At 35.2% G+C, this 112,500-nt stretch overlaps 3 protein-coding genes and 1 long non-coding RNA gene across 8 annotated transcripts; 3 read left to right on the forward strand and 1 right to left on the reverse strand.

Annotated features, from left to right (window-relative positions):
* Window positions 1-7,412: 7,412 nt before the first annotated feature.
* Window positions 7,413-27,954, reverse strand: egln1a (egl-9 family hypoxia-inducible factor 1a). 3 transcript variants are annotated; one of them, XM_052572784.1, is made up of 5 exons: window positions 27,124-27,953; window positions 15,269-15,388; window positions 9,211-9,347; window positions 9,014-9,084; window positions 7,413-8,094 (listed from the first exon to the last, which is right to left on the reverse strand). In XM_052572784.1, exons 1-5 carry the CDS (start codon window positions 27,736-27,738, stop codon window positions 8,039-8,041), a joined length of 999 nt encoding a protein of 332 aa, XP_052428744.1. In that variant the 5' UTR covers window positions 27,739-27,953; the 3' UTR covers window positions 7,413-8,038. The 3 variants fall into 3 exon arrangements, with proteins under 3 accessions (XP_052428744.1, XP_052428746.1, XP_052428745.1); XM_052572785.1 differs by lacking the exon at window positions 7,413-8,094 and adding an exon at window positions 8,151-8,433 and having other exon boundaries at window positions 27,124-27,954; XM_052572786.1 differs by lacking the exon at window positions 15,269-15,388 and having other exon boundaries at window positions 27,124-27,954.
* A 2,018-nt stretch (window positions 27,955-29,972) lies between these two features.
* tsnax (translin-associated factor X) lies at window positions 29,973-39,978 on the forward strand. The gene is made up of 6 exons (XM_052572787.1): window positions 29,973-30,290; window positions 30,433-30,513; window positions 30,590-30,704; window positions 31,375-31,505; window positions 37,775-37,884; window positions 39,330-39,978. The coding sequence occupies exons 1-6, from the start codon at window positions 30,275-30,277 to the stop codon at window positions 39,696-39,698; spliced, it is 822 nt and encodes a 273-aa protein (XP_052428747.1). The 5' UTR covers window positions 29,973-30,274; the 3' UTR covers window positions 39,699-39,978.
* Window positions 39,979-45,481: 5,503 nt separating this feature from the next.
* Window positions 45,482-91,479, forward strand: disc1 (DISC1 scaffold protein). 3 transcript variants are annotated; one of them, XM_052572780.1, is made up of 13 exons: window positions 45,483-46,062; window positions 51,485-53,244; window positions 53,529-53,598; window positions 55,350-55,485; window positions 56,956-57,052; window positions 57,193-57,374; window positions 59,557-59,611; window positions 64,734-64,797; window positions 65,960-66,139; window positions 81,704-81,764; window positions 85,809-86,049; window positions 89,074-89,118; window positions 91,120-91,477. In XM_052572780.1, exons 1-13 carry the CDS (start codon window positions 45,972-45,974, stop codon window positions 91,294-91,296), a joined length of 3,159 nt encoding a protein of 1,052 aa, XP_052428740.1. In that variant the 5' UTR covers window positions 45,483-45,971; the 3' UTR covers window positions 91,297-91,477. The 3 variants fall into 3 exon arrangements, with proteins under 3 accessions (XP_052428742.1, XP_052428740.1, XP_052428741.1); XM_052572781.1 differs by having other exon boundaries at window positions 55,353-55,485; window positions 91,120-91,476; XM_052572782.1 differs by lacking the exon at window positions 89,074-89,118 and having other exon boundaries at window positions 45,482-46,062; window positions 91,120-91,479.
* A 7,976-nt stretch (window positions 91,480-99,455) lies between these two features.
* Window positions 99,456-106,704, forward strand: LOC127970300 (uncharacterized). The gene is made up of 4 exons (XR_008156583.1): window positions 99,456-99,591; window positions 99,700-99,775; window positions 104,378-104,525; window positions 105,374-106,704. It is a non-coding gene; the product is annotated as an uncharacterized LOC127970300 (long non-coding RNA).
* Window positions 106,705-112,500: the final 5,796 nt, after the last annotated feature.

Here is a 112,500-nt window from a genome sequence, read left to right on the forward strand (position 1 = left end):
TATATATACTCTCTCTCTCTCTCTCTCTCTCTCACACACACACACACACACACACATTCTCACACATACTCTCTCTCACACACACATACTCTCTCTCTCTCTCACACACTCACACACACACACATATACTCTCTCTCTCACACACACACATATACTCTCTCTCTCTCTCTCACACACACACACATACTCACACATACTCTCTCTCACACACACATACTCTCTCTCTCTCTCACACACTCACACACACACACATATACTCTCTCTCTCACACACACACATATACTCTCTCTCTCTCTCACACACACACACACATACTCACACATACTCTCTCTCACACACACATACTCTCTCTCTCTCTCACACACTCACACACACACACACACACACACACACATATACTCTCTCTCTCTCTCTCTCTCTCACACACACATATACTTTCTGTCTCTCTCTCTCTCTCTCACACACACACACACACACACACACACACACACATATATATATATTAGTTAAACTTAATTTTAAATGCGAAATGTTGCCTTGGAAACTATTGCTAAAATAAAAATATAAAGTTAGTGTTTATTTGCAGTAGTACCACATTTTTTTTTATGGTTTTCATTATAGTTTTTGTTTTTGTTAACCCCTGGTTCACAACAAGAATGTAAGAATGATGATAGCTATATTAGATATAATTATAGTTTTCATTTAATTTTTATATTTTATTAAAAAAGAACTACTAAGTAATTGTTTACTTTTTTTTATTATTATAATAAAATGTTTGATAAACACCAGCTAAATAGAATCAAGAATTCAACAATGTCCTGAAGCCATAAAGGAGATTAAAGCATAACTTAATGTTGCTAAAGATTATTGTGCTGCATAAAGAGTAAGAGACATTCAGTGACGTTTGAAGGAGAAACTTTGACCTACTTCTTAAGGTGTCATTGTGTTTTGATTTAGAGGACGTCTGTAGCCATCTGTACTAACCTTAAAACCCACCTTAAAGTCAGACTTTTTTTTTTGAGATGGAAAGAAATCAAAATTAGATCCTCCTAATCTGATACTGAAAGAGCATTGCTGGATGTCCTCTCTATGTCCCAGGTCTGGTGGTGATTTTAAACGCTAGATCAACATTGCCCCCTAGTGTCCATTTATCCTCATTATTAATGCTTCTCTAAATAAAAAGCTGACTGTGCAACCCTGCATTCAATTTATTACATTTCATTGTCAGTTTTGGCTATTGCAGCATAATAAATTGAATCTTAAAAACCAACTCCAGTCTTATCCTAAAATGAAATATATTTTGCATAAAGAAAATAAAGCCTACATTTCATTGTATTAGCCTATATTCTTATATATATATATATATATATATATATATATATATATATATATATATATATATATATATATATATATATATATATATATATATATATTTTTTTTTTTTTTTTTTTAAATTTTTGGACATACCGAATGTATATTAATGCATGAGCATTTATTTGAAAAAAAAAAAAAAAAAGGAGATGAAAATTTACTGAATTGTCATGAAAATAACATCATAATGCAAAAAAAAAAAAGAAAAGAAAAAAAAGGTATTTCCTCTTTTTAAGCTGCTAAACCTAAATCAGGTTTTGAGTGATTTCTGACCTTTATTTCTAAAATAGAACTAAAACTATAGTGAATTGCAGTTGACATATATCTTCCCTCTCTGTGGGTCAGTAATGCTGGAGAAGTCTCCTCACTCCCCTGTGAATCTGAAAGCATCCCTCAAGCACATAACTCACTTTGACATTGATTTTCTTGGGCTTTCAGACATCACGGCAGTTCTCTGACTGAACAATGAAGATCAATAAGTCCGTCTGAGCATCGCCTGATCTTCTCACACAGGCTTTTGAAGCTTCAGTGACAGGTTTGTTACGCTTCACGGCAGGTAATGTAAGAATACTGTCAAATAATTTCTATTACTGTGATTTTAAGCACTTTTTTTGAAGCCTTGAAGTCTCATTTAATTGGAAACTCAAGCTCCAGATGATCACTTTATCATTTGTGGTTTGGTTTTATAAAATGCTGTTATGTAACAGTATAAAAGTAGGCCTTTCTGAAGAGAATAAACCAATCAAGTGACTCGGAGATGACTGTACACACTATTCACCCTCCAGTGACAGGTATTTTATTAACACGCAGGAGCTTGTAAACCAAAGAGGAGGCATAAATCTTCCATACTGTTATTCAAAGGTTTTCTATGGCTGTTATGCAATCAAAATGGAGATAATATAAGTACATTAATGTTGATGTGATCAATGACTTACACTCAAATCACAGCCAGTGTTGGATAAAATCTCACAAAATGAATTTGTAAGAAATAACTTTTGTTAGGTTTTTTTTTTTTTTTTTTTTTTTTTTTTTTTTCGGTTTCTGTGCATCTCATGTTTAATCCAAAATGCTGTCCAAGTCCTCAAGGTTTCCCAATGGAGACCTCTGCTGGGGGCATGAGACATTATGTTTGCAAACTAGCTGTTAAAATGTACAGTATGGACCTAAAATAGAAATGATTGTTAAACAAACAATATAATTTTTTCATCAACTATAAATACTTTTACCAAAAACCTCTAGTGCATGATTGATTAAATCATTAAGAAATATATTTTTCAATATAATTTACTTTGTGAGTGATGATACATTGACCATCCCAAGATTGAGGACGTGTCTACCTATAAATATCTCTAGCTCGTAATGAATCACACTTTAAAGCAGATAATAAGTCACACCCTGCAGTCAGTGAGATATTAACCTTCCAGTGTAGAAACAGAAACTCAACTGTTCACATAATCCATACTGTTGCTCTATATGCATGAGATATCTACAAATGACTCAAAATTACAAAAGAATGGTGAGTCAGATATAGATTTTATGTAGCCTTAACCTTTTTGTAAAGCGCCGTGATTTTAATTAAAAACTTAATTGAATAAATGCACAAGCTCATTTGTTTTTAATCTCTATTAATTCAATCTTCCGCTTCTTTCTCTTACTTCGTCATGGATGAAGTGCATTTACTGACTTTTTTCCACACAGCTGGTAAAGTCTGGATTAATGATAATTTGATTAGCTTGGTTCAGATGTCTTGTTTAGCTCCACCTTTCACCTACATCTTTCCAAAAAGACATGATTTACAGATCATTGTAGATACAAACATCCACTACACAACACACTATACGTTAATCATCTGATGCAGGAGTGATTAAAGATCAGAGGAGAACCTACAGCTGTCCACAGAAAGACCTTCATGTCGAGACCCTGTTTAGGCAAGTATGTGATGATCGCTGAAATGGTGGAGAAAGTGAAAAAGACTGAGCCTTGAGGTGCTGTTCCTGCTGGACCCGGAGATGTGAAGTGTGACGTCTGAACTGGACGGAAAAACAAAGCTATCAAGTTCTGTTTGGTGTGTCTGAACACTTACTGTCAATCTTATTTTGAGGATTTTCATTCTGATAAACGAGACAAAGTGATGGAAGCCACCGGACGACTGAAGCCGATGATCTGCCAAAAACACAACAAGATTCTAGAGGTTTTCTGTTGCACAGATAAGAAATCTATTTGTGTTCTGTGTACATTTGGATGAACACAGACACCATGAGACTGTATTAGCTGTAGAAGAACTGACTAAGATGTCCTCTATAATAAATAAGGGGTAATGTACAGTTGACTTATTACATTTTAACGCCAATTTACAGGATTATTCGACAAATAAATGTGACTGGAGCACAAAAACAGCCTTAAAGCTGCGGTATGGAACTTTTGACGCTCTAGCGGTTAATAAACAGAACTGCTTGTGTCTTGCGGAAGAACATCGTAGCCGGAACTACTTCTCTCTGTTTATGTCTATGAAGAATCACAAAGGTACTGGGTTACTCCGCCGCGGTACCCCCGAAGCAATCTAAAATAGTCAGAATATAAACACTTATTATAGGTGTACCCTAGTGATTCAGGACAAGCTAAAAACACGGTTTGGAAAATGGATTCATGGTGTACTCGCTTATTATGTTCATTTTTCTACATTTTGAACACAAACAAAGTTATGGACCGCAGCTCTGATTGGTTGTTTTTTTACCGGGAGCGATGGAGTTTCTTCAAATGGCAATAGGACCACTGGGAGGAGCTTGATTTTTTTTCACAGATTATCTGTCTCATATTCTACTGTCAGGACATAATGACAGGTTTAATAAATATGTAAAAAATATTTTTTTATAAAAGTTACCTACTACAGCACCAGTCTCTGGGATATATTTGTAGCGATAACAAAAAATACATTGTATGAGTCAAAATTATTGATTTTTATTTTATGCCAAAGTTCATTAGGATATTAAGTAAAGATTAAGTTCCATGAAGATATATTGCAAATCTCCTACCGTAAATATATCAAAACTTTAAACAACTTTAAAGGTGATTTTCTCAATATTTTGATTTTTTTTTTGCACCCTCAGATTCCAGATTTTCAAATAGTTGTATCTCGGCCAAATATTGTCTTATCCTAACAAATCATACATCAATGGAAAGATTTCAATTGTTGTATATATCTTAATTTTGAAAAATTGACTCTTAAGATAGTTTTGTGGTCCAGGGTCACAAATACATAGACATGACATTCTGTCATTATTTACTCATCCTTCACTTTTCAAACCTGTATGAGTTTCTTTATTCTGTTGAAAACTAAAGATATCTTGAAGAATGTTGGTAACCAAAAGTAGATTGTAGTCATTGACTTCCAATGTATTTTTTCTCGTACATTAGAATCAATAGCTACCATAAACTGTCTGGTTACTGATATTCTTCAAAATATCATCTTTTATATTCAACAGAAGCAAGACAATCAAACACGTCTGAAAGTGTAGGTTGAGTAAGCAAACCCTGTAATGTAAGTTTAAATTATTTTACAATGTTGCCATTATGTGAGCATTTCCATTGACAATGCAGAATTGGGAAATCCCCCAAATTCCCGAGAGCCTTTATTGAACTGCATGTAAACAAAACAGTGGCCTGTAACACATATTGTGAATAGTGAAAGGAAACTATAGGTAATAAATTGTTTTGAAATGTTTCTAAAACATTGAGATGTCCAGTTTTCTTCCTGCTATCGTAACATTATTTAAAATGTATAAAAACGTTTCTAAACATTCTACTAGCTTTCATTTTACACAAAATATAACATTATTTGAATGTCTTTGAATGTCCAGTTCTCTTTTTAAAACATATTAAAGGTTATATTTCATAAAAAAATTGCAGTCATTAAAAAATAAAAAATAAAAAAACAGTATATAAACATATTCTAAGAATGTTATAATGTCCAGTTTTCTTGTTCACTTCGGTTTTCTTCAGTCCTGGATATTGCTGTGTTCTTCCCCCCCAATTACATATTCCTGCACAATTACATAGACTAAACTCATCGAAGCATCAAGCTCCTCTAGAATAGGAGTATATGTGGATCCTTCTACAGCGTCTCTGACACAATGACCCTCATTCATAACATCCACACCACATTAACCCAACCTCTCTATCCTGGGTTCTCACTGGACAGCAATTCAGACAGTGAAACTATGTAATCTCAAAACATACAGATATCCAATCAACAACACTGACATATGTCAATGTACAATTGGAAATCAGTAGGCCTAAAAGTGAGATGGGTTACTTAAAGGGTTAAGTAAAATGGGTTCTTTAAAGCCAAAGGTAAATATTACAGCTGAACTATTGTAACTTCCCCCAAAAAATTTTTTTTTGAATCCAAACCAATAATTAATTCAGAAAAAGTGTTATTTTACCTTAATCTTATTGTTTCATATTAAAATTAAATCGTCCGTTTATATTTTATGTAGCCTAAATCTTGTTAATTGATCCGCTTCTGTAGGCTAAGGGTTGATTTTATGTTTAAAATTTCATCATTTATTCACTGATGTGTAATGTGTTTGGGTAAAGTAGGTTTAATTCATTTGTATTTGAACGCATTCCTCTACCTTTGAACAGTTCCAGTAATATTTAAAAGTTTAAATAAGCGCGCGCTTCACGAAGGAGCAAAAACCGTTATAATCTGGCGGGACTGGGAGCAGCAGCAGTCTCACAGGATTTCTGAGGTAAGGTAGCCTACTTTTACTTTTCTACAAATATTAACTAAAGTTAATTGTGAGAACAATGTATTTAATATTAAGGTAAGATGTGGGTTAAAATGATGGAATTAAAACATACAGCTCTGGTGAAGTCGATTGCTGAATGGTTAGGAAACATTAGCCTACTTTTAAAAAGACAAACATGCTAATCATATGGCAGTTTCTTTTATACAAGGATATACACAAACGAATGAATCCAGAGCACAGTAAAGTAGTTAAAAAGCACTGTGAGAATTATAAATTAACTGCGAGTCGTTTCAAATGAATAGTAAAAAAAAAAAAAAAAAGAAGTCACGATGTTTCTGTGGTATTGTATCATTTGATATGATATCTTTTTATTTTTATTTTGTATGCACAATAAACTGTATGGCATTTAATAACGTAAAATCTTGGGGCTTCTCTTGGCGACCATAGGCTACAGGAAGAAAAGGCTCAAAATATTAATTAAATTGATTTTTTACTAGCGCCACGACGATCTTTTTTATTGTGTTATTAAACAACATTCATATCGTATCAGCAAAATCCAATATCGATCGAACAGTACTTCGTGTATGATAATTATAGCCTACATAACCAATTACACAAACCAATCATTACGTGTTTTAAACTTGCTGTTTGTTGTTACCCTTTTTAACAGTGTGTACAAACAGTTTAAAGTGTGTCACAGCCTCTTTAATTGAGTACATGAATCTGAAATTATAGTGTTTTGTTCTGTATAGACATAATTGCAGGTTTTTAAAAGTCTTGAATTTGACTTGAATTCTGCACATACTCTGTTAAAGTTTTGACATTACCATCGTGGCCACAAAGTGGCGCAGTTGCTAAATTTTTGTAGCTATACCTCATTTAACTTAATTGCTAAAAACAGGTTTCCTCTGCACACGTGTAACAAATATCACAATTAGTGCAGCAGTAATTGAAGATAACAAATCTAATTATAATGATTGCCAAAACCTATGTGGCTTGAACGCAGGAAAAAATGAAATCTCTGTTTATGTAAATCTTTGTTAAAGCCCAATGATTCTAATTCCAAAAAATAATCCATTTGATATTCTGCTGTTCAGTATTTAAAATATTTAGTTGACATTTGATGTGAAATGACTAAGTATCCTAGAATAAATGTATTTTTTAATTATTATTATTAAATAGCAGATGGTTTTGCTTATAATAAAATAGTAGGGATGACAATCAGTATAGTGCTACATTCAATTCAAGCACATGAGTTTACTTTGACAGCACACACACACACAAACGTAAATTCTAATTGTTATAATTGTTTCAGAATTTTTTTTAAAAGAGAAACAATATCTATAAAGCAAACATTCTTTAATTTTGTCGAAATTAGACAATACCGGTCATGACAGACAATAACGTTCAATACTGGACTTGCACCATTCCCATGATGCATCTGCCATCTCACAGTCCTGAGCAAACATGCCGAAAGTTCATTACCTCGCTGGCATTGGGTGTATTTCAATATGAACAGACAATCTGATCAGAATTGAGGCAGTGATGAGAAATAACATGCATAGAGAACATATGCAGCTTGATTCACTAAGATCAGGTCAAAATGCAAAATACTCGTCCCAGAAACAAAGCAAAAGGCTTTTTAAACATTCCTCAGAGGCACAGTGGCTCCAGTCACATGAGAGGCATTAATGTAAATGTAATACAGAGAACAGTACCTTTTTAAAACTGAAATTAAACCAACAGAGTCATTTAAAATTAGCTGGTTCTATGGAACTGTGGTTGATTTCTGCAGAGTTTTTAATCTCCATCAATTCCACTCTTTTTTCTTGCTTCGTCACGGACATCCGTCACCATTTCTGACTCTTCTTTTAACCACGCAGAATAAAAAGTCCAGATTAATGATAATTTGATTAGCTTGGTTCCGACGGCTTGTTTAGCTCCACCTTCACTCCTTTCTCACCAGCACCTTTCCAAAAAGACAACCATAAGAAGAAAAGATAGCTAACATTAGGGTACAGGATTATGACAACATTTTAAATTTTTACTTGCACAAAACATGTGCTTGTTTGGTTTTGAGAAATGAATATTTGCTGAAAATGTGTTCACCCTCGGGCCATCCACGATTAGGATAGGTTTGTTTCTTCATCAGGTTTGGAGAAATGTAGCATTGCATCAGTGTCTCATCAATGGATGCTCTGCAGTGAATGGGTGCCGTCAGAATGAGAATCCAAACAGTTGATAAAAACATCACAATAATAATCCACAGCACTCCAGTCCATCAGTTAACATCTGGAGAAGACAAAAGCTGCATGATGATCAGAAAGAAATCCATTATTGAGATGTTTTAACCTAAAACTTTAGCTTCAGCCCAAAATAGAGTCTGTAATCAAAAATAATGCTTCCTCCAGTGGAAAAAGTCCACCTCCTGTTATCTAATTCCACCAACATATTTGTTTTGGCCTATAAACTTTGCTTGATCTGTGCATATTTCTCTCCTGATTCAGACAAGTTGACTTTTTTTCAGTAGAGAAAGCAATGGTCTGAAGTTAAAACACCTTATCAATGAACTTGTTTTTTTACAAACATGCATCTTTTCACTTCTCCGGATGTTAACTGATGGACTGGAGTGCTGTGGATTACTTGTGGATTATTATGATGTTTTGATCACCTGTTTGGACTCTCATTCTGACGGCACCCATTCACTGCAGAGCATCCATTGATGAGACACTGATGCAGTGCTACATTTCTACAAATCTGAAACTCATCTACATCTTAGATGACCTTCTGTGGTCAAACTGTCAAAATGAAGACTGCATAAATCTTTCTTTTGTGTTCCACAGAAAATAACAACAACTTTTTTATTTTTAAATGAACTGTGAACTTACCTGTTATTAGGTACTTTTCTTTAGCCTTCGCTCGCTCATCAGCATCAAAATACCACACCGTAATGGCATATCTACACGATGCGAAAGACAAAGTTTATAAGATAAAAAAACAGGTTAGACCAAAAAAAGAAAATTCAATGCACGTGTAGAGTGTGTTTGTCATGTGCTTCATCAATGATGATGATGATGATGATAACCTTGTTGCATATGCAGGCTGGACCTCATGAGGGTTTCGTCTATCAGACCAGAATAAAACCAAGCGGTCAAATTTAGGTTCAATGTCTGCAAACTGTGCTTTACCCTCTGGAAATATCCGCAGTACTCCCCCGTTTGCCTGAAGACACGAGAAAACACGGAAATCAATTATGAGATCTGGTTCATCATCAGACAAAACATCAAAAACCTAAATTACTTAAAAATTCCATTGTGAAAATTCCCACAACATAGAATTACTGTGATTACATCCACAGTGTTTACATTTAAAATACAGACTATAATGTCAACTAGCCTTTCGCCAAGCCCCGCCCCCCTTAGTTACTGTTGCTACTTCTGACAAACAAAGATTGCCATGAAGGGAAGAGGTATACCCTCTTTTTTATATATATATATATATATATGTATTTGGCACTGATTAATCATAGGCCTCATTGATCAGAGCTCACACACCTTTTTAATTGAACATTGCTTTTATCACTCCAAAACTGAGGTGCATGAGCTCAGATCATTAAAACAACATTACAACAGAGGCGGACAGAGTACACAGCTTATTACTTGAGTAAAAGTACAGATACCCCTTGCTAAATTTTACTCAAGTACAAGTAAAAGTATTACAGTAAGATGTCTACTTAAGTAAAAGTACTTGAGTATCAAGAGTACATTTTCGAAATATTGCATTACTACTGCCACAGTGCTTACATTTATGTACAGAAACGTCCTACATGGAGTTATGAAAAATGTTAAAACCTTGGATAATGTAAAAGGAATTCAAAGTGAAATCAAGTCATTTTCATCTTTTTACCATGTAGCTTTTTTTAACCTTTCTCACTTGCCCACAAGGCAATAGCACAACGGCACGCTCTGACAAACCTCCCACATTTGAACCTGACTGTGTTAAACACACCGCATTCTCAAGAACATCAAAGCAAATGCTCAGCTTACATTAATGTGTAATATCAGAAAAGACAATTCAGCTAACAATTGTGTGTACATGTTTTTTCATCAATCAAATCAATAAACCTAAACCAGCAAAGAATGCAATATAGGAATGCTCTGACACACCTCTGAACCTGACCGAGTTATACACGCAGCATAGAAGAGAAAATAATAATGATTAAGGAAAATCAGATGGAAGGTCAGCGTACAAAGAAGGAAAAATAACATTCAGCTCATTTGAGTGACAGTATTAAGCCCCTTCCATTTTCCCGTCCAGCGCCAGTGTGTGTACTGCAGAGGTGTCAAGTAACGAAGTACAAATACTTCGTTACTGTACTTAAGTAGAAATTTGAGGTATCTATACTTTACTTGAGTGATTATTTTTCAGCCGACTTTTTACTTCTACTCCTTACATTTTCAGGCAAGTATCTGTACTTTCTACTCCTTACATTTTAAAAATAGCTTCGTTACTGCTATTTCATTTCGGCTTGTTTTCATTCCGGCTTGTCATCATTCAAAAAAAAAAAAAAAAAAAAAAAAAAACCTATCCAGATAAATCGCGCCATCCGGATGGAGTGAATTTGATTGTGGTTGGATGAGAAGTATAAACATACACCATTCCGACACCCTATTGGTCTGTACGCGATCCATCGCACCTGCACGTGACACAAATCACATCACAGTCCAGCCAGGACATAGACAGTTTTGGGTTCGTTTATCAAAAAATATATTTCTTAAAAGTAGGGTTGGGTATGGAACCGGTATCCCGATTGCCTCAGAGTCAGTCCGCTTAAATTTCACATGAAACCAGCGTCAGACCGGTCTCCTCCCATCTTTCAGCGCGCTCTTCAATCCGCAGACCGCGAACGGAGCAGCGCATGCGCACTTAAACAGAGGAGACAAGGTATTTGTTTATCGATAGATTGTTAGAATATCCATATCTGTGCAGTTCTTTGTCATAAATACAGTTTACAAAAGGTCACGAGGTAGTTTTCGCTCATTACACCACAGCCGTTTCCTCCAGCGAAAATCTAGCCCTTAACACATATGAACGAACACATACTTTAATTACACTTACTTAAATATACTTAATTTAATCATACGTACTTTATACATACACTACTGTGCAAAAGTCTTAGACACGTTAGTATTTTCAATTAAAAGAATGGTGTTCGGACAGTTTTTTATATATTTTGATGCAGTGTGTCAATATAAAATATCAGTTTACATTTCCAAACATTAATTTTGCCGTTGTCAGACTGCTTGTGCATTCAAAATCACACTAGATTATTATTAAAATTAATGGCAAACTGATATTTCCTACTGACACACTACAGCAAAAGATATAAATAACTGGCTTAAAACCCTTTTTGGGGAGAAAATACTAATTTTTCCATAAGACTTTTGCACAGTACTGTATTTTAAAAACGACATTGTTGCTACTTTATAAAGAATGACCATACAGTAATTCACAGAACTGATTTAAGACAGTGACATACAGCACTCATCTTAACTAAATATCAGAGTGACAGAGATACAGTAGAAACATTATGTGTGGTTTTGTATTAAATAATGACCCAGATTGTGAAATACATTTATTAGCCTTAGATTAAGGGAAGCACAACTTGCTCAACAAGCTATGGATTTATTTTAAATATTTGTAATGTTCTTTAAAGTTATCCATAGTTTTTTTGTGGTTCTTTTTTTTAAAGTATCGGTTCAGGCACCGTTTAGGAGCCGGTACCATTTTAAAAGTATTGAAAAGGCACTGGACCCTACTTAAAAGTTATTATTTCTCACTGGCTCATTTACCAAATGAGTGTTTTTTCTTCGTCCTCCACAAATTAAGCTACTGTAGGTAGTTTGGTAGCGAGACGTTTGAATAAATTAGCGTTTTCGATTGACGATGCGATTGACAATGTTGTGATAAGTAGGCTATACCAACTTTGTAACTCGTTACCCCCCAACACTGGACATAGCAGACGTATGTACCGAATACAAGAAGCTATCAATCAAGAAAGTATCAGGATTATGATTTCTTTTTCAGTTTTAGTTTTTGAATAATCACTTGGATTAATCATTCATTTTGACAGCACTATAATGTTTACTGTAAATAGACAACCAGTGTAATTGTAAGTGTAATTGTTACTAAGCCTGCACCACTGTTCTTGTCCATTGCCCTCGCAGATTCCTGCAGCTAATCTTGGATGTACATTTACATTCCATTAAAAGTTATTGATGACAAGCCTCTGAAGTTTGACTTTTTGCACCATAACAATACTTATTGGCAACTAGTCATCATATCTCTAGTCCTTTAATTTATTTGCATTGTACTAAAGTGCGTTCATTTTAAATGGGCATATATGCGGCTGATGAAGACCTGAAGGTCGAAACGTTGCTTGATTAAATTCCTCTGGAGCAGTAGTTTTCAGTGTTCTGACTTCACTTCTTTATTTGTCTATATCATTTGTCTTGCACCTGTGTCCTAATTGGATGTCTGGGATGTGCACACCATTTTTGTATTTTCATATATGCGGCTGAAACAGGAAGCCTAGTGCATCCCAAATTTTTCAACATGAACATTTTAATATAACATTATAGTCATTATGGCCTATGGCCTTTAGAAAAATGTTTTTTGAGGCGGTGGGGTAGTGCACAATAGGCCCCTGTGGTGCGACCTAAGCTTTTGTTCTTAATGGCATTTTTTTTCCCCTTACATTACTTTTACTTTTATACTTTAAGTAGTTTTTTAAACCAGTACTTTTAAACTTTTACTTGAGTAAAAAGCTTGAGTTGATACTTCAACTTCTACAAAAGTCTTTTTAAACCCTAGTATCTATACTTCTACTTGAGTAATGAATGCCAGTACTTTTGACACCACTGGTGTACTGTACTTCAATTCAATCAAATGTCATGAAGTCTTTGGCGGAAAGCTGAAGGTGATTGCTGATAGGCTGTCCCAAACAGTGGCACCTGCACAATCCAATCACGTTTGAGAGGGAAACAAAAAATTTAGGGTTTCCGAGATTTTTTTTTTTTAAGTAACGGGTACGTACGGTTATGGATAGAAATGTAGTTGTGTAAAGAGTACAATATTTGCCTCTCAAATGTACTATGAGTAAAGTCATGAGTCCTCCCCCGAAATGATACTCGAGTAAAGATCCCTCAAAATTGTGCTTAAGTACTGTACTCAAGTAAATGTACTGAATTACAAAAACACTGATTCTAAGATTTGGCGATACTATACAGCATAAAGAAAGATTTACCAGCAAATTACTGATATCATCTGTGTAAAACAATGTCAAATTGTAAATAAAACTTGAATTCTGACGGTGCAAGAAACTACAAGCTGCACATTCTTGCATTTAAACTCCCTTAAATGTTTTGGGCCATAGACTTTCATTTGTAAATGCATTACTTTAAAAGCAATTGTAGTTTTTTATCTTTTTATCAGTCATATTAAACTAACGTGACTACTGACAATACAGTCGACTCAGCAGTGCGTGACTAGAGCTTTTTTAGTGATAATGATAAATTCCATTAGCAGAAATAACAGAGCGACACAAACAATGAGAGGCCAGGTCTGGAGGAGGTTAGGATAGGAAACGGCGGCGGAGAGCGGCCTTCCTGAAGAGGAACGAGAGGAAAAGGCCACATGCTGGATAAAGAGCCGTACGCGAGCGCAGGGAGCAGACTGCTGAGGGTGCGAGAATTAACCTTTAACACGTACGATCTGCACGCACAGCACGTTTCTCTCCGGGGAGCTGAACACACACTTTATGCAGATACATAGTGAATGCTCACGTATGCACAACAGTGCAAAACCATCAAGGAAGCACAACTGAAAATGCTGTGGAGTGAAGCTATTGTATTATTTTTTTTCCTGCTGTGCTCTAAAAAAGTATTCATGCTATGGTAAAACTGGATATGTTAGTAGGAGAACCTTCGAAATCTACTAAGTGCTAGAGATTCAACACAATATTGCTTAAAGATTACATGTCTCTTTCGCATCTATTGTTAATTCAGAGTTGATGCATCCCTGTTATGGGAGACTTGTAAAGCCTTCATCAGAGGAATACTGTAGCCATATTTTATAACACTACAAAAAAACAACAAAAGAGAGACAGGAGCACTTAAAACTAGAACTTAAAACACTACTGAAGATCACATAAATTAACCTTCTCCAATTAAACTGGAGAAACTGATTGAAATACGGCCTCCCTGGACTCATCGTTATCGCAGCAGGCCAACACTAAAATATTGTTTTCAAAGCAACGATTGCATTGACACGGAAATAAACCTAATTTATCTTGTTTAATTGAAGAATAAAGTTAGTTCAAAACCCATTAGCTCTATTAGGGATTCTAACGGGGAACAATCATTCGATTCTGAGGTCATTCATATGAGATTTAAATAGTTTTAAGGCTCGTTCACATCAAGAATGATAACAATATTAGTGTCCACACTGCTTTTCTTTAATATTGAGAATGATTTTTAGAGCTGTATCTTTATAGTTTACATCCTTGGTGTAAACGGGTCTTAATTCTGATTTATATTATTCTCAATATTCTCCTTCAATATACTGCTATGAAAACTTTTTTTGCTAGCTTATCGCTCCAAAGTATATCTGATGAACCAAAAATGGTCTTGAATGCCCCCATTTCAAAGGAGGCAGCAGTCTTCATTAAGGGTGGAAGTTCTAGTAACAACTTTATGTGTACGTTAAAAGTGGTTGAAATGTTGATAAAAAGACACAAAACAACAAAAAAAGTAAACTGCATTAATTGCATGGTTCGTTTTCTCTTTTAACGAGTCTCGTGGCTCATTTCCGTGACTCGGTGAGCTATTTTGGGATTTCTCCTCCTGGTTTTCTCTGGAGATTGCAATCGGCGAGGTTAATGGGATTAGGCTGAAATGATGCAGGCGTACCAGCACGTATGCAGACGCTGGACAATCAGCATGCTTTAAAAAGGCCATCAAATATTTCAGAATAGGGTGCAATATAGACCAAACATCATTGTTCAAATTAAAAGTCAGATTGCAAGATTTGTTTTAAAAGCGACATTAAGCCAAAACTTTTGATTTTGGAGATAACTTGCGTACCTTGGCATCCCAATTCTTATTAAGGTAATATATGCATGTGACACATCTCCCATCGCCGTTTGGGTTGTCCACATGGCGCACATAACCAGTGCCTTTCCCCGGATAACACGCCACCATCGCCTGTGAATAAAACACCCAAAATGGTCAGTTACACTCATTTTTTAATGCATTTTTTTTTCCTTTTAGTTTTGATATGTAAGCTTTATATCCCACACTTGTAATCCAAAAAATGTTTATCCCTAAATAACAGTTTTATCCATTCTTTTTATTAATAAATACAAATTTAATACATTTATGACTCTGCAAATACTACCGCAATGTATAAATATTTTACAAGTTAAATGTAAAAAAAAAAACTCCATTTATTTAACTTTAATAATTAATAAGTTTAAACGGCCATGCACGACATTTTTTTTTTCTTGTTTTCCCGTGATCTCGATATAACAAATATTGTTTTCTCATTATGACGACCTTATTTTTCTTGTAATTTTGACATAGCAAAAGTGGTCCTCTTTTTTTTTTGTTAACAATGATTGTATTTTGTAATTGTTTTTTTTGTTTTTTTTTATACAATGCATCATGAGTCTACTGTTGCTATAGTAACGAACGCAGCCTAAAATGCTTAATCTGTTTTTAAAATACCAAACTCAGGATGTGCATTATTAGTAATTCATAAAATGTACAGACAAGGAGATGAGCCCATAATAAGAACGCAATGCCCATAGAAAAATGTGTTGCTCACATCCTGTCTGTGCATATTGAAATGCAATAATAATTATGTGTTTACTGAGTTTAAAAACACACTCTTAATGCAGATTAAGCATTTTAGATAGTCCTGTTTTTGCCGCAAATGATCGACAGATGAGTGATCGCTCTTATACTGTATCTTGTGGTTATTTCAGCAAAGGTTGCTTCACTTAACATCTACAATAAATAAAATAAAGTCAAAACACTGCTGATTTTTTTAATGTTAGCATGTTTAAATGGTCTAAAAACAAAGCACATTCACAACGCAACGCCTTCAGATGAATGCACAGAAAAAAATCTTAAGCTGCTTGGTTTCAACTCACTTTATTTTCCTTGTTCGTTTGAAATAAAATGATATATAATAATATAATAATTTGTTTGTAATTTTTATTAGTCATATAGGATAGGCTGTGATATCATGTGTTGCAAGCTTGGGATGATGAACTTCCGTAGTTTAATGATTGTAAAATGGTATTCATTAATTAATTAATTTAATTTAATTTAATTTAACATTTATTTGGAAAAAAAAAGTAACTTTTACTCAGTACAACAAATACAACAGTGTAAGAAAACCTTACAAAAAATCTTCCATAAATGTAATAATTTGTGTAATGATTATGAAATTATTTAAAAAAAACTGTATAAAAAGAGCTAATTATTTGAGAAAAAAATCCTTCATTATTTATATATATATATATATATATATATATATATATATATATATATATATATATATATATGTGAAAATATAACTGAAAAAAAATATATAACTGCTGGAAGCGTGTCTCAGTTTCCTCAGCATTTGCTGTTATTTCCCTCGTGTACAGTGTGGAAGGATTTACGGTTAAACGAACATTAATAAAACCATGAATACTTTTCTTGAGAAGCCATCAGATTTGCTTGAGTAGACAGGACTCAGCAGTGCTTCTTGATCAGCTTTTATTTTTTAGCTCGGGCTTACAAGTTATACTGACTAAAAAAACCTTCACGATCTGAGTTAAATTCTTTGTGCTACAATTAAATATATATATATATATATATATATATATATATATATATATATATATATATATATATATATATATATATATTGTTATACAATGTTTTTTTAATTCAGTAAATTTAAATATGTACATATACTACCACAATAAATAAATACATAAAAAAAAAAAAGTCCATATATTTATTTATTAATGGGTTTAATGGTTTTAATGATGAAAAATAATATAAATTTGAGTGAATATGAAAAATAATATTTTTGCTTTAAAATAAAAACAATACTACCACATTGTAAAAAATGTGTTTAATGATTTCTAATCAATATTAAATTTGATAAAAATTAAAATTGATTAGTCAGTGTAAATACTACCACAATGTTTAAATCCTTCACAAATTAAATAAAAAATACAGATAGTAATTAGATTAAAAAATTTATAATTTCAATTTAAATGTATAATGATTTTTTAATTGTTAAACTTATTTTAAAAAGGATGTTTATTTTTTGAGAATTACTTATTTTGCACACATATATATATATATATATATATATATATATATATATATATATATATATATATATATATATATATATATATATATATGTATTCCTGACTACCAGGAAGAATTTGTGAATTTAGTATTTTGTCATGTCATTACATTGTTTAGAGCATAAGAGAAAATTTGAAAAACAATTGTTTTAAAGAATTATATTTTATTCAAATGTTATGCCATATGCTCTGTAGAGGACTTTTAAAAAGTAAAATAAAAAAAAATGTAAAAAGAATTATATTAAATGAATTTTTGTTTGAATCATAATGTTTTCTATACCAAACTTTATATAAAGATGATTCTCAATTATGTTATATATATAAAAAAAATTGGCCAGAAACGAGTTTATCCATGATATACAAAACTGTATTTAATTTGCATATCAATCGGTTTTTGGGGCAATAATGGAAGTAATTATTAGCAAGAGTTTAAGAATAATATATATAATTACTTATCATTTTTTCTATATTAATTTGTTGTGTAATAAACATGCGTTCAGTGCTGGCGTCCTGTAACAGAACGTCACGTTTTGATTTGAAACACCATGACATTTTCCTGAGATGTTTATTTTTTTGACAAACAGTTAGTCAGATTTAAATGATCATTACAAAAATGATCATATTTCTATTAGGGTGTTGCCATGGATGATGAAACGTCCAATCATTTGTTATCTCTGAAAAGCCCTGAATGTGCTCTGTACAGGAAATCTTGATTTAAAACTCTGACATGTGACGTTTTAGAGAAATCGCTAGAATATCATGTCCACTACCGGGGACAAATCTCCAGGAGGATGGCTGCTGGCTATTGTTTCCTGAGAGTCAAACGTTTGGTGCTTTAACCCTCTCTAACAAACCTCCACCTCCATGTGTGAGCCCCACAGACAGAGATGAACTGATCTGAACCCGGACGCTTGGCCTGCTGCCAGAGGAAGCAGTATTTTAATGATCCTGCTACGTGCGGCGCGTGAGGAGATGAGCTGAACACATCTGTCACTGCTGAGAAAGTGTGAGGTCTGCCGCACAAAAGGACAGGATACTAGATTAAACAGAAACAATCGTGATAAATCGTGGATTTACTGGTCGGCGTTGCTGTTCTTGTGGGCTTGGGTCAGTTATGAGACGAGCGTTTTTGGAGGGGTTTGACTTCAAAACCAAATGACTAAACAAAAAAACACATGAACCTTCCTCCGCTCTTCAGGCCCTTCACTCACACTTCCCCTAAAATCTCCAGAAAACAAAACCAACGAGAGCAGCTGAGCAGATATAGTGTGTGCTTCCTCAAGACAAGAAATCCACTTTGTTCGGTGGCTTTTAAATTATGCAGATTACTTATTTTTATTTTTTATAAACAAACAAAAACCTATTATTATTTTGGGTAATTATGAACACCAAATTTCACAAATTCTCAACTGCAGAAATTTCACTTTAATGATTTTAAATCAATATAAGCTTTATCAACAAATTCACAATTCTGTAAATTTGTGTAATCAAGAGTATGAAGCATGTGGTGGTAACTTAATGAGTTTAATGATTAAAATTATATATAAAAAAACAAGATATTCATTATTTGGGGTGAATATAAAAAACTAAAATTTCCAATGCAAAAAAAAATTAACTTAAACTTAATGTTTTTTTTACATAATTAAATTACACTTTAAAATAAGATGCTAATTAGTTTAGATGAATATAAAAAAATACACACATTTTAATGGATTTATTATACATTATTATTATAATATTCTAAAATCAAGATATTAATAATTAGCATTAATATGAAACAAAATCAACATTTCTCAACTCCTCAAATTTCACCTAATGAGTTTAATGATTTTAGATGAATAAAATTATACAATTTTATTCAAATGTCACGACTTTTAAGTCATTATTAGTTAATATGAAAAGCTAAATCAACAAATTATTGGCTGAATAATTGTCACTTAATGATTTTAATGATTTTATAATTAATAATACATATTGTTACAAACGAGTTATTAAAGATTTAAAAAAATATATAATAAAAAAAGAAACAATTTCATGATAACTCTTCCTCCAGTTAAAAAAATAAAGTGGTCTGGTCTGAATCAGGAGAGAAATCTGCACAAATCAAGCACCGTTTACAAGCCAAAACAGCTCTTAATAAATATGTGGCTCATATTTTAGCTAAACATGTCTTGATGGACTTGTTTCTCACAAACACAGCTTTCGTCTTCTCCAGATGTTAACTGATGGACTGGAGTGCTGTGGATTATTACTGTGATGTTTTTATCAGCTGTTTGGACTCTCATTCTGACGGCACCCATTCACTGCAGAGCATCCATATCCACAACCTTATTATTGAAACAATAATATTTGTTTGATTGCTTGATAAGAGACGTTTAGCAAGGCTAGCCTCACGCTTCTGTTTATTTTGTGTCCGATACGCTCTCGGCTAACCTTCGCTGACTCAAATTAAACTCCACAAATAAATCAAGTAAACATAATAGAAATAAATAAAAAAGCTGATAAAAAAAGCTTTGAGAAACTCATTCGGGATGGTGCATACATTTTCAGATTATTTGGTAGAATTAACTTTCCTAGTATAAAACTGTAATCTTATTCATTTTATGTTTTTAAATGATGCATGTAAACTGATGCGTATTATTTGCATCACTATTTATCTATTTTAAGTTTAGGACAAATATTAGGAGAATTCAGAATTTTTTTTAAAAAAAGAACCTAAATAAATAAAGGTGTAGTTCATGCAAAAGTTATTATATTCGGTCATCTGTGACTTTCTTTCTTCCGCTGAAAAAAAAAAAAAAAAAAAAGATATTCTTAAAAAATATTTAATGAAGTTTCTGCAGTAATGCCTCTGGATATGTTTGTATTTTAGAGAGATAGCATCAGATTTACACAGTCCCTCAGGACACAACCATTTCCAAAGTAGGAGGAAAAGGAGGATGTGTTGAAGAAAGCCACAGCAAACACCAGAAAAGCGTGATTAACCCATGCAGAACATGATGCTGGAACAATATTAGTGTAATCTGCCACTGGAATCAGAGGAAAGATTGTTATTCAAGCCTCTGAACCCAGTCTAAAGACTAAACTATAACTGCTTAATAACATTAACATTAAAGTTGCAAACATAGATTTCTGCCGACATAACAATGCTGATATTTACATCAAATTAATATTGTAATTTAAACTTAAAATTCTACTTTAACTGCAGGATTATTTTTTATTTTATTTTGAAAATGAAGCATTAGGTTTTTTGTTCCCAGCATGCTTTGCATAGATTTGGATGCATGTAAACAATGAAAGTAGATGTTATTTGTGTTTTTTAGTAAATGGAAAGACATGGAGTTACGCTGGACATATAAACAAGTTTTTATATTAACATGCCTCTTTTTTGACAGGTGTGCAACAAAGTGATTCAAATAATCATTATCTACATGCTTTTCTGAAAAATGCAGAGCTGAGATGCCATTTTTCCTCAAATCAAGTCAAGTGTTTATTCAAAGCCAATGAATTCTTGTCAATTTAATTAACACACTAACACTAGACAAAAAAGGGTTTTTTTGAGGCATGCGTTTATGCATGAGCAAGAACAAAAGATCATGACACCGACACACGCATCGACAGAAAATGTAAGCTTGCCATTTGGCTCTGAAAGCCTTGGTTGTGTTAAGCGTACGTGTACGTGATCTCTGAAGGCTGGCTGATACGATCTACATGAGCAGCAGTCTAGACATTAAGTCAGAGGGGCTTTGGCTCTACATTAACAGGAGAAAGTTATTAACGATTATGCTTTAACATGCTTGGCATTCCCATGACACACCAGCACCTCCGGCATCCTCTTTTCCTATTCATTTGACAGCTGCAAAATAACAAAACAAGTCTCTTTTCTCAAGCCAGATCTTGGATTTCTGCCTCGCAAGCCGCTTAAAGGAACAGTTCAGCCAAAAATGACAATTTGCTGAAAATGTGCTCACCCTCAGGTCATCCAAGATTAGGATAGGTTTGTTTCTTCATCAGGTTTGGAGAAATTTAGCATTGCATCAGTGTCTCATCAGTGGATGCTCTGCTGTGAATGGGTGCCGTCAGAATGAGAGTCTAAACAGATGATAAAAACATCACAATTCCATTGATTCATAGTTATCCTCGATTCTATAACACACACACATCTTTTGGCTACTGAAGATGTTAATTAATTAGACTCTCATTCTGACGGCACCCATTCACTGAAGAGGATCCATAGGTGAGCATGTGATGCAATGCTACATTTCTCCAAATCTGATGAAGAAAAAAACTCCTCTACATCTTGAATGATGATTTGAGGGTGAAATTTGTTTGTTTTTTTTTTGGGGGGGAAGCTATTTTTTTTCCCATGCAAAAGACATTTAACATAATGCATTAGATAAATAACCAAAGCAGGACTTCATCGACTTTATATGACCATGCAGTTGTGAATTATTCTATATATAAAACTCTAAAAGTTTCAATGCAGCCGCATGCAGAAAAAAGACTTCCCCTTTGCACAAACCAGAAAATTAGGTCAAAAGTTGGTAAAAGCAGGACTCTCTCAGTATGCATTGTTTGCATAGATCCACTCACACAATCTATGAAGTGCACAGAGAGGCTATTGTAATGCTGCATACCATAAAGACACGTCACATGTTACCGTCGAATCTAAGACTGTATCCGTGCCATTTCAAACCTCTGACGTTCTGTCCTCTGTTGAACTCAAAAAGGAGAAGTGTTTATAAATGTTCAAGCTGCTCTTTTTACACTGATAACGTCAGTAACATCACTGGTTGTCATGCATCTCGTTAAGCAAGTCTGAATTAGATTTGAGAGCTAAGAATGACCTGTTTCTCACACTAAGATATGGTAAGAAATAAAACAGATTACTGAAGTTAATTTGACAAGAAACCTTCTTTTTTGTGTTTCATTTTAACTTAGAAAGGATTTTCCTTTTCACAAAAAATGCAGCTTAATGCAAAGAAAGAAGTCAAAGAAAGGTTTAGGTCAACATGAGAGTGAGTAAATAATAAAAGGAACGTCTTTTCAAAAATATGCATCCATCAGAAGCATGAGATAAAGTTATGCATGGTTGATACAGTGTTTCTCTTTGACCTTTGTCAGTGGAATGAAATGCACAATATGTGATAAAACATTCATGGTCAAAGAGTAGAAAGAGACAGACAAAAATAGTTCGTCATTGTGTCACCCTTGGAAATCAAGGCTAAACGTAAAACCAACATTAGCATGTTTTACCGAGAGAAAAATATCATTTTCATTGGTCTTTTGAAATAAAAGTTTGATGAAAACAGATTTCACACACAAGCTGTGGGTTTACTGTTGTTGCAAATGTATTTTTAACTCTTCAAGTCTTCAAAAACAGCTGTGTTTATGTCCATCTGTCTACAGTCAGAAAGTGGCAGATCTGACTCTTTTAGTAGTTCGTAATAAGAGTTAAGCAGGTTTATTAGTTAAATAAACGTAAAACCTTAACTTTTTTTTTTACTTGAAAACAAATATTTAAAAAAACTAAACTTATTTTATTTCAACCAGTTGTCAAAGCAAGATCTATTTTTTTTTTTTTTTTTTTTTTTTTTTTTTTGGTTTAACTTGATACTGAAATCATTCAAACTGACACAGAACCCCCCCCCCCCCCCCACCCCCCAAAAAAGTAAACAATTCTAAAGAACATTTAAAAAATACAAAATTTAAAATATTTATCATTTATATAAAGTTAATTGTAAGCAAAAATATAAAATATAATAATAAAAAGCAAAAAATTAAAATTAATAGTTTTTTTTTTTACATTTCATTTTTTTACATTTTATATTCAGTTAACTTTCAGTTTTTTTATCAATTTGAAAGTTACTTTTTCATTTTAGTTTATTTCATTTTAGTTAATTTAGCACATCAGTTTAAGATAAATGTTACTTTGGCAAATAATTAAAATCAAACAAGTTTAGTTTTAATTTAATTTAAAATGAATTTTATTTCATTTTTTTCTAGAACTGTCAAATTATTAATCGCAACCAAAATAAAACTCTGTTTACATAATATGTAAAAATGACAATCTAAAAAAAAACATTTAAAATAAAAAAATGGAAAATATTTATTAATTATATACAGTTAATTTTATGTACTAAACTCACTACAATTAAAAAAAATTGAACTAAAACGAACTATACTTTAAATAAAAATGAAATATTTTTCATCTAGTTTAATTTTGATGTACTAAACTTACTAAAACTGAAATAAAAATCAATAAAAAAAATACAATTTAAAATATTGGTAAACACTGTATAAATAACACAAATGATAAAACTAAAATGTTAATAAAACTTGAAAAAACTAATTACAAATATTAATATAAAAACACCTCTGGTTAAGTGCTAATATCTGATAGGAATTAAGCAGAGTGATTGTGATTAGAAATCCACATTTGGCAAAGCTACAGAGCTCGACAGATTTATTTTAATCTCTTTAACTCAGAAATATTTGCCAAGCTAAAGATTTAGACAAGAGGCATGGAGACTTAACTCGCTCAATTAAATAAAAGTTAAATGCCAGAGAAAAAAGCAAGACCTAGAGACCTTGGTTACAACATTGTGAATGTGATGGTTGAATATGAAAGAGTTAGCGGCGCAGGAATGGGTCAGTCGCTCTCATATACTCAGGGACAGTGAGAGGGGGGTCACACGCAAGGAGAAACTTATGATGAGTCCAGAGAGAGAAACAGGGATTTACAAATGCAGATGTGGAGTTAACTCCTTATTCTGGCTGTTTTACACAACTTAGAATAATAGTGAAGTTGTCAAACACTGGATTTACACTCTCAGAAATAAAGGTATAAAAGTTTTCACTGGGACAGAGCCTTTCCTAAAGGTGCTAATATGTACAAAAAACCTTTTTGGAAAGGGACCACCCCAATCCCAACTTTATTTTTGCAAGTGCTAATCATGTCAATCAATGATAATCAATTTGCAAGTATAATAATCATGTCGTTAAAATGTCACAAACAGTGTTTGTTTGTTTTAGCATCACTGATATACTATTATACTTTTTTGGAAATGTTTTAATTTTATTTAGATTTTATGTATTTTGATTTTAGTTAATGTTTTAACCAAACACATTAGCTTTTTATTAATGAAAAATGTCTTCAATGTGAATATAGGCCTAGTATATATATATATATATATATATATATATATATATATATATATATATATGTGTGTGTGTGTGTGTGTGTGTGTGTGTGTGTGCGTGTGTATATTTATTTATAACAAAAATGTACAATTTGCCTTGACAACCAAGTAAAAAATATATATTTTATTTTTAGTTGAAATTTATCTTATTTCAAGTAATATTTTTTATAGTTTTTGATTTATTTAATTTGTTATTTTATCATTTTGACTTCAAAAATGTAAAACTTTGGTTCGGCTAATACTGTAACTAAAATAAAATAGGTTTAACTTAAAAAAAATATATATATATATTCAGTTAACTTTAATTTTATTTTAAGTTTGTTTAATTAAAATTTTGCTTTTACGTTTTAGTTTATTTAATTTGAGTTAATTTAGCACTTCAGTTTAAAATAAAAAAACTAAATAATTATAATAAAACAACTTTAGTTTTAATTTAATTTTAAATTAATTGTATTTCTTTTTTTTTCTAGTGCTGTCAAATTATTAATCGCATCCAAAAAAAGTCTTTGTTGCATGTATATTTTTAATAAAAATATGTTGAGTATATACATTTAACATATTTATATATAATATCAATTATATGAATAGAAATAAATACATGGAAATATTTTCAAAATAGGCTACATAATGTATGTGTGTATTTGTATATACATAATAAATATAAACAGTATACACACATATGTTATGTAAACAAAAACGCAATGTTTTAGTTTGCAGATCTGTGTTTATATCATCAAACAAGAGAATAAAAACCCAATTATAATTGGCATTAACACAGACTTGCATTGCATTCAAGATACACGCTTTATCAGTTCATTCCCTGGAATCGAACCCATGACCTTGACGTTGCAGTGTTTGAGCTGTCTTAGATTACTGTGTGCTGTTGTAGGCCATTTTTGCAAAGAACAAAATGAAACTGTTGCTCAAAACAGGATCTAAAAATAGATACTCACTGTAATTTTCTTTGCAGAAACTATTACTTTCCTATCCCAAAAATAAAGGAATAAATCACAGTTTGCCAGAAAAAAAAGGAAAGAATGCAGCCACTCTGGAAATGACTTCGTCTTCTCAGCATCTTGCTTTCACAATAACTATAAAGTTTTTTGTTATTTTTTAAGCATAACAACCAATATGCATTCATTGCATGGGAAACATGCAACGTTTTTGTGTTATATGGAAGAAAGTAAGTCACATGGGTTTGAAACAACACTAAAGTCAGAAAATCTAATAGAATAATGTATTAAATGATTAAAAAATTATGCACTGTGTTTTCACAAATGCATCCATCACTTTGGTTATTATATTAATGTAATCACACTGTAATTCTGACTTTATTTTTAAGGAAGCAATACATTGTGCATACTAAAGAAAGCCTGCATGTCAAACCCCTCCAGTTCCCAGGATGCACCTCGTGAAGTTGGTTGTGAGAACGCTAACAGCATGCAGAGCTGGAAATCGAAAAGTTTTGCATTTTTTGTCTCTACATAATCAGCATTTTTCCATTTGTGTTGTTTTGTAGTTTGGAGATTTTACTGTTACTCTAAATGGTAAAACTCGATAATAAAGAACCAATTCATTAATTTCTGTAAAATGGGAGTAAAGTGTACAGTTAACATTATAGTTTAGTTTGTATTCTCTGAAAGACGAAAGAAAGAAGATATTTTTAAGAATGTTTAATCTCATTGACTTTCACTGTATGGACAAAAATACAAATAAATACAATGGCAGTCAATGGAAACAGAATTCTTATTTAATGTTTAGTAGAGAAAGAAATGCATTCAACTTTGGAGCGACATACGGCTGTGTAAATGTGAGCCTGGAGCATAAAACCAGTCTTGAGTCTCTGGGGTATATTTGTAGAAATAGCCAACAATGCATTGTAAGGGTCAAATGATCAATTTTTTTTTATGCCAAAAATCATTAGGATATTAAGTAAAGATCATGTTCCATGAAGACATTTTATAAATTCCCTACTGTAAATATATCAAAGCTTCATTTTTGATTGATAATATGCATAGCTAAGAGTTTATTTGAACAACTTTAAAGATGATTTTCTCAATATTTAGATTTTTTTGCACCCTCAGATTCCAGATTTTCAAATAGTTGTATCTCAGACAAATATTGTCTCATCCTAATAAACCATACACCAATGGAAAGTTTATTTATTCTGCATAATGTTAAAAATGACCCATGACTGGTTTTGTTGTCCAGGGTCACATATGATGACAGAATGTGCTTCTTCTTTTGTCGTACTATCCCTTTAAATCAGCAGATTGTAGACAGTAACTCATACATCTCTTGATGAAACCCTGAAGAGCCGGTGTTTAGAAATCCTCCACAATACTGCCCGGATACTTACTTTAGTCCTTCCATTTATTGAGTAGTTTCCCAGTTTTCCATTGCAATTCCTGACCAGGTCATCCATGCGACTCATCAAGAAGCAGATCTTCTCGCACCCAGGCTCCGTCCCCTCGATCCAAGTGATTTTATCCCCCCTGATGTCCTTAGTAGAGTCACTTTTCTGACTCACCAGCTGTCCGTCAGTGAATTTCCCGGTCTGCTGGAGAGCTTTCACGTCCTCCAGAATGGACAGCCCCATGTCTTCACCCAGAAAGCTGTCCACTACACAAATGCCGTGTTTGTTCATGCATGGGACTATATAGTCAGTGGCCAGTTTATGGCTTTGGGGTTTGGGTTTGGTGGTGCTGCTGCTGACCGTTTCTGAGCTTTCGGTTCTGTTGATCAGATCTGGATCAGTTTTGTCCTGCTGATGAGGAGTTTGTGGCACTGTCTTGCTCTTGTCAGCCTCTCTGCAGGTGAGTTTGTGCTTTTTCCAATGCTGCTTCTGATGCTCCTTGCTGCAGTAGAAGGAAATCCGGCACCGACCGCACTTTAAGAGGTTTTCCATCTTTCCACACAACTCGCAATACTGTTTATCCCGATCCGGGGCCAGAACCGTGGCGCATCGGTCCATGTTCGCGTTTGCGTGCTGCTGGCCCTTTAAATCCAGTCCTTTCCCACGCGATAATGTTCAACGTTGATCAGCCTCGACAACTGAACACAAACACTGGCGTCCGTTTCATCGTACAATAATATTCACGCTTTCTCCGTTAATCAAACGGCTCCATCCTGACGCGCTTGCGTCCTTTTGTGAGTCGGCTCGCGTTCCGCGCGTCTCTAGTACAAACCAAGCATCTGACGTCATTCGAGTGGGCGTGGTTTATTGTGTCGGAACTCTTGAATAGGCCCCGCCTCGTTTCATTCATTCTTTCACACACACACTTCGCATTCAGATGGAGATTTAAATGTAAATGCTTTTCTCAGGACTAGTGGCCTGATTAGTGAGACTTATCAATAGCTAGGCTGCAGGTTTTAGTTCGGATCTTCCGTTCGAACCGATTTATTCAAATGAATCGAATTCGGGTCTATGTGTGACAAGATCACTTTAGATCCAGTTACTTACATTGTTTTTGCATTAAATTGAGTTGAAAGCGACCTGCTAAATAATAAGTCTATCTAACCAAACAGAAACATGGAACATGGTCTTCGTTAAGTTCATTTTTTCAGTAATTGAAGAAAAAATAGCTTTTATAGTCAATATTAACAAAGACAGATCCATTTTCAGTGCATTGAAAATAGTGGAATGACTGATTAACTCAATCCCTTTCTTATTCTGTTTTATCTGTTTGTTTGTTTTTATTATAAAAAGCAAAAAAGGCAACACTTGCACACTGTATTCAGTTTTTATTCTTAAGACTTTTTATTTTAAAAAGATCCTGTGACGCAAGTGTTCTCTGTTATTTATTTCTATTATATCTGCTGAATTTATTTTTAATTATTGTATTAAAGCATCATGAATCCTAACTGATTGTCACAGCACTTAAATATTATTGCTCTTTTGTTGATTTTGATTACTTGTTCGTATCCTCAAGTCGTTTTTGGATAAAATGCAAAAAACAAAAAATAAAAATACATTGTTTCCTAAAGTCATTGATGTAAATAGTCAAAATTATTAAAAAAAAAAAAAAAAAAATGTATGCCAAAAATCATTAAGGTATTAAGTAAATATCATGTTCCATGAAGATATGTTTTACATTTCCTACCGTAAATACATCAAAACTTCATTTCTAATTAGTTGTATGCATTGCTAAGAACTTAATTTGGACAACTTTAAAGATGATTTTCAGCAGCTCACACAAGGCAAGAACATGGAGTAATACATGTGTGAGGATGGGGGTCCGTAGCATCCAAAAGATTGAAAACTCCTGGTCTAAATGGCCAAGTAACACTATTTTTGCAAGTTGTCAAGCAAGCAAAAATAGTATGGGATTGCAATAAACTGAGCAGAAATGTCATTTGGTGATTATGAATGTGTATTTTGTTGTCCAATGCCCCCTGTAGGAGCATGCTGGCACTCATTCAGACAGTGAGGAGGCACTGGGCTGCACGTACACAGTTGGCATGAATCCTTGAGGAACAGTAATCTGATACACTGTATGTGCAATCACAGGAAAGCACCTCTCAACTAGCTTTCATTCATAACACACACACACACACACAAACACATACAAATGGTATTACCATTTTGCACCATCGTATTTTTGTAAAAAAAAATATGAATTGGTTAAATGTGATTTAAACATTTTTTATTAAAATGTACAATGAGTATAAAAAAATATACAAACATTAATGCAGTTCCAACATATTTAAGTCACAGTAAAAACGTAAATACTAATAAAAAAAAAAAAATACCTCTAAAAGCTTACACAACTTAACTTTTTTGTTATCCAGGTTTAAAGATTTGAAGAAGGAAACAACTTAAAATCATCAAAACTTGTGTCCAAACCTAGAATATTATTAAGCCAAATTCAGATTGGGGGAAAAACATATATATATATATATATATATATATATATATATATATATATATATATATATGTATTTTTTTTTTTTTTTTTTGCATAAACAAAATAATTTTCCAATAGGTTTCAGCTTCAGTAAAGTAGCCTATTATGTGTCTGAGTTACTCATTACACGGTTGAACGTCATTAATAATTAAAACTAAACATCTTTAGTCTTCAGGAAAAGAGGAAAACAGAAATCTTGATCTGACTCCCCACTTTCTCTTTAGCCCAAAACAGACTAAAGTCAATGGACCGATCTAAACTACGTTACCCAAAATGCCTTGCGGTGTCACGCAATTAAGCCGCGCGGGTCCCGTGTAAACAATGGAAGCCCGTTCGCCCGCCAGTGTTCAAAATAAACCGAATTACACGCAAAATTGCTTTTTTTACAAAGAAAACACGGAATTGAGAACACATTTCTAAAATACGTCCTTTTTAGGTTTTATATTTGAGGAAGCACGTCATCATACAGACACGTGTGAAAAGCCTCGATGAAGGCGTTCAGCTGGATTTAAACACTAAAACGACAAGCAGCTGGTAAAATAAAAGCAGTTCTCGCTCCATCCACGCACACACGTGTCCAGTGGACCAGACTTTATTTTAGAAATGAGTAAACGAGAAGGTAAAGTCTGACAGTCTAACGCAGTTTAACATCATTTGAGGTTTATGCTGAAATCCGCGCCTTTAGCTCGTGGATCACGATGATGGGGAGTTATGCTAGCTTCTGTTTATGTAAATATTTATGTTTTTAATGTTCTTTGCAGACGATAGATGTGGCAGAAAACTAAAGACAGAAGCAGAGGTCTGTATGAATCCGGATTCATCTGTCATCGCTGCTTTCAAAGGTGAACCACAGTCATTTGTTCAGCTCCAGATGAATCGGTTTTATATATTTACTGTTTTGTGTTCACACTCCGACAGTTTTCCAGCAAGAACTGGACACCAAACATGATAAACACGAGCGTCTGGTGAAAATCAGTCGAGATGTCACCATTGAGAGCAAACGGACCATATTCCTCCTGCACAGAGTCACCAGGTGAGACGCAGGAATTGTTTTTAATAGTACATTTGCTTGTTTTTAATTATTTGAGTGAGTAACAAAATATTTTGCCCTTAATAAAAAAAAAAAAAAAAAAAAAATATATATATATATATATATATATATATATATATATATATATATATATATATATGAAACGAATTAAAATTTAAACTAATGTTTGATGAGTTTCATGAAATACACATATTATTTTTTATTATATCTTTATAATAAAAACATTATTGTCATTATTATTATTATTATTCAATTTATTCTTTATATTATTGTATTATATTCTAATGTTTAAATATTTTGGTGACTACAAAAAAAAAAATGTTTTGACCACACACACACAGAGATAAATGAGTAAGTGTAGTATGATAGTTTACAAGAAAAAACTCTTTCTATATTTCCGCTTATTTTCATATTTAAATCTATATTTTGTGCTATTTACTAGCAGATTCTTTTGTGTAAAAATGGTTTAAAAGTAAATCCTAAACCTATTTTTTTTTCCTTCATTTTATTTTTTTCCCAAAGGCGATATTGATAAATAGATCGAGTTGTTCTGGCTTTAATGAACTGCGTGGAAAAGACCAGGGATAAAGGCATCTGCTAAAGTAATGTAAATAAATTAATAAATAAATTTTTTCTTTCCTTTTTTCTTCAGTGTTCCAGATGTTGAGGAGATCCTGACTGAGGCTGATGTGAAACTGGATGCTGTGAGGCAGAAGATCGGACAGATAGCAGAAGAACTGAAAGGAGAAGATTTACACCAGTTTCACCGAGCGTTTACTCCAGGTACAGTATGACCACAAACACTTACACGTCATGTGACTAATTCATATTTATATTGCAATACATTTGCAGTTTTGTAAACACTGTGAAGATAATGTTATGTATACATATTATAGTCTAGTCTCCTAATATCTTGAATACAGGGATTACACAGGTTCTGGAAATCTTGAAAGTGCTTCAATTTCAGTGTAGTATTTTCAAGGATTTAAAAGTGCTTGGATTGTGGATACAGTGCTGGAAACTTCTTGAGATTCTAACTGCTTGCATAATAATTCACTGAGTGTGACATGATTATTTAATGTACATTTACGGTAACTATGTAGCCTTCAATTGCATGCAGTCGATTATATCAAGTCAAAATTATGTCTGTTTAATAAGCTCTTGAAACAGATCCATCAAAAACTCTTTGTATAATATACAGTGTGTGTGTGTGTGTATATATATATATAATTTTTTTTTTTTTTTATATAAAATTTTATTTTTTTATTTTTTACATTTTTTTTTTTACTTTAACATTTACAAAGTTTTTATTACTGTTTTTAATGTAAAATACAGAAGAATGGAGGGGGAGTGGATGCCATACATTTTTTTCCCTTATATATATATATATATTTTTTTTTTTTTTTTTTTTTTTTAAGAATATGGGATTTTCCCAATAATTAACTTTATTCTCTCAGACATTAATCTAATTTTGCTAAAACTTTAATCATTTTGACTATTCCCAAAATAATACAAATTTAATCTTGTATTGCTATGAGTTAATTCTCATAATTTTGACTTTATTCACAAAATATTATTACTTTAATCTTATATTGCCACAGCTTTATTCAACATTTTGAATTGCTTTTTTTCGATATAGTTTTAAACTCATGATGCTACGACTTTGTTCCCATAAGTTTTTACTTAATTCTAAAAATATTAATCTCATATTGAGATGAATTCATTCACAGAATTTGACTTTATTCTAAAAATATGATCTGGTATTGCCATGACTTTTTTCTCACTATGTTTTGACTTGAATCTAATTTTTCTACGACATTACTCTCATAATTGACTTTGTTCTCAAAAACCTATGACTTCAGTCTCATAATTGTATTGTTGCATGCACAGTCTTGTATTTAAAGACTTTTGGTCCATTGTGCTCAAGCTTGTGCAGTTGATCTCCACTAAATATCTCAAGTTGCCTAATGTCCTAAGATCACTGTGCTTTTCTAGCCATTATTATTTCTGTCTTTCTAAGAGAAGAGAGGGTAGACACGACGTCTGCAGACTTCAGAGGAAAGCGTGGATAAGGCAGGGAGGGGACCTACCAAATTCTGCGGTTATCTAGCGGGGAGGGGAAGTCATTTTTAGATTATGCTCACAGAGAAATCATCGGGGTCTTTCTTGAGACGTGACCGAGGTCAGATCATGCCAAACAGCTTTCTATTTTCTTTGTATTAGAAGAGCTTCATTGGGCTGTGATAAAGCGTTTCAAGAGCTTGTGTTCGTGCAGAAGTCATTAAAAGTGCTGATTTTTGGCACTAATTGCCGCTCATACTGTGATCTGATTTTAACATCAACTTTGTGCTGGTCAAGAAGTAGCAGAAGATTCTACACGCACAAAGCATTAGTGCATAAACAGGTGGAATAATCATAAGGCGACCTTAATTAATCAGAAGTGTTTATTAATCGAGTAGTTGCTTAATTTAAGCTGTCAGAATGATCTCATTTATGAGATGAGTGCACTTAAATGCTGCCATAAAGGACAGACTTTATGCATTGATTTGTGATTAAAAGTATACAAAAAATAGTAGCATTGCTCAGATTTAAATGTTATTTGTGAAAGTCGATTGTCCAGTTTAGTAAGCATTTTCTTCATTTTCCCATAAATAAAACATCAGTTATTCACTTTTTTGTTGTAGCAACTTTAAACATAATTTTTGTTAGGATTTAAAGTGGGCATATGCAAATATATACGTCTTCTTTTGTTCATGCATGCTTTCTTTTACTTTGTGTTATTTTCCTCTAATTATTTCCCCCCCCAAAAAAATCAAGACATTGATCCCTTCAAATGCATTTGTTTTATTTTAGCCAACATAATTCATGATTAAGAATTTGGAACTTGACTATATCAGTAGCATCATTAAACCATTCGCTTATATTTTCTACAATGGAAAAGGTTTTTTTTTTTAAGCCACAAAAGGTGATGACAACATGTTTCCCGGTTCATCGCAGACAAACACACAGTTTGTTTATCATCTGAAGCGCAGTGGCATTGCTGTGCAGTAACCATGAGGAGTGATTTCTACACGCTGTTCCTGATAGAAATGAAGATAATGCTTCACCCGTATTAGAATCTGCACTTTTCTTTCATGCCTGGCACATAACATCTCTACTGCACAGTTTCGCCTGTCACTCCTATTCACACAAACACAGTGAGTTTGCAGCATTTGGCTGACTGAAAGCCCAATTATCCTTTTCCTTTTGGCTCAGAGTGCTTTTTCACACTGGCACAATTCATCAGCATCTGATCCATTTAACGCTTGACTATTAGAGATGAAGATAAAGGCTTGTCTCATCTGAGCAGTTACAATACAATACACATTTTATTTCTATAGCACATTTAAAACAGCTGCAGCTGTAACATTACATACAGTCACACAAAACAAGATTCAACATAATTGGTCACTCTATTCAATTCTAAAAGCTCTACCAAAAAGGATTTCAATCTAGACGTAAAAGCATGCACAGATAGGGAAGATTTAATGTGCATTGGGAGAGGTCTTCATAATCGAGGAGCAGCCACTATGAAAGACTTATCTATCACCCTTTGATTTTAATCTTGTTTTGGGAACATGAAGAATCATCTGATTCGAAGATCTCAAGTTTCTTTAACTTTGATAAGGAATCGATAGGTCAACAACGATATATTTTGGAGCAATGCTTTTAAAAACCATCAGCAAAACCTTGAATTCAATTCTCAATTCTACAAGTAATCAGTCTAAAGAAAACAACTGGAGTTAATTCTCGTGCTCTCTTCTTTGTGCGAGTCAATAGTCTGGCAGTAGCATTTTATACTAATTGAAGACGAGATAATTGTCCCTGTGAAATACCTGTATAAACATAATTGCAGTAATCGATGCGTGATGTCACAAAGGCATGAATAATAGTCTCCAGATCCTTAAAAGAGAGAAATGTTTTCGGTTTATAAATAATTCTGGGATGATAAAAGGCAGCCCTCACAACACTAGTAACCTGCTTATCTAAAACCAAGGCTGAATCCATCATAACACCCAAATACTTAACATGATCTAAAATATATCTAAAAATCTTCAAAGCGGCCAACCTACTTAAAATTTCCCTTGAAACAGAAGGTGGTCCAAAAACAACACACTCAGTCTTATTAGTGTTCAGATGAAGAACGTTACTTGCAGCCAGGCTCTTATCTCACCTAAACACTGAGAAAGTCCATCAAAGTATTGTGATACATTTGGATCTGGAGGGATATATAACTGTCACAGAGTGTTATCTGCATATAAATGACAATATTATATTTTAATATAATATTTAGCCCAAAGGGCCCATATATAATGAAAATAAAACAGGCCCAAGTATAGACCCCTGTGGCACACCATTATGTAATTTAGCTGATGTAGAACACAGATCTCCAAGACAAATCGGGAAATATCTTTTAAATGTGATTTAAACCATTCTAGGGCAGTACCCTTAACACCAACATTTTCCAAACATTGAAACTGAAATATTACTTTATAGTATATATCATTACTCTTTTATTAATTTTGATTGCTTATATTGTCCTCATTTGTAAGTCGCTTTAGATAAAAGTATCTGCTAAATAACAAAATTTAAATATAAAGGTAAATAACAAACCTAAATTGAACTTTTAAAACAAGCCCCAAACCAAGTAAATAACACAAATAAAATAATTATCTATAAAAATACCATCTAAAATTTTCTAAAGACAGTAAGTTCCCTTCAGACATACATTCATATAAACTCCTACCCCTAATTTGATCGTGATTTGTTTAGCATCTCAACTGATTTTAATCGTCACATTTTAATCAGTTTCTCGCGGTTAATTGTTAAATCCCTATTTGTGAATATTTCTTTTTTAACAAGATTTTGAATATAAAGTTCTTATGAAGCTGTTATTTTTACATTATTCTTTGTTTGTGTGTTTTGTTCTTAGTTTGTCAATTTTTGCCTATTAACTTTCCAATAATGCATTAACTGCATTACCTTACTATTTTATTGTCTGAATCTGCTTGGAGGATTAACAGAATAGCATGTTGTTGTTGTTGTTGTTGTTGTTGTTTTAAAGCATTTATTCCACTGTTTGTGGAGCTTTTTATTCTAAGATAGCATTATGTGAAAATGCATTTTATTTGCCATAAAATAAAAAATAAACTCAAATATGATCACTTAAAACAGTGATATTTTGGTGTATTTGAGATATTGTTGTAGTTTTATGAATATTACATATTATTTATCTTAAGGTTTTAATCATTTTTTTATCAAAATATTTTGGACAATAAAGTATTTTAAAAACCCTGATTTATACATATTTATTGTGAATATAATGTTATATATTAAATTATTAAATTTTTTATTGTATCATCTTAATATATATATATGTGTGTGTGTGTGTGTGTGTATATAATTTTTGTTATTTTTTGAAGAAGAAGAATTAAAGTCAAAGAAAAAGAGACATACAGGTGTTGCAGTCGTAATTTAAGCTGGAGTTAGTGGTTTTGACCTGCAACCTTAGTGTGTTTACATGCTGTAAGGTGACTGTTCTGACAAATTAACCTCCAAAGAAATGTCTTGCAGAGGGAGTCTCCAATCTCATGCTCGATAACGTTATCTCTCTTCCTGCTGAGCCTGAGAGAAGACAACAAAACCTCCTGTACGTGGAGTGTTTGTGGGAACCGCGATGCCCTGCTCTCTTTCACATGCTCCACATCATAAACAGTCGCTGGGTTCTGGGCTGAGATTTTGTTTTCATCTTTATGTTGTTCATTGTCACACTGCATGTAGAACTGTGAGCGAGGAGCGACAGATAAGAAGGTCTTTGATGTTAATTGCCACTCCAAAAGTAAAACTTAATCACAAAGTCTTCCGTCCTGTCATTATTGGCCAGATGTTTATACAAGAGCTGGACAAAAATACAGTTTAGTCAGTCTATCATCATCTGACTAAGACTGTTTGATTGGCAAAAAAAAAAAAAAAAACCTATAAATGCATTTGATGCTTCTCATAAAAGGAAGTTTTTTTGTGTTTTTTTTTTTTGAAAGAGTAAAAAATACTAATATTGTCCAAGGGTGTAGAATTGAATAGGAATGCTAGGGACGTGTCCCTACCAAAATCTAGTGACTACAACATTTGAATCATTTGGTTCAGATTGGAACTTCGGAGCGCAGATCGCGAATCATTTGATTCTGATCGGAACTTCGGAGCGCAGATCGCGAATCATTCAGATCGCAGCTTCGGAGCATCAACTCGCGAATCATTTGATTCAGATCGCGAATCGTTTGATTCACATCGCAACTCCGGAGCGCAGATCGCGAATCACTTGATTCAGATCGCAACTTCGGAGCGCAGATCGCGAATCATTTGATTCAGATCGCAACTTCGGATCATCAAATCGCGAATCATTTGATTCAGATCGCAACTTCGGAGCATCAGATCGCGAACCATTTGATTCAGATCGCAACTTCGGATCATCAAATCGCGAATCATTTGATTCAGATCGCAACTTCGGAGCATCAGATCGCGAATCATTTGATTCAGATCGCAACTTCGGATCATCAAATCGCGAATCATTTGATTCAGATCGCAACTTCGGATCATCAAATCGCGAATCATTTGATTCAGATCAGAACTTCGGACCGCAGATCGCGAATCATTTGATTCAGATCGCAAATTAAGAAGGTGGAGTGCCAGCCAGAAATGTTAGCAAATCAGCATATTAGAATGATTTCTGATGATCATGTGACACTGACGACTGGAGGAATGATGCTGAAAATACAGCTGTAATACAGAATAAATGACAATTTACAATATATTTACATAGTAGAAGAGTTATTTTAAATTATAATAATACTTCACAAAATTTCAGTTCTTTCTATGTTGTTGATCAAAAATTAGTGTGGGATTTTTGCAGTTCATTGAACCAAAATATGTGTAGTTAAATAATCAAATTAAAGTTTTGGGAACTATCACACGGCTGAACCTTGATAATAGAGAGAGTGTCCTTGTCTTATTTCCAGGTATTCAGGAGTATGTTGAGGCCGTGTCCTTCCATCACTTCATCAGACATCGCACTCTGATCAGCCTGGAGGAAATCAACGCTCGTCTGGTCTTCATGAGAGAAAATAAGGTACGGTAATGAATCCTAAAGTCAGCATTATGCATTTGTCTTAATATAAACACAGCTTCCTTGATGTTGTCTTGCCAAAACAGACCGGCTCTGTTCCCGAGAGCACTTTCACCAGGTTTATCAGATTGCTGACAATCACTCCATCTTTTGCTGCTATTTTTAGAAAGCAGTGGTGGCTGCCTGCTTTGCACGTCTCTCTGTAATTGAGATATTTTTAGACGCACTGGACCGGTGTGAGTGACAACGTGTGGCCATTGATTTCTCAGTTTTCTAGGTGTTTTGTTTGTGAATAAACTCTTAAACAAGGTGGGGTTGATGCATTTTTGTAGGCCAAATACAATCATATCGCTGATGTGTAGCTTTTTACTTCTGCCAGTTGTATATATGTTTCATAATCCACAATATATGTGAACATTATTGTGATGTACAAAACAGATGTAAGAATCATGAATTTATTCAGTATCAGAGCCTGTTTTCTGCAATAATCCTAAAGCCAATGGTAAAATCCTATTGGGTTTTTATTGAGGAGGGAATCAGAGTAATGTTAATGGTGCTTTAAAGTCCTACTAGGAAGATTGTATTTATGAGATTGGAAAGTCATAATTGGCATCAAGTGCGTTACGATTTTTAAACTCTGCTTGTAAAAAATGATGAAGAAAGAATGGGCATCAGTGTTTATTTGACATTTTTTATTTAGTTAATGAAGGTGCTCTGATTGAATCATTACATATTCTAGTGTAATTTTACACTACTGTCGTATTTTGTACGTTACTTATATTATAAAACTTAAAACTTGCCAACAATACAGTTACAATTAAAATGTAATGGAAATCTGTTTTAAAGTAGTGTCTTCAAACTATTAAGTAAAACATATTGTGTTCCATTCAATTTATTCCTCACTTGTTCTTAAAAAGGTCAGAAAAGTCTTAACCTGTTATTGATGCCCTCAACTCAGAAACTCTGGGCTTAAAGAAAAATGTCCCACTTTGTTCATGTGTTGAACTCGGAAATGTAACATCGCTGCAGCTCTTTACTGGTCATACTGAAGATTTGGGTCTCTATTAGGGCTCCTCGATTAATAGATGATTATGAATATTTTTCAGTGAAGGATGGTTCTGTGATCAGTAGTAAATCTTTATCTGAAGACCAGAGGGGGCTCTCGCCTGCATAAAAACGCCACATATGACCTCACTTCACTAAAAGATCCGCCAAATCGCAATTGAGATTTAATTTAAATGAATCATGCCATCCTAGTCAGTACCAGATTGATCAGCCATTCATTTATTAGTTAGAATACTAATGATCTAAAAGCCATAATTCAGTTCACGTTTATTTGTATAGTGCTTTTCACGATGCAAATCGTTGCAAATCAGCTTTACAGAAAATCGAAGTTTCGTTGTTATATTTACTAATAGCTTATCTGTTTGCTTGTCTGTTGTGTGAAGGGTGAAGGTGAGGTTGCATGCGTATTGACCTTCCAGATAACTCCGACCGACTACCTGCTGGGTGTCGCGGACCTGACGGGCGAGCTGATGCGCATGTGCATAAGCAGCGTAGGTAACGGAGACATAGACACGCCATTCCAGCTCAGCGGCTTCCTGCGGCAAATCCACGACGGTTTCTCCTACATCGGCAACACGGGACCCTACGAGGTGTCTAAGAAACTGCACACGCTGCGACAGAGCCTGGGGAAGGTGGAGGACGCGTGCTACACCCTGCGCGTGCGCGGATCCGAGATTCCCAAACACATGCTGGTCGACGTGTTCACCAGCAGGGCGGCGACACATTTGGACCCCGAAGAGCCGATGGTGTGAGATACCGAGATGCCTCGCGTGTCCTTTCCTGTGCATGTCAGCCTTTGCAAACTGGGCATATTATTGTTAGAGTATTTTTAGTTTAAGGACTCTGTTTAAATGGTTGCATGTTGTTACCACGTCTAGTTCTTCAGATTTGAGCTGTTGTATTTCATATAAATTGCGAAATGTTTAACTGATCTTGTTCCTTCTAATCTTCCTGAAAGTTATAAACATGTTTACCATTATTTTGAAATCAAACAGCCTCAGAACTGTCAATAAAACTTGTTTTTGGTACAAACTTCGCCCCTGGCTATATATCAACACATCATATTATTATAAAAGATTTGTTATTTATTTCTTAAAAACCACAATTTGTTTACCTATTTGCACTCAGTTTTAGGTAGTAACTTTTCCCCCAACTAAAAATGTTATTTGAAGGAGTGATATTTAGGACAAAGAAAGGTCTATAAATTGATAAAATTAAAAGCAAACAAACACCTGTTTATTAAATTGCTAGTTTAATTAAATATTAGATTTTTTTTATTAACCTGCTCAAAATGTTACAATGAATCAGGTGATATTAAGTAAAAAAAAACATTAATTGTGCATTTATGCATGTACACTCACCGTTCACTTTATTAAGTACACCTATTCATTTTCTTGGTAACACAAATTGCTAATCAGCCAATCACATGGCAGGGATCTAGATGTGATGAAGACGTCTTGCTTCAGAGGTTACAATTCACACTGGCTCATCAAAATTGGACAATAGAAGATTCGAAAAATGTTGCCTGGACTGATGTGCCTCGATTTCTGCTGCGACATTCAGATGGTAGGGTCAGTATTTGGTGTAAAGAACATGAAAGCATGGATCCATTTTGGCTGGGCTCAATGGTTCAGGCTGTTGCTGGTGTAATGGTGTGTGGGGGATATTTTCTTGGCACACTTTGGGTCACTCGGCACCAAATGAGCATCGTTTAAATGCCACGGCCTACCTGAGTATTGTTGCTGACCATGTCCATCTCTTTATGAATACAGTGTACCCATCTTCTGATGTCTACTTCCATCAGGATAATGCACCATGTCACAAAGCTCAGATCATCTCAGACCAGTTTACTTTATTCACATGTCCTCCACAGTCACCAGATCTCAATCCAGTAGAGCAGTTTTGGGATGAGCTGGAACGGGAGATTCACATCATGGATGTGCAGCCAACAAATCTGCAGCTACTATGTGATGCTATCATGACAATATAGACCAGAATCTGTGATGAATGCTTCCAACACCTTGCTGAATCTATGCCACGAAGAATTAAGTCAGTTCTGAAGACAAAAGGGGGTCCAACCCGGTGCTAGCAAGGTGGACCTAATAAAGTGGCCAGTAAGTGTGTATATACACATATAGCCTATGCCCCTGAAATGACTCAAAATGTATTTAAAAAAATCGTACAGCTGTTTACATAGCTGATCACTGTAATATTCTACTGAGATTCAGTCTTTATTGTGTTCTGTCTAAACACCGTTTCAACACAACTCCCCTATGAGAGTTGTACAATACTGACACATAGTGACTAATTCAAGTCATTGCAGGGCATGACTACAAGCATTCAATCTTTAGGGAATAGTTGACCCCAGAATGAAAATGTTGTCATTGTTTACTCATCCTCATGTCATTCCAAACCTGTATGAGTCAGGAGGGTGAGTAAATGATGACAAAGTTTCCATTTTGGGGCGAACTATTCCCTTAAGCAATCAAGCAGGTGTTCCGATATTGATTAACAAATGTGTTCAGGTCTCAAGTCAGGATAATGTTTGGAAGTATATAAACTCTTGAACTGGAATATAGACTATATATGTATAAAACCGTTGTCATGACTCATGAACCATGTCGTTTGTGTTATTTCATAAGTTTTGATTACTTAACTGTTGCAATAAAATGTGAGGAAAAAAGTCATAATAATGTAAAACAGACTTTTGACTGCTAGTGTTCTTTGACTTTCATGTTTCAGCAGAAGTTAAAGTATCAAATACCTCATAATCGTATTCACACTGTAACCTGGAACATATTCACGTATATTGACGACAAAAGACCAGTCATCTCAAAGTCTTTGATGTTAATTTCCACTCCAAAAGTAAAACTTAATCACAAAGTCTTCCGTCCTGTCATTATTGGCCAGATGTTTATACAAGAGCTGGACAAAAATACAGTTTAGTCAGTCTATCATCATTTGACTAAGACTGTTTGATTGGGGGGGAAACTTCCTATAAATGCATTTGATGCTTTTTTTTTTTTTTTTGAAAGAGAGTAAAAATACTAATATTGTCCAAGGTCGTATGAATAGGGATGCTATGGACGTGTTCTTACCAAAATCCAGTGACTACTAAAATTTGAATAATTTGATTCAGATCGGAACTTCGGAGCGCATATCGCGAATCATTTGATTCAGATCGGAACTTCAGAGCGCAGTTCGCGAATCATTTGATTCAGATCGGAACTTCGGAGCGCAGTTCGCGAATCATTTGATTCAGATCGCAACTTGGGAGCATCAATTCGCGAATCATTTAATTCAGATCGCAACTTCGGAGCGCAGATCGCGAATCATTTGATTCTGATCGGAACTTCGGAGCGCAGTTCGCAAATCATTTGATTCAGATCGGAACATCGGAGCGCAGATCGCGAATCATTTGATTCAGATCGCAACTTCGGAGCGCAGATCACGAATCATTAATCAGATCGCAATTTCGGAGCGCAAATCGCAAATCATTTGATTCAGATCGGAACTAGTTCGGAGCGCAAATAGCGAGTCATTTGATTCAGATCGGAACTTCGGAGCGCAAATAGCGAGTCATTTGATTCTGATCGGAACATCGGAGCGCAGATCGCGAATCATTTGATTCAGATCGCAATTTCGGAGCGCAAATCGCAAATCATTTGATTCAGATCGGAACTTCAGAGCGCAAATAGCGAGTCATTTGATTCAGATCGGAACATCGGAGCGCAGATCGCGAATCATTTGATTCAGATCGCAACTTCGGAGCGCAGATCACGAATCATTAATCAGATCGCAATTTCGGAGCGCAAATCGCAAATCATTTGATTCAGATCGGAACTAGTTCGGAGCGCAAATAGCGAGTCATTTGATTCTGATCGGAACATCGGAGCGCAGATCGCGAATCATTTGATTCAGATCGCAATTTCGGAGCGCAAATCGCAAATCATTTGATTCAGATCGGAACTTCAGAGCGCAAATAGCGAGTCATTTGATTCAGATCGGAACTTCAGAGCGCAAATAGCGAGTCATTTGATTCAGATCGGAACTTCGGAGCGCAAATAGCGAGTCATTTGATTCTGATCGGAACATCGGAGCGCAGATCACGAATCATTTAATTCAGATCGCAATTTCGGAGCGCAAATCGCAAATCATTTGATTCAGATCGGAACTTCGGAACGCAAATAGCGAGTCATTTGATTCAGATCGGAACTTCGGAGCGCAAATAGCGAGTCATTTGATTCTGATCGGAACATCGGAGCGCAGATCACGAATCATTTAATTCAGATCGCAATTTCGGAGCGCAAATCGCAAATCATTTGATTCAGATCGGAACTTCGGAGCGCAAATAGCGAGTCATTTGATTCAGATCGGAACTTCGGAGCAAAGATGAATCCTAATGTCAGCATCATGCATTTGTCTTAATATAAACACAGCTTCCTCGATGTTGTCTTGCCAAAACAGACCGGCTCTGTTCCCGAGAGCACTTTCACCAGGTTTATCAGATTGCTGACAATCACTCCATCTTTTGCTGCTATTTTTAGAAAGCAGTGGTGGCTGCCTGCTTTGCACGTCTCTCTGTAATTGAGATATTTTTAGACGCACTGGACCGGTGTGAGTGAAAACGTGTGGCCATTGGTGTTTTGTTTGTGAATAAACTCTTAAATATAGTGGGGTTGATGTATTTTTGTAGGCCAGAAACAAGTTTGCATTTTAGTACTTAAACTCAATGTTTTGTTTTTGAAGGGGATTGTCTTTGGTCTATTTTGGTTTAATTATGATCTATTTTGACATATATATAAATATAAATTACATTGGTTATACCTCACTCGTGAATTTTAAAGCTTTTACAGGTGTCTAAATATCATACAGTATACCTCATAATCATATTCACACTGTAACCTGGAACATATTCACGTATATTGACGACAAAAGACCAGTCATCTGCTGGTTCAGTTGTTCTCACTGGGTCTTCAAGTCACAAGAACAGATGTTAATTAGATTTAGCTACTTCAATAAGAGACTTTGATTCCGACGCTCTGTGAGGTTTACCTCAATTAAACCATTATGAGACACACACAGGCCTCGAATGAGGCTTTTCACTGGCTATAAAGCAGAACACAAAGAGCCGCTTTGTTGGTCCGCTCACTGCTGCTTCCTGGGCCTGAACGAGACGGAAAGACACACAACAGGAACACACTCATGCAGTGATTGCATTTGGCAAATGGATAAGATGTCTGATTATTGAAGACAGTTTATATTTAATGATAACACAATGGAAATCTCTCAGTTTAACGTTTATGATACAATACACTATACATTTATTAAAGAGCCTGGGCAAAACCAACCAGTTACAGAACAGCTTCAACCCAGACACCTGTTAAACACAACCAGAACTAAAACAATCTGCTTTGAAACCAACATAATAACAGGAAATGTTCTCGGAACTTTGGCAAGCGTTCTGTCAACATTCTTCCAGTAACATTAATAGAACATTTGTTTAAAGTCATCTGGTCTTTAGTGACGTATACATTACTAATTTATACATTACTTACATTTTACAATTATGCATTTAGCAGACACTTTTATCCAAAGTGACTTACAGTGCATTCAGGCTGTACATTTGTATTTTACCATTATGTGTGTTTCCTGGGAATCGAACCCACAACCTTATTTATGCAACATTGAAACATTGTAGCTTACAGTAGTTGGACTTACATTCAGATGTAACATTCCCAGAATGTTCGCAAAATAATACAATGGAACATAACCCAAACTCTAGGTCCTGATTACACATCTTTAACATTCCCACATCCAGAGAAACGCTTTTTAAATTGTTTTTTTTTTTTGAACATTTTTGAATAATGTTTGGAATAACTCAGAATATATTTTGTTCGCTGGGAATAGGCTATACCGGGATTTTAGGGAATGTGTTTTGATCTATATTTCTACTATTGTCGCTGAAAAAAGGTGTATTACTTATTATCATTGTGTTTTTGAATATATAGATCTGACATTTATTGTCTTGTCATCCAAAATACTTTTACAATGTGTGTTGGTTGTCTAAAATGGGTTTATAATAATAATAATTATTATTTTAAATCAAATACTGTATGTGTGTCTCAATTGCTCCCGGATGTGTCTTCTTACTTTTCTTAATTATTTGAGCTCATTATCTTTGATCAGCTGGCATTTTGGTGATTTTTGGTGGATACCCAACCCAACTTTGGGTCAAATATGGACTCAACCAACCTTTGGGTTAAATAGCTAAAAAAGAGTGTAGCTAAATTAAGTCAGTTTTCCTCAAGTTCACACATAGGTGTCCTAGAAAAGCAACCACAGGTGCATTTCAGATTTCATTTTCAAAACAATATTTTAACCATTTCAAACATATATTCATTATATTCATTTTTTAATGTTTTGTTTTGATTTTTCAGTTTAACAAAGAACCAGTCTTGATTTGGTATTTTTTCAGACGTTTTAAGATAAATGACATAAGAGTCCAGACATGGGAAGTTCAAGTAGTTGAAGTTGATGGGAGTTTTGCTTTGGTGTGAATCAGAGTCAAATTGCAGCACACGTCACAGAAACTCCTTCACAACACGACACATGACGGGACAAAGAGCGGATGAAACCCGGCTCTCGTCTGGTTTAGCTTCATCTTTCCAGAGGATAACGGAAATAAAACAGAGATCTTAGAAATGTTTTCTCTGGATTGAAGAGAGAAGCACAATCGCACGCGAGCAGAGCATTCTTCGGGTTTCCCTTTCAACCGGAAACTCGCCATTTAACATCGAAGAGTTTTTTTATGCATCTGTTTTATTCAAACGTCGATTGAGATTACATATCGGACAACCCAGCTATATGCGGACTGTAAAGTGTAAACAAAATACATATATTTCTGAAGGAAAGTGAACGGCGCTCGGTGCACGCGCCGCCCATCGGAGAATGACACGCGCGGCGTTTGGCGTTTAACTGAATATCAACTATATTTTTAGTTGATTTAGGGGTTTTAAACAGTCATGATGTTCGCAGGAATGATCAGGGTGGAAAACAACTCAAACCACAAAACTGCCACCGACTCCAGGTGTCACCGGTGCGCTGTGAGGACAGGTAAGACAACACCATTCCTTGATATGTCACTTGGTTACTCATATCTTAGTGCTGTCATAAATTGAAACGCAATGAATTATCAATATACTTTGGTATCACTGTGTTTTATTGGACATGATACGCTGGAAGTGCTTTTTATTGACGGTGTTGTGTCATAGTAATCTTTGAAAAAAAAAAGTTGCTTAGCTTGTAGAAATTGTATTTTTTTATGTGGTTTGGCAAATTTGGCATTGCATGAAAATAGTTTAGTATACTGTATAAATGAGTTTTTATAGAAAATACTATTTCAGTCTTTCTACCTCAAAATAATTGCAAGTATGTGTGAACGTTTCTAGCAATTTCTGCGTGATAATGGCTTGAAAGAATTATTTTATTAGCATATATGCCAAAAGTAATCTAATTTCATGTTTTTGTACCATAGTACCCTAATAAATTGGGACATGACAAAAAACTAAGCCTGTTAAAGGTACCATGATGTTACTATTATATTGGACATGATATGATGCAAGCACTATGTTTATGGACCGTTCTTAACAATAGCATTAAGTAGGATATGAATACAATGGTAAATGGTAGTCATTAAGCACCATTGTGTATATCAATGTTCTATGATAATGTTTAACATTGTTTATGTCTATATTATTGTTGTTTGATTTAAGTAGCATGTTATCAAAATACCATCACTCTTCCACCACAGTATTTTGTACTGTGACTAATGAGATGTTTTCTGAATGTTGAGCCTCATGTTTTGATTTCTAGTGTGCAATATGATCTTTGGGAACGCAGAACTTTCCTTTATTCCTTTCGCTGCAATCTCTTCCCACATCAAAGCTCAGCAAACAGTGTCAGAATAGACGAGGATGGCGCATCTGGTGGTTTAGCGGCTGATTTATTTTTAGACATCCATCAGAAGGTTAGAGAAGTTCAGATCTGGCTTTCAGACTGATATTGTTGGTGCACTATGTGGGCACCAAAATGCATGCATTCCATGAAAGAGGTTTAAGGAAAGGCTAATCCAGAATTGAAATTGTTGTCATTATTTATTTACTCACCCTCCCCTTGTTCCAAACTTGTCTTTTTTATTTTTTGTGAAACAGAATTAGATATTTATCAGAAGTTCATGCTGTTCTTTTCCGTATTTTGAAAGCAAATAGGGTCTAATTCTTGGTGATTTTTGATCATTTATGGCAAACATATGAGTTTGGAACAGTGTGAGGGTGAGTGATGACAGAATGGTCCTTTTTGGAAGAACTATTTCTGTAACCGTTGTTATTTTGATTGAATTTTCTGTTACAGTTTCATGGTTCTTGTTCTCTTTCATCGTCAGATTTGTTGTTGTTTATGTGCAAACAGTTTCCCCAGTTCAAATGGTTTAGTGTGTGTGTGTGTGTGTGTGTGTGTGTGTGAGGTGATTTCCAGCTGTTTGTGTCTCCTCTGTGAGCGAACAGGAAGTGCGTCGAGACTTTAGCCAGAAGTGCAGCTGCTAAATTTAAATGCAGTATAAGAGTTTCGGAGGGTTTGAATTCCTGTGTGCTCAAGTCCTTAACCATTTAGACCCGAAAATGCTCCTGTTCTTTGAGAAGTTGACGATTCATTAGTAGACCTGTCACTTTAAGTTTTTAATTTGGTATAATTTGTTGTTGTTAACACATTTTATATATATATCGCTCTATCTATCGTTCTATCTTTCTATGTTCTGCTGCTATTTTTAATATTTTCAGTTTTCATTTTAATTTAAATTATTGTTGTTTTTTTTTACTGTTGCATTTTATCCAAAGCGACTTAATGTGGACCTAAAAAAATATATTTTTGTTTCAGTTTTTGTTTTATTTCAGTTAGCAATTTTACAACTTCAACTTTCAGAAATATTAAGTTAGTTGCAAGATTTCAGTCAACATTTCACTTTTTCGTTTAGTTGCAGTTTTTAATTGAATTTTATTTCTGTTAACAGATGTTTTGGTTTTAGTTAACAGTAAAACGCTGCTGTGGACGTGGGTTTTTGGATGTAGTGGGCTCACAGAGAGCTGAGCTTGGTCTTTACTGTCGACTTTAATATCTGTGAGTTAAAAAGAAAGGAGGACAGGATTTTCAGAAAATGACCACCGAACTCTCACTTCCTCAAACGCTGCCGTCACTGGACGTGTGTAAGTTTGTTGAATCAGCTCAAATGGCGAAACCTTTCTGAAATGGAAAACATTCCCTTTTTCCTCTTCATGATCTCCTCGGCACACCGTCATGTGTGTGAAACACTGGTGAGCATCCAGTGGGAGGCCGAGGAAAGCAGAAGTGTGTTTGGAGAGGGTCTCTCTAATCCACTAAAGTAAACACGCATGCTTCTCTCACTGCAAGTCAATATTGATTGAAGCTTGTGTGGTGTTTCTGTTAGTGGTTCAACTGTTTATCAGTAATTATTGGTGTTTGCCGAGTCAAACATCTGTTGCTCTTGCACATACTTGGTGTTTTCATATACTGCTCCAGACAATCATTTCTCAAATCATGCGTGTTGTTGAGAAAAGCATAATTTTCACCTGTTGCTCATAAAACTGGTGGACAATCCCCCAGGAGAAATTGAATTCAGCTTCAAAATTGGACAAAATTTAAGCCGAATATTGACATTGTTGCCTTCTGTAGAGCTGCTTTACAGCTTAATTGGTTTCATAACTGATTAATTTGACAATATTAGCACTCTAACGTTCCTGTTTTTTAATGTGAAGCTGCTTTGAAACTATCTGTTCTGCATAAAGCGCTAGAAATAAATGCAGCTTGACTGAAAATGTGGGTTTCATCTGTTCTTTAAGGGAATCATGACAAACTCTACACTGTATGTTTTCAGCCATGCTGCTGTTTTCAGTGTATTCTTCAAAATATCTTCTTTATAATGTTTCACAGAAGGACAAAAATAACCAAAAGTTGTTTTGTGTAGGTCATAGTGCACAAAGGTCATTTTAGATGAAGTGCAGGGTTTTCCAAACTAATGAAAAATGTAATCATATAAATAAAAGTGACTTGAAATGTGAACTTACATAAAAATGTAAACAATCTGTATTGTATAAAGTGTTATAGAATTAGTAATTAATCTAACAATATGAATAAAAGTGACATGAAAAGTTAATAACTAATTAAATAAAAATTTATTGTATAAAGTGCCATAAATAAGTGACTTGAAATATATACTTAAAATTAGTGAATTAAAAGCTAAAATGATTTAAAATTTAAAATATAAACAAACAGTATTGTGTAAAGTGTTATATAAATAAGTGACTTGACAAATGACTTAAAGAAAAGAAATCATAAAAATATAAGCAATCTGTAATTTATAAAGCAAGATACTGCATAAATAAACAAACTAAGGTTATGAAATCATAAGAAATATATATTTAAAAACAATAAAAACACTAATTAAGAAACTGTTTTAGAAGACGATTTATTATTCAGTTATAATTACTGATTTAACTGCACCAAAGCTATAGGATGAAAACAAACATTTTTACTGAATTTAGCTGATAATGACACTAAAATAAAAAAGCTGAAATTATTATTTTATTTGCTTTATAATTAAAATGTTTTGCAACATTAACACTGATGTTTTCCTATTCTGTAATGTGAAGCTGTTTTGAAGCAATCTGTTGAATTAAGTGCTTTATAAACAAAAGTAACTTGAAATGTGACTTAAAGAAGGTGGATGAAATGCTAATGATTAACTCATAACAATATAAAATTAAATACAAAATAAGACGCTTACTAAAACATCAAAACCATATATACTTAATGGTTTAAAAGAGAATTCATATTTAGTCACATCTGTTCAACTGGATTGACATGATCAGAAAAAATTGAGAAAATCTCCTTTAAAGTTGTCCAAATTAATTCTTAGCATTGTTTATTACTAAACAAAAATGTAGTTTTGATATATTTACAGTAGGAAATTTACTAAATATCTTCATGGAACATGATCTTTACTTCATATCCCAATGATTTTTGGCATAAAATCAATAATTTTGACCCATACAATGTATTTTTGGCTATTGCTACAAATATATCCCAGAGGCTTAAGACTGGTCTTGTGCTCCAGGGTCACACATTATCATCAGAGATCTGTAAGCATGCAAGTGTGTTGTTAAATTAAATTGCTGAAATGTTAACTTCAGTTTGCAATTTTATGTAAAAGCGATCAGATGGCAAAGCTTTGGGAATTGACTGTCCTCAGAGGATGTGTCTCTCTCTCTAGAAAACATTCTTCAGCAGTGACTTCATCTGCTCTTCATTAGCGCAGAGTGTAAATTATGGTGAAAGATTGCAATGCCAGAAGATAAAAGGAGATTCTTTGGCATCATGTTTCTTGTCTTGCAATATTTAAGGCCTGTTTTGAGGGAAATCTGTTTGTCACTATCATATCAGGTTTTGGCTGGGTCTGTTCTCTCGGGTTGTGTGAATGGACTTTCAGTTATTTCTCTCATGTGAGTGAGTTTGTGTGTTTATCTTAGAAAGATCTGCAAGAGACATTTAATGTTCATTTGATGTCATTAACTAGTTTTGGCTCCTCTTACAGTCATTTTTACAATGTTGCTTTCATAGTTTGGAAAAGTTGATCTTAATAAAGTTTCAAATTATTCACAATCTTGTTTAATTTACTATGAAACAACTCTTTAGGCTTCCTGCAAACAATATTTTTATTTATTTAATTAATGTTTTTATTTTAATACATTTAAATGTTTGCATTTAAAATGAATTTTAAAAGTGAAGCTTTGTCATTTTTAAATTTATTAACATGAATAAATAAAATCTATGTAGATATATGTAAAACAAAAACAAATACAAATGACAAACAGAACAAAATTACTAAAACTGAAATTAAAATGGAATATATAAAAATAAATAAAAATATAAAAACTAATTCGTGCGCGCACGTGTGTGTGTGTGTGTGTGTGTGTGTGTTGACAAATCTGAGCATCATTTGCTAAAATTTCACTGAGCCCATAAAAAATGCATTGAAGTAAATTATTTTTTTAAATATTAAAAAAAATAAAAAAAGACTTAAGTTTAAAAATGTACAAAATATATATTTAAATGTAAAAATAGTTTGAAGTGTAAATTACCATGTAATACAGTACAATATTTAATGATGCCCATGTTATTAAATTTTGTATATTTACATTTTAATATTTAATTAAATGTTTTATTTTAGAATTTTTTCATATTGGAATCGTATCTTTACACTGTTGTTAAACTCTTATAGTTGTTTTTACTGTGCATTTCCTAAAGTGCCCATCAGTATTATTTCTCAACGGCTGTGTTGTATTTGACACACTGATCACAGACACACCACTGTGAGAGTTTACATGATGGGTGTCCTGTTATAAAGCCCCTGTCATGGTTTATCATCACGACTTCAGACAGTTAATCAGTAATCTGTTCTCAACAGGTGCTGTGAGTCCGCCGGCGGCAGCGGGATGCCATCGCAGGAGGAGCTTCAGACGCCCGGGATACATGCGTTTAGAGCCGCTTAACCAGTCACGTGACTCCGACCACGTTTCTGACTCGCCTACTACTGAGAACACTCAAAAGAGAGCTTTGAAATTACCCAGCAGCCCCAGTGAGCGATGGCTTGGGGAGGTCTTCAAGAGAGACAACGGCCAAGAATCTTCCCAAACTCACCATTTGGGTGACACTAAGGAAAATTCCCCAGTGCCATCGCACAACGATTTCAAATCCAGCTTCAGTTTCATTCAGCAGTCGCTAGAAACTAGAGATCTGTTAGATGTGAGGACAAACAAATCTGTGAGCAAACTGTCTGAATGGGACAGAAGGAAGTCTGAAACGTCACACTCGGCTGCTTCAGAACCTCACACTGCTTTAGTAGTAAATCACTTGAGCCAATCGGAGATCAGCACTGTTCCGATTCGCCAATCGGAGATCAGCACCGTTCCGATTCGCCAATCAGAGATCAGCACCGTTCCGATTCGCCAATCGGAGATCAGCACCGTTCCGACTAGCCAATCAGAGATCAGCACCGTTCCGACTAGCCAATCGGAGATCAGCACCGTTCCGACTAGCCAATCGGAGATCAGCACCGTTCCGACTAGCCAATCAGAGATCAGCACCGTTCCGACTAGCCAATCGGAGATCAGCACAGTTCCGACTAGCCAATCGGAGATCAGCACAGTTCCGACTAGCCAATCGGAGATCAGCACTGTTCCGACTAGCCAATCGGAGATCAGCACTGTTCCGACTAGCAAATCGGAGATCAGTACTGTTCCGATTAGCCAATCAGAGATCAGCACTGTTCCGACTAGCAAATCGGAGATCAGCACTGTTCTGACTAGCCAATCGGAGATCAGCACCGTTCCGACTAGCAAATCGGAGATCAGCACTGTTCCGACTAGCCAATCGGAGATCAGCACCGTTCCGACTAGCAATTCGGAGATCAGCACCGTTCCGATTCGCCAATCGGAAATCAGCACCGTTCCAACTAGCCAATCAGAGATCAGCACAGTTCCCACTAGCCAATCAGAGATCAGTACCATTCCGACTAGCCAATCAGAGATCAGCACCGTTCCGACTAGCCAATCAGAGATCAGTACCGTTCCGATTATCCAATCAGAGATCAGCACTGTTCAGACTAGCCAATCAGAGATCAGCACTGTTCAGACTAGCCAATCAGAGAACAGCACTGTTCCGACTAGCCAATCAGAGATCAGTACCGTTCCGATTATCCAATCAGAGATCAGCACCGTTCCGATTATCCAATCAGAGATCAGCACTGTTCAGACTAGCCAATCAGAGAACAGCACTGTTCCGACTAGCCAATCAGAGATCAGCACCGTTCCGACTAGCCAAACAGAACACAAGGTTTTCTCTCTAAGCAATTCACTTGGGTCCATTGGTCAGCAAAAAAGTATTTTATTGGCCCGAGAGCTGTGGCTAGCAGACCTGGATGTACAGATTTCGTCCTTCATGACGTCTTATGCTAAAGAAAGCGTCCAGGACTCTGACTCTGGCTCTCTGGACACTGAAGTCACGTCTTCGTTCTCCATCGACTCGTCAGACTCGACCTCGGCCTCCTCGGTCACATCCGGCTACGACAGCACCACCTCGTCCTCGGATCACAGTCGAGACGCTCCGATAAACAAGTGCGAGGATGTTCTGCAAGACTGTCTGCAGAACAATCGCACAAACAGCAAGGTCAGTGCCACACAATGATGTCGAATGTAGCTAGGAAATACATTTTACTGGAGGTTTTTCGATTTTCATATTCAATTCAGAATTTTCTAATCTTGCTTTATACAACATAATGTTAGTATTATGACTTATAGGCTGCTTGCACAAAATGCCACGAATGCTCTGAATGAACTGAATGAAGCTTTCTTCATGCAAAAAATGTGCAGAATCACAGGAACTAAGCGTTTTATTATAACAGTTTTCTCATTGTAATGTTACTCACAATCTTTATTTTTATGTATATATAGATCGAGTCCGTGATGGTGAAGCTCCAGAGACTGCAGCACAAAGCGGTTCTGGATGATGATTATGACACAGGTCAGACATTTACATGCTCAGTGTTGGTTTGATCATTCATTTGCTGAAGCATAAGGGTTTCTCTAGCCAGTAGTTTGTGTGTGTTAAGTTTAAATATGCAAACGAATTGATTTCATCTTCCACATCTAAAAGTAGGATCACACTATCTGTAAATATCAGCAGTTTTTGACCAAATGAGTCCACAGCTGATGACTGAACATAAAGACTGTTTCAACACATTCATGTGGTTCAGACACACCCAAACACTCCCAGATAGTGACCTTCAACCAAACTAAAAACATTCGCTGTGATTGCTGACTTGATAGCAAGAATATTCCCTTTTTACATCCACTTCTTTGTTTATAGTATGCATACTATACACTGAATTTATTTAAAAGATTTCAGATCCCATTTCCAATGTGTATCTTTGCAACAGGTAAATTTTTGTTAGCTAAAGCCATGAAAAAAAAGTTCCTTAAAAAAAAAATAATAATATAAAAATGTATATAATTTATAATACTAAAAAATAAAATTCTTCAGATTTTATTTCAGTTTCTAAGGAAACATTTCTCAAAATACTACATAACTTATTTGAAATATTAAAAATAAATAAAAGGAAAAATATATTTTTAAACTATTTAGATTTTTTTAAAACAAAAATACAAATAATACAAATGACAAAAAAATGACTAATAACTAAAAACTGTAAAACTTGAATGTTAAAAGAAAATATCAAAATAAAAAAAGAGAAGATATCAAAATATTAACAAATATTATTTTATTATTACATAAAACTACCAAACAAAAAGCATGATCTGTGCATGCTGACTTGATAGCAAGAATATTCCCTTTTTACATCCCACTTCTTAATGTGTATCAGGGTTATTTTTTTGTTAGCTAAAACCATGAAAAAAACTTAAAATAAAATAAAAATTTTCTTAATATAATTTATAATATTTATTTAAAAAAAATCATATTTTACTTCAGTTTCTAAGGCAACGTGTCTCTAAATACTACATATTTGAAATATGAAAAAAAAAAAAAAAAAAAAAAAAAAAAAAAAAATATATATATATATATATATATATATATATATATATATATATATATATATATAAATATATATATAACTATTTCGATTTTTTTTTTTACAAAACAAAATTACTTAACTAAAAACTTAAAAATTTGAAAGAAAATATCAAAATAATAAACAGAAGATATATAAATATTAACAATTATTATTTTATTACATAAAACTCCAAACTTCTGTAGGTTGCGGTTTTCAATTGATCTGTTATTCAGTGTTGAACAGCGCCATCTGCTGGTCATGAACAGTCATCATTCAGACACAGTGTGTGCTGTTCATGGAGAGAAGCAGCAGTGTGTCATGGGTCCTTCCCTTCAATACTCACACTTTTTAGTTGATTTTCTTGAAAGTAATCTTCACTGTGTGTCTGGAAAATCTTCAACTACTTCTTCGTCAGATCAGATGATTGACCTACATTTGTCAGCTGGAAGTCTTCTTTTTGCCCCTCTTGACTTAAAGCACTAGTCTTTTCCCAGATCCTGATGTGTGTGTGTAAAGTGGGTCAGTTGTGTTTGTTTTGTACTTTCTGTCTTGCACTCTGATAGGCTCTGGGGTGTAGTATTTTTGAAATTTTTGGTTTGTTTTTGACCTAAATTGAGCATAACAGGTTTATGTTTTAGTTTGGCTTACCCCATCAGAGAAACACTGCTGAAAGTTGAAGTCTAAAATGTGTTTGTGTGTTTAGCAGAGCACTTTGGTAAGAAGCTAGAGGAACTGAGGAGAGAGCGAGCGACGCTGAAGCCTGGTTTACCATCCAGACATCCCGAAGTCTCTGGATTTCTGGAGCGTCTCAGAGCGGCCGTTCACAGGACAGACTGCAGGTCTGAACACATTCAACAACTCAACACAGCTGCGTCGTTTGGATTAAAAATACAGTAAAATCAGTAATAATGTGAAATATTATTACAATTTTAAATATCTTTTAACCTGGGTTAATATATTGTAAAAAATAATTTATTTCTGCGATGCAGCGCTGAATTTCCAGCATCATTCCTCCAGTCTTCAGTGTCACATGATCCTTCAGAAATCATTCTGATATGCTGATTCGGTGCTAAAGGAACATTTCTGATTATTATCAATGTTGAAAACATTCTTTAATGAATAGAAGGTTCAAAAGAACAGCATTTAATTGAAATGGAAATCTTTTGTTATGTTATAAATGTCTTTAGTGTCACTTTGGATCAATTTAATACATCCTAGCTGAATAAAAGAATGAATCTCCTTTTAAAAAGAATTTTTAACACAAATATTCCCTGTATATTTATATTGATGTGAATTGAATATATTCTTCACATCTGAATTCTGTAAATGCCTCATTTCTAAATCTGGCTTGATTTGCTCCAGCTCTACAGAACATGTCACTGTGTTGTGTTTAAGGTCTGGTTAGTTGATATTGGTTTGAGAAATAACCCGTTTAAACAGGAAAGCACGCAGGTGGAGGGCAGATCTGCTGGAATGTGTCTAAACAGCACTTCCTGTTGCTTATCGTTTCCATATATTTATTATCGTACAGTATGGACTGAGCTCTCAGCACAGGAAAGACACCAGATTATTAATGATCATAAGAAAAAAGCTAAAGAACTGCACATCATTTTGTTTGTTTGTTAATATTTAATTTATTTGCAAATCATGTTTTCATTTTGATTTTAAAGATTAATTTAATTTAATTATCATTTTTATGATTTAAATTTTTTTTATTTTTTTTTATTAGTTTTATTTATTTTTTTGCTTCAAATTAAACTAAATGAAAATAAAAAATGTTACCTTTATTTGAGTTTTAGCTCCAGTGATTTTAGTACTTCCACCTAAGCTTATTTTATTTCAGGTAGTTGCCAAGTTTTAAGTTTAATTTTTATTTCACCTATATTTTAATTACTAGTTTACAACAGTTTTATTTTAGTATCACAGAGAAATTATAATTTTTTGTTAATATTTTGAATAAGATTTAATATGCATATGTTTTGCTGTTATGTTCATTTTATTTAAAGTTGTAGTATTTTTGTTGTGTTTCCGAAATACATATTATTTTTCGTTGTTTTTAAATATATATATATATATATATATTTTTTTTTTTTTTTCAGGTTTAGTTTTAATTAAGCCTTTAATTTAAACTTAATAAAAATTAAAAAAGGTTACCTTGCAAACTTTGTTTTATTTTAGTATTATTTTATAGTTAACATCTATTTTATTTCTAGTAATTGGAGTTATGCAATAACCCTGGTTTTCCAAAATAGCACTTTTCGTGTCATGTTTTGGCTGATTATACATATATTTGTATTTTTGTCAAACAGGCGAAATGGTGAACCGAGTCCCGATCAGGGATCAAGCAGCTCTCAGAGCCGGTTTCTAACACGAGAGAAACTGTTAGAGGAGAAACACAGGATTCAGGTGAACAGAAATATAGGATCATGTGACTAAAAAGATGCATAACTGTCAGCATGAAATCTAATTCCCATTATGACTGATCTGTGGTCAGATCTGAAGCTGATGTTAGGTGAAGAGGTTAAGCATGTGTTGGTCTTCTTCAGAAGGAGATGTGTGATCTCCAGCGCAGGCTTCAGGAGCTTCAGGAGCGGAGCAGAGCTGTGGAGGAGCAGCTGGAGCCCGTCCTCGGCGGCTGGGATCCGGCTCAGCTGCGGCTGATGGCTCGAGCGCTGGAGGACATGATCAGCTCTGAACACCGCGTGTCTCCACCCGCAGAGATCATCAGGTGACTGCCAAATATCTCTCATTTACACACATTCAAACCTGCTCAACACTAATGGTTAAGATATTAAGATGGTCAGCACTTTACTTCACAACATTCCAAAGAATAGTATTCTATTTTTACCGCACTACATTTCATATGCATTTAATTAAATGCATTAACTAGCATTTAATTCTCAATTGCATAGGGATTTTACAATTAACGGCGAGAATGATTAAAATATGTGACGATTCAAATCGGTTGAGATGCACATATCGCAATTCAATTAGAGGTAGGAGTTTATATGAATGTATGTCTGAGGGGAATTTACTGGCTTTAGAAAAGTTTAGATGGGATTTTGTTTTTTTCATGTAGCCTCTGTATAATGCATATTAAAGTTAATAAGCGCAGCACTGCTTTGTTTACAAAGGATGCACGTTAAGCGGTAGATTTAGTATTCAACAAAATGAATTAAAACAGCAAAATGCAAACTCAGAATGTGACGCAAACTTGCAATAATTAATGAATGTATCTAATCCTATTTTATTAACTAATGGCTTTGCTGCTGACCTTTGATGATCCAGTTCAACCAAACTAACATGATTTTAGATAAACTTGTGTAAAATTGTGCTTCATTGTTTTTTTTTATTGCTGAAGAGTGTTGAATCTTCCTCTCCTGTGTTCTTCTGCACACACGTGAATTCACTTTTCCTTCAGGCTGAGGTTTATTCATTACACTATTTTTGGTGTGAAATCAACTTTAAAGTCGATTTTGTCAAGATTTAGATTTTTTTGCACCCTCAGATTCCAGATTTTCAAATATCGTCTGATCCTAACAAACCATACGTTGATGGAAATCTTATTTAATCCGTTTTCACATGATGTACAAATCTCAATTTCGAGAAATTGACCCTTATGACTGGTTTTGTGGTTCAGGGTCACATATTAAAATCTCTCTTGTTTCGAGCTCCAGGGACACATATATAGACTTACTATAGAAACCAACAGGTGATAATTTAAAGATGTCAGATGACCTGCCAGTCAGCTTTCACTAGCGTTGACATTTGAGACTGACGTTAAATCAGTTAAATCTTCTTCAGTTGATTTAGTTCTCGGAGGAGCTCCAAGGTCATCTCTAGCGGTGATGAAACGTGTGTGTCTGAGCAGAGAAATATTGAACTCTAGATTGCATGACTCTGTTTGGTCTCTCACTGATTGATTTTGATGCATATGTAGATTTATTGGAGGTAGGGTGCAGATTGAGGTCATAACATTGAGCCGAGCTAAACAAACCCTGCTGAGAGATTGATTTATTTTCTCCTGCACTGAGGGCTGCTTTAAAGTGAGTTTTGAAGAGAAGCAGCCGATTCTGCATGCAATCCTCTCTCTTTTATCGTATTTTTACCTGGCCCTTCTGGAAATGAGACACTTTTCAGCACGGTTATGAATTTTTATTGCTTTCAGGCTGCACAGAGTTAAAGCTTTCAGATGCTGGTGTTGGGTTTCTGTCCCAAACCTGTGTGTAATGCATAAGAAGAATCGCTCTTGATGAGGAATAGCTCATATTTTAGAGTCTAATACACTTAATAAAACTGTATATTACTAGCAGGAGACACTTTATGCATTTATTTTTAAATAATTTGTATAACGTTATGGTTTCTGTTAACATTTTGAATTAGATTTTATTTTTATATTTTGTGGTTTCACTTAAATTTGAATGTTTTAGTAATTTTGTTGTATGCTTTTTGTAATATATATATATATATATATATATATATATATATATATATATATATATATATATATATATATATATATATATATATATATATATATAATATTTTTTTTTAAATAGGTCTGAAATATTTAATTTTTATTGATTCATTTTAGTACCTCAACTTAACCTAACTGAAAATGAGAGACTAGCTGAAATAAAATAGGAAGTTTTTAAATATTTAAATTTTTGCATTACTTCAAGTTACTTTAAAATTGAAAAAGTTTTTATTGTTTTAGTTTTAGTTTTAGTTAAAAATAATTAGCCTTGAATCACAGTGAATAATGCATCAATATTGTTTGCTTACCTGTGTTTATTAATGTTGTCTGCCAAGTCAAGCATCATAATTAATATTTCTTGTATTTGCCATAATTTAGTGTTCAAATCTCATTTTCAGCCTCACTTATATTTATAATTTCGTTTTTTTTCCAGACTTCAAGAGCAAGAGCGAGCACTGAGATCCTCCATCAAAGAGGCAACGGCTAAAGTAAGTCTATATATGTGACCCTGTCCCACAAAAGCAGTCTGAAGTCTCTGGGGTATATTAGTAGCAATAGCCAAAAATACATTGCATGAGTCAAAAATTACAGATTTTCTTTTATGCCAAAAATCATTAGGATATTGAGTAAAGATCATGTTCCATGTAGATATTTTGTAAACTTCCTACCGTAAATATATCAAAACTTAACTTTTGATTAGTAATATTCATTGCTAAGAATTCATTTGAACAACTTTAAAGATGATTTTCTCAATATTATGATTTTTTTGCATCCTCAGATTCCAGATTTTCAAATAGTTGTATCTCAGACAAATATTGTCTGAAACTAACGAACCATACATCAATGGAAAGTTTATTATTTTATAAGCTAATAAATCTAATTTTAAGTATTTTTTGTTTTGTTTTGTTTTTTGTTTACTGTAAAACAAGAAAACGATGCTGAGCTGGAAGTGTATAACTGAATAACATACTCTCATGCTACTTAATGCACTCAACTTTCCAGTCTTTATTTTCTTTTTACAATTTGATGAATGAACCGTAAATTATCTTATTTCCTAAATTACATTATTTTTTACTACTAATTTGCTTATACTGGCCATTTTTTTAATTGTTATTTAATAAAATTCAAATAAAATGTGAAATATCCATTCTGATAACTGGACATGAAACACAAAGTCACATGACAAAAACTTTGGATAGTTTCTATGTGCTGTGAATAAAGAAAAGGTTCAGAGCCAGATTTTTGTCCATGTGAAGTTGAGCTAGCAGGAAACAAATTTAGTCATATTTTCCTATGTTTTAATTCGAGTAGTCAAACAATCCAAGAAAACATCTTTAAAACAGAAAGAAAAGTCACTCGGATGAACATTTGAATAAAAATCTGACCAAAACAAGTGAATAAATCTTCTTCAGAGAATGACAAAAACAGCAGATCACTGCAATGTCTGACTTATTATTTTATTTGACCTCTTCATATTTAAGGAGAAAACTTTATAAAAAAAAGTTTGACATCGCTTGTTATGATTTTCAAAGGTGTAGAATGTAGTAAGGACGCCATGACTATATCCAGTGACTACAAAAACTGCCACATACATTGATTTGCATGCTTGACATTACTATAATATAATGGCTAAGGGCTTCCAGAATGTTCAGTGCCACAAATTGATATATCATTTATATATATATATATATATATATATATATATATATATATATATATATATATATATATATATATATATATATATATATATATATATATATATATATTTAATATATAATATTATTTATATATATATACTTTTTTATTTTATTTGTATTATTTTTTACGATTTTCTTTAAAAAGTTTGTTTCACAAATGAAGGACACACATTTAAGATTTTTATTAAATCATATATATATGGCTCAAATATATGTTGTACTTTAAAATTATATTTTATTTTATGTACGAGATTATCTTAACAAAAACATTGTGGCACAAATGTATATTGTATTTAAGAATTTTATTATATATATATATATTAAATATATGTTATATATATATATATAAAATATATATTATATATATATATATATATATATATATATATATATAAAATATATATTATATATATATATAAAATATATATATATATATATATATATATATATATATATATATATATATATATATATATAAATAATATATATTAGGGCTGTCAAATGATTAAAATTTTTAATCAAATTAATCAGAATTTTCAGTGGATTAATCAGGATTGATCACTATTTGTAATTACACCTGAATCCTAACCATTTTTTTCTGAAATGCATACCAAAAGATAAATAACAGGACATGGATACATCATTTTCATGTATTGATTCATCAATATGTGGTTCTTTTTTTCTGAATTTCAAAAGTTTAACATTTACTTAGATCAAATTTACCTGAGCACTATATCAAACCATGCCATTTAACTACAGATAGTGTAAGAGTTTTAGGTGAACCAGTGGTTAAATATAGCCACAAATCTATGAAATTATGGATAGAGAAACTCGAAAGCATGAACTCAGAAACACAAACATGCGCCACCATCACATAAGCAGCACTCTTGTTTTTGAGAGGTGTTCATTTGTTCTGCCACAATACTTTAGGATCGATATTTTCACGTTCTGAAGGCTTCAAGTGCCAGTAAAACCAAGTAAAAATGCAAATGCTTTTCCAAACAGCTGTAATTTTCGCTGCATTGCATGTAGGCGTTCTGCGCATGCGCCGTGTGAAACACAGGACGCTATAACAGGAAGAAGCTCCAGCGTATCAGCTACCCGTCTCTGTTTATCGAGCTTGGCATAAATGTATTTGAGAGTAACTGGGGTAAATCCTTAAGCTTCTTCGGTGTTTTCGTCACACTGCGCATGCGTGAAATGCGTTAAAAAATTTGACGTAATTAACGACAAACAACTAATTAACATCGTTAACGCGCTATTTTTGACAGTCCTAATAAATATATATATATATATATATATATATATATATATATATATATATATATATATATATATATACATATATTTGTTACCAGAGATGTATAGTAACGAAGTAGAACTACTTCACTACTGTACTTAAGTACTAAAAGGCGGTATCTGTACTTTACTAGAGTATTATTTTTTTCTCCTACTTCCACTTTTACTTCGGTACATATTTTCGCTGAGTTTAATACTTTTACTCCGATATTTTTTTTATGTGCTGCATCGTTACTCGTTACAATTATAATAATGTTACGAATCATTCCATTACAAACCACTGCCAGAACTGTAGATGAGAGGTTTGATGACGCTGGCACATCATTGAGCGAATCAAGCGAGACTGCGCGTGCTGACTGAACTGCTGTGAAGAGAGAGATGAACACCGAGCCGAGCCAGATAATGACTCGTTCACGAGTCAAGAACCGGTTGCATAGGTTTTCGGATGACCAGTAACGTTAGTTCTTTCTGACAGTTCGATTCAATAAACCAGTTGAAGAAAACAGTTCACCGATTCTTTTGCGCTCGATGCAATGGCGTCATTGGCGTTGACTGCACATTGGCTCATAACATTAACACAGAATTAGTTCAGAATCAATCACCAAAAGAATCAGTTCGGTTCAGACGCTCTGTGCTTCGGTTTGCTTCACGCTAAATCACACATGCGCAGTATCATCAGCTCCTCGGTTCACGAATCGGACGCGTCTGACAGAAACGGTTCTTGACTCGTGAACGAGTCATTATCTGGGTCGGCTCGGTGTTCATCTTCAGTTCTCTCTTCACATCAGTTCAGTCAGTGTACTGTTTGAGTCAATGAATTACTCCGGGATATCGGTTTGTTTGAACTCAGAGGGAGTGTCAGAAACATTAAACAAGTTAACAGCTTAATTCATCTGTGGATTAATGCGCATTGGAGACGCGAACTGTTTAAAACGATTCAGTTCGATTTGGTGGACTGTTTCAAAAAGATCCTGTTACATCAAACGATTCGTACGCGAACCAGATATCACAAAACTGCTTTGTTTTTAACTGTCTTACAACAGACACGGAAGAGAAGACAATGCTGAATAAAGTCGTAGTTTTTGCTCTTTTTGGACCAAAATGTATTTTCGATGCTTCAAAAAATTCTAAATGACCCACTGATGTCTTACGTGTTTGAAACAACATGAGGGTAAGTTATTAATGACATCATTTTGCAAATTGGGCTAACTAACCCTAGTAACCATTTTTTGTTTACAAGAAGTTACAGTCAAAGGAATTGTGATTGTCCTTTAGGTTAATCATTTGAAATAGTAAAAACAATATGTTCAAACTTTTGACTACTTTCTTTAAAGGGGGGGTGAAATGCTAGTTCATGCATACTGAGTTTTTTTACACTGCTAAAGAGTTGGATTCCCATGCTAAACATGGACAAAGTTTCAAAAATTAAGTTGTACGTTTGAAAGAGTATTTTTGTTCCAAAAAAACCTCTTCCGGTTTGTCACAAGTTTCGGAAAGTTTTTTTCGAGTATGGCTCTGTGTTACGTTAGATGGAGCGGAATTTCCTTATATGGGTCCTAAGTGCACGCTCTTCTACCGAGTAACCAAGTTACTTCTATCAAGTAAACAACATGCGATGTTGTCATCAAACTGCAGTTTCCACATGTACAGCTTAAAACACAAAGTGGAACTTAGTCATTTTCCAAAACCGCTAAGCAAATATATACAGTTTCAGTACATACCACATAGCATACCGCCTTTGCTGATGCTGCTCTTGTTAAATTTCAGCCTCTGGATCTGTGTCACAGCTTCCAAACGCTCTCAACTCAAAAGCCTACTGGCGCTCGTGTTTTTCCGGGAAAAATCAGTACAGACTATCTTTCTCTTATAAATATAATAAAAATAAAGACTTTTTGGAGTTATGAAGGATGCAGTACTACTCTATAGGTACTCAAGATTAACAGGATATTGAGTGAAAACGAGCATTTCACCCCCCTTTTAATAGCTACATAACACAATACTTCTACTTTTACTTTCAGTACTTGAGTAGTAAATTTTAAAATAGACTACTTGCAATACTTAAGTACAAAAAATGTTGAATACTTTAGTACTTCTACTTAAGTGTGGTGCTTAAAGAGCACTTCTACTTCTACTCAAGTCACTTTTTTGATAGAGCACTTGTACTTTTACTCAAGTATGGTTCTCTAGTACTTTATACATCTCTGTTTGTTACACAGTGTTAGTGTTTTTTTTCATTTTGTCAAGTAATTTCTGTAAGATGTGTTTTAAGATTTTCTTTTTGTGATTACAAATATATTAATTTTTTTCTATATTATTTTTGTTATTTTAGACCCTGAAACTTCCACATAAACTCTGCCCTTCGTGCTTTTAACATCTGAGCAGCCTAAATTTTTTAAAATTTTTTAAAATTCTCTGCTCATGTATATTAACATCTGAATATTAAGATCTGTTGTGAATTAGAGTTTATTATTTGTGACTTAATCTGAAGATGAGGGATGATGAGAGGAACCTAATGATGGAGGAAATGAAAAATGCTTTGCAACTCAATTTTGTTTCTCAAAAGTGGCTGCTCTTTTCCTCAGGTGTCTAATCTGTGTTTCTCATGGTTCAGGTGGTGATGAGTCAGAGACTGGGATCTAGTGTACTTCATGAGGCCAAGCTCGCAGCCCTCTCAGGTACCACTCGCTCGCTCTTTCTGTTTTCGTCTGAACCCGTCGCTTCCTGCTTCACATGTCACTGTCACCTCGTGCTCGACAGCACTACACAATACACTGGGAGACTTAAGTACTGCCTACAAACACTGCTGTTCAAAGTTTAGGGGCAGAGAGGTTTCTAAATGATTCTGAATCACAGAGGCTGCATTTAATTGATCAAAAATGAAAATTATACTAGAACTCAAAATAAGAGTTTTTTTCTATTAATATATTGGAAACTGCAATTTTAAAAAATCTGTATTTTCAGCATCATTCCTCCAGTCTTCAACGTCACATGATCTTCAGAAATAATTTTAATATTCTGCACAAGAAACATTTCTGATTATTATCAATGTTGAAAACTATGTAAGCTTAATAAGTCAAATCAAGTTTTTATTTCACTGTTTAGACTTATAATATATAAACTCTGAGTTTAATTTTTTAATTTAATGTAATTTTAAGGTTTTCTTAAAGTTTATGTGGCACAAATTAAAAAAAATCAGATTTGTGAGATTTTATTTTAAAAGGTTCTTTTAAAAATGTATGTGGCACATATAACAATTTAAGATTTTTTTTTTTTATTGTAATCTATTTTAAAGGTTCTCTTAGGAAAAAGTTGTGTGTATGTGAAGCAAAATAAAAAGTTGTGCGTTTTTTTATTATTATTACTTGATTTAAAGTTCTCTTAAAGTTGTAGTTATCTGTTTCATTTTATTATGTGACAAGTTTATGTTACAGTTTTTGTGTCAATTCTTAGACAAAGAGTTACAATTGTGACACATTTCAATGATCAATTTAATAAATACTTGCTGAATGAAAAAAAAAAAAAAAAATTCCCGTATAAATCCTACTGACCCCAAAGTTTATTATCTAGTTAATTCTTAACTAGTCATGTCTATGAATTCAAGCTGCGCTATTATTATAACGCATACTAGAACAATCCCCAAACACTAAGCATTTTCTTGAGAAAACAAAAACAAAAGCGGTTACAGTGTTTCTTTTGCATGCTATCTGTAGTTTGCCAAATTGGAATTATGTCACAAATCATTGTATGCTGATAGTATTCTTGTTTCTGGTGGTGTTTCGACCAGTAGTTTTGATGTTTTTCATCTGATATTCTGCTTCTGTTGGGTTCTCGCGGCAGGAAATGACTTCAGCAGCGCGAAGGAACTGAAGGCAGAAATCAGGAGCGCATACGACGAGAGAGATCGTCTGGAGAGGAAGCTGAAGACTCTGAGCACAGGAAGTGGACGGGATCTGAGCCACATGAAGGAGCAACACAACCAGATCAAACTGGAAATACAGGAGAGAGAAGCCCAGTACGGTGAGTAACACGGCCTTCATAAAGACTCAAGACCTGCTGATTTCTGCTGACACAGGGGGGAGCCATTTCTTCATGAGATCCAGATGCATTTCAGATCAAAATGTAGATGATTTCTTTAGTTTTCTAGGTGTTTCAGTGGTTTTTTATATAGACGGGATATCTCTGTTCCTCATATTTGCTATCAGTGTCTCTTCCTGTCAAATTACAGTATAAATTGTCCCTTATTGTACAAGTATGATATGACAACAGCTCTATTATTATTATTGAATGTTCAATTTATCAGCTCTGTGAATCTCACCAAGTAATTGTCATATTTCACTGCAAAATTAAAAGAAAAAATTATATTTGTAATATATGCACAATATTTAAATATTGGCAATTTATGTATTTTTTAATTTGGACATTTTTATGACAATTAAACATGGTTTACAACATCATTACTGTAATATGCTAATTAAAATCCTACTTTCCACACACACACACTTAATTTAGAATTAATTAAATTCAGTGTACAAATATTATTATAATGTATGAGTACTTCAAAATTGAATTATTCATGTAGCTTTTTTTATTCAATAATGTCAATTATCCTGCAGGAGGCTTCATTTTATTTGTATTTTATTATATTTGTTGTCATTTTTCACATTAATGAAAATCATCCTATCCAGATACATGTTTTTTATTTTATTTATTTTTTATCAGCAAATTAAATTCAGTGCATAAATACTGTCGTTATGTCTGAATACTGCAGAATTTAATTATTATCATTATTATTATTATTTTTTTTTTTTCTGGGAGTTCTGAGTTTATATCTCACAATTTGAGATATTAATATCGAGTTTACAAATTGAAATTTAGTTTATTTTTTCAAAAATTTCAGACTGCATATTTAAAATTCTGAGAAAACATTTGTGATAAGAGAAACCTGAAAAAGTTCAGAATTGTTTGAAAAAAAGTATATTCTGTGTACTTTTAAATAAAAATTGGTAGATATTTATTAAAAGTATACATTTATGTTTTTCCATGGCAGAAATACTATTCCATCTTTTAGTAACATTGATTTAGCATACACTGATCATCTCTAGACATGATACAGTGATAGTAAAACCATGGTTCTTCAATTAATACTGCGGTATTTTACAAAAATAACATAGCTATGTGTGCAAATGTTCAAAACATCATCAGTCACCAAAAAACTATTGTACAAAGTTAAAAAACAAATATTTACCACAAGTTAGTGTTTCTTACGAATCATGTTTTGGTCCCAGAAGTTTGAGCTTTTTCCGCTCCATTTAGTAATTGTTTTCCGAGGGTGAGATCATGACAACAGCTCTGTTTCTGCACAAGCCGGGGCAAAGACTCATGTTTAAAAATAACATTTAATATACGGAAATATCTTCCTAATTACGCAAGTGCCAACTCAACTGCAAACTGTAACCCTGGCATGACAAGTGACGCACGCAAACCCTTTTCCTTATGTCAAAAACAGTGATTTGATGGCAGTTATGTGGCAAATACGTGTGTTATTACGCGAGTGGGAAGACAGGCTAATAAGAGCCTAGCAGGAGCAACCCGTTCATGTCAAAGATCTTTTGGTGTTCTGTATCATATTCGCCCGCTTTGCATATTTAGCATCAACGCTCAGGCTATCATTAGCTCACAGTCTCTCTCATCCCAGCACAAAGACGCGGACCAGCAAAGCTCTTTGTTGAGCAAAATGTGTGTGTGTCAAATTAAGCAGACGAGTGTAATCCCTCGAATGGCTGGCCAGATTCCCGTTGGCTGTCAGCCGCCGTCTTCTCCTGTTGTTGAATAAATGACAGGCCACCTCCCGCAATCTCCCTCCTGCGGATCCTCACGGGACGCAAGAGCTAAGTCGAGAAGAATTTAATGTGCATCTAGTTATCGCCAACTAGTGAGATGATACCAGACCAGTGCATTTATAACATTAACATCCTTTTATTGTATAAGCATTAAATGAGTTTTAGTGAATTTCACAAACCATGCATGTCTAGATTATATCGCACCTCAGAGACAAAAAGTAAAAATAAGAAGAAATTATAATTTGCATGAAGAAAATGTAGCATTCTTTAAGATAATTAATATGAATTAATATAAGCCATATATAAACAAATTATTTTTTTGTTTTGAAGTATTCATCCATTATGACAGTACTTGCAGACAGAATTTAATTTATATAGATTTTAAATAAAAATAAAGAAAATTGTGTACAAGAAAAAGGCAGAGTTGCGAGAGAAATTCTTTTTTTCACGAGAATAAAGGCAGAATTGCGAGAGACATTCAGATTTACGAGAAAAAAGGCAGAATTGTGAGAGACATTCAGATTTACGAGAAAAAATGTAGAATTGTGAGAGACATTTAGATTTACGAGAAAAAAGGCAGAGTTGCGAGAGACATTCAGATTTATGAGAAAAAATGTAGAATTGTGAGAGACATTTAGATTTACGAGAAAAAAGGCAGAATTGCGAGAGACATTCAGATTTACGAGAAAAAAGGCAGAATTGCGAGGGACATTCAGATTTACGAGAAAAAAGGCAGAATTGCGAGAGACATTCAGATTTACGAGAAAAAATGTAGAATTGTGAGAGACATTTAGATTTACGAGAAAAAAGGCAGAGTTGCGAGAGACATTCAGATTTATGAGAAAGAAGACAGAATTGCGAGAGACATTCAGATTTACGAGAAAAAAAGGCAGAATTGCGAGAGACATTAAGATTTACGAGAAAAAAGGCAGAATTGTGAGAGACATTCAGATTTACAATAAAAAAGGCAGAGTTGCGAGAGACATTCAGATTTACGAGAAAGAAGACAGAATTGCGATAGACGCTCAGACTTACGAGAAAAAAGACAGAATTGCGAAAGACAATCAGATTTACGAGAAAAAGACAGAATTGCGAGAGACACTCAGACTTACGAGAAAAAAGGACAGAATTGCGAGAGACACTCAGATTTACGAGAAAAAAGACAGAATTGCGAGAGACACTCAGATTTACGAGAAAAAAGGCAGAATTGCGAGAGACATTCAGATTTACAATAAAAAAGGCAGAATTGCGAGAGAAACTCAGATTTACGAGAAAAAGACAGAATTGCGATAGACGCTCAGACTTACGAGAAAAAAGACAGAATTTCGAGAGACACTCAGACTTACGAGAAAAAAGACAGAATTGCGAGAGACACTCAGATTTACGAGAAAAAAGACAGAATTGCGAGAGAAACTCAGACTTACGAGAAAAAATGTAGAATTGTGAGAGACATTTAGATTTACAAGAAAAAAGGCAGAGTTGCGAGAGACATTCAGATTTACGAGAAAAAAGGCAGAATTGCGAGAGACATTCAGATTTACGAGAAAAAAGGCAGAATTGCGAGGGACATTCAGATTTACGAGAAAAAAGGCAGAATTGCGAGAGACATTCAGATTTACGAGAAAAAATGTAGAATTGTGAGAGACATTTAGATTTACGAGAAAAAAGGCAGAGTTGCGAGACACATTCAGATTTATGAGAAAGAAGACAGAATTGCGATAGACATTCAGATTTACGAGAAAAAAGGCAGAATTGCGAGAGACATTGAGATTTATGAGAAAGAAGACAGAATTGCGATAGACGCTCAGACATACGAGAAAAAAGACAGAATTGCGAGAGACAATCAGATTTACGAGAAAAAGACAGAATTGCGAGAGACACTCAGACTTACGAGAAAAAAGGACAGAATTGCGAGAGACACTAAGATTTACGAGAAAAAAGAGAGAATTGCGAGAGAAACTCAGACTTACGAGAAAAAAGACAGAATTGCGAGAAACACTCAGATTTACGAGAAAAAAGACAGAATTGCGAGAGACACTCAGATTTACAATAAAAAAGGCAGAATTGCGAGAGAAACTCAGACTTACGAGAAAAAAGACAGAATTGCGAGAGACACTCAGATTTACGAGAAAAAAGACAGAATTGCGAGAGAAACTCAGACTTACGAGAAAAAAGGACAGAATTGCGAGGGACACTCAGATTTACGAGAAAAAAGAGAGAATTGCGAGAGAAACTCAGACTTACGAGAAAAAAGACAGAATTGCGAGAAACACTCAGATTTACGAGAAAAAAGACAGAATTGCGAGAGACACTCAGATTTACGAGAAAAAAGGCAGAATTGTGAGAGACATTCAGATTTACAATAAAAAAGGCAGAATTGCGAGAGAAACTCAGATTTACGAGAAAAAGACAGAATTGCGATAGACGCTCAGACTCACGAGAAAAAAGACAGAATTTCGAGAGACACTCAGACTTACGAGAAAAAAGACAGAATTGCGAGAAACACTCAGATTTACGAGAAAAAAGACAGAATTGCGAGAGACACTCAGATTTACGAGAAAAAAAGACAGAATTGCGAGAGACTCTCAGATTTACGAGAAAAAAGGCAGAATCGCGAGAGACTCTCCGATTTACGAGAAAAAGACAGTTGCGAGAGAAACTCAGATTTACGAGAAAAAAGGCAGAATTGCGAGAGACTCTCAGATTTACGAGAAAAAAGGCAGAATTGCGAGAGACACTCAGATTTACGAGGAAAAAAGGCAGAATTGCGAGAGAAACTCAGATTTATGAGAAAAAAGACAGAATTGCGAGATACACTCAGAATTGCGAGAGACGCTCAGATTTATGAGAAAAAAGGCAGAATTGCGAGAGACTCTCAGATTTACGAGAAAAAAGGCAGAATCGTGAGAGACACTCCGATTTACGAGAAAAAGACAGTTGCGAGAGACGCTCAGATTTACAAGAAAAAAGGCAGAATTGCGAGAGAATCAGATTTGCGAGAAAAAAGGCAGAATTGCGAGAGACACTCAGATTTACGAGAAAAAGGGCAGAGTTTGTGTATTTCATTTCATTCTATAATCTACTTTTTCAACAAATATTTGTACTAGTAATTAATGCTAATGTTTTTGACAGCGTTGATAATATTTCTGACGGATAATGTCGTCATTTTTTTTGTGTTTCCCTGATGGAATGTGCTATCCTGTCAGCAAAAACCTGTCCATGGGTTTTTTTGATTACTGTCAGGGGATCAGTATTGCCAATTTTTTTTTTCTTCATATTTTGAAATTAAGATAAAGATATCGCTAACCCTAAACTGCAACATTCTACTTTATTAACTTTCTAAAGTGTCAAATTAAGTTGTGAAGACAGCTCTCTCAAGCCTCATTCACTCCGCCAGTGTCTTGCAGCCAATATTTTCATATCATGGATGCTAAACATTCTGTCTAAATGGCATTTTACTCATAATCGACCAATTGTGCTATGCAAGAAGGCGGGATCTACAGAGAATGGACAAAGCAATGCAAATAAGCATTCATATAATGTGTGAGGACTAGCTTGAAAAAAGCTAAAACCCGGACATTTTAACCAATTTAGAAATTTTTCCGGCCAGTACCATTCAATGTGTCAGTGATTACCATTGTACAGTACCATAGTAGCATCTTTAAAGACTGCTGACAGGCCTCGCTGTTTCAGACGAGACTCATTTGATGCTGTTTACATCCATTAATGCTGTAGAGCTCCAGATTTAATCAGAGACCTCTATCCCAGGGAACAAATGAAAGTGCCTCGTTGCTGGGTGAAGTGTCTTGTCCATTGGAGGAGATATAATTAGAGGAGCAGAGAATGTTAGCAGGTGACGGGGGCTTTCAGAAATTAGGCTTTGTCTGTTTGCTGTGCTATATCTCAGGGTCTCTGCAAAGATTCACTTAACAAAATAAACTCTAATGCATCTCTCTTTTTTTGTTCGCTGATTTGAATGAGATGGACCTTTTATTTCTTATTGTCGAGACTCAGATTGTGTTGGATGACCATGTGCTGTGTCCTGCTGCCCTCCTTTAGTTTGGGATGCAAAGCAGTGTTATTGTAGCATCGATATCATTTTATATTTTTTATAAATCATGTGTAATATCAGTTTTTATTTATATGTTTTGCATTTTCATTTTATCAAAAGCGACTTACAAATGAGGACAATGGAAGCAATCAAAATCAACAAAAGAGCAATGATATACAAGAACTATAAAAAGTCTCAGTTAGTTTAATGCAAAAAAAAAAAAAAAAATAAGTATAAGGCTTTTGGTCAATTTATTTGTTTTTGACATTTTTATTAGTTTTTTATGTTTATGTATTTTTATACTTTCATTAAATTTAAGTTCAAGTTTTAGTAATTTTTGTGTTTTTGTAATTCAGTTTGTATTTTAAATTCTATAGTTTTTATTAATAATTTTAATTAGTATTCAGTTTTTTTTTAGTTTTTGCCCATTTCTATAAGTTTTAAAAGATATGTAGTTTTTAAATATCTGTAATTTTTTTTTGTGTGTGTTAAATTTCAGTTTGAGTAACTTTTGTAGATTAAGTTAAAATGAGAAACTGCATTTAAAATGTAAGCTTTACAAAATTTAATAAAAAAAGAATTAAATAATATTTCAGCTACTGCGTTTTATTATACATTTTATTTCAGTTGACATTTTTTCCCCCGTTTTTTTTCCAGTAACAATTTAAGGTTTTACCTTTTGTTAATAATAACCCTGAATGCAACTCATCACTACTGTATTGTCCTTGAAAATCCCTCAAAAGGTCATGCAGTGACCACCAGCTTAGCATATTGCTTCAAAATCAAAACTCATTATTGTCAAACAGCACACCTGTTTATGCTCATGGTTAGTGCTCTGGAGACCAAGTTTGGATGCTCCTTGAAACCATGGCAAGAGTCTGTGCATCTTTAAGTGCTGACTAAGATGCTTTTGTGCATCTCTCTCTGTGCTGTTGTGCTGAAACTCAGAAACTCAGACAGAGGCCCATTAATCACAGCCGTCTCTTCTGACTCAATTAAAATGACAGGCTATTCCTCTTATTGCACCAGCATTTCATGCCCACGCATCTGCATCTGCACCGAAACACATGGCTGCAGGTGTAGTGTCTGCTTTTGAGGCTTGTTTAATGCTTTAAAAGAGGCTTTGTGTTCTTTTATGCATGACAAATAATTACCAGCTTTCTCTGAATAAATGCATGCACTTTTGGCCATCATTAGCTCATGAGCGTCCTTCAGATGCATTAGCAGGATGTTTGTTTGTTAACACCACACCGCATGATAGTTGATTCTCAAGTTGTCAGAAAAGTGCTAATTAATGAAGTCATTTCATATTTCGTCCCATCTGAGCTTACCTTATTAACGAGGCAAGACGATCGGCTCCTGAAAACAAGAAAAAGACATGCTTTTATGACAAGCTTTGTTGTTTTAATACCTCCAGGAGATATTATGCATGCTTTAGTCACTTTTTATTGACAATTATAATGATCAGAATAGCATATCACCATACTACTTGTACTATTTCTGCTGTATGCATACTTTATACAGTATGCAAATGTTGTTTGCATGGGATATTTTTAATCAAGAATGTATAATATACAACAACAAAGAACACTTTACTACTGTGTATTGTATTTCATGATGCAATGCGTTCAATTTGACATTAAATTTTAGGTTAAAATTAATATATCATTTTACCCATTTGATCAAAGTCCTTTAAAGTCCTTAATTCATAAATGGTCATAATTATCTTACAGCTAAAGGGGTAAAGACAGCCTGATTTGATGTTTTTCTTTTATTGTAATGTGTTATAGATGGTTGAAAGAGAGTGTATTCTTCCCTTGTCTTTTTAAACGAGCAGCTAGTAGTAGTAAAGCATAAGCATTTCAAAATAAGAGTCCTAGAGTGTTTCAGGCTGGTTTAGAATTAAGTTTTTATTTTATTTTTTCTGGATATTAATGGTTTTTTGGTAACACAATAAACCGTCTGTATCCAGCATTAAATAATCTGTTACATGAATGAAGTAACAGGTTAACATATTGTTTGGCACAGTAACATATTGTTCCCTATCATAGGTCACTTCGATGCTGCGGTGACGTCACCACGTATGGGAACACCTCCGGTGTGACGAATGTCTGAAGCCCTATACCATCCCGCCAATCCTATTGGCCAAATGGCGCATAGCACCACCCTACGCATGCGCACGCATGATATACCTGGGTGCAGCGCGCCATTTCGCTCAGATTTCATTCCTTCAGGAATAGCGAATCTTCTGTGCCCTATCATCTCGCGTTCTCCAGCGATTTTCTTCGAGCAGTGTTTAACTCCTCTTTCGCGGACGCGATGAGTCAACGAAAGGTAAGAGCCGTATATGGGTTTATCACAGGGAGGCACTCATGAGAGATTCGTTTGCAGCCTCTCTCATGTTCTCTCTGTGATAGCCTACGGCTATGGTAAAATAAGAAAAGTATCCGCGCTCTGGAGTCTATTTCTTCAGTCGCCTCGCGTCTAACCCCCACCGTTCGCTTCTGCGGTCGCCGAGGCCCCGCACGAGGTGTTGGTTAGGGGCGATATGTGCGGCTTGACTATGAATACAGTGATGCACTGGAGTTTCCACTTGCTCGCTCTCCCCTACTCGAGCGCGTTGATCAGAGCAGTTTTGCTTTATACTATGTTGTCTAACCGCAGCTTCTACTCAGAGTAGGCTCTGACCTGCATAAGCGGTTCTCTCCCTCCGAGCGGACAGGAGAAACGCGCTTCCCCTTCCTCAGTGTGCTACATGGCGGACTGCTATTATATAGCGATGCCGTTTGACTACCTCTCTAGCCGAACGGATCGCGCCAAACTCCGCCGCGACCTAGTCTCGTCTAGACGTATCGAGTCGTGTCTATTTCGGCAAATTTTATTCTCTTATTAAGACGGTTCTTTACGAGAAGCCTCTCGTTCTTTCCCCACACTCTAACATTGACCGTCTCGCAGCACAAGCACTTCGAGCGTCACTGAACTGAGCTGTTATTTGAGCGCCCCTCAGACACTGCACAATTCAGTCTTCAGAGTTTGAGGGACGGCACAAGAGACTGGCGAATTTGGCCAGTTTATGACGGCTCACACAGCTGCCGCGTTCTCGCTAGCGGCGTGGCCCTATGTTTATCTTGTTGGATTAAATCCTGCCGTGGACACGCTTCAGGATTATACACAACGAAACACAGCGAGTTTGACGCATGCATTTCCTTCTATGTTTGCCGGGGTCTGTGCCCTCCACTGAAGAGTGCTGTTGGACTGCTAATGCACATCCAACCCTCTCACTGCAGTCCCCACGCTCTAACATTGACTGTCTCGCAGCACATGCACTTCGAGCGTCACTGAACTGAGCTGTTATTTGAGCGCCCCCTCAGACACTCTGCACTATTCAGCCTTCAGAGTCTGAGGGACGCCACAAGAGGCTGGCAAATATGGCCAGTTTATGACGGCTCACACAGCTGCCGCGTTCTCGCTTGCGGCGTGGCCTAATGTTTTCTTGTTGGATTAAATCCTGCCGTGAACACGCTTCAGGATTATATACAACGAAACGCAGCGAGTTTGACGCATGCGCTTTGCTTCATGTTTGCCAGGGTCTGTGCCCTCCACTAGAGAGTGCTGTTGGACTGCTAATGCACATCCAACCCTTTCACTGCAGTCCCCACGCTCTAACATTGACTGTCTCGCAGCTAAGGCACCTCGAGCATCATTGGATTGAGCTATCATTTGAGCGCCCCCTCAGACACTCTGCACAATCCAGCCTTCAGAGTCTGAGGGACGCCACGAGAGACTGGCGAATATGGCCAGTTATGACGGCTCACACAGCTGCCGCGTTCTCGTCAGCGGCGTGGCCTAATGTTATCTTGTTGGATTAAATCCTGCCGTGAACACGCTTCAGGATTATACACAACGAAACGCGGCGAGTTTGACGCTTGCGCTTTCCTTCTATGTTTGCCAGGGTCTGTGCCCTCCACTAGAGAGTGCTGTTGGACTGCTAATGCACATCCAACCCTCTCACTGCAGTCCCCACGCTCTAACATTGACTGTCTCGCAGCAAAGCCACCTCGAGCATCATTGGATTGAGCTATCATTTGAGCGCCCCCTCAGACACTCTGCACAATCCAGCCTTCAGAGTTTGAGGGACGGCACAAAAGGCTGGCAGAGATGGCCAGTTTATGACTGCTCATACAGCCGCCACGTTCTCGCAATGGCGACGTGGCCCGATTTTTATCTTGGTGAATTTAATCCTGCCGTGGATACGCTTCAGGATTATACACAACGAAACGCAGCAAGTTTACGCATGCGCTTTACTTCATGTTCGCCAGGGACTGTGCCCTCCACTAGAGAGTGCTGTTGGACCGCTAATGCGCATCCAACACTCTCACTGCAGTCCCTACGCTCTAACATTGACTGTCTCGCAGCAAACAGCGCTTCGAGCAGCATTGGATCGGGCTGTGACGCCAGGCGTAATAATAAATAATAATCCCTCAGACACTGCGCAATCCAGCTTTCAGATCTTGAGGGGCGATTCAAGGGTCTTACACAGACGACCCGTTTATGACGGCTCGCACAGCCGCCGTTTTAGTTAGCGGCAGAGCCTGATGTTCAATTTGTTGGTCTAATTCCTGCCGTGGACACGTTCAGGAATATACACAACGGGACGCAATAGCTCTTATGCATACACTTCCCCTGTGCACGAATGCCGCAGGCTTTTCCGTGCACGGACATTATGTGTATGACAGCGTTGCAGAAAGCGGAAATTTGAGACTGCTAGTATCGTTTTGGGTCGCGTGGAACGCTTGCCCGGCATTTCTCAATGGGTGTTACGCACAATTGTCACGGATACACCAATTCGTTTTTTAGAGGCCCGCCTCTTTCCGCTGAATTCTTTCCACGGTGGTAGACTGATGGTAATAGCAGTGTTGTGACAGGAGATGTCAACTCTGCTGAGCAAAGGGGCTATAGAAGTCGTAGACCCCGTACTTCTCAATGCATGGATGTAGCTCTGGCCCCGTTGCGGCTCCAGGGCGTCCGTCTGTTAACCACTTGGATTCCACAGCGGCATTCCCCGTAATTTGTCTGGGGTTACTTCACATGCGCCCTTTTCAGTGGAAAAGTGGGCGGTAAGACGAAATATTTCACCCCGTTGTCTTCCGCATCCGACGATTTCGGTGACACGGAGTTGTGTGATGTCATTAAAGCTATGGATGCCAACCGAGTTTCTCCTACCGGGGTTCGGCTGGGGATTTGAGCTTTCCCAGAGACCGTCACGACGGATGCGTCTTTGACCGGTTGGGGAGCTGTTTGTCAAGGGCTACCAGCCCATGGAGTGTGGACAGCTGCACAACGCAGTTGGTATATAACCGGTTGGAATTACTGGCAGTTTTCTGGCTCTCCAGTAATTCGCGAATCTGCTGATCGGCCGTCTTGTGCTGCTCAGATCAGACAGCACAGCGTTTGTCTCATACCTGAATCATTAGGAAGGATTACGCTCTCGCCCCCTGTGCAGGCTGGCGAGACATGTTCTTCTCTGGTCTCAGAAAAAATTTCTGTCGATCCGAGATGTTCATGTCCCCGGACGTTTGAACTTCGGAGCAGATATGCTATCCAGACGGGCTCTGGAACAGGGAGAATGGAGATTACACCTCCAGACGGTGAATCTTTTATGGCGGATATTCGGCAAGCGAAAGTGGATTTATTCGCGTCAAACATGACTACGCATTGCCCGCTATGGTTCTCCCTATGCCCCCATCGCCCCTGGGCGTGGATGCATTAGCTCACAGCTGGCCCACGACCAGTCTGTATGCTTTTCCTCCGATTCGTTTGATCCCAGCGGTATTATGCAGAATACGGTGGGATAGAGTGGATCAGCTGCTGCTGGTGGCTCCGCGATGGCACACGCAGCCGTGGTTTGCGGATCTGATCAGTCTGCTAGCGGGCTCTCCTTGGAGATTCCCCTCAGACAGGATTTATTATCACAAGCACAGGGGCTGATTTGGCACCCGAGGCCGGATCTGTGGAAACTGTGGGCGTGGCCATTGAGCGGAGTGCATTAGTATGTCCCAGTCTTTCTGTTGAAACCACTGAGACTATATTGAATTCTAGAGCAGCTTCTACGAGACGCTTATATGCTTTCAAGTGGAGACTGATTACAGCCTGGTGTGGCAATCGTAATGTGGATCCAGTTTACTGCCCAGTGGCTTCAGTGCTGGAGTTCCTCCAGGATTGTTTTTCGGATGACATAACACCAGCCACTTTTAGGTTTACGTGGCAGCCATTTCAGCTTACCACGAATACATAGGCGGTGCCTCTATGAGGTGTCATCCACTAGTTTCTCGTTTCGTACAGCGTGCGCGACGGCTGAGGCCTTTCCGCCCTGTGCGAGTTCCTTCATGGGGTTTATCCATTGTGTTGCTAGGTTTATCAGGGCATCCGTTTGAGCCCTTGGAGACCGTATCGGATAAATTCTTGACACTGAAGACACTTCTTCTCATGGCTTTATCCTCCCTCAAGAGAGTTGGGGATTTACAGGCTCTTTCTGTTTCATCCTCATGCATGGAATTTGCACCGGGCTCTGTGAAGGTGCTGCTGCGGCCCAGGCCTAACTATGTTCCTAAGGTCGCATCTAACCTCTTTCGCTTTCAGCAAGTGTTCCTGGGAGCTTTTTCACCTGCTGAGGCTGGATCAGAAGATCTAAGTCTTTGCCCTGTGAGAGCTTTAAAGACTTATGTGGATCGTACAGCCCCTTGGCGTGAATCTGACCAGCTGTTTGTCTGTCTTGGACATAAAAGTAAGGGCCATGCGGTTCCAAAACAGCGCATGTCCCATTGGCTGGTGGAGGCAATTTCTTTGGCCTATGAGGCGCGCGGACTCGCTTCGCCCTTAGAAATTAAGGCTCATTCCACTTGAGCTGTGGCTTCTTCTCAAGCTTTTCTCAGTGGATCTTCTATGAATGATATCTGTGCTGCGGCAGGATGGTCCTCACCGAGCACTTTTATCAAGTCCTACAGTCTGGATGTGAGGATGGCTCCTGGCTCCCGGGTTCTCTCCGCTTGAGCAGATGCTTCCTCGGATCTCAGTTATCAGGTACGTCAGGCGTTTTGGTATATCGTTCCCATACGTGGTGACGTCACCGCAGCATCGAAGTGACCTATGATAGGGAACATCTCGGTTACGTATGTAACCTTGGTTCCCTGAATAGGGAACGAGATGCTGCGGTTCTGGCCGTTCCGTACCTTGATAACTTCTTCATCTTCAGTCATGAAATCTGAGCGAAATGGCGCGCTGCACCCAGGTATATCATGCGTGCGCATGCGTAGGGTGGTGCTATGCGCCATTTGGCCAATAGGATTGGCGGGATGGTATAGGGCTTCAGACATTCGTCACACCGGAGGTGTTCCCATACGTGGTGACGTCACCGCAGCATCTCGTTCCCTATTCAGGGAACCAAGGTTACATACGTAACCGAGATGTTATTTAACACGTTTAGTGTAGCACCTATAGACTTTACTAGTATACATAATAGTATAGTATATTACTAGTATAGTCACAGTAATCTTTTAAACGCTTTCCTTTAAATACTCTATTGTCATATGAGCAATATGTTTAGATTTTTTTAGTGCATAAACCAACTTTAATAGACATGTATATATTAAATAAAACATGTTTTGAGTATTTTTCACTTATAGTTATGTATGCCTTTTTAATTGCATAAAATAATGATGCATAATTTATTTTGAGATTTCTTGGGTTTGTTCCCTATGGACATATGGTAGAGGGTTGTTATCATTAACACACACACACACACAGATTTATTTATTTATTTTTTTCTATAGTTTTTTTTTATTTTTATAAGATTAAAGTAGCATTTTAATGGTCTTTTTTTTTTTAATATGTTTTTCACTTAAAATTGGATTACCAGCGTTGATTTGAGCTTGCACCTCCCATATGAACACCACGGCTGGTGCATGTGCAGGGACTGCTAGGTTGTAACTCCAACAGCGTTATATTTGCATTCTCACACTATTTTCCACTCTCTGATGGTTAAGAGATTGCTGCACAATCTACTGTCCAAAAAAACCCAAGCATGCAGCACTTCTTCACTCAGTGCCACTATCCCCATCTGCTGCTGAAGAGACTTTCATCTCTGCAGTATGTTGTGAGAAACATCTCACTCCATAAAGACGTTGACTCGCTCGTCTGTGGTTTGCTGGATGAAGCTTATGGACCAGTGGGCGGCATTACAGCACGTTTCAGTGATTTGATCGGAGTTCAGGTCGGTCATGAGATCAGGTTCAGACTGAATCAGGGCTGAAATGTGCAGATTTTTTCTTCTCTCGGATTTTAGGTGTGTGTGGGGGGTGTTGGGGATGGAATTGGATTAGGACGAGATCACAGTTTGAGAACGACACCGTCAGGCTCAGTGTGCAAAAATGTGGAGATTGTGCTCAACGCTGTTAGATCAGGACACATGCATTATAGTGACCGAATTAGAGAAGAATTATAGAATAATAATAATAATAATAATAATAATAATAATAATAATAATTCTATTGGAATGTAACATTTTATCAACATTCTAACATGTTGAATTATATTATGATCCTACATTTTTGCAACTTTCTAACGCATAATTTATTAGAATCCGGCAATTTAGCAACATTCTAATGTCAAACGCTATCGGAATCCAATATTTAAGCAACATTCTAACGCATCAAATTCTATTGAAATCCTACATTTTAGCAATATTCTAAAGCATGGAATTCTGTTGGAATATAACATTTAAGAAACACTTTAACACGTAAAACTTTTATTAGAATCCAGCGTTTTCGCTAAATTCTAACATGTCGAATTCTATTGGAATCCTAAATGTCAGCACCGTTCTAACATGTCAAATTGAATTGGAATCCTGTATTTTAGCAACATTCTCAAACATGGAATGCTGTTGGAATCCAACATTATATCAACATTCTAACATGATGAATTCTATTGAATTCAAACATCTGAGCAACCTTCCAATCTTCTGAATGGAATCCAACATTTTTGAATGTTCTAACATGTCTAATTCTATTAAAATCCAATGTTTTAGCAACAATCTAGCATGTTTGACTATATGTGCAGATTTATAATTGTAACAGTGATTATTGATGATTGTTTATAAGAGTGAATGTTACCTGTAAGGAATTCATCCAGGTGATCCAAATCCAACCCAAAAATAAAAAAGTAAATGAATAAATAAATTTGAATAATAAGTATGGTAGTAATATAATGTATACAGTGCTGTGAAAGTTTTTTTTTTTTCATATTTGTCACACTTAAAAGATTTAGATAATTAAACTAATTTTAATATTATACAAATATACAGGTACATATTAAATGGTAATAATAAAAATGATAATAAGAAATATAAATATTATCTAAATAGAAATTTTGGCAATTTTATGTGTGTGTGTGTGTCTTGCTTTTTATATTTAAATGTTGCAATACTGAGAATCATTAAGAACACTGTGTTTTACAAAGGCTATAAAATGTCCACACAATATTTTAATATTTAAAGTTTTAATTGTTCTTGAAACTTGATCTGGAGATGTTTTCATGAGTTGTATCCAGAATAAAAGGACAGTCTTGCCTGGACATGAATATGTGTGATATTCCATCATCTCTCTCTGATGTACATCATGATTTTCTCCTCAACAGAGCGCAGTTTAAAGGAAAACACTCTGAAGTATATTGAGCTTCTGGAGGACAGACTTCACAGGTAATGGATATTTCTCATCTCTCTTTCACACAAACAGCCTCTCGTCTCGTACCTTGGGTTATTTTTCTTATTTAAGCAGTTCACGCTGTCTCTGGATGTTTCAGTGTATTAAATCACTCAGGTCTGCACTGACTGCATCAGTCTCTTTCTGATGAGCTCGGCTTCTGTCCAAACTGACATCTCGAAATTAACCAAATGAGATGAATAAATGAGACTGCCACTTTAATAAATCGTCTCACTAGAAAAGTATATTTGTTTTGAGCATTCTTGGCTCATTTTTCTTGCATTTATTGATTTTTAGAACCACTTGCAGCTTATTCTAGACAAAAATCAACCACTTAGATATTGCGAAGTGAAGTGACCAATCATTTTTATTAATAATATATACAGCCAAAATGATTCGAACACTTGTGAAAAGTGAAAGTCCTGACATTTGCAAAGTATGATAACCCATACTCAGTGTTGCTCTGCATTTAACCAATCCAAGTACACACACACACACACACACACACAAAGTCTGGGTTCTGAAGCAGAACCGTATGAGAAGCACTGGTTTAATTAATGCAAAAGTGGGAACACAATCCCGCCCTGTTATTTCTGACCTGGTGATCTCAAGTCCACATGATGGAAGGACCAGGAGCTGTAAATTTCATGCATAGTAATGGAGACGAAAAGGTTAAGCAAGTGCCAGACTTTCCTTCGCTGATGCAAGTCTCCACGAGCGCTATTGTTTTATTCAGCATCTCTCTCGACATAAATACAACACATAATTGGTATTATCGAATGAGTTATTAGTTGCAGTACTCAACCGTAGAAATGTAGCATTCATTACATTTCAATAAAACACTATGGGCGGCCATCTGGAGGGAAGCGTGGCATATGGTTTACCGTTCGCTCCTTTGCAAAAGCACATGCTCGGATGCCAGAAGCACTGTCTGTTGCCAAGGTGATTACTGTACGGCTTGCAGAGGAGGGGCGAAACTCCGGAAACCCTCGCTTCTCACTTTCCTTCAATTTTATTTTAGCCGGAGTGATTGTTCTTCTTGTTACTCACCATGGAAACCTGCCTGCAATGACTCTGAAAGCATTAGCCGGCGGTCGCACTCAACCCCGCCAGGGGTTCTTTTGTTAGCCGCGCTCAAATAAATGGACTCTCCCTTTTTGATTTTTCCACAAATGGGAATATTAAAGGAATAGTTGGGCCAGAAAAATGAAAAATACCATTCACTCACGTTCTTCTGGTCAAAAATAGCCAGTCTGCTTGTTTTCAAACAGTGAGAGGAAATGAGGAAGTACCTTTTTGTTATTTTGAAGCAACTTGTCACTATATGCATGAAAAAAATAAGTGCTTTCAAATGATTGATCGCAATTAATTGCATTCAAAATCAAAGTTTTTGTTTACATTATACATGTTTGTGTATTGTGTATATTTATTATGTATGTATAAATACAAACATGCAGTATATATTTTGTAATCAGTAATCAGTGTCACATGATCAGTCAGAAATCACTCTGTAGAGATGTTTATGATGTAAAAATATATATATATTTCAAATAAATGCTGTATTTTTTACTCCCTATTAAAAAAAAAAAGATCCTGAAAAACAAAATCTCAGTTTCCATAAAAATATTAAGCTGCACAACTGTTTTCAACATTGATAATAATTATAAGTATTTCTTGAGCAGCAAGATCATGATATTATTCTGATTTCTGAAGATCATGTGACACTGAAGACTGGAGGAATGATGCTGAACATTCAGCTTTGATCATAGAAATAAATAACATTTTACAATATACAGTATTAAAGTAAAAAACTGTAATTTTAAATGTAAATAATATTTCATAGTATTACTGTTTTTTTTTTATCACATAAATGCTGTTTTGAACACCAGCACCACAGTCACACACACGTATGTCACACTCATGGCCAATAAAAAGCAACAGCTGTGGGATTTGAGGGGTAAAATCAGGTTATCTGTCTGGTTTTAGCACTGACTGTCCCTGTCAGCCCTCCATCAGGGGATTCCTTTGTTTGTGTACATGTAGACGTTGAGCTAATTGACTGGTTTTCCCTACATGCAGGCGGCAAAATCAGAGAACCACTAGCCCTTTTCCTGCGGGAGGAACCTGTCAATCAGATTACTGTGTCTGTTTGATTTCAGAAAACACAGAGATGATTGTTGCTCTTTTCTTTTTTTTCTTTTGTGCTGCCATCAATCATTTTCATTAAAACATCAATTATAGCCAAAATTCATCTAGTGATAATCACCAAGGACTAACTATACTGAGCATTTGACAAAATAACACTAAAAATAGCTCACAATTTTTTTTTTTTTTTTACTATATTCACTATCATACCCTGCAGTGATCTGTACTGTTCATTGCAAAACCATTTTAACACGTTACATTCTATTGGAATGTAACATTTTAGCAACATTCTAACATGTTGAATTATATTGTGATCCAACGTTTTTGCAACATTCTAAGGCATAATTTATTAGAATCCGGCATTTTAGCAACATTCTAATGTCAAATACTATCGGAATCCAATATTTAAGCAACATTCTAATGCATCAAATTCTATTTAAATCCTACATTTTAGCAATATTCTAAAACATGGAATTCTGTTGGAATACAACATTTTAGCAACATTTTAACACGTAAAACTTTTATTAGAATCGTTGGACCCACTTTATATTAAGTGGCCTTAACTACTATGCACTTACATTTTAATTCATAATTCAGTACATTGTACTTATTGTGCACATACATGTTTTTACATTGTACTTATATTTAAAAAAAACTACATATAATTACATCTGTATTTAATGTCTGTAATTACATTTATAATTACACTGTTGACCCATACTTTACACCTTAACCCACCCTTAAACTTACCCATACCTCCAACCCTCTCCCGAACCTTACCCCATCCCACCTCAATAGCAGCAAAAGTGTTTTACAATACAATATGAACACAGTAAGTACATTGTACTTATTTTTTTATGTAAGTACATAGTAGTTAAGGCCACCTAATATAAAGTGGGACCGAATGGTTTTTAGTAGCGTTTTTGCTAAATTCTAACATGTCGAATTCTATTGGAATCAAAAATGTCAGCAATGTTCTAACATGTCAAACTGAATTGAAATAGTGTTTTAGCAACATTCTCAAACATGGAATGCTGTTGGAATCCAACATTATATCAACATTCTAACATGTTGAATTCTATTGAATTCCAACATCTGAGCAACCTTCCAATCTTCTGAATGGAATCCAACATTTTTGAATGTTGTAACATGTCTAAATCTATTAAAATCCAATGTTTTAGCAACAATCTAACATATCAGATTCTATTGGAAACCTACGTTTTAGCAGCAGTCTAACATCCCAATATCTGTTGGAATGCAACCTTTCAGCAACATTCTAATGCATAGAATTCTATTGGAATCCATTATGAGTTATGCAGAGATCTTTAATGCACCTCTATTTCACCATCTCAGCTCTTCACGATGCATGAAACCAAACACAAACATGTAAATGAATCTCTGTGGGTTTGTGAGGCAGCCGAATGAAGCCACCAGGAGGAGCAAAGCGGGGTTTCTGTGGAGAGTACAGCATTGTCTGTTATCGAAGCTGTCTCTAGAGACACAGGTGTGAAGATCGTAATTATCATCCTCTCCGTGCGCTCTCTCGCAGTTTCATGGACTGTAGGAAACAGCAGGGAGCTTTAGTGTCTCTATATAGTAACATTATGGTTGTTTAAACGTATTTTATGCTCTTTTTGGATAGAAATCCTCAGGCAAAGTAGAAATGTCTAGTTTCATGAATATATGTCCTTTTCATTGATGCATTTTTCATTAAATGCATGAACTAATGGAAAGACTCCATTAGTGTGATATATCAGGTTTGGCAGTAGTTCAGATCACTCAAGGTATCAGTTCCTCAATAATTATTAATGCACTAAGGTTTAAGTGTCTGGATGTCATTGCATGTAATTACAAATCATCAAAACAAGTGTAATTAATAGTATTTCTCTCTGTAGCTGTGGAAGTCCAGCACTGGAGCACATTTGGGAGGCTGATTTGGAGGCTTGTCATCTCCTCCTAAAAGGCCTCGATCAGCGCACCTCCAGCATCTCCGAATTGGAGGATCTTCCCTTCATCCCTGGATCGGGTTCAGATGTCCTGCCATTCACTAAAGAGGAAGCGGACTGCGCCATGTTGACCGCTCTAGGGGGGCGCTGGTGCCCCGAGGCTGACCTCCAACACTCAGAGTTCACTAAGGTCAAACCAGAACACATTAAATATCAGCAAAATGGACCAAAATAATTACTTATTACATGTTCATGGTCTAAAAGTGTTCGTCTTTCTAGTTTTTAACTTGGCCTCTTGGCAAGCATAGAGTAGAATTAACCCTGTAAAGCCTTAAAATGAAACAATAGTTGGAAGTTTAGACAAAAATCTAAAAATATCAGTTTTTTTTATTGAGTATCATAATGCATCAGGGTTTTATGGCTCATATGATATAGTGAGAATATGTGAAGGAAGGAAAAACAACTCTGTTTTCAAATGCCCTAATGGGGAAAAAATACTGTATGCAATTTGGTGCATATTCAATATTTTTTATTGGCAAAAAGTGATTAAATTCTGATTGGATCCGGACTGAAGCTTGTGTCAATCCTAGTTACATCCCGTGGCAGAAACAGAGAAACTAATTGAGACATAATTAGCACAGCTGCTGTTCCAACCAAGCAAAAATTATTAATTCAAACCAAGCTAAAGAATAATAATGTGCATGTGATCAGATATAAACGCAGTCCAAGATTATTAGATGCATTATTTTAATACCTGAATGTTATCAGGTCAAATGTGAAAAAGCTCTCTCCTTTAGTGGACATTTGCTATCCTGGGAACTACCAAAAGTCCAGCGTTTTGCAACTTTAGAGAGTGTGAGGATTGTAGTGTGCTAGAAGACTATTTAGAGATGCAGGAGCTCACCAATCAAGGCTCTTAAGTGTAAGTAGTAGATGATACAGAAACTTAAAAGGTAGACAGTGCGGAGACTGTAAAATTGGGATAATATGACCTTATTTTCTTGACCTGATAAGGACATTTTGGACGACCTGTAGCTTGTTTATTGAAGATGCGGGACAACCACCTAGAAGTGCATTACAATAGTCCAGTCATGAACTAGCTTTTCTGCATCGTGTTTCATAGCTTTTCAATGTTTAAGACACAGCTTGTCCTTTACGAAAGACTCACGAAATGAGAAACTAAAAATAGAAACCCCTTTCCATTTCCATAAAAACCATCCATTCGCTGACTGACTCTAATTTCCGCTCTGTTCTCCTCCTCCTTTCGCTGCCCTTCTCGTTCTGAACTTTTTCTAAGTGGTTCTGATATCTTCCAGCTCGGCAGGGCTCTATTGTCTCTAAGTGCATGGCTGTTTTTGTCTTTAGTCTGTTGAAGATCAGCCACTCCAGGACTCTGAAGGTGAGGTGAAGCTGCTCTTCATCTCTCTGTCCTTCATCTCTTTATTTAATATAATTCATATAATAATTCTTTATGCTAGTGCAAGTGCTGATTTTACATGCAACTTAAGTATTGCTAAAATCACAACACAGCTATTGTCTGTATTTGATTTCATCAGACGACCGCTTGATTATAAATCAGGATTCTTGTGCAGATTAACATCTTGTAAGGGAGATATTTCTTAATGCGTCGCGTTTGAGTCACTATATTATATTCATTCTGTTGTCTAACAACAGAAACAGTCAAATATAACAATGAAAACAGTTTTAAATTACTGTATGTTGCACAGAGAGACAAACAGATGTAATAGTAAATGTCTGTTGCATGTTCAGAAGAAGTGTGCTGCTAATAATGTTAATAATGTAAACAGGCTTGTGTTAATTGCTCAGTGCAAAGAAAGAGAAGTAATGGGAACCTGGTATTTCTGTTCTGTTTCCACATGTCTAATAGATATGTACAGGTTCTCTGAAACATATCTAAGACCTATGAAACATGTCTAGTCTTCATGCTCTGTTCAATATGGATTCACTAATAATAAAAATGCGTACATCTGCATGAAGCATCCATAATTGTCTATGCCCATGTGGATTAGAGTATTAAAAACTTATTATTAAAGTATTAATTTAAGGTACATTTAGAACAGATAAAAATGTGCGATTAAATCGCGATTAATCATGAGTTAACTCATGATGACCACACGATTAATCGTGATTAGAATTTTTAATCGATTGACAGCCCTATATATATATATATATATAATATATAGTATAATATATTATATAATATATAATAGTAAATTAGAGTTAGTAATAATAATGATAATTATAATCAATATGTATAATAATAATAATAATAATAATAATAATAATGATTGAAATATAATTGTAATTATTCTATTTGGACATGTTTGCATATGTATTTGTTATGGTAAATTATATGAAATACTAATATAATTAAATGCTGACAATTGCAATAATGATAACAATTATGATAATAAAAATAGATATGTATTACATTATACTGATAATGTATAGTTATGATGATAATGACAACAGTAATAGAAATATGCATTATTATTATTAGAAATAATAAAAATAATAAGAATAATTTACTAATATAATTATAATTGCTGTAATTTACTAATTGATTTTATTAATGTTATTTTCTATTTATATATATTATGGTATTTTGTGTGTGCGTGTGCGTGTGCGTGTGTGTGTGTGTGCGTGTGTGTGTGCGTGTGTGTGTATACTTATTTTTGATACATTGTTGCCTGCAGCAGCCGTCTCTTTCTTATGAATAAATTACTTTAGCAATAAACCATTGACTTTTTGACAAGCTAAATATGATTTGAAACCAGGTCAGGATCTAATAAACGGGGCAGTGGTCTACGCCCAACCAGGGGCACTTTAATATTGCTCCTGCCGACAGGAGATGATAATTAATATTGTGTCATTTAAATCCCAATCTCTGAGACACGAGGCTGTAATCTATTTTTTCCGAGGCCGGCTCCCATCAGCTCGAGTTGAACTAATAGATCTGCCACTGAGTGCTAATTATTGTCTGCTTTAGCACACAACTCCTGAATGCAATCATTACCCACACAGATGGGCCGAACCCGCTCAATTATTTTGCTTCTTGTCAGCCGTAATGACGAGTTATTGCACACTTCCCATAATGTCAGTGCGCTGAGTGCTTTTTTAATAATAGATGAGGTCTTTTGTTTTGTTTTAATCTTCTGCTAAAGTGACTTATCCGTCCTCCTGTGTCTTGCAGAAATTAGAGGAGTTTCTCTTCTGTTTGGAGGACGCGTCTCCTGAGGTGAGTGAAGGCCTTCGCTCAGCTGTGTTTACACGAATCTGGGAACTTAGTATGCTTTAGGTCACAGCTTTGTCTTCTCTATTTCTTAAGCTCATATAGTCAATGCTAGAGGACCATCAACCAAACCTTACATTTAAATACCCTGCAAATCTCTTCTTAACGTCATTAGATATGATCAGAATTAAACTGATCTTTCCTTTGTGAAGGATTTCTGTATTATTATGCCTCTCATGATTATCACCAAGCTACAATTTTTGCAGTCTGTGACTTCTAGACGCAATAAAGCAATCGCAGTGACCTTTAAAAACATTCGCCCAGCGTGATTTCCATTACACCTCAGTAACTATCGCTCAGTCCGTTCGGTGCGGCTGTTGTTCTCGAATGCGTCCCCGGAGACTCCAGCCTCATTCAGAAGTGTTTTAATTCGCCCGCAGTGTGAAGTTAGCATCTATAAAAGGTGTTTCATTAGCTGGTCTGGGGGGTCTAAGAATAGACCGCAGACCTCATTAAAGCTACACGAGGCCGTTCCTGAGAGAGCCGGGCGGATGTGAGTCAGTCGACCACCTCGAGACGCTCTCTGACTCTGAGCACCGGAGTAAAACAGTGAATCATGCTTTGATGGAATTGGGACGGAGCCGACCGTGCGGACCTGTCCCACTTACCTGGCTGCTGCTAAAGTGTTGGGTGAAGTCATTACGGGACTCTGATGAGGAGAAGAGGAGCTGACAGCCGCGCTCACGTCTGACCTCACAGTCGCTAATGGTTTAACGTCACCGTTTATTCTTCACCGCTTTAAGATTATGGATAAGTTTCACTGTTTTCAGTGGCTGACCCAGTTAGCACACGCTTGTCTCAGACATGCTTCTTAAAGATCATCTTATGCCTCATTTTTGTGAACCATACAAATCAGTGTTATTTTAGTTTCATTTATATTAATATTTTTATTAGTTTTTTTATACTTTCAGTTTTTATTTTTATTTTAGCTAGTCTTACAAATGTTTTTCTTTTGTCTTTTAGTATTATTTAATATTTAGTGCTTTTAAATTACAGTTTCAGTTGTTTTAGTACTTAAAATTATTTTGACGGTAAGTTGCAAAGACAACATTTATATTGTTTATATCTAATATTAATCTAATGTTATTAATCTAATCATTGTCTTTTTTAGATTTAAAATTAACAAAATTTAAATAGTTTTAGTTGTTTGATGCTTGTAAAAGCATTATTTTGTCACTTATTTTGTACAAATCAGTCTTATTTTAGTATTATTGTTCACTGTTTATTTTAGTAAGTGTGTGCTTTTATCATTTCTATTTATTTTAATATTTATTTTTAACTTTATATTTTATTATTATTATTACTATTTTTATTAGTTTTATTCATTTAAGCACTTTATTTTATTGCATTCAGTTGCAAAAGCATAATTTCACTTTTATTTATTTAGAATAATAATTAATATATAAAGTTTTAATATTATAATATTTATTTCAGTTTTATTTAAATTAATGAAAATTATTTTTAATAGGTGCTTTAGTTTGCTTGGTGCTTGTAATATATAATTTGGAAAGCTTCACAATCTATTTATCCCCTTTTTTTTGTACAAACCATAGAAATCAGTGTTATTTTAGTATTATTTATATACTGTTTAATATGTGTTCCAGCTTGATTTTCTCTCTACGCCTTTAAAACACTTTTTATATTTGGGAACACGTAAACTCAATTTTAAACTCAATTTTCTAGCAAATAAACAAACCAGAAAGAACAGATTTACACACATTTAAAATCACATGCTGTGAAACATCTGCTTAGTGTTGTTCTAACTTCTGTCTGTTTTCCATCCATGTATATTAATGACATAAAAATGTCTCTTCCAGTTTAAAATGCACACATGTTGGTGCTGTATGTGCACTGACAAGCATTATCAGACTATTAGCACCACACTTGAGCGGCTAGAGATGTGTTTGAGCTGCAGGGTTTAATGGGTGTGATGTGTTTGTGTCTCAGGATCTGTGTGGAGAGACGACAGAGCTGGCGGAGCGCTGTGAGCTCATCAGTGAGCGACTGCATTACCTGGAAGAGCAGCTTCAGACCGCCATAGAGCAGCACGACGAGGACCTCACTCATATCCTTACAGAGCTCTGTGTGTCCGCATGTACTGTTAGATCATTCACTCATGTTTAGTGGTAGTCATTTGTTCAAATCACAAACTATTTTCACTTAGTCATAGCAACCACTCAGAACACCCAAGGCAGCACCCTAAAGCAACCTAGGAATGCCCTAGAAACTACCCAAAACATCTTAGCAACACTCTAGCAACCATCCCAATAACCCTAGCAATGCAACATGCTAGAGACCACCCAGAGCGCCTTAGCAACCATCCAGAACCATCCAGAATATCCTAGCAACACCCTAGCAATGCCCTAGTAACCACCGCAGTATAGCAATGCATTAGCAACCATCCAGATCACCCTAGCAATGCAACACCCTAGAAACCACCCACAACAACCTAGCAATGCATTAGCAACCATCCAGATCACCCTAGCGATGCAACACCCTAGAAACCACCCAGAGTCTCATATCAACCACCCAGAACAACCTAGCAACGCCATAGCAACCATCCAGGTCACCCTTGTGATGCAACACCATAAAACCCACCCAGAGTCTCATAGCAACCACCCAGAACAAACTAGCAACTCCCTAGCAACTATCCAGATCACCCTTGCAATGCAATATCCTAGAAACCACCCAGAACAACCTAGCAACGCCATAGCAACCATCCAGATCACCCTTGTGATGCAACACCATAGAAACCACCCAGAGTGTCTTAGCAACCACCCAGAACAACTTAGCAACGCCTTAGCAACCATCCAGATCACCCTTGCGATGCAACACCCTAGAAACCACCCACAACAACCTAGCAATGCCCTAGCAACCATCCAGATTACCCTTTCGATGCAACACCCTAGAAACCACCCAGAGTGTCTTAGCAACCACCCAGAACAAACTAGCAACGCCCTAGCAACCATCCAGGTCACCCTTGCGATGCAAAACCCTAGAAACCACCCACAACAACCTAGCAATGCCCTAGCAACCATCCAGATTACCCTTTCGATGCAACACCCTAGAAACCACCCAGAGTGTCTTAGCAACCACCCAGAACAAACTAGCAACGCCCTAGCAACCATCCAGGTCACCCTTGCGATGCAACACCAGAGAACCCACCCAGAGTCTCATAGCAACCAGCCAGAACAACCTAGCAACGCCTTAGCAACCATCCAGATCACCCTTGTGATGCAACACCATAGAAACCACCCACAACAAACTAGCAATGCCCTAGCAACCATCCAGGTCACCCTTGCGATGCAACACCCTAGAAACCACCCATAACAACCTAGCAACAACCTAGCAACCATCCAGATCACCCTTGTGATGCAACACCCTATAAGCCACCCAGAATGTCCTAGCAGCGCCCTAGCATCAAACCAGATTACCCTAGCAATGCAACACCCTAGCAACCATCCAGATCACCCTAGCTATGCAAGACCCTAGAAACCACCTTAATAATGCCCTAGCAGCCACCCAAAGCACCTTAGCAACCACCCAGAACATCCTAGCTTCACAGAGGTGGATTTTGCCTGTCCAAACCCCACACCTGTCTTCAGAATACACACTTTTAGTCAGTTATTCTGAGCTCATTATGAGTGTGTCTCAGGGCTTCTTCAGGTCGCTCTGATTGGCTGTTAGGCTGGAATGAAATGATCCGTGCGCTCCGTTCTCATGTTCTCTGTTGGGCCTAATAAAAATGACTCATCAGCACTTCATCATTCTGCTGTCACTTACAGCCACAGGAACACGTCTCTCGCGCTCATTAAAGCCGCTAATGTCTCGTTTGACAGCACACGACACTCTTCCAGACTGGAATTAAGGATAAACCATTCTTCCTTACTTTTTCGAGAGATATTGAATCTGAGGGATGAGATTTGAGTTACTAGAGAAACCCAGCGCTCAGCGAAGGTTGAAAGGAGGTGACAGACAGAGAAAAGGGAAATGGAGACAGACTAGTCGCCCGTCACTCTGAAGTGAGATGAAAGCGGTGAGATGAAGGGAAAGGTTGTGAAACAGTGCGCTGTCATCGCTCTGACATCTTCATATTTCTGGCCACCTGTGAGCCGAGCTTTTGCGTTGACTGAGAGGAAAGCGTGTAGACGAGATTGATCTGAACATCCCATCTTGTTCTGCTTCATTCCATCCATCTTTGTATGACTTCATTGCTTTATAGCAGCAGTTTTCATGTGATTTCACTTCAGGATCAAGGTTTACATTAGACATCGAGGGACACTAATTTAGATTTTTTCATGTCAGCCAGTGGTTTACTGCACATTCACAAAATTGTAGCCCCCCAATTGAGAACCAGTGCTTTGTATGCTATCTGCCATCTACATATATTGTATATATAATATACATCTCCCTCTTTCTCTCGCTCTCTGTAGAATTGTTATAGAAAATGTTTTTTTAATTAGTATTAAATATTTAAAATGTATTTTAAATAATTATTTATTAATAAATAATACATTATTATAATGAATTATTTTTATTAAAATAATAAACGCAGAGACATTTTTCTAATTATTTTACATTAATAAATTATATTTAATTCTAATAATTTAAATACACTATTTTTCTATAGAAATATTTGAAATTATTACATTATTATAAAATTATTTGTCAAATGTCTAATTAATAATTTATATATGATCGTTTATTAATTCTAATACTTTATTAATAAATTAATAATTATTTATAAAAATAGGAATATCCCACGTTATTGCATTTGTATTAAAATGTTTAAATTATTTAACAAAGTTTTATATTAACATTATTTTTATATGAAAACAAACACATTTCTAAGTTAATTTTAAATTATTACATTATTGTTAAAATAAATTATTTTAGAATTTTTTTTATTTTTATTTTTAGGCATTCCAGGTAACATTTTTTAATGGTAAATTAAAAACCACTGCTATGTGAATGAAGCACTGCATTAATCAACCTCTTAATGAAAAATGCCATCATGCTAATGATTTCTTGGCTCCATCATGTCTCGCTCTGTTGAAGACACAAATCAAACCTTGACAGAATATTGTCAGAATCATATCCTGAGATATAAATCAGCCAAACAATCTTATATAACCTTGTTCATTTGAGTCTTATGATGGACTTGATTAATCTGCTCGAGTATGAAGCCTCCTGCAGTGTCTTGTCTCATAGACGTCATTATACGTGCATGAGGTTTGGTTTTCATGTAACTTGAGGAACACATAGCACTGGATTGATTGCACTGGTTAAGCAGGAAGATGAGCAAATAAACACATAATAAGCTGAGGTTTGTGCCTGAGGAACTTCATTAGATCCGTCCATTCAGCCAGAGGGAGATCTTACCGATCCTCTTTCATAATTCATGAAGTGCTCTTTAACGGCTGCTTAATTATGAATGGGGCCATTTGGAGAGCAAAACGTGCCCGTCAGGCCCCATCTGCCACATGAGGCGTGCGTCCCTTTGATTCGCCACTTACACCGGACACTCGGTCCCACTCACACCAGCGCTGATGAGGGCAGAGCCCGTTCTCATGAAACACTCATCCATTATTTAGAAGAGATTGCTTGAACTGAACGAGGTCCGTCGGGGAGATGAACCGAGCCTTTGAATTAAGAAGTGCTGTTTGGGGAGGAAGCGTGATCGCATAATCGTGAAATCTGTGTCAGGTGGACAGGCCAAACATCACGAAAGTCTTTAAGATGTCTGTAGTACTGTATGTGTAACCGAAGAATGATGTGAACTCATCTAACGGTGGATAAAAAATAAATGCATTTATATTTATTTATATATATATATATATAAATCAAAATAATTCTATTTAAATTGAATTATGTCAATTTGCATTAATTTACATTTGCAAACATGCATTATTTATATAAAAGTAACGCATAACAAATGGCTTGTAATAAAAAAATTTGTTTTATTGGAATCGTTTTATTACGTTTTTTTTTTTTTAAATGTGTAGCGTATGAATGGCCAGTGTGAACTATAGTTTGAAAATAATTATATTAAATTATATTATTGTACTATAAATTATAATAATAATAATATATTTTTGGTATATTCATTTCTTACAGCAATGCATTATACATTACTAGTTGAATTTTATTTAAATAATTATTTAAATTAATTAGATTTTTATCAAAAGGGTATTTTTGGTCTTATGACGGTTGAACCCTGTAGCTGATTTAATGTAATTATAGTATAATTAATGCCCAGCAATAAAATTATTTTTAAATAATTGTATTTAAATATTTAATAATTTTATTAATTAATATTATTTTATAATTGTATATGTGTGTATGTGTTTGTGTGTGTATATATATATATATATATATATATATATATATATATATATATGTATATGTATGTGTGTGTGTGTGTGTATATATATATATATATATATATATATATGTGTGTGTGTGTGTGTGTGTGTGTGTGTGTGTGTGTGTGTGTGTGTTTATCAACATCAATCTACACTCCATACGCAATATTGACAAATCAAAACTGAATTGTAACAATTCTAAACTTCTGAAGGAAATACCTTTAGAGCTGTGGCAGATTTAGTATTTCCTTCACAGACTTGAGGGTCAGACCTTTGTTCTTACAGCTTGATTAAACCCATGTATTGTAGTTCTTTTTCTATTATTTTTCGGTGTTTGATGTGGAACTCTGGATCCTGTCTGAGCTTTGCTTCTATTATTTTGTGGATGTTGGTGTGTGTGAATGAGTAGAAATCATTTGGTGACATTTTCTTTAACTGTAATGGCCACTGTCCTTAGAGAAGGAGGTTCAGGAAGTGAAGGCTGCTCTTCAGACGATGATGTCACAGCTGAAGGAGGAGGAAGAGGAGGAGGAAGAGAAGTATTGTGATGTAGAAGAAGAGGAGCACTACTTCAGTGACAGCTGGGAAATCTGAAGAGACTCCAGATTTATATTTATATTGTGTTCACGATGCCTGTGCAAGTCTGTTTTCATACTGTCATGTTGCACTGAGAAGAGAACAGTTCAGCATTTCTAGTTTCATTTTAAGGTGACGATACAAATCACTATGCACTTTCATTTCCATCCAAGATCACATTTTTGTTTCATGCGAGTGAAAAAATAAAGTGTTTTGAATGACATGAGGGTGAGTAAATGTTGACAGAAATCAGTTTTGGGTGAGTTATTACTTGATTAGGACCTCTAACCAATTTGCATCTCGTCAGGAGTTGCCTTAAAATATAACTTGCAATTTTATTCTTATTCTAATCAGTTAGTGTTTATTTATTTACTTACTATATTTTACAGCTGTTTTTTTTGCTTTGACAGCACATTGCTTATTTCATCAAGTTATTTGCATATATTTGAACAGCATGGCATCATATTTATTTATCGAAATTGTTTTGATTATATCATTATTATTTCGAAAAAAAAAAAAATTCTTGCACCAAACTTAAGTAAAGACTTATAAACACCTAAATGGAAACATTCCTGTCATTCAGACAGTGATCTCAGGATTGAAATGCAGCTCTTTTACACCGAACGAATGAACGCTGAACAGTGTTTTCAGGTTCATGACACAAGTTTGTGGTGCTTTGATGAAACCACTGGATTTCATTCCTTCTGTTCTGTGAATTATAAGGGTAATGTAGCATTAAGTGCCTTAAAAAATATATGTTTTTTTTAATCATCTCCTTATTTGAAGCAGAAACAGGTTCTTTTTTAAAGTCTTAATATGGTTTACTTAAAGAAAGCACTTTTGAAATGTAAGCTGTTTTTGTCTTTGTTACCTGTGGATTCCACCTGTTGGAAAATGTCTTTTGTTTTTGCTAATCATATGAATGTATATTTGCATGTTTATCATCTGGTTTTACTCGCCACTATTTTTTTCCCCCAGAACTTAAATGGTTATTATTATTAATAAAAAAAATCGAATCCATTAAATAGCCCTGCTTAAATGCCTTTTGTATTTTTATTTTATTTTAAGTTTAGGTTGTAGTACACCAAATTCAGACCAGACCACTTTTTCACCGGAGGAAGCATTAATTTGGATTATTACTCAAATTTTAGCAAGTTATTAACATCTTTACAGATATGTTCTGTATAAACACACAGCGTTAGGTTTTCTCCAGATGTTAACTGATGGACTGGAGTGCTTAGGAGTATTATTGTGATGTTTTTATCAGCTGTTTGGACTCTCATTCTGACGGCACCCATTCACTGCAGAGCATCCACTGATGAGACACTGATGCAATGCTACATTTCTCCAAATCTGATGAAGAAACAAACTCATCCTAATCTTGTATGACCTGGGGGTGAGCACATTTTCAGCAGATCTTAATTTTTCGGGGTGAATTATTTACTTTAACAAATCTTAAACCCTTAAATTTGATCGGGTCACTCAACAATGCACACATCCAGCAGAATAATAGTGCAGGAGGTTTATGAGTGGCACATGCATCCGCTCGAGGCGGATCACACCTGCAGCGTTCAGTGGACGGGTACAATCTTGTCTCCTAATTGAATCTTTGTTCATGCCACGTTGCTTCTGCTCAGGTGGATTCGTTTCACCCTTCTCCAATGAATCCCACCAGTGTGTTTGCAGTACACACAACATGTAGAGATGCTTCTTTAGGAGTTAAATGTTAAACAAGCTTGCTGCTTATTAAACGTTCATTTGAATAACAAAATATTTACTTTCAAAGCAATATTTGACCTCAAAATGAGAAATTGTCATTAATTACTCCCCCGGTGTAATTATTCCCGGTGGGCCGGTGTTGTCATGGCACTGGGTTGAAATATATATATATAAATATATATTATTATCAGGGGCGGATCTAGAAAAATATTGATGGGGTGGCGAGAAGGGGGCAGGAATTTTTGAGGGGTGGCAACATATGGCAGACGTATATATACTGAATTTAGTCACAGTTATCACAGTTTGATGATAAATATATGTGCACACTACAAAAGGACACAGGCTGCCATTTACAAACTTAATCTCATGCAATCAATGTCTTGCATTTGAAACAGTTATAACAAACATTACAAACATATAAGGAATAAGTGACCATACCCCATAAATTTACATATGATTTACAGATGATTTTAATAAATATCATACATTTAATTTAATTGTGCATTATAGCTGACACCTACATGAACAATTACAGTTGTGACTACACAATTTTATGACTATAAGTCATTCTCCTCAAATGCTACTGACGTTAGAAAAGTGTATACCAATATCGCATGTAACTTTAGAGACGGTCCCTAAATTTGATACTCGTCCGATGTCCAACGTCACGTAGTTTTCTTCTCTCTTTGCTGGATTGGATTCATCCATCAATTAAGAACATTCAGCCGTTAACATGAGGTGCGAACGGTAGGAATGTAGGAAGTTTTTTTTTTTTTGGAGCAACTGGGATGGTGACCCCTCTGGGAGTTGGTGCCCTAGGCAGGTGGAGTCAGTTCGGGAGTTCGGAGCGGGATCGCGAATCATTTGAGTCAGTTATTGGGATCGCAAATCATTTGAGTCAGTTCGGGAGCTCGGAGCGGCTTCGCGGATCATTTGAATCAATTCGAGAGTTCGAAGCGGGTTCGCGAATCATTTGAGTCAGTTATAGGGATCGCGAATGATTTGAGTCAGTTATAGGGATCACGAATCATTTGAGTCAGTTCGGGAGTTCGGAGCGGGTTCGCGAAACATTTGAGTCAGTTTGGGAATCGCAAATCATTTGAATTAGTTCGGGAGTTCGGAGCGGCTTCGCGGATCATTTGAATCAATTCGATAGTTCATAGCGGGTTCTCGAATTTTTTGAGTCAGTTCGGGAGTTCAAAGCGGGTTCGCGAATCATTTGAGTCAGTTTGGGGATCGCAAATCATTTGAATCAGTTCGGCAGTTCGGAGCGGGATCAAGAATCACGATTCACAAATCTCAAAAGATTCGCGCTCGTAAATTTTCAAATTGGGCATAACCTTTAATTTGTTGCTGCCAACTGGGGTGGCAGCAGGGGAGGCAAGGCTTTCTTTTAGGGTGGCATACCCCGGTAGATCCGCCCCTGATTATAATTATTATTTTACCGCAGCCCACTCTTTTTATTTATTATTTTACCGCTGTCCCACTATTTTTTATTTTTTATTTTCTTGCAGAGTGCAGCCTGCAAGATAATGATGACGTGTTTTATCTGTTGACTCCCTGGCCCCGCCCTCAAAACGTCACTTTGCCAGTAGCTCAAAATAAAAAAAAGTGAGATGGATAAGAAAGCGCAAATGCGGCGCTGAAAAGTCCAGAATAAATAAGAAGAAAGCTTTGGAAACTGACGCAGCTAAATGTTCTAAGCTGAGCACATTCTTCCTAAAAAAAAAAAACCAAACAAACGGAGACGAGGAGGCCGGTAAGTAAGCTAACGTTAAGGTAGTTAGGAGCAGTTCAAGATGCTAGCGACATTGCAAAACAACATTGTTTGCAAACCACCGCTCATGGATCAAACTTTTTCTTGTAGCTGTTCAACAGTGAAGAGCAAGGCCCGGTAAAGTTACCAAGCCCCAGTCATGAGCCCAACACATCAGAATGGACAGGTAGGATTGTCATTCAGAAGAACTAATAGTAATGAAGAGCCCTGCTCAATGAAATATGCCCTGAGATAATTAATGATACCTGATGATTCAGCTGAGATGATACTGTCGTTAGAAAGTGGCGTGCAATGCATTTTTTAATCTTTATTTTTATTTTGTTTTATATCTTTGTTTTTATTAGATTTTTTTTCTTTATTTCAATGTTTGGATATTTATGAATACTAAATCTTAAAGAAAAGATATTCTTACACTATCCTGTTATTTACTGTTCTAATAAATCTTCACTGTGAAGCAAAACTTAGGCTATTGTTTTTGCACTGAATTGGAAATGATTATGTTTTTTTTAAAAATACAATGAATTGTATGAAGACAAGGCTGTAGGGAATTACATTCTGAGGTTTTAATTACATTATTTTAATATAGACAGTTGTGAACTAAAGTGGGACGGTCTAAGGCATGAAACTCCAGGGCTGAAAAGGAGCCCTCATGTTGTTCCAAACCCTTTAAGATCACAAATAAAGATATTTGTGATGAAATCTGAGAGCTCTCTGAACCTGTATAGATGTGTCCATGTGACATCAGTGGCTCAACTTCAATATTGCAAAGATACGAGAATACATTTTGTGTGCAAAGAAAACAAAAATAATTTATTTATCAAAGTGTATGTTTAGCGTACGCTACTTGTGATTGTCTAAAATGCTATTTTAAATTCTGTTTCCTACTATCTATATCAGTTAACTATGCAGATATAACTAAGTCATCCAGTGATTGGTCTAAAATCTGATCGTATAAACAAACTAAACACTGGAACGGTCATAGAGCCACTTAAAAATGTGTTTTTGTTTTTAACGGCTCTACTGAGCCTGAACTAGCAAGATTGGCTCAACCAATGGTGTGAGTTGTGGGCGGAGCTACATTAATGTCTGACCAATGGGATAAAGGGAGAGTTTGGGAAACCTACTCAGTACTGTTATTTTACCATTATTTATATACTATCTTTTATTAATATTTGTATTTTCATTTTAGTTTGTAATTTTAAGTGCTTTTTCCATGTGTAGTATTATTTAATATTGTATTTAGCTTTATTGTTTTTATTTCAGTTTTTGTAACTGTAGTACTTATTTAATTATTTTATTTTATCTCTAATCTTTTTTTTTATTATTGAAATTTCAGTTGTTTCTGTCTTTATATTTCAGTTGACAAAATAATTTAATGATCAGTTGAATGCACCCATGCTGAATACAAGTATTATTTTCTATTTAGAAAATCTTACTGACCCATATAGTCTAGTTTCTGAACGAATGCTAATCTTTTCGGGAATTGACAGGCCCTGATTGTGATTGAACGCAAAGAAACATTTGAAGGGAAAAAACACTGAAATGACCATTTCATTTGAAGAGAAAGTGTGTGAGCACTTAATGAGTGTTCAGAAGGTCTTAAGCGGCCGTCAGTGTGTGTGTGATGAGATGTGATGAGTGATGAAGCACAGATCAGAAATGCTTTCTCCTCGTTCTTATTCCGTCATTCGGCCAGTGGAAATCACACTTAATTATGAGCACAATGCCGGTGGGAGAGACACACACACACACACACACACACATCGTTTAAGGCTGGATGAGATGTGACAGGCTGCCTGATAACGGCACAAATCCTGATCTGCCATTGTGTCCTGTGGAATGTGAGAGAGAATTATTATTTCTGTTTTCTGCGGTAGAAATAAATAAAACAGATGCATTAATCAATTATTAATTATCTCTCAATGCCTCTGTTTCTGTATATAATACAGAAGTTTGGAGACTGTAAGATTTGTCTTTGCATTAATTTGATTAAGATCCAGCAAAATCAGTTATAATGTGAAATATTATTAGAATTTAAAATGTATGTGAATATACTGTAAAATGTTATTTATTCCTTTGATCAAAGCTGTATTTTCAGCATCATTACTCCAGTCTTCAGTGTCATTTTAAAATGCTGATTTACTGATATCAGCAATAATGAAAACAGCTGTGCTTCATTTATTTGACAAACAGCTTTTACTTGAAATAAAAATCTTAACGTGTTTTTATTGCCACTAGTGATCAATTTAATGTGTGGTTGCAGTATTAAAAAATAAATTAATAAGATCTTACTAACCCCAAACTTTTGAACAGAATTGTGCATGTTGCTATTATGCAACCTTGCATATAATAACCAATTTTTTGTGCAATATAATAACTGTTTAACAATTATGGAACAATTAAGGGAAACAATGCATGAAAAAAATAAATGTTTTACATAATAATGTACATAATTTTATATAAAATATAATTAATAGTTATATTATGCAAGAAATGCTTCACAACCCTATTTAATTTCTAAATAACTACTTATCTTTTACTTTTTTACTTATATGTATAACGTTTTACTTGGGCTACTCTGCATGTTAGCATGTGATGCCCACTATTAAAAAAAAATAACTCTCCACTTGTGACTCACAGGAAGTGACATCATTAGAACTCATTCAAAATGGAGGGAAAACAAGTAAGAGCTCAATCTATTTTTATCTTTTTTGTTTCTAGCAGAAATTTTAACTTTGTCACTAATGTTAGAGTTAGAAACGTGTCCAAATGCAAAAAAACAACAACAACATCAACTTCATATTGTGGAAAATATCAACCCATTTAGCTTAGTTTTTCTCCATTTCAAGAGGTTGAAGTCCTATATAGGCCTAAATAAACAGTAATATTTGGCTGTTTATAAGAATGAGGCTTGGCTGAAATATTTCGAAAATCATACCCTTGTAAATGTGAATGCACATTAAGGCTCACTAAATATAATGTAAAATAAATGTGATTTTTACGATTTAAAGTAGGCTATGCATCCTTTGCGATCATTAACTGTATTATAGCTCCAGCCAATGATAGCTTGATATGAAAGTTCTTCTGACGTTTCAGTCCATCTGAAATGTTTATGAGGAACCCACAGACTGTATATAATGAGGTCATTATCATGTGTGGCTGCAGGGGTCGTGTGTTTGGACAGCAGGTCAGTTTAATTCACGTGTGACACTGAGCGAGGCTGGACGTGACTGTAGATGCTTGTATGTTGAGTTGTCATGGATCACTGCTGTGTTTTACTGCGCTATATGGACTTGGCAATGCTGTCGTGTGTGTGTGTGTGTGTGTGTGTGTGTGAGGCAGTGAAGATGCAGAGCTTCAGTGCTTCATAATAACTGATAACTGACTGATGTGATTATTGCTGGTTGTTGTCAGGGATGAAAATCTCAGATCTGTTCCAATGGGAAGATTAGCTTTCTATTGCACAGGCAAAACAGACATAGTGTTAATTATAATTCCTTTAAAAAATGAATTGAATAAAATGTATTGATTGATTGATATACTAGTTAACGTATGTGTGTGTATATATATATATTTTCCAAAGCGACATACAATACAATATATCCAAAGCGACATACACACACACACACACACTGTATATATATATATATCGTGTATATATGTATATATATATATAATTATAATTATATATGGCAACACAAATCTATAGCAACAGTATACAGCCTCAGTTGTGGCAGATCATTATGAATCATGAATCCCGTGACAGTATTAGATTGTTTTTAGCTAAAATGAGCAGTGTACATTAAATGTGTTTTCAGCTGATATAGTATCCGCTGTGCTGGAATAAAAGTTTAATAATAAACTTGTCAAACCGCAATATTATGTTGCCAGTTGCCACATAACCTTTGGAATCAAGTCATCTTGGATATGAATTTTGCTGTTTTTCCTATTGCAATTATTTATTTTACCAACAGTATTTTTTTTTACTTTTGATTATATAAAGGTCGACAGTAACAGAGTACGTTTGCTTGAGAATTGTACTTAAGTACACTTTTTAATTATCTATGCCTTACTTGATTTATTTATTTTTCTTCTGCAAACGTATGACTTTAACATCACTATTCGACAGACAAATATCGTACTTTCCACTTCAGTACATTTCTATCTAGGTCGTCGAAGTCTCTTCAGATATGAAATATTGTAAATGTGATGAAAATGGTACAATGTGTTCTCTTTTAAAAACAAGTATTTTAAACGTTTAATTTCTATTAATTAAAAACAAGTTCAGTAATAAACTTCATAAGTAGTAGTATGCTACATGGTTGCTTCATGACCTAATGTTTTATGTTGCATTGTGCAATGAATTGTGTGGCATCCAGTCATCCTGGATACGAATGATCATTTTTGTATAATTGAAAATGCATATTAGCAATATAGTCATAATCAAAACAATATTAAAAATCGCATTTGCTTTCAAGGTCAAACATTTGCCTTGCATTGTAGGATGCAGTATCTCATACAGTGTGCACTGTTCATTTTTATCAAATGTAGTACATGACCTGATTATTTCATGCATACAAAAAATTCAGTGTGCATACTGCTTTCTTTTAAAAATAGTAACTATATGCGTTTGAATCAGAATCCTGCTGCACTCATTTGATACATTTCTGGCTGTAAAGTGAAGCAGCTTTAGTTTTGACAGTTCTTCTGTCGGCATTAAGTCATTCGCTCAGTTTTATCTCACTATAAAACCCCAAACGACCTTTAGCTCACCTTGGCTGTGGGAACATCACCTGTGAGCTGAAATATCACCGTCCCGATCGATGCAGCTGACGGATGAGGACAGGCGCTGGAGAATAAACTACAGAGGGATTCGAGCGGAGAGATGAGATTCACACGGCCTTCTGTCTCTGGAGGTGAGGTCAGGTGGAGCCTGTTTCGGTTTTTAAACACATTATATGGAGAGATTATACTGTGAGTAATATGGTGCATTAACAGAAACATTTCATATGTATTAAATGTGCTTCCAGGATCATGCTGAAGTCTTGTTTTAAAGCAGGCAGGTTCACTCAGAGGTCATCATGGTTTTATTAGCAAATATGCAATGAATTGATAAGAAGTGTCAGTAAAGTTATAATTCTACAAAAGATAAATGCTGTTCTTCTGAACTTTCTATTCATTGAAGAATTCTGATAAAAAATGCGTCAGTTTAAACAAAAAATATAAAGCAGCAGGACACCGGTTTTCAACATTGACAATAATATGAGATATGTTTCTTAAGCAGACGCAGAACAATACGTCTAAAAATGATTTATAAATTTATTTTTAATTATTGATTTTTATATATCAGTTTATTAAAGAAAATAGAACTTTTATCCAGGAAAGATTCATTAAATTGACAACTTTATTCAACAAAGAATCCTGAAAAAACAAATGTATCACAATTTTCACAAAAAATATTGAGCAGCACAACTGTTTTCAACATTGATAATAATCAGAAATGTTTCTTGAGCAGCAAATCAGTATATTATTCTGATTTCTGAAGATCATGTGACACTGAAGACTGGAGGAGTGATGCTGAAAATCACAGCTTACAATTTTCATAAAAAAAAACATTTATTTTAAATATATCTTTTTATGTATTTTAATGTATTTCTGATTAAATAATAGATGTGACATATAAGACTTCTTCCAAAAACATAAAAAAAAAAAAAAAAGTCAGCTATTGATAAGAATAGTTAATTATGCTGTTTAAATTTTCTAGATCTCTGTCATCTGAAGCATCATCTGCCCTCAGCCGGACGTCTGGACCCTGTTACTGACCCTCATCATTAATGCTGACGTGTGGAGGACACGCTGACCTTCAGCTATTTTCCATCTCACAGGAGCATACCAGCGGTCAGGAGGAAGTGCAATCACAGGCTCTGCTTTAAAAGCTTTACAAGACAGATGTTTACACATGCATTGGGACAAAACCAGGAGATGCACACAGCTGCATGCACACGCTCCTGAGGACGATAAGTGGGGCTGGCAGGCCTGGTCAACACCAGAGGGCTTGAGTTGACTCTTGACTCGTGAATCGTGAGTAGTTGAAGCGTTGCTGCGTTAATCATTTTTTGCATGAAGTGATAATGAATCTATAGCTTACGGGAAGATGCTTTTAAACGCAGAGGGCTGCCATGAATGAAACACGTAATCCACACAATCAAGAGCAACATTTAGGTTGTAGGCCTACTACTGTCCACAAAATTACACTTTTAAATGATCACTTTTATCATATTTATAGAATGAATAAATAAACATTTGCTCCAGTCTGATATGTAACTTCCTGATGGTTTCTAGATGAAACTCACAAAAACATGCCATACATAATGAATTTACTTGATAAGATATAAACAAACCAGTCTGATTTTTGACCGTTTAAAATATTCAATTTATCAGATAAATAAAACCAGCCTTTTGCACTAGTCTGATTTCTAGGTGAATTTCACCCAATAAATCAAAAGACAAAAAGACGTTATATTTTGCATAAACCAATTTTATTTTAGTTTTCATTTTTGCATATTTACTCTTCAAAATGATCATATATATGATGCTGCTCGATGTTTTATTTGTTCATGTTTGTCGTCATCTAGCTTTTGAGCGGGAGTAGCTATCTGTTTGGCCGACCAATGGCAGTCAGGGGGCATGTTTATTATTCTTGCTAATTAATCATTAAATGTGTAATCGGTTTGTTTACATTACAGTAATGAGAATAAATTGTGTTTTGTTTTAACTTAAAAAAAAGTAATAATGGTATTTCATGAGTAAATTGTGTTTAAAACTAAACTGCAACTTTTGGCCCTCTAGTGGTTAATGCAAAAAAAAAAAATACAAGTTACTTGCGGAGGAATATTGTTTTGGTGAGGTAAAGGCAAACAGACCGAAGTAGTAACTGTTTTAAATACCAATATTATAAACATGTCAATGCACAGTAAATGTGATGCTAAAAAACTATGTTGATTCGTGTTTTATGACGTAATGACAAAGTTACACTATATAACTTGTATGTAAATTAGCAATTTAAATATGCAAGTACATCAAGAAACCATCTTCCAAAACCTTATATCACTGTGGTAAGTCTATAATTATCTATATTTTAGAGTTTAGTTTAATTTACTGCAAAATTGCATACTTGTATCACTCCTCGGAGCATCTACATAATGTGTTTCGTTGATTTATTTAAACTCACTCAGAAGAGTGATAAAAATTTGCTGTTTCCCTAGGAAATCCTTCCCGACTGAAATATAAATAATAATTCCACCCTTAAGTTAGTGACATAAGGGTTAAAAAGGGATGTATCGTTCATTTCAAATAATAGTTTAGTGTAGCTTTAATTATTACTATGTGCAAAATAATTTACAAGATCTTGGTCCTAAATTTTCTTTGAGTAAAATATTTAGTCTAGAAAAATGACCTGAGAATGTCTTTGACGGGTTTCGTGAGATTGCACCCAAGAAAAGTTGTAGAATGGATGGTGAGAGACGGCACACTGAGACCACATCACAGCCAGACAGATCATAGCCGGAGGACAGACGGCGTGCTGCTGCTGTGGGACTCCAAGGACAGAGAGAGAATGAAGGTTGGGGAACCACAGATGGTGACTCAATACCTGCAGGGACGAAATCTAAGACTAAAATTAGCATTGCCTTTGGTGCAGGAGATGATGATGATACCTGCTGCATTAGAAACCATGAGACAGTGTTTATATAGTGTGCTATTCTGTCCACTGTGTGGGAGAGGATGGTGCTGCTGGGAACTATCGACATTTTACCCTTTAACAATGCTTTCAAGTCCCTGTGGCTCTGTGCTAGAGCATTGTGTTAGCAGTGCAAAAGGTTGTGGGTTCAATTCCCAGGGAGTGCACATATTGGTAAAAACCATAGACTGTATAAAAACATGGATGTAGTGTCTGTGACGTCACTCGTAGACTCCTGAAGAGTGTTTTTGAAGCTTTTTGAAGTGTGCGAAGCGGGCCGTCGACATCTTGGCAGTGCGTCACCGCACAACACTCCCGGACAATAGAAAATGGGCAAAAAAGGCGGGAGCTAGTTGTGGAAGCCCCGCCCACCTAGTTAGTGACAGCAGTGGCAATCCACCTGTCACTCAAGTGGCCACGCCCTTAACTATGCAGCACTTTAAGGCTTAATAGAATGTAAACGGATTAGTTATAAAAATAGTTCACCCCCCTCACAGTTGTCATGAAGGGCAAAATTAGCAGTATAGACCAAAATATTTTTTTTTACCTGGCTGTAAACATGTTTTTTTCTGCTGTAAAGTTGGGCATTTTAACATGGGGAGTCTATGGGACTGACTCTCTTCTGCATCAGCCTCAAGCGGCCAGTCGATGAATTACAGTTTTAGTCACTTCCTTATTGGCTTCACGAGAGAGAGCCGGAGGTTGGTGCTCGGTAAAAACATGAAATGTGTAGCCAGAATGCTCTGTAAGTCGCTTTGGATAAAAGTGTCTGCTAAATGCATAAATGTTCTGTATATGCTACAATTCTAAACTTAAAGCACATGCTCTTTACTGTCAGGGTTGCCAGGTTTGTATAACAATACTAACACAACGGCCAGTCAAAAACAACCCAAGAAGTGCAGTGGCCATATTCCAAATATCAAAAAAAAAAATTTAGTCTATATATCTAAAACTCATATTTTACAGTCACTGTCAGGCACACAAATCAAATGATTTCTACCTGTGGCTAGGGGTGTGCCGGTTTCAGAATTGGTGATGACGGTTATGACGTGAGTCAAATGTGACGGTTCATAACATAACCGTTGGGGGGGGTTGCGGATAGCGTGTTTCATTTTGTTTCATATTGTCTCGCCACCATGCTAGTGGATCTGCCGTAGAGTCAATTGGTTGATCTTGGAGATAGCGGGTTAACTCCGTTTCAGCGCGCGCTCTGATCGGTAAAGGGGCAGAGATTTCAGAGCTCCGTTTATTAAGGAGATCTGTCATAAAACTCATCATCCGCGCCAAAGTTTTTTGAGCAAATTTCAAAGCCGCACCCGCCCGCCATCCGCTGATTGTTTTGCGGTCTATGCTTTGCTGATGCGAGCCGCAAAAAAAAAAAAAAAAAAAAAAAGCCATTGTCTGTTCTGGAAAGGATGCAGCAAAAATATTTAATGCTAGAGTATGAGGCATAGGCCTACGCTGAGTTTCATTTGCGATGAGATGCGCTCTAGTTCACAGTGCAGTGCAAGTGAACGCGGCGCGCTGGTGCTTCCATGTCACAGTTATCATTGTCTGCTTTACTTGCTTTTTATTTATTAAAATACATGCAATTGGTTGATGAAACATCTCTTAAAATTAAGATAAAATTTGTTCAAAACGAAATTCGTTTTTTTAGAAAGGTTTTCTACAAAGCAAAATTTAATGAAGTGGTAAAAACCATGTCTCCCGATATATTGCGGATCTTATGATCCTATCTAAAAAATGAAAATAATGTTTGATAAAAAATGTTTGTAAAAAATATTTTAGTGACACGGTTTTGGCGGTTATAAAGTTCTAATGACGGTGTTCAACTATAACCGCCGGTCTCACGGTTATATACTAATCGTCACACCCCTACCTGTGGCCTTCATTTAGCACAGTTTTGTAGAATGCTAAATATAAACTATAAAATTTATGGTCATGATTTAACTATATTAACCATGTACGACCTTGAAAATCATAAATGATGTCCAACTTTTGTAAACTATAGTTCTCTTCTTAAAAGGTTACTTCACCCAAAAATGAAAAGACGTCCATGTTTTACTCACCCTCGAAGCATCCTCTGTGTATGTGACTTTCCTCTTTCAGAATAATCCAATCGGACTTATATTAAATTTTGTTCTTGCTTTCCCAAGCCTTTCAATGGTTTTGTTTTGTCAACAGTTCAGAAAACATGAAATAAAGTGCAATACTGTAAGAATTATTTTGATTGCATTGCATGACAAGAAAAATAGACATTTCATCATTATCAGTCTCGTGATATTAGAAAGTGTTTTTTTCACATTTCTTAATCCAGTTGTCAGTGCAGCATCCCACAATGCTTTGTAGCCTTGATGTGCAGCCACACATATGTTGCCAATTATTAATTTTGTTCAGTTAATAACATGCAGCAGTTCATTATTCTCGACAGTGGTTAAGTGTAACACACGCTCTCTATAGGGACCGTTGTAACGGCTGATTACTCTGAAATGCATAATGACTCTGTACTTCATTACTGAATCGAGCTTCTCTCATTTAATTTTCTCTGGTTTCCCGTCGGAAGTGATTAAAATGCTCATCTATGTAGATCTATTCAAATCATGCCATTAGAAAACTGTGGATTACAATCTGCTGGCTTTGTTTGCTCATTTCTGTACTGCATTTTCACTCAAATCCCCTAAAGACATAAGCATACATATGTGCATCACCATTGGAGAATGATTTAAGCCACACTTCCCAAGGTTATATAGAGGCTGCATCTATTAAACCAGTAATCTGCAACCCATGACCGTAATCTTGCATGTTAACCCAAGTTTAACCTCTTCTCGACTGGAGCGAAGTACGGTCAACTTGAGGTTTTTGTGTTATTATATTCCAGGCTCATCATTAATACATGCGTTCCCTCATAAGCAGACTCCAGTTTTACACATTTCAGGCTGGAATCCATGTCATTTTGCAGAGAGGATTTTAATATATTAAAATGTTTGAAAGGATTATGTTTTTGGCTAATCCCTTAGTTTTGTTTTGTTCTGAATAATAATGATAATAAAAAAGCATGGCTACATTAGTGCACTTACAGTACAATGGAAATACTCACAATCAGACAATTGCTAATGATTTTGTTAAAGAAAACACCCCTCCTGATGATATGCACAATATTATAACTAACACAATGCATTCATGTCTTAATTCTTTAGAAAGGAAAATAAAAATATTAATAATAATATTAAAAATGTAATGGGACTAATATAAAAAAATAAAAAAGGGAAAAAAATAAATAAATATTTTGTATAAAGAAATATATATATATATATATATATATATATATATATATATATATATATATATATATATATATATATATATATATATATATCTTTGATTGTATGATATTTGAAAGCAAAATATTTAAAGTTTATCTTTAAAGTTTAATTGCACTTCTTCACAATTAAGTACATTTTATTAAGTAAATAAATATGAAAATGTATTTGTAGTATACTGTACATATATGTACATTTATTTTTCACTAGGGCAGCCAAGTAAGTAAATAAAACAGACTGAAAATTGAAGTTAATCAATTTGAAGTAAACAAACTAAACTAAAAAAAATTGTAGTAAAATGTTTTAATATGCATTTAATTTTCTTTTTATTAACAGGAATTTTGTCCCAAGAAATCTTTTTTTAGTTTTTAACTATAATAACTACCTACCTAGAACAAACCTGGTGTAAATAATTGGCCTTGTTTTGCCCTCCAGGTGTGATGTTGCATCAAAACTATAAATAGTAAAACTTTGAAATCAATCTGAATCATTAAAATCACACAATCTGAAAACTTCACAAATACCTTATTCTACACTCTTCCAGCTGTTTCTCTCGTATCGTTCTGGAATTGAGTTTAACCTGCTGTGACTTGAGGTTTGTCCTGCATCCATGGGAATATTGACTTCCCTGCGTTTAGATTATGTGCATATGTATGTGCTGTGTGTCAGGAGAGATTACGGCTGGTGGGACTCCTCAGTGAGAGCGCTGGCATACTGATGTGGAAAGCAGGTGCTGTGGGACAGATGTCTTATTACTGCTGCTACACACACACACACACACACACACAGTAAAGGAATTGCATCCCGACTGCCTGAAACACTCCTCAGGGAAATGACATCATCTGAGGTGAAGAGTGTGCAGAGAGAGAGAGATTTCATTAGCAGTGGAATAAAGTGCTGGGATGTTTAGGAGATATGAAACACAATTTAAGCTGGATTCCCTCATTTTTTCTCTCTTTTATACACCCTTCATCCACTGGATTCTCCTCAGTGGACACTTTGGCAAAACAAAGCCAAAAGCATTATTAATTATAAATGCTAAATTCTTCCTCAGCCTCTAGAATGAGTTGATATATAAATGCTATATATTGAGGAGGACATTTTCTAAATGTTGCAATATGTTTTCATAGCTCATAGCAATATGTGGATTTATTTTTCAAATTATTTCACAATTTTTGTTTTCAAACATCGACTCAGACAGCTTTAATTTCTTAGTTTAAACAATTAGTTTAAAAAGTATTTAACATATTATTTTTTTCACTTTATTATTAAAACATTAAAAACTGTTTAATTGATGTTTTAAAAATGTTAATAAAAAATATAGATTTATTAAACTAACTGGGACTGTTTACACTTATTTTTCCAGTTATTTTTTTTATATATATATTTTTTTAAACAATAAGTTAAAAGTTTTAAATGTCTTTATTAATTGTTCCAATTATATTAAATATTATCTAATATTTAACCGTTTTATTTTTAAAACTAATTAAATAGACTGTTTTAAGTTTGTCTATTTTTAACCTGAATAATTATTTTAAACATTAACTAATTAAACTCTTTTCAATATGTCTTAATTAATAAATTTAGAAATGTATTAATTGTAAAAAAATATGTAACATTTTGTTTAAATCTGGTAATTCCTTTCTTTCATTTTTATGTGTCTCTCAGTCCTCCAAGTGATTTTGGACACTAACTAGAGAATCTCTACCTCTGAGTTCTCCAGAGGTTTCTCTGCTGTTTCAGTCATTTTTCCTGCTGAAATGGAGCTGTTCCTCCTCCGCAGCGCTGGTGTCAGTGATTGGTGATCTGTTTTCATTTGTCAGCTCTTTCTCA

This window comes from Carassius gibelio, chromosome B13 (genome assembly GCF_023724105.1).
Source record: "Carassius gibelio isolate Cgi1373 ecotype wild population from Czech Republic chromosome B13, carGib1.2-hapl.c, whole genome shotgun sequence".
NCBI lineage: Eukaryota > Metazoa > Chordata > Actinopteri > Cypriniformes > Cyprinidae > Carassius > Carassius gibelio.

Coding starts and splice junctions, on each gene's coding strand:
- egln1a (XM_052572784.1), bottom strand. CDS start 27,738: ATGGACCGATGCGCCACGGTTCTGGCCCCGGATCGGGATAAACAGTAT. Junction 9,348..15,268: donor ATAAGAATTGGGATGCCAAG/GTACGCAAGTTA, acceptor TCGTGTCTTCAG/GCAAACGGGGGAGTACTGCG. Junction 9,085..9,210: donor CAGCCTGCATATGCAACAAG/GTTATCATCATC, acceptor CGCATCGTGTAG/ATATGCCATTACGGTGTGGT.
- tsnax (XM_052572787.1), top strand. Junction 30,514..30,589: donor TGTCATCGCTGCTTTCAAAG/GTGAACCACAGT, acceptor ACACTCCGACAG/TTTTCCAGCAAGAACTGGAC. Junction 30,705..31,374: donor CTCCTGCACAGAGTCACCAG/GTGAGACGCAGG, acceptor TTTTTTCTTCAG/TGTTCCAGATGTTGAGGAGA.
- disc1 (XM_052572780.1), top strand. CDS start 45,972: ATGATGTTCGCAGGAATGATCAGGGTGGAAAACAACTCAAACCACAAA. Junction 64,798..65,959: donor CAAGCTCGCAGCCCTCTCAG/GTACCACTCGCT, acceptor TTCTCGCGGCAG/GAAATGACTTCAGCAGCGCG. Junction 86,050..89,073: donor AACACTCAGAGTTCACTAAG/GTCAAACCAGAA, acceptor TGTGTCTTGCAG/AAATTAGAGGAGTTTCTCTT.